The sequence below is a fragment of the Gigantopelta aegis genome, chromosome 14 (assembly GCF_016097555.1).
Source record: "Gigantopelta aegis isolate Gae_Host chromosome 14, Gae_host_genome, whole genome shotgun sequence".
Taxonomy (NCBI): Eukaryota; Metazoa; Mollusca; class Gastropoda; order Neomphalida; family Peltospiridae; genus Gigantopelta; species Gigantopelta aegis.
The window spans coordinates 26,707,298-26,829,248 of record NC_054712.1 but is presented as its reverse complement, the minus strand read 5'-3'; the positions used below and the strand labels follow the sequence as shown (position 1 = coordinate 26,829,248).

Below are 121,951 nucleotides of genomic sequence, written 5' to 3'. Positions count from 1 at the left end.
TTGTTTTTTTGTTTTTGTTTTTTGTATTGGTAATTATATCTCTGTCACCATTGTTTTTGTCATATAACTTTCTCTTGTTTTTTAAACAATTGATTGGTCGATATCCCACACTGATCAGTCATTTTATTTCCTGGAGTTATAGCCCTTTGCAGTTTTAACATTCTACAGTATTTACATATATACAGGCATTATTTGGAGATGGCAGCATTTTTCATGGGATGGGTTTTGTTTTTTAATTTGGAAAGGTCTATTGCCATCTGTTAGTGAAGAAACATGATTTCTTGGTGGATTATCATAAACTGGACCAAAACAGAAGGAAGTTTTCAGTTGGTGCCAAAACAACGAGCAACCTGCAAACATCCTGTTGTTAGTGATAACATCTGTTTTTATTTGTTCCACTGAGCAATGTAATGTAAAATATTGTAGAGCAGTATTCGTGGTTGTCAAAAATAAACCTGCAATTTATTATTTGTTTGCTTGTTATTTATTCTACTCCAGTGGCACACTGGGTCAAGTGTGTTTGTGTGTGTGGGTGGTGTGTGTGAATGTGAAGTGAGGGGGAAAATCATACAGGCAATTCAGTTAATAATCTATTTTTGATAGACTGGTACATGTACTTTAATCATGATAATAAGGTGAGATGCAATACCATAGTATATTTATTGGTAGGTTGTTACTCCAGATTAAAAGTTAAAAATATACTCGACAAAATTAATTGATAGAGGCTGTTAAAAATACTGGTTAAATAACGCAACAATAAGGTTTTGAAGCCTAGATTGACAGATAAGTTTTTGTCAGTATTGTATTTCCGTACACACCAATATTTCGTTGTATTTTCTTAGACATTTTCTTGATGACTGTGTATTGGCCAACCCCTCTTCTCATAATGGTGTTTAGATGCTTGAAAAGTCGGCTACTACACAGCGATATATGTTATGGGCTGGTAGATATTTTTTTACTTTTTTTCTTCATTTTTTAAAAATAAGGTAACCTCCCACTCACCCCAGCTTTTTTCATTGTAGGTGTTGACATTGTGGCATATTCTTAAATTTAATGATTTAAACAATTTAGAAAAAAACAAAATGACAAGTATCATTAGGAACCAATGTGCAACAAGTGTGCTAGCCAAATGTGTTAAAAAAATGCACGAAAGCCTCACGAAAGGGATCTTTTATATATGCACTTTCCCACAGACAGAAAAACACATACCACAGCCTTTGACCAGTTGTGGTGCACTGGTTGGAACAAGAAAAACCAATCCGTTGAATGGATCCTCCAAGGTGGTTCGATCCTGCAATGCAAGCACCTAAAGCGAGCTAAATCCTGCCCAGAGTACCTGTTGAAGACCATTTATATTACAATGAGTGGTTGCCAAATTTATTATCCATATGGTTCAACATAACCGAGTTAATAATAATCATATGAAGTACACTGTAATAACAAGTGTAATGACATAATTTTTGGAATGACGTCATAACATGATGTTGCTTCTCCAGTCCTAGCTCAGACTGTGCATGTGGAATATGTCATTTCGTCGTCTCATTCTAGTTGTTGAAACATTTAGAGACGGTCCTTGTTATTCATAAAAAATATATATATATACTGAACAATAAAAGAAACTTCCGATTTGTACATATAGTATTTGTTGTGTTAAAGAATTCATTGTGTAATGAAATTATATAGGTAGTATTAGCCTTGAGCTGTATTATCAGGATTCATGAATTTTATCGATTATTTTTGCACTGTTAATCGTCGACAACGTGAAATTCAATTTGCACGTGCATGCATAGTTCGACATGTCCCGTGTAGTATTCGGTCAATTTGTTTTACTTGTCTTGCTGACATTGTTGTCAAGTGAACGAAAACGCTTCAAAATTTGTAAAAAAATTAACGTTTTTTTACATTGTAGCATTTTTAGTATGCCAAGAATACCCAATAATTTACGCGAACGGGCAATTGGCATGCTTGATGCTGGCATGTCGACAGAAAACGTTGCAAGGCATGTTGGGAGTTCTAGTCGAGCGATACGAAATCTTCGTGTAAGATTTCGAACGACAGGAAGCACCAACGACTTGCCACGTCGTGGACGTCCGTGTGTTACAACGTGTGGTCAAGACCGCTATATCATGAACACGCATTTGCGCAATTGATTCCAAACTTCCACTGCTACTCCTGCTAACACACCTGGGCTTCATAATAACCGAATCAGTGGGCAAACTGTTCGTAATCGTCTGCGGGAGAACGGTTTATATGCACGACGTCCTTACGTCGGATGCGTTTTAACGCAACGTCGTCTAAATCGTCTTAATTTGGCACGTGTACACTCGTTGGATACGGCGACGCTAGAATACCGTTCTTTTTTCGGATGAATCCAGATTTTCTTTACAACGTGGTGATGGCAGGGTGCGCGTCTACTGTAGGAGAAATGAACACTATGCTGACTTGTGTTTTTGAACAAGATCATTTCGGGGGTGGGGGTTGTGTCATGGTCTGGGCAGCCATTGCCCATGGTTATCGTTCACCACTAGTCGTTATTGATGGCAATTTAAATGCTCAACGTTACCGCGATGACATTCTCGCTAATCACGTCATTCCTGTTCCATAACAACGCCAACATCTCGATTTTTCAGCATGATAATGCCACCTCTCATACAGCTAGAGACACTAAATTTTCTTAGGACAAATAACATTGATTTCATTGATGACTGGCCCGCTAAAAGTCCTGATCTCAACCCCATCGAGCATGTCTGGGATAGTCTGGACAGACGATTGAGGCGTCGTCCCAACCCACCCGCTAACGTCAACGAACTTCGTCAAGCGCTCATTCAGGTATGGAACAATATTCCACAGGCAGAAATCAACACTTTAGTCAATTCTATGCGCCTGCGATGCACTGCAGTGGTCAATTCAAGAGGTGGTCATACGCGTTATTAAGTGGGTGGGTGTTTTGTTTAACCTCTACCACACTTGGTCAAAATTTCTCCAAGTTTCTGTTAACCTATGGCCATGATTTTTGCACCAAACGATGCATCATGGAACACTCTTTAAACACATATATAACAATTATTTCCCCAGTTTGTTTTCATCAAGTTATGTTCAAGCAAAGTTAGTGGAAGTTTCTTATTTTGTTCAGTATATATATATATGGATAATAAAGAAATTATTACACTCGTGTGTGAATCGTACCGATTTTACACAACTCGTGTTAGGATTCATATATTACCCTTGCTCTCGCAATACAAGAATCCTGACACTCGTTTCGTAATATGAGCACGACACACAAGCTCGTATAATAATTTGTATGTATCAATGAGCAAAAGTGAGTACGTATGGTGGGAAACTAGTATGAGCTCCATACTATTATTACACCTAAACAAGTCATTTTGAAATATAGTTTAATGGCAAAACACTGAACATTATATGTCATTAGGTTGAAAGTTTTAAAAGTAATTTTTTTGTTTGTTTAATGACACCACTGGAGCACATTGATTAATTAATCATCGGCTAATCAAAGTCAAACATCTGGTAATTCTGATGGAGTCATCACAGGAAACCTGCTACACTTTGCTAATGCAGCATGGGATCTTTTATATGCACTTTTTCACAGACAGGAAAGCCCATACCATGGCCTTTAACCAGTTGTGGTGCTAAAATTAATAATGTCATAGACACAAATGATGTACTGAAATGACAGAAGTTTACGATTACTTGGGACACTTGGGGTCGAGCCAGTCACAAGCCAAATAAATAATCTACAACGAGTCATCTCTTACACAGGTGTGCAGCAAATGTGACCATCTTCATAGAGTTTCATTAGGCCTGAAAATTCCTGTAATTTAATCTGAAGTACTGGCAATATCAATGTACCAGTTACTATCAAGCTTGGAATGTGACAGCTCTATGTTCCTCAGCGTTAGGGTTAGGGTTCCGATCTCAGTTCGTCAGGGTTAGGGTTAGGGTTCCTCATCTCTAGTTCCCTCAGGGTTAGGGTTCCTAATCTATGTTCCCTCAAGGGTTAGGGTTCCTCATCTCTTAGGGTTCCTCATCTCTGTTCCCTCTGTTCCCAGCTCTGTTCCCTCGATTTAGGGTTCCTAGCTGTTCCTCAGGGTTAGGGTTAAGATTCCTCAGCTCTGATTCCTCAGGGTTAGGGTTAGGGTTCCTCAGCTCTGTTTCCTCAGGGTTATGGTTAGGGTTCCTCAGGGTTAGGGTTCCTCAGCTCTGTTCCCTCAGGGTTATGGTTAGGGTTCCTCAGCTCTGTTGCCTCAAGGTTAGGGTTAGGGTTTCTCAGCTCTGTTCACTCAGGGTTAGGGTTCCTCAGCTGTTCCCTCAGGGTTAGGTTTCCTCAGCTCTGTTCCCTCAGGGTTAGGGTTCCTTAGCTCTGTTCCCTCAGGGTTAGGTTTCCTCAGCTCTGTTCCCTCAGGGTTAGGGTTAGGGTTAAGGTTCCTCGGCTCTGTTTCCTCAGGGTTATGGTTAGGGTTCCTCAGGGTTAGGGTTCCTCAGCTGTTCCCTCAAGGTTAGGGTTAGGGTTCCTCAGCTCTGTTCCCTCAGGGTTAGGGTTCCTCAGCTCTGTTTCCTCAGGGTCAGGGTTCCTCAGCTTCGTTTCCTCAGGGTTATGGTTAGGGTTCCTCAGGGTTAGGGTTCCTCAGCTCTGTTCCCACAAGGTTAGGGTTAGGGTTCCTCAGCTCTGTTCCCTCAGGGTTAGGGTTCCTCAAGGTTAGGGTTAGGGTTTCTCAGCTGTTTCCTCAGGGTTAGGGTTCCTCAGCTCCGTTTCCTCAGGGTTATGGTTAGGGTTCCTCAGCTGTTTCCTCAGGGTTATGGTTAGGGTTCCTCAGTTGTTTCCTCAGGGTTAGGGTTCCTCAGCTCTGTTCCCTCAAGGTTAGGGTTAGGGTTCCTCATCTCTATGTTCCCTCAGGGTTAGGGTTCCTCATGTCTCCCTGTTCCCTCAGGGTTCCTCAGGGTTAGGGTTCCTCAAGGTTCCCTTAGGGTTAGGGTTTCTCAGCTCTGTTCCCTCAGGGTTTAGGGTTCCTCAAGGTTCTCTTAGGGTTAGGGTTTCTCAGCTCTGTTCCCTCAGGGTTAGGGTTAGGGTCAGGTTTCCTCAGGGTTAGGGTTGGGGTTCCTCAGCTCTGTTCCCTCAGGGTTAGGTTCCTCAGCTGTTCCCTCTCAGGGTTAGGGGAGTTCCTCAGGGTTCCTCAGCTCTGTTCCCTCAAGGTTAGGGTTAGGGTTCCTCAGCTCTGTTCCCTCATGGTTAGGGTTCAGGTTAGGGTTCCTCAGCTCCGTTTCCTCAGGGTTATGGGGTCAGCTGTTTCCCTCAGGGTTAGGGTTCCTCAGCTCTGTTCCCTCAGTTAGGGTTAGGGTTCCTCAGCTCTATGTTCCCTCAGGGTTAGGGGTTCCCTCAGGGTTTAGGGTTCCTCAGCTCTGTTCCCTCAGGGTTAGGGTTCCTCAAGGTTAGGGTTAGGGTTAGGGTTTCTCAGCTCTGTTCCCTCAGGGTTAGGGTTAGGGTTCCTCAGCTCTGTTTCTTCAGCTGTTCTCTCAGGGTTAGGATTCCTCAGCTCTGTTCCCTCAGGGTTAGGGTTAGGGTTCCTCAGCTCTGTTCCCTCATGATTAGTGTTAGGGTACCTCAGCTGTTTCCTCAGGGTTAGGGTTGGGGTTCCTCAGCTCTGTTCCCTCAGGGTTAGGGTTCCTCAGCTCTGTTCCCTCAGGGTTAGGGTTCCTCAGCTCAGTTCCCTCAGGGTTAGGGTTCCCTCAGGGTTAGGGTTAGGGTTCACCAGCTCTATTTCCTCAGGGTTAGGGTTAGCCGAGGGAACATAAAGCTGAGGGAATATAGACATGATTCCCATGGTCCTACTAAAATAAGATAGCAAATTTTATGTCGAATTAGGGTAGTCAAAGGCTTTTTCCCGCCATCATATCTGAATCTAGCCGCTTAAAGCCATTTTGTTTCCGATTTACTTTTGGAGTAAAGGGTGGTAGTATTTATATCCTTGGTTGATAATCAATGATTGAAATGCTGCATGCAGAAGTTTTAGCCATTTGTTACTATTGTCATCTATCGGATTTGATTTGGTGGTATACAACATACATCACACACCAAGGTGTGTTTATGAAAAGCAGGTGGAATTGTTTTATTTAGGTGTATTGGGGGGGGGGGGGGCAATAAAATAAAGTTATATTGACACAAATATGATCATGTCTGGGTTCTTTATTAATAATCTATAACTGGTAACAAATTCTCATATAATTTACCAATTATTTCATGTCTTCCATTTAAACAAACCCAACAAAATTGAGAATAATAATAGTTTTATTTCATAAACAATAAAGTCATTTTCGTCTGGTTCCCTTCTTTCCCACTTCATTTGGGTTTCGCTTATTCCAGTAACAAAACCCCTTGTTGCCATGGATACCAAGCAAGGCTGACCGGCTTGTTACATCGTTAACAGCAAACGGTGACATGCCGGCAATGTAATCGGGGTCAAGAGCATTCATGTTCTGTTGATTCTTCCGTGAGACTCGCTGCTGAGGCATTGGTTGGTCAGCCACCAGAACCGGATTTATCGCATGCTTACCTCCCTTTGGCAATGGAAGTGAGTACTGAAATTAACCAAATATGTTACATAGACAAGAATTAAAGACATGCGATGCATGAATTTATAGTATTTGAATATTTTTTGGTTTTCCTGAGTAAGACTTAGTATATATGACTTTTTTCCGAATTTGTTTTCCTCGACTATTTTGTGAATTGGTACTATAAAAACAAATAAAAACTATATTCCGATATACATTGAACAGCAATAATGGGGGAAAACAATGTAGGTGTGTGGGTAATTTCTGGCATGCTTCCATCAGAGAACTGTACAAGCATGCCTGTCGTGAACACAACCGTCGACTTAGCCAGTGAGTTTTGTCCAAGACTTTGTTTTCGCTGTTTATGGACAGAACACAAATACAAGATTCTTGCCAATGGTTAGCTGGAGGAATGTTGAGCCTAGTCCATTGTACAAAGGAGTAAAATGCCATATGATGATAAACAATACCCTACCGAACCTAACAATGTTTTTTGTTCAAGGTTCAAGGGCCATAACTCTGTCAAAAATGGTTAAATTGCCATGCAAGAAAGAAAGAAAGAAATGTTTTATTTAACGACGCACTCAACACATTTTATTTATGGTTATATGGTGTCAGACATATGGTTACGGACCACACAGATATTGAAAGAGGAAACCCGCTGTCGCCACTTCATGGGCTACTCTTTCCGATTAGCAGCAAGGGATCTTTTATATGCACCATCCCACACACAGGGTAGTACATACCACTGCCTTTGATATACCAGTCGAGGTGCACTGGCTGGAACAAGAAATAGCCCAATGGGCCTACTGACGGGGATCAATGCCACACCGACCGCACATCGAGCGAACGCTGTACCACTGGACTACGTCCCGCCCCAAATTGCCATGAAAGTCAAACTTGATCTGCAACAGTACATGATAAAGCTATACACAACATTTTAACTCAATATCACAAGGCATTCTAAAAAAACCATCTGGAAAACTATATGTGTGACAGATGGATGGATGGATGGATGGATGGATGGACAGACAGACAGACAGAAGGAAATAAAACCTATATAGTTCCCTCTGATTGGACCGGTAGGGTAATAATAATACCTTTGTGCCACGCTTTGAGATTGGTCGTCTGCGAGATATGAAGTATCGCACTGTTCCATCCTCGTCCACAGTCATAGATATTCTTTTCAGTGTCTTGTTCCCACACTGCGGACAGAATGCCTTCGACATGTTACTGGTTATTCTGAAATAGGATTACTACTACTACAGCAACTGATGAGCAGTAAACATGTTACAAGAAAAAAAATGCGTAAAAAGCTATCGTTGTCACTTGTATTACACTGCAATGGCAGGTGTGAATCCAAAGCACCAAGATGGAAGGGAACACTTCAGTTACTGATAAAGGAACAAAAAGTTTATACAGTTTATTTTATCTAATGACACCACTAGAGCACAATATTTATTAATTGATAAAGGAACAATGACTGTATTAAGTTGCAAATATTTAGTTTGAATGTCTATAATTTAACAAATAAATTAATTAGATCTCATTTCTTATTATTAATATCAAAATATGACATCCTGTGTTTCTTAGAAAACAAAGCCAAAGAAACTGACAGCAAGTTGAATATACACTTATTTCAATATTAGCAGAGATATCAGACCTCTGGCGGCATTGTTGTTAGTGTTAAAAATGAACTGGTTAATAGCACTCAAAATATTTTCAACATCCATTTTAATGTCATCACCAAAAACCTCTTTAAATGTAGAACATCTAAATATTACTGACAGACAAGAACTAGATAAACAGAACAACACAAAAGATGATTAAACTAACAGGGCCAAATTTACGAAGTCTGTTTTACAGAAATGCAGATGTTAAACCATTGTAAGTGTGTATAATTACATGCATGTAAGATGCAAGACAGGATTTGTAAACTCGGCCCACTAAATTTATATTTTATTTTCTGGAGTTCTGCTTACTTAAAACACGCATAGCAACGAAGAACATAACTCTTGGCTTTCTTGATCAGCATTCCGTCGACGGAAATCACATTCAGACCCATCTGTATCAAAACATTCTGAAAATGAACAAACAACACTGTTTATCTCAACTCTGTCTCATATTACTAGCAATTCTTGTAAATAAGCTCTGGGCTTCAATACAAATTTTACTTCTTTTGAAGAACAAAGATTTTATCCAAATTCATAAGTATGTAATTAGACTACTGTTCATCTAGTGAAAACAAATATAAATTTTGTCCAACATTAATTCAATGCTAATTACCCATAGCTTGACAAATAGCCGATGTCTGCACATTTGACATTTTGGTGTGTTACATATGGGATTACAAAGGGAAACTAATCAAAACAATATTTAAACTGAATTCCATGGGTTTAGAAATGGAAATAAAATTTATTTTCCAGTAAAAGGGATAACACCTACCATTCCCTTCCAAAAAAGAACTATTGCTTTTATACCCCAAGAAATCAATGATATTATTTCTCATTATGTTTTGCATTCAAGCTACAAAAGCCACTGCACCTGTCGATAAACACATTAAAGAGCAAGATTGTGATATTTGGTGGAACAAAGGAAAATTATAAGAAAATATTTTATTTGGGTAATCAAATAATAGAAAACATGAATGAATACAAATATTTAGGTATCTGGTTTGAAAAAAGTAACAAATTTAATTTATGCAAGAAACATTTAACACAACAGGCAAAAAAAGCCATGTTTTACATTTTAAAAAAGCCAAATGAACTTTCTTTGTCGATAGAATATAGACTTCAGCTGTTTGATGCAATAGTTGTTCCTATATTAATATATGGCTGTGAAATTTGGGGATTTGAAAATATAAATACTATAGAAAAGATTCATATTCAATTCTTACGATATTTAGCACCTGTCAGGAAAAGTACTCTAATATATATGTTATATGGTGAATATGGAAGAACACCTCTATCTCTGAAAATACATCTAAGAATAATTTGCTTTTGGTCATGACTGTTAATGGCTAAAAGCCTAAAATCATCTGTAAAGGCTTACCAAATAATGTATTACAATTTTATTCAATTCGGTACGCAGTATAAATGGATAATTAACATCAGAGATCTATTTTACCAGCTTGGATTGAATAACGTTTGGGACCAGCAGTCATTTAAATCAGTGGAGTGGTTAAAAAGAGTTGTGATGAGAAGACTGTCTGATCAGTATCTACAAACATGGAGAAATGACATCTTTACGACTAGCAAAGGAACTACTTACAGAATATTAAAAAAAAAATTGGAACTAGAATCATATTTTAACATTCTGGATAAAACAATGTACACAACATTTTTTGATTCAGTATTTCAAATCACTTTTTACCAGTTGAAAAGGGGAGGTGGACAAATATTTTATATGAAAATAGAAACTGTACACTTTGTAATAGCAATATTGTTGGAGATGAATTTCCTTATATATTTATATGCAAAAACTTTAGACAAGAAAGATTAAAATATCTTAACAAATACTATGTAAATAGACCAAATATATACAAATTCCAGCAACTCTTCAGCTCAAAACGTATTAGTGTTCTTAAAAAATTGTGTAAGTTTATATCAATTATTAACAAACAATTTTGTGCTTCTTGACTTACGTGTGATTTTAACTGTTTTTAATATTTAGCTGCTCATCTGTTTGTATCGTGGTATATATGTTTCTGAAATCATCTTGACAATTTGTATGTTTATTATTATTTATGTTCCTCTGATGCCACTGAATGGGGGCCATGAGAGTAAATAAAGTTCTGTTCTGTCCAATTAAACCTTCCATTCCTAAATATGTTGAGTATTATATACTGACTTATTTGATTTGAAACTCGATCTTACGAATCTTTCTAACTTTATTCAGTTGGTAGATGTAGTCCAAGCTAACGGTATGTGTCCAGATGACCTTTCACTTGACCAATCAAAACACACGTGGCAACATCCTAACAAAGGCAGTCACTTGGACATGAAGTTAAGTTTGCTCACGTTAGACCAAGTAACAAAGTGTTCCCTGCCCACTGTCTACTTCATACAGTTCACACACACCCCATACACATACCCACAGTTTCAAGTCTTTTTTATTGCCTTATGTTTTACAACTCAACAAAAATAAAAAAACACAGTATATGTGGATAGTAATTATTCCATATGGAAACTGACAAATATACAATACAATTATAAATATGCAGTCTAAAACTAACTTAAATCATATTTACACACACACACACACCCTAACACACACACACACCACACAAACACACCCTAACACACATACACACACACCCTAACACACATACCCTAACACACCACACAAACACCCTAACACACACACACACACACTCTAACACACACCCTAACTCAAACACACACCCACACCCTAACTCAAACAACACACACCCACACCCTAACACACCACACAAACACCCTAACACACACACACACACCCTAACTCAAACAACACACACCCTAACTCAAACAACACACACCCTAACTCAAACAACACACACCCACACCCTAACACACATCCCAGTGATTACTTGAAATCTCACCTGCATTGCAAAATCTGTTGTTAAACAACCAACAGTGACATCTGCCTTCTGAGCTTCTTCAACGCCCATGGTCTTCTTGAGGTCTTTTATGTTGCTAGGAGTGATCCAGCCATCTTCATCATCATCATCATCATCATCCTCTTCATCATCCTCTTCATCATCTGATTCTTCTCCTTCTTCTATACAGCTGCTAGGCAACACCTGTCCTTCCCTACATAGTTTATTGCTAGAATTGTCCAGGGAGGACTGTTCAGAAGACATGTCAACTGTTGAAGAATCTTTCACTTCAATGTGGATCGTCTTCAGCTGGGATTCCAATGTCGGTTTGTCTTCATTATTTGTTGTGTCATCAGATTGCTTAGCAACAGTTTGCAACTCATCAAATGTTGTTTTCTCTGTAAGAAACAAGAATTCCAAAGAATTAAATGTCTTGTCTACTATAAACTTTCTAGTGCATTGTGGTGAACATCCATAGATTCAACTATAAACCAAGTTTCACTGATCTAGGACTTATAGTTTGTGAGAAATGGATCTAAATGTGCAACTTTTACATTAAAAGTTGTCATCATCGCTACCGCCAATAAAGTAATGCATATTGACAAAAATAGTTAATTACTTTTAACAAACAGGTCCCATATTTTTCAATGTATCTTAGAGCTACAGGATCATAAAACCATTGTAAGCTATGACGTCACTAAGGCCTCGCTAGTGACGTCATAGCCTACAATGGTTTTACAATTTTGTAGTGCTAAGATAGCCTTGAAAATCCCTAGCCTCATGAATACAGCTTCCAAATTTTTATCTTGTAGAACGTTTGGATAGTTTTTATCTTTTCATGAATAATAACCCAACCTCTGACCAACAAATCATTTAGTAAATTTGTTCCACACTACTTTTATGTAGGACAGTGCCAACTGTAGTATCACATAATCCTTACCAGTTTAATTTCTTAACAATTACAAATTATATTTATATTCTTCTTGTGTTATTTTAAATTAGAAAAAAAAAAAGTTGGTCAAGTATCATTTTCCAGGATCCAGCTCAAAATTCCATCACTTCCAGTCCTGAAAAAGGACACCTGAAAATTCCATGATTTTCCATTACCAGTATAAACCCTGTAATTAGTAGACCAGTCAAAAGGTTAAAACTGCAACCTGGTGCAGGATGTAGCCCAGTGGTAAAGCGCTCGCTTGATGTGCGGTCAGTTTGGGATCGATTCTTGTCGGTGGGCCCAATGAACTATTTCTTGTTCCAGCCAGTGCATCACGACTGGTATATCAAAGGCTGTGGTCTGTGCTATCCTGTCTGTGGGATAGCGCATATAAAAGATCCCTTGCTACTAATGGAAAAATGTTGCAGGTTTCCTCTCTAAGACTATATGTCAAAATTACCAAATGTTTGACATCCAATAGCCATAGATTAATAAATCAATGTGCCCTAGTGGTGTCGTTAAACAAAACAAGACAAACAAGTCAAAACTGCAACCCAGTTTTACTATGAGAGCTTCTAAACTCACCGTCCGTCTGCTCCTCAGTGACTGAAACTGATTCATCTGCAGAGATCTCCGAACTTTGTACACAGCTACCACATTCAGATGTTGTCCTCGAGCCTGGTGCTTTCTGAAAATTAAGTAACTCTTTATTATTTTATTTATTAATATGACAACCATACTGTGTTCACCAGAAATGTATGAATGTTTTTTCTTAATAAATTAATGCAGATTTTTGACATTTATGACAAAACGATTATGGAAGAAATTATTCTAGGTTAAACAATCAACTGCCAGCACAAAGTTGGCCAAATTTCTGCTCAGGTGAGTTCTACGACTGTCCAGTTGCTAGTCTAAGCACTCTTACAAAGTCGATTCTCGTCAGATAACCCATTAGTTGTTAATCTGAGCACAATCGTCGTAGGTCAAGAGTTGTGGAAATGACAACGCAACAGTCAAGTTGGCCAACTTTGTTGTAACAGTTGACAGTCTGAACCTAGCATCAACTATTGAAAAAAATATACCTCAATGTCACTGACCCATGTTATTAGGACAGTGTAAAATATTTTAAGTTGTTACAGCATTTTAAAAATTATACGACACATTACTTATAACTTATTGCTTAAATTATCGACTTTGGCCAATCCAATGTGTTTCTGTTCATCTTGGTATTTACAGCAGTTTCAAATGCATTCTATGAAAAACTAAAAAGGTACGTACCACAGAAACAAGGATCAATAACCGTAAGAATTTAATTCCTGTACATTTGTGTATACATGCGCTGTTAGATTTAGATAAATAATTAAGTATTCTATAAATTATAAAAACCTTCAAGTGTTATAGAATGAAAAGGAAAGTGTCTTTCCGGTGTACCAACTCCCTATTATATACCTTTTTACATAATGATAAACAAAAATAAACACTTAACAGAAATAATTTACCTTCGGTGCCAAGTAAAAGCCAGCTATTGCTGTGGGTTTTTCCAAGTTGTGGCTGGTTACATTCCATTCAGTCTACAAAATACAAGTGAGTTACTATGAATAAGATTAATGACAGTGTATTCTGTTTTGTATAAAATATATAATTTAATTAGATACAATCTATATACATGTTAAAAAAATACACATCATACGGGGGAGATGTATAATTGCCCTGCGGGTCAGCTGCATTTTGCTTTCTATATATATTATATCGTTTGATTAAAACTTTATTTTGTGGATAATTAGTATGGATCACAAATTCTGGAATTATCTCCAATAAAAAAGAATTCTAAACTTGTAATCTTATCTATTTCAAGCCACAACTTTGATAACAAAGCCAGAGATGAAGGATTATACTGGAAGATGTAAGGAAAGGAAAGCAATCTTTAAACTTGTTATCTGGTGTCTAAAATACTTAGAGAGAGATGGTGTATATTACATGATTGTCTGTTATTTATTTTACATTCAGGGGGGGTATGAACACAAATTATCTGCAAACTGTGTGAATAGGGGAAGCCGTTTACACATAACTTTACGGATTTTTTGTTGTTGTCCATACCCCTATGAACATAAAAGAAACAACAGACAACACTTATAATTAAATTTAAAACACTAAAAGTTCATATTTCACTTTGAATTATTTTGTTGGTTTTTAAATAGTAATGCTCAAAAAGACAAACTACCAATATAAAGTGACATCATCAGGTATGATGTTCCCCGACGTTATTTTTACTTTCATTGAAAAAAGTGAGAGAGAGAGAGAGACAGTGACAGAGAGAAACGGAAAGTGAGAGAGTGTCTAAGTTCTATTTTGTTAATATGTGCAAACTTTACTCAAGACTTTTCTATGGGACTCAAATCACTTGCCTAGAGCTTATGAGGTAAGTGTTTCATCACTCGACTGGTATTTTCGAACGTGAAGAACTGAATTAAAGACAATCAAAACTACAAGAACAACCCAACACACCTTAGGAAAGTGCTCTATCCAGGGATGAAAGTGACTTTTCCCCAAAAGGGCTGAAATAATTTTACCAAATTATGGATATGTCTTTGGCTGAGGACGCACTGGCGTAGACAGCGCCAGGGGGAGTTCGAGGAGGGTGTCCGCTGACCGATCAAGAACTTTGTACGGCATCCCATTGAAATCACAAAATCCCGAACAATGGACAGATTTTCAATGCATTCGCAAACAATACCACCATTTTGTCCAACATGACGCGACAATGTATACGATCTGCGCATTGGTCTCGCGCAGATGATACTTCGCGAGACAAATCTGGTCAATGGCGAATAAGCAAATATGGCGGCCACAATGGGCGCAGCCATGTTAGATCTAAAGTTGGATCTAAACTCCGAAAATTTTAGGCGGAACGAATGAAAGTTGAAAAGGGGCGGGGTTTTTAAATTTTATTTTGGCGCAACAAAAAGGCGGCGAACTTTCATCGCTGTCTACCACTGAGCTACATCCTATTCAAGATGGAAGATGAAATATATACAGCGAGTGTTTAATTCTATGATGAAAATTACAATATTTTAAAACTTCAATCTCACCTTTCTCTGGGGAACAGTCTTGATGTGATCTGGGCCAACATGCTCCTTTTCTAGCTGATAAGCCAGAGCAAGTATTTTAATATCAGCAGCTGACAAACTAGGGTAGTCTCCAGTCTTCTTGGAAAATTCAGTCACTGAAATTTGTTTCAATAAAATGTATAAAAAATAATTTCATTTATTATAAAAAAAATAAAAAAAATCATTTATGGACCACTGGCTAATATGTTTTCAATCAAATAATATTACTGACAACTGGCTGTGTCTTCATAAACTTACTTATAATCTATCATCTATGTGCTTTAAGTATATATATATATAAATATATATATATATATATATATATATATATATATATATATATATATATATATATATATATATATATATATATATATATATATATATATATATATATATATTATACTTTGACTAAAGTATGTTTATGATTGAATGTGGGTCCAGCTGTACAGAATGAGAGAAAAAGCATGTTGTCTCCATCCACGCCATTCCTTCATATTAAAAGCATGATGTGTTTTATGGGCACTTTTCCACATACAGCACAGCATATATACTATAAGAACCGAAAGTGGGGAGGTATCTGCATGTACCATGGGATTTGATATTTACACCAGTCATGGAGCATTTGTCAGAATGGGGAATATTTCATTAGGGTTCTTTAAAGATACAGCAACTGCCCATTGAGCTACATAAATGTATATTTATTATATGGATCCAGAAATCACCTAGTCTAACAGAATCATGGGAAGGCTCTCGGAAGTCAAGCTGATATGGCAGAACCTGTAACCGCTGACGAGTGGTCTTGTCTCGAATTTCTTTAACAACTTCTCGAAGAGTATATATCTTTTCACCAATTTCCTGAATTAACAAATAAAAAACAATCAGTAACATTCCAAACAGGCAGATAATTTGATTATAAAAATTTGCTATTGTTGTGTATTAATTTTTCATGTCCACCTATATAACTACAGGGCTCACCCTGGATCAAAAATACCTGTCACCAAAAAATTAGCCAAATGGAATTTTTATTAGCCAAATTTGATTTACGCAGTATTATATACAGTATTTATATATGCATATGAAAATGCATCTTTTACAATGTACAAACTGGAATAAATCTGAATAACAAAACCGTATTACCTGATCAAAATCAAAGACAGCATTGGGGTAGGGGCAGTTAATATATTACTTCATTTTTTCAGCAGGGGGTTGGTGAGGTGATGCATTATCTTCAGAGTTAGTAGCCAGTCCCCACACACCCACCCCCACTTCTAAGGCATATGACATTAAATTAAACATACCAAAATATGGTGGTGGGTGGATGTTTATGGAGAGCGTTGTTTTCTCTTTCTTCCTTTTTTTCCCAAATAAAAATTTGAGCTTTTTTTTTTTTTTAAATATAAGAGTTCATTATTTCTTTAAATAGCAATCTTTATGTTAGTTTGAAATGCTTTTCTTTTTAAGTAACCCATCAATTTCCCATCACCCAACAATTTCATAATTTGCAACATGTTGTTGCTGTTGATTTCAGCGCCGCGTTAAATGCTTGTTGCAATTTCTGCTTGTAAAATACCTAGACTAAGAATGCCGACTTCACAGTATTACAACTATTCCATTTATAAATAAATAGTGTGAATAAAATTAAAATTTACAGTCTTTTCAAAATCCAGCTAACTTATTAAATGTCACCTCACAATCTTATAAATGTATATCTAACATTATTTTACAAATATGATTATTGTAAACTAATTTTACGTTGTACATTTAACTGCAATTTGTATAAATACTGCATGTTCATTTCCCGTGATAGCGATCTGCATGCGTGCTCTCGACCATGTGTATGAACTTAACAAAAACAAAAGAAATAAACAAAACTGCAGTTAGGTATTAATTTATGCAAACAACTATTGGTTTAGTTTAAAAAAAATTTACATCAAGATTTACTTGTGTGTAATCGTATTGTTTAATATCCGCAATGATGTCTCTTGACACATGAGTCTCAGCAGACTCTGAAGCATGACGTATATTTGCGCCGAGAGCTGTCCTCAGTTCAGCCAATGAACGTTCTTCTTAACATTCGCGAACTATTTGATTGGCGTCCGGCGTGGTTTAACATGAAGCGCATAAACCAGTCTAGTGAACGTTTTCTTTTCGCTTGGTCTGGCTGAACTCAGCCCTTGGGATAGCCTACATGTCTTTCAGCCCTGAACTGGCATGTTTATTCAAATTGACACGCATTGTCGGTCTGTTTTTATTACTTTGGCTCAAAGACTTTACAAAGTTAAAATAACAAGCTACAGATCTTCCAGACATTGCTTTTATAATGTTGAACACATGCCATTAAAATTAATAACTGTGATTATTAAAATAAGCAAACATCATTAGGCCTACGCTATATTCTGGATGACTCCGTTTCTCATTACCGGTCGCGAGATCGCTATTACGCTAACTGAATATTTGGTATTATTATTATGTTTGAGGAGTCAGTTAGATTATGTAACCGTTTGTTGACATCTGAAGATAGAAAATGGCTTAGTCCAAATTTTAGCCAATTTTTTTTGGGTAAAATTTAGTCAATGGCTAATTTGGCTACCAACAGCGCAAGCCCTGTAACTAATTCTGAATTTAATAAATCATGACAGTAAAGACTAAGTATATTCCAGTGACATCTCTTAATATCAAATGTTCGACATCCAATAGCCAATGTTTGATAAAATCAATGTGCTCTAGTGGTATCGTTAAACAAAAACTTCAAAAAAATAATTATGTTTTTGTTTTCAATATGTTAAAAACATTCCAATGCCAAATTGCTATTGAATATATATATATATATATTTTTTTTTAATTACTAATGCACCTGACTGAAAAATAATATTTTAAGAAAAAATAATTATAATTCATGGAATATGAATATGAAGTGAAATTACAGTAAGGTATGTTATATTTATTGTGTACGATGCCAAAGTGACTGTCATCGACCACATAGATTTGGGGTCATTTTGCCCACTGTTATTTTTCCCTTAGTCTTGTTTAAGCAAGGTTAGTTCGCCCTAAATCTCATTCATACTGAGTTTTGAAGTCTTTTTCTTTTTTTCTGTTTATAATACTGTTCATAATATAGTCCTTCCCAGCCTTCATGCACATTGTTCTTTGTAAATAATTTCAGTTTCATTTACAGAAAAAAAGTACAAGTGTTTTGGTAATAACAAAAAACCCACTATATTTTAGAGCTGGGCGGTATACCATACAGGGGTAGCATTAAGGATTTTCCCCCAGGAGTCCATTTTTCCCCAGTGGACTCATTTGCTCATGAATTGCTCATTTCAATGAGTCCATTCTCAAAATCCACGAGTCCATATTTTTTCCCGGAAATAACGGCTTAAAGGAAGGGACAATCAAGGCATTTGACCTGGTATGCATATTCAACGATATATAATGCACATTATTGCTTAATATAAACAAGTATAATCGTATAGTTAATAAAACGGTTAAATGTAACGGCTATTATATATAACGGGCGCAGCCATTCTGTATCATCCCAGTGAATACGCCCTCTGGAGAGCTGGTGGTTACGTAATACCTAACGTGTCAAGTCAGGAATTAGTCTTCGAACTGAAGAAACAAAATACCTGATTTTTGCGGATGCATTGCAATATTCTGTATAATTAATACAAAATAAACCACCATTGTCAAAGTGTTGAAATAACTGTATTGTGGTTTGTACATAAATTAACCCACATACTGAAATAATAATCGGAGTGTTTTCTTAGTTAATTGGTCTTTTCTTTCCGTGGCCTATATCTGTGGTTCCGATTAGCAGATGTATATTTAGATGGTCCCCAGACAGTGTCTAGACACACTAAAAAGACGTGCCTCTTTTATTACGATCACAGGGTATTGTGTGTTAACCACACGGACACCCATCTAATCATAATCGATCAGCTGTCCTGCTTTATTACTGTAAGTAATTCTGTAAAACCCTTGATTAAGTAGACTTTCCCATCTAAACTGACCAATTACGTAGTCTCAAAGAAAAGAAAATTAGCACTTGGGTATCAGGAGTTGTCATTTTTGCTCGAACGTAGCATACCAATAGCCCTAATAATATGCTTTTTTTTTAAAAAGAAAAATACTATAACTATTGATGCAACTTGAAATATATTTAGTTAAATAGTTTATTATACTATCAAGTCATTTATGTTGTTTTACAAGTCTGAAGTTGCCTTGTCGTAAATTAGAGCGTTTGTTTACACTGTGCATAGAGCAGGTGGACGGAGCTGACATCACTTCGCCCCAAGCTACACCACTGGATGTCATAAAAACGAAACAAAATGGCTACCCCCAGTTAGCAGGAATAATCATGTTTCTTTATTAACTCTAAAATTACGCATTTTTCATTTGTTAAAGTGTCAGTATGTATTGGTGGTCTGGGTATGCATCTTTCCAACACATAAATCTCTTGCTTGAGTTTACTCTACCTTTAAGAACACATTCCATAGCTTCGGTCAAGACGGACAACAGCAGTTGTATTTAATAGTTGTGCCGTCAACAAAATTGATTCTATCATGTACCATTGGCATGAAAAAAGAATAAAAGTAAAATACTACTGGTTTATTGAACGAAGAAGTAATGCCATCTTAATAATAACATTAGAAAATTTAGTATCTGAACTGGGATTCGATCCAGCAACCTACGGCACCTCCTAACTCAGCATACGAACCTCGCTCCAGGTCCCTTCACACCTGCATGGAAGTCAATATTCAAAATGCCTGAGTAATGACCTGGGAGCATGGTAATGGTTTTCCCCGGAAATGATATGACTGGCACACAGGTGCATAATTACTATAGTTTGACCAGAGGAAACATTTTGGTGTTTTCTCTCAATAAAAAAGAGAATATATAACATGCCCATTAGTCCTGGTACGATTCCAAATTAGAAAAATTAACAACTTTTATATCCACGTCTTGTACGAGTTCGTTATTATGTTTTTTTAATGATCTTAAAAATTGCGTTTTGGATCGTTCAAAGCAAACAACTTTGACGGCCATGATTGTTTCTAGGTCTGATGTCGGGCAAGTCCAATTTCCAAATAGGGGTGTCATGCTTGTTACTCTCTTGGTTATCGTATTGATATTATGTTGCTATAGTTTAGTTATTTGTTATCAAAATAAACAATTAGTGATGCATATCTAATTTAGATTGTTTTGTTTGTAAGGGAAAACTCTCCGCTTGTAGGAATATTCAAACAAGTTAATAAACTGTATAGCTACACTCTGTTCTGTTTCGACAGAAGTTACGAGGATTTCCCAATCTGATTAAAAATAGCTCTACTGGGTCTACCAGTAGATCTAACAGCATTGCGTGGACTCCCATGTCCAGGTAAAATTTCATCTATTCCCCCGAATCATTTCGTATTCCCTCGGCATAATCCCGAATGTTTTCAAATTATTTTCAAATCACTGGCATGATTTTGCAAGTAAGGTTTTAAAAATATCCACCAATTACACGTCGCCTTTTATAGCGTTATTCTGGAGCATACAAATTCTAAAAATACCAGGCGAGACTATTTGTGCAATAGGTGAACTTGTTGGTCTATTTCAACATTGAAAAACCAGGGGGAAAAGTGCAGTAATAAACTCTTGATTGTATACTAGTATAAACAGATTTTATGGCTATACCATCACAGGTTTTTTTTCGTCTTGAAACAAATTTTACATAAAATTTTATATTGAAATTAGTTTCCGGCATACTTTGTAATTCACCCGAATCATTTCGTATTCCCTCGGCATAATCCCGAATGTTTTCAAATTCTTTTCAAATCACTGGCATGATTTTACAAGTAAGGTTTTGATTGGTCGAATGAAAGGTCAACTGAACATGAGCTTCAATGGACTGCTGTTAGATTCACATGTAATAGTGGAGCTAATTTTAATTAGATTGGAGGATTTTCGATTGCCCATTATCAGTGTGGCCAATCTAAGTCATAATGACGTCATTTTGTAGATGTTAATTTTGATAGGTGTGTTAATGCCATAATGGTTTAAATAAATAATTAAACAAATCCACACACTACCTATAATATATCAATGTTCAGACACATACATTTATGTAGTTTGCTGATATAGTGGCCGCAAATATAAGTTATTGTGACATTTCATCTTTCCACTATAGTAAGGTACACGTTGACTGTTATTGTTAATACAGCTCCAGTATTAGTAATGTAGCCCGTGTTCTGCTTATGGAAACCCCATTGATTGTGACATACATTGGCCACACATGGATTTCCGATGGCATTTTGGCCTGAGATAATATACCGTAATCAACTGAAGGGTCCTGTATATACCCTTTCAAAATATAGACTCATCTTGCTATTCCCACAATTCCACCAGACGATCAGGAGAAGAAAGTGATTTTCACTCAGTTTACAATAGGTTTCTTATTTATAGTCGGAACAATAGTGGAGATCATGGCGGGATTATGAGTGACGAATTGTTTGACTTTGCTAACTGAGTTCATGCGTCCAGATCACTTAGGACATGGTGATGATGAAATAATGGAATAAACATGCGTATGGAATGTGTCTTTGAAAATAAACTGGGACGGTTTTATTATCATTTGTGGTGATGAGCAAGCATCCAAGTCTGCTGTCCATACGTTCAGGGACGCATGGACGCATCTTAACGCGACCCCTGCCATATATACAATTCGGTATCTTAATTATGTCAATACTGATTTATCGTACCGAGCAAATTTCAAAATACCAAAATTTCTGTATTTAAAAATGTTATCCGCCATTTAGTAAAGCACTAACAATATATCTGACGAATGCAAATTAGCTTAAAAGAAAGTGATGAGGGCTTTGCACATGGAATTTAATTTTATTTAGATGAAATTAATGGGTGAAACTCAACTCAGGCATGCATTTAAAGCTGAGTGAACTGACAATACTGTACCGATACCGAGGTAAATGACCCCAAAAATATTGATACCGAAACTGAAATTTCAATACCGTCCAGCTCTACTATATTTGTGTGCAATTAAAAAAAAAATCTGTTAAAAAATTGCTTGTAACTGTATACTATAAACAGGGCATAAAATTTGGCACGAACAATATTGTCGTTCATCTGTCGGTTATGCAAAACCAATATCAACATAAACGATGGATCGTTCGTGCAAAAGCTGTAATCGTTCGTCATAAAATGTATTTTAAAAATATCACAGTTTTTGGAAGAAAATAAGCCTAAATTGTCGGTGTGATAAAGATACAATGTAACTGTTTGAAATTGGCATCGCAATCGATACAAAGTCTGAACCGTGGTAATACAATTTTTAATTTTTTTTAATCGAAGCTTTAGAAGCTTTAGTGTTTAGTAGTCTCGAAAAAATTAGTATTGTAATTGCATGTTCACTTTTGAGCATTTCGCTACATGCACAAAATCATATTATGCTGTTCGGAAATTAAAGGGACTGTCCTGAGTTTCAGCCATAGCAAGAGTTCTGTCTCCCCCTTCCCCAACAAAATAAACATGTATCCTACTTTTTTCTTGATTTTTCAAACAATATCTTACCTCAAACATGTTTTAAATGTAAAATACTACACGCATAAAATCATTTGGGATTTCCTATGACTTAATTATTACAAATTTTGTTTAGCAGGTGGAAGAAAAATAAATTGCAGTGTATAAAATTTGGCACGTACAATTTTATCGTTCATCTGTAGGTTATGCAAAACCAACTGAATATCAACATAGATGAATCGTTCGTGCAAAAGCTGTAATCACTCATCAGAAAACATGTGTTGGCTAATATCATCGTTTTGGAAAACTGTGTGTAGTGGGAAATTCCTGACCTTAGTGTATATCATATGTGCTTGATGGTAATTTTGTAACCAGCTTTTTCTCCATCATTCAACGTGTCCAGCTATTTTCTTCACGACCACCGTCTACGTTCGTTATAAAATGCCACCTGCGTTAGCACGCCATCGACATATTTACAATTTACGAAAATTTGCTGAATTTCTGTCCTGACGTCTCTATATTCGGTGTTTGAAGTACTTCACAGAACCTTTATGGGTAGTTTCTTACAATATTATATTATATACTGCTACCGTTAGATCGATTTAGTTTAAAGGTCATTTTGCCTGTCACAAGAGTATGTACCTTGTATTACTAACATGCACCGTGGTGCATGATATCTCGTGCCACCGTCGCGGGAAAATCATGTTCTCGTTACTATGAATAGCATTTTACAGAAGTTCTAATTTCCAATGAATCCAAACTAACGTTAATAAATGTTTATTAAAATATCGATGTTTTAAAATGTCTGACAAATATCATCTACTGATCAATATTATACTTGTTCAAGCCTACATTAAAATTGGTTAAATATTAACAACAACAAAAATCTTCCCCAAAAGAGGTTGAAAAAGATTTTGACACAGGTCAATTTTCTTGGGTCGGTCGGGTTAGGACAAACAAACCTAATTTTTATTTTCGCCTGTTAGCTTTTAAGTTAGTCCTAGCACACAAAAACAGTATTTTCGTGTTTATGATAGAAGAAAAGCTACGAAAATAGATCATCTTAGATTCTAGTTAGAATATTGTTGCCCATTAACCTTTTCATTTGTATCCGAACTACTGAAGAAATCGTTCATGTAAACACTAAAACCACACGAACGACATATTGGTTGTCTGAAAAATTCAATTTTTTTGCCCTGTATAGACAAGGAAGAAAATGTTTTATTTAATGACACACTCAACACATTTTATTTAGGGTTACATGGAGTCGGACAGGATTGCAGGTGATTCGTCCTCTGGATGTTTCGTCCACTGCTGAAATCGAGACGATTCGACCACAACCAAAAATTGTTCTTGGACAATTCATCCACTATAATTTTTATAGTTAAATTTAGAACTTGGCTGGAACTTGGTAGCGGAATGGAGATAATATCATTGTTTATTGGTTGGTTACTTACAATGACGTCACGTTATGGTGTTTTTGACATAAATGACGAAATTTTAGTTTAGTTACTAGCTTTGTTTTCTAAATAGTATGTCAGAATTATAGGTGTAATTGAAGAGCAATTTGAATAACAACATATCCATAAAGTACTATAATGAACAGACAGACAATAACAAGTTGATAGTGCCACTAAAATTTAGTTTGTTTCATATACTAGTAGTTTACCACAAAACTAAAATTACATTTTAGATTTATTGGTCTAAATGTTGTAATCGAGTGGATGAATTATCCGAGGTGGGTGACAAATTGTACGTGGACGAATCGTCTGGAAAGCGTTGGACATATTGGTTAAGGACCACACAGATAATGATAGAAAACCTGCTGTTGCCACTTCATGGGCTACTATTTGCGATTAGCAGCAAGGGATCTTTTATATATATATATATATGCACCATCCCACAGACAGGATAGTACATACCATGGCCATTGTTACACCAGTTGTGGAGCACTGGCTGAAACAAGAAATAGCCCAATGGGCCCACCGATCAGGCGAGCACTGTACAATTTTGTGTGTGCAATAAATGGTGAGACTCATTTATTGCACAACAAAAGTAGAGACTGCACCGGAAGACTGGTAGCGCCACTCACGTCCATTACACCATTGCCGAATGCAAGGTTTGAAAAGCACATGTTAGTTAACGTCTATAAAACATTTATGGCTTAATATTGGAAGAACACCAGCACTTGTAACAGGTATAAAATACATTGATAAAACTTTATAACAAATATAGAACTCATGTTACTTGCCACTTTACGTTTTATTCAGTGGCAAAGTGAAAAAGTAACGATACCGCATTTAATTATTGAAAAATAGTGTTGTTGTCTTTATTGCAAGTATTTATTTTTGTAAGATAATTATATTTAATTTATTACACTTGCAGTACATGACAAAATTTAGATGTTTTTATTTGTTGTATAACTGTGATTGCCCGTTAACAACATATTCCTGTTTGTGTGTTTACTACAATCCAAGATGGGGGATATTTGTTTACATTTTGCTCGGAACGGAATTGTGGTCGAAATAGCGACTACCACCACCTTTTCCCACCCTAATCGTGTAGTGTGATCTTTTTCGAGCATATGCAGACTAAAAAATACTTACTTTGAAACGATCTTCACTTTGAATTAAAGGAAAAACAACCGACTGTAAGACTTGGGTTTAGAACGTGCGGTGCATTATAGGAGGAAAATGAAACTCGGAACAATCTTGTATGTGGAAAAGGATCGGTGAAGTCATTTGTCGTTCCATAATGAATAAAACAAAAAACCATAAAACTAAAAAATAATTAATGGTATTGAAGGTATTTTATTTGAAAATATTGAATACATTCCTACAATTTTGAATGTGCCAAACTTTTTTTTTTTTTTGGGGGGGGGGGGGTATTTTTTTGGGCAAAACGGAGTTACCTACCCTGATTACAGGGCCAATTAATTTTATTTTTTATTTTTATTTTTTAAATTGTTTTAAAGGTATTTCTTCAGTATAACAAACAATCAATATCATTCTTGTCATATTTAAAAAGTGTCCGCGGTCCCTAACAAAAGACGAAAAGTGAATAAAATTATTATAAATAGTCACACATTTGACGATTTGTCTTGAAAAAGTGAAACAAAAAGGCTTGATTGACAACATGAAACAATGAATTTGCTTCATTAAGTATTGCTTAAATGCAATGTGGTTAACTTGGTTACACTCACAGAAAACTGAGAAATATGAGAAGAGAATCTCAGTCTCAGATTCTCAGTATTACTATCTGCCATGCTTTCATTTTCATTCACAGCGATTATCAAATTATAACATTACAATATAATAAAAGTATTATGATCAAGTAAGATAACACATTATGGTACACACATTAATTATAAACTATCAAATGTTATACCCGTAGTGGAGCATTTCGAATAAAAGCACCAGAATCTGCTACAACGTGTTTCACTTTACTGGACGTCGCCATGTTTATATCACATGACTTGTATTGATCTATTTAGATTTGGTATAAAGAACCAACCTCTAAAGCTATGTTTCCATTAAAGTTACAGTGTCTGGTTACCATATAATAATATCATGCACAAATATGAAATACAAGTTCAACTGCACTTTTAAAAAAATTCGTGTGTGTTTCGCTATGAACGGAGAACGTCAAAAGTATACGCTCGATTCATCGCCTAGGTGCGGCCATTGCTCGGCAAACCACAAACGACAGCCTGTTGTCAATTTCAGTTAACAGGTGCGTTTGCGGATTTGAAATTGTAGGGTTCGTCTCAAAAAATGAAATGAGAATTCTTGCGCTGTACAAAGAACGTTCGGTTGAGGATACGTACTATTCTTTCGTTAAAACCGGTTTTGATCTTGACAACGAGCTATCGACAATCGTAACTTCCTACTCAAGAATTGATATTTTATAAAGTGTTAGTAGAACTTTCAAAGTTTAGTTTGTATAACACATTGATCATGTATATATTTTTAATAAAATATACTAAAGTAGAAAATGACCGTTTTCACTTTTTAATTTTACGTGTGGTAAAATCGACAAATTCAAATAAATATTATTTCGTTTGGAAAGGGTAAAGTTAGTTTGTTTTGTTTAACGACATCGGTGTTAGAGCATATTGATTTAGTAATCATCTGCTTTTGGATGTCAAACGTTTGGTAATTTTGACATATAATCTAAGAGTGGAAACGGGCGCATGTGTAGGGGGAGGGTATTGGGGTCGAAACACTTCCCTGACCAAGATAAAAAAAAATTGAAATATATTTTCTGGGGGAACATGGCCCCATATAAACTTCGCTCAACGCAGTCTATAACCCCCAACCCCGCTGAAATCCCTGCACACGTGCCTTGCAAACCCGCTACATTTTAAAAATATTTTATTATTATTATTTTTTTTCTTTTTAGCAAGGGATCATTTATATGTACCATCCCACAGACAGGATATCACATACCATGGCCTTTTATATACCAGTCATGGCGCACTGGCTGGAACAATCCCGCCGATGTGGATCGATCCTAGACCGACTGCGCATTAAAAAACCCACCACATTTGTAGGTCTAAGTAATGAATAGAAATAACATATAGCCTTCATAAATGTTACGTATATCGAACATACTGCCCTCTTCCTCTACCCCTAGAGCATTATGTAATTATTAACACCCCCTTACATGTAGGCCTAACGCGTATGCCAACCGCTGGTCACTGTCAAAATTTCAAGGCAAATCCCTCACCGACCCCTGGAAAGGTATTGTACCATACCTCTATGGATATAAATATATTTTGGAGGTATGAGACGACCCCTCAATCAAGACAGTTAAATGTGTTCAAAATCACGTGAGAAGCTTAGCGCCTGCGCAAATCGCATAAATTCCCAGTTCTACTGGCGTCCCGCTAATTGAAGAAAAACAAGCTGGCCATTGGGTTTGCAGTTGACCTAGATAATGTAGATAAGCGAGCATTGCGAAACTATAGCGATGTGGTGGGCCTTTTATGTACCAAACAAAACTGGATCATCTATTCTAAATGCTTAAATAATAAAAATATTCCAGACACTTTCAACTTTAATGCGGTTGCGGTGCGGGTACGGGTGCGTCAAATATCGCACAACATTGTTTTAATAGTAATGTTTCCATTAATGCGATTTCCGTATTTTCGATCGGATCATGGAGCGATTCCAGCTAGCCCGCATAAGAATCGCACAGAGGATTCCTCCGGATCGTAGGGCTTCCCAAAACATTCTAACTATGTTTCGTGTACTTCCAATGACACTTAATGTTGAAAAACTTATCGAACTTGTACTAGACCAAATTTAGAGCGCGTGTATGACTGTACATTTCCTTCCTTGTCTATAGTATACAGTTACAAAGCAATTTTTTTACAGATTTTATTTTTAATTAAATAAAATTAAATTCCATGTGCAAAGCCCTCATCACTTTCTTTTAAGCTAATTTGCATTCGTCAGATATATTGTTAGGGCTTTACTAAATGGCGGATAACATTTTTAAATACCGAAATTTTTGTATTTTGAAATTTGCTGTGTACGATAAATCATGATTAAGATACCGAACTGTATATATGGTATACCGCCCAGTTCTAAAATATAGTGGGTTTTTTGTCATTACCAAAACACTTGTACTTTTTTTTCTGTAAAATGAAAATTATTTACAAAGAACAATGTACATGAAGGCTGGGAAGGACTATATTATGAACAGTATTATAAACAGAAAAAAAAAAGACTTCAAAACTCAGTATGAATGAGATTTAGGGCGAACTAATCCTGCTTAAAGAAGACTAAGGGAAAAATAACAGTGGGCAAAATGACCCAAAATCTATGTGGTCGATGACAGTCACTTTGGCATCGTACACAATAAATATAACATACCTTACTGTAATTTCACTTCATATTCATATTCCATAAATTATAATTATTTTTTCTTAAAATATTATTTTTCAAACAGTCAGGTGCATTAGTAATTAAATATTCATATATATTCAATAGCAATTTGGCATTGGAATGTTTTTAACATTTTGAAAACAAAAACATAATACATTTTTTTGAAGTTTGTTTTGTTTAACAATACCACTAGAGCACATTGATTTTATCAATCATCGGCTATTGGATGTCGAACATTTGATATTAAGAGATGTCATTGGAATATACTTAGTCTTTACTGTCATGATTTATTAAATTCAGAATTAGTTACTGTCGGTAGCCAAATTAGCCATTGACTAATTTTTACCCCCCAAAAATTGGCTAAAATCTAATCGACACCTCAAACTTAATAATAATACCAAATATTCAGTTAGCGTAATAGCGATCTCGCGACCGGTGATGAGAAACGGAGTAGTCCAGAATGTAGCGTAGGCCTAATGATGTTTGCTTATTTTAATAATCATGGTTATTAATTTTAATGGCATGTGTTCAATATGTATGAAAGCAATGTCTGAAAGATCTGTAACTTGTTAGTTTAACTTTGTAAAGTCTTTGAACCAAAGTAATAAAAACAGACCGATAATATGTGTCAATTTGAATAAACATGCCAGTTCAGGGCCTAAAGACATGTAGGCTATCCCAAGGGCTGGGTTCAACCAGACCAAGCGAAAAGAAAACGTTCGCTAGGCTGGTTTATGCGCTTCACGTTAAACCAAATGGACATGTCGGACGCCAATCAAATAGTTCGCGAACATTAAGAAGAACGTTCATTGGCTGAACTGAGAACAGCTCTCGGCGCAAATATATATATATATATATATATATATATATATATATATATATATATATATATATATATATATATATATATATATATATATTACTGGAGTAATCGCAGTCAGTAGCCGCATTAATGGAAACACAACAAATGCAAGCACCCGCATCGCAATCGGACGCACCCGGACCGCAGCCGCATTAATGGAAACATAGCCTTAATGGAACATAGCTTCAAGCTGTGCAATATCCCAATTCACAAATATGCTATACGTTCCGATATTAAATGATTTATTCAGTAATAAATTGTATTAATTACAGTCTTATACAACTAACGGGGTAGTTTGTCACACTGTAGTTTCGCTTTGCAACGATTAAATGAACAAATGTTGGTAAATGCTGTCAAATTTATCTGTGGTAATTGGTTTTGAATAAAGGTTCCAAGAGCAGACACGGAATAGTTAGACTACTGTTTTTAATTAAGCAGTAATGTGCATTATATATCGTTGAATATGCATACCAGGCCAAATGCATTAATTGTCCCCTCCTTTAATACACATTATTCCGTTCACCTGTCAATGACCTTTAAGTCATATTTTCAAAAACAACAAGAACAGGCGTTCTATTCAATATACACGTAAAACCCAATGACATGACAACGACGGGTTTTGGGGCCCTCTATTAAACAATCGTGGATCCGCGCCTGTCGTTCGTTACCACTAAATAGAATCACATACATTTACTAGTATTATAGTTTTGTAGACATAGTTTGTAAGCATTCTGTTCTTTGTTTTTTCGACTCTGCACGAAACGTATTCGGCTGAGGTGTTCTGAATGTCAGTCGCACATGGTGGTGGTGCTGTTATATCCAACATCGTTGGAGGTTTTGTTTGTAATTTTTTTTATTTCATTTAAATTACTGTAAGTATATCTTAAATATTATTAGTTTGTTTATTTTCATATATTTTTATATTTATTCTCGGTGTTTTAAAATCCCGTTTTATAAAAAAATATGTGCGAGATCATGCTTTTGACGTCAGGAGTCACATGACCAGTGATGGTGGTCAACACAGATCATTTGGATAAGGCGTATCATCATATTACGCTTGGAATATAATTTGGAAGAAAGGTAGTTATCTTAATCATTGCCATCTATTGACCTAACGTCTTTATATAGAAGTTTCGCTAAATTCCGAAGTGACCGTGCTGGAATTTATTACGAAATATGTCGCGTTTCTCGATGCTTGTTAACAAATATTTTCCAAATATTGAGTTAAAAAACTCCATGTAAATCATTTAATGACTGATCATCGGTACTCAGTCCGGCCTAAATATTTTGACATGTCTGTAAACATAAGAATGACAGTGTTTATATTTTTCAGCTTTTGCTGTCATAAGTAAATTGGCGTTATTAGTAGGTTACGAGTATTTCATTTCATCACCACACCATTCAGCATTCTAAGATTCTTGTTTACAAATTACAGTTTTAATACAGCTTCTTGTTAAAAATGACTCCAAAGACCTTCATAACATTGTTATTATCAGTGACTATGGAGTTGTAGAAATCTCTATGCATTATCAGAATGTGACATGCACATGGTCATGTGACACTATCAAATGTTATTTCAACATTCTGCATTTTAACACAATTTGTATGATTCATTGTGGATTCTGTATTGGCAATTCCCAGGAATAAACAAAAGTGACTTTTTAAAATTAATGGTTTCCGGGATTTGTAAGACACTTACTTTTTGTAAAATGCTTACTTGTTTAAACTTTATTGTGAATGAAAATGATTCAGACTTGTGAAGAAAATCACCTTACTTGTAAATGAACAACAAGCAAATAACAAATCTGATGTTGGCTACACAGCATGAGTTGACCAGTACCCACATTTCGATGGTTAGGATTAGTTTTGAGGTTAGGGTTAGGGTAAGTCTTAGAGCCCTTGATATAGGGTTACACAAACTGTGCATGTGAGAAAACAAACCTCAAGAAGTTTGATGAATTGACTATATCGGGGAGGGGAACAAAACAAAACCAAGATTTTTGGATGTCCTCCTTTGAAAACTTAAAACTAAAGTATAAAACATATTTTGTAGGGTTGGGTACCGCAAAAAAAACCCCATCGGACAAGTATACCACAAAATCTACTTGTCCGCCAACATTTCCACTTATACATCTATGTAGGACAGGAAGTGGATGCAGAAGGGAAAGTTAAAGCCCTGGACCCATATTCACAAAACATCGTAAGCCTAGTTTTACATGTAAACGTAAATCTGTGACTGAAGAGATATTCACGAAACAGCGTAAACATAAGTTACGTGTAAAGTTGGACATAAATGTAAGAGTGCCTCCGGTTACAACTAACGCAGCACGTAAGTCGTGTACATATTATAAATCAAGCACTATTTTGATGTCACCGGTAGATGTCGCTCGAAGCACAACAACGCCTACGTCACGACAAATTTCACAGACTTGGGGTGCGTTTCTTTCACCTCCAGATATCGTAAGACTTAGCAAAATTATTGGTTTTAAGGGTTTGTAACGTTTTGTATTGAGACACATACTTGTCTGAACTTTATTGTTACTGAAAATATTCACGAACTGTGAAGAAAAATCTCACAAATGAACAACAACAAATCGGATGTTGATTGCGCGAACCGTGCACGAGAAAACAAACCAAACCAAAATGATAACGGTCACGTGGTGTACCAACGTCTGTGACATTGAAATGGAAATATCCCCTCTAAAAATAGATTAGACCTTGTCTGCTCAACGTTTTTTTCTCAAACATGCATCCGTTTTTAAGAAATACGAAAAATGTATTTTGTGGTATTACCAGAGTATGACAAATATTTTGAAAAGTCACTAGCCACAGGGCTAGTGGGTTTATGAAAACCACTAGCCCACCAAGATAAAGCACTAGCCCAAATTCCTGATCAATTATAACTGGATTTTTATCTAATTTTTGTAAGATTACACATTTACGACTATAACAGTAAAATAAAACAAACACTTAAAGGGACACACCCTAGTTACGGCTAGTTGTTAACCATTACGGCGTTGTTTTTCGCTATTAAACCCATTTTTTCACAAATAAAATTGCACTTTACTTACCGTTTATTATTTAGAATATACAGTTCCATTCACCTGAAGTGTTTTTTGGTAATCCTGGTGTTTGTAATACCAGAGTTCGACAAATCCGCTAGCCCGACGCCTGTGGCTAGTGGTTTTTAAGTTCGGGCTAGTGAGAAACGCAAAACCACTAGCCCCTGCGGGCTAGTGGTTTCCCCCCTCCTCTCGTCATCGCTCGATCGTGGGTTTTTTGTTTTCTTTCTTTCTTTTTCTCTCGGCTGAAATTTCGTTTAATAAATTTGATTGTGACGTTTGTCATCGAATAATATCAACAACGCAATGAGTATATAATAATAATCCACTTGAGCTAGGTCTGCAAACTGCAGTAACATGCTATCTCTACATCGTCACAGTTACAGCATGCATTGTTTACCTTTCCCTTTCAAGTTTCTGGCACAGGAAATAAAGTCTAATGACATGCGTGTTTTGATTGGTTAGACACGTCACGTGGTCGTTAATCTCGCACGTTTTAGGCTAAGAACTTGGAAATTATCAATCGCGACGACAGGTTAATCTCAATCAATTAAACCCCAGCCATGCTTTGAATTTCAGTGTTTGTTTTATTTACCTATTGTTTTTTAATTTAACACTTCGCTAACATGTGGTTATCGGCAATCAGGAAAACAATTTACTTTAATGGTAACCGCATATGCAATGACTCGGCTTGGCCTATTACGTGTAGCGGTTTGGATAAAACGTCATAGCTGCCGATACAAGATAATACCTTTTTTGTTCATCAATTAACAACGGATTAGATGTCGCCGTTATATTCTTTTGATATCGGTCTGACACGGGATAATGCCCCGTATTTGGCATCACCGTTCCCGGCGACACTGTCGTACCCTCATTTAAATTTAATTATTTTGATAGTGTTTTTAGATACCAACCAAGAGTTTGCTCAATTAATTTTCCCCGGGGGGGGGGGGGGGGGCAAAAAACAAAAACGGGACAGTGGATCACACTTGACAAAAGACAAAACGTACGACACGACAAAAAACTTAAAGTTACAACATGATTTAAGTGTTTGTTTTATTTTACTGTTATACTCGTAAATGTGTAATGTTACAAAAATTATATAAAAATCCAGTTATAATTGATCAGGAATTTGGGCTAGTGCTTTATCTTGGTGGGCTAGTGGTTTTCACAAACCCACTAGCCCTGTGGCTAGTGACTTTTCAAAATATTTGTCATACTCTGGTAATACCACAAAAAATACATTTTTCGTATTTCTTAAAAACGGATGCATGTTTGAGAAAAAACCGTTGAGCAGACAAGGTCTAATCTATTTTTAGAGGGGATGTTCTTTTAAAAAATCCAAAAAAAAGAGAGCATATTATTAGGCCTATTGATAGGATACGTTCGAGCAAAAAACGACCACTCAAGATACCCAAGTGATAATTTTCTTTTCTTTGGGACTATGTAATTGTTCAGTTTTGTGATTTTAGATGGGGAAAGTCTACTTAATCAAGGGTTTTACAGAATTACTTACAGTAATAAAGCTGGTAAAGTCCATTATGATTTGAGGTTATCACACAATACTCTGTGATCTTAATAAAAGAGGCACGTCTTTTTAGTGCTACCGATTTGATCGGGCTGCTGGTGCTCCCTTGCACCTGCCAGTGCAGGCGGTCCCTCCTCTCCCCTCCCCCCACCTTTCCTGTCATGGACGGAGGAGTCGGCCAAGGCCAGCTCTTGTGCCCACGACAGGCGTGCGCTACAACAGCTTGTTCTGAATGTGCATGTAAAACCCTATGACATGACATACGTCCCCAACCCTCCAGATATTGTGCCAATTCCACAGGCCCAATGGCCATATATATAGGCTATGTGCTATGGGCCTGTATCTTTAATCTCTTTGGTAATAAATAAACAATTTAGAAATAAAATAGCCACACTGGCAGTATTTTTTATGAATAAAAATGATTCATGTTTATAGAAGAAAAACCATTTAGAAACAAAATAGCCACACTGGCAGTATTTTTTATGAATAAAAATGAGATAGTTTTTTTTTAAAGTATGTAACTCCCCTCCTAACTTGTATGTTTGTTTTACACTGAATACTGTTTATAATTGTTTTGGTAGCCAACTCAAGATTATAGACAGTCACCCAAAACAAAGACAAAGAAAACATCATTATATGTGATTGTTCTCAAAGCACAACTTTCACAACTGGGAAAAAAACCTCTTTCAGTTTCATAAATTCATTGCAATGTGTTCCAAGACTTTTATATGTTTCTCTGCCAGGGGTGGGAGGGATGTATCATATCAGTGCTAATATTATATCAGTAGACAAAGCATCAATAAATTATACTTTTCCCACTGAATGTGTTTAAAATTAAATCTGTAAACTTAGAAAGTTTTAACTAATAATGATTGTATATATGTGAAAAACAATGTTTAATCCTCATCAACACACCCACTTCAGTAAAATGAACTCGACAACGTGATCTAGATTTTACAACATTATTTAATACGACAAAACGCTAGAAACATGACAAATCTAGAGTAAACCTTGTTGTAGCTAGTAATAAAACATTTTGTTAGTGACAACTTTTTGAGATTTTGGATACTTTGGGAAATTCCGTTATTTTTTCAAAGATTTGTTAATGAAACACCAACAATAATTAACATTGGATGCTTTTTAAATAATTTCTCAAAATTATGTATTTTGTTTCATGACACTGATAATTTATTTCTCGGAAATTTCCGTAAAGTTATCCACAGAAAGTCCCGAAGTATACAGGTACAGTACTACGTACCACGACAGAAAAAAATACCAGTATACCGGTAATACCGCACACCACTAATATCTTGCATTGATGATTATCAGAATTGTTTTCTGTTTGAAACCTGTGAAAAGAACTACCTGTAACCATTATCCAATACTTTGATGAGAGTCAAAGTAAACATTATTCCAATAAAAAATACACTTAATACTAATAGATAAATAAATGCATAACTTGTATAAGCAATGCCAAGGGTTATGTGTAAGTTATAGGTTAACAGTACTACTTACAGATATGTGTAACCACTCCATGGTTTTAGAACCTGTTGAATCGGTCATTTCTTACTCTGGTTATTTTGTACCATACTGCCTGGTCATTTCGTACCATGGTAATGATTTAAGCCAGAATGTGGCATTCCGATTTACGATCTCCTTCCAGTGTTCTCGCTGGGTAAATTAAAGGAGGGCGGCTGCAAGGCACCACATTACTCCCTTGAAAAAAAAAAAGGGAGGGAAGCTTGGTTACCATATTGTTGTGTGTTAGTCAACTTTGTAGACTCCTTATTTTGCCTACAAAAAAGTTTACACAAAATACAAGCCGACTCGTCTTTCAGTTGAACCAAAGATGTTGTCCGTCTGACATTCACGGGCAGTTCCGGTTTTGCTGAACTGATCAAACTTTTATTATTATTATTTTAATAAAGATTTCAAGATATATGAAAAACATTAAAGATGTTTGTAAAGTGATCCCCTAATGTCGGATACATTTTCATTGAATGAATTGATCGTTGTGATAAAATATTATCGCCAGCTGATAAAAATTAGTTTCGTTTTTGTAAAGGCGGTGTATATATTATTTGGCACCCAAGATAAATCAGACCTTGCCTTTTAAGGTGTGTGGGTGTGATCGCGCTCGTACAGCACACATAATTTCATTCTGGCGAGAGTGAAAAATAACACGTTACACTTAACAAACGACACGTAAAATTATTTTGTATATTGATTGGCACTATTTACCAAAAGATTCGTTTAATAATGCCCGAATTTTTTTTTACGAGAACGGTAGTGTCCATGCAAGATTTTAATATATGACTGGTACTAATCTTTGCTATACAAATCGGAAAACACAGGTTTCATAGACATTTTCGAAGACATACCAATCCGATCAAAATTTCTTTGCCTATTTAATTTATTATTAATTAGAAACAGTCCACTTTTGTAAGGTAATAGATCACAACGTCTGATAAGGATAACTCATTTATACTGTTCGTATAGTTATGAGAAAAAGAGAAAAGGGATTGGATTAAATAGTGGCTTCTGTAGCTTAAACAAATGAACTCATTACGAAAATCAGCGAAGTCGGTAAAATTGTCTTGATTAGTTCATAACTGTTAGCCTACAAAAGCTTATGTGAGGTCACGAAAATGGCAATCGTGTAATTTTATACTTTCTTTTAAAGAAAAAAAAAATGAAATTTAGATGGAATAATAAAAAGAAGGAAAAGAAACGTAGGAATAAGCCATGGTATAATTTTACGTCTATTATTTTTCTTTTTTATCTTTAAAAAAAATGAAATAAAACTTCATTTCAATATTTGTATTTCAGCCAGAGGTTAATGAATGTGCATATGTTATTTATATATGTACACACTATAGTAACAGTAATCAATGATCATTGGCGATTATTTAATTTTGTTTCATTTGTTAGAAAGTCACAGACTATGTGACCAGAACATGATTTGATTTAATGCGCAGTACTCTGTGGCATATTGACCAATCAGAGCTATCAGAGCTATAGGGGTCAGATTACTTTTACTTTTGGAATTCTGCATGCACACACTGGTCTACTTGACAACTTATTACGCATTGCAGTGTTCGAGATTAAAATTTTCGGACAGGATCCCAGTTGGATACTAACATTTCAAAATCTGGTATCCCATATGAGAATTTAGTATTATATGGTATCCCGGTGGGATACTGGGTTCTTGAAGTCTGGTATCCAAAATTAAATTCTGGTATCCCCGGGATATCGGGATACCGTTAATCTCGAACACTGCATTGATGATGATGTCTAAAATTATGGGGTTTTTTTTAAAATTATCTTTATTATGGCATCCCACGTTTGCAATAAAATCCTTTGCAATGACAGATTTTTTTATCAACAACATTGGGACTGTTCTAGATCAATGATGTAATGCTTTCAGAGCCATTCATAGGTAGGTCAAATGGCATGTTACAAAATGTTGAGGGAGGGAGACTGGTTGCGTAATTATTGAATTAAAAATACCACTTGAATGTCAATGTCCCAACCAGCACTATAAATTGAAGTAATTGTAAGCCTACATTTCACAAATTATTTTAAAAAATATTTTAATAATATGAGTTGGTAGTGCACACCTGAGATGCTTGGGTCATAGTTCATGAACCACCTCCTCGGAACCAGTGGGTTTTTCCCATCCCAACTATCCTAATCATATTCGTTGTACATAATAATGAAATTCAAGACAAGTTGATTCCTATATATGTTTTGCTGCACGTTCATCAAACCATCTAACACTAAAAAGGTATATATATATAATTGTGTACATCAGATTATCTGAATAGTACATATTGTAAATAAAAAATCAAATTGTCTGCATCAGTGTATACATGTCATAATTATATTTCTACAGTACTACTACTGAAACTTTTTAATAAATTGTAACTCCATTCCTGAAAGGGAAAAGAAGTCGGACTACACTAATGAACCAAACAACATAAAATTAGAAGAAAACATTGGTTTATTGGTTCATTTTTGCAACATATGTCTGCATTTACATACACCAATTACTTCATAAATTAATAATGCTTAGGTTTTGACTCATTTTGATGAGTGCAATTTTTCACTCGCCTAATCATTTTGAGGTGTGCGATTTTTCACTCGCCTTTGTTTTTCAAAAGCCAAGGACTGATAAATGATTTTAATGATAAACCACTTCTGTTGTTTTTATAAGTGGTGATATCCCTCGAAAATGAAAAGTGTATAATATTTTATAAAGAATTGCTGAATAAACAGAATGACGGAAATGACAAAGTAAAAATCATTAGTTACAATTATATCTGCAATTGAGCACAAAATATCACACGATGGTTAGTGGAAACAAAAGACAGAATGACTGTTCTGATCATGTGACAAATTTGGCGCCAAATAAGTGGGGGTTTTTCAATTGGAGATTGTCAAATCCATAAAAATTAAAATGTTTTCATTGCTCAAATAAAATATAACTTTTATTGTGTGTATTAAAGCATACAAATGAATACAGAATGGGACAAAATAGAGGCTGTTAAAAATATTGTTAAATTACGTTATGGTAACTGTCGTAAATTTTTTGTCAGTTGCTTTTTCGTACACATAACACAATATGTGGAAAAAAAATGTGCATTTGGAAGTAGCGGAGATAGGTGTAAAATATAGTAGGGTGCAGAAAAATAAAGGAAGGCGGCAGAACGTGAAAGGAGGGCATGGAAATGTAGTTTTATCGTTTATAAATTATAGACTGACAGGCCCTAATCTTGCTGGTGAAATGAAGGTTTTTCTCACCAAAACTCTTGTTCAAGTCACCAAGTTATTAGCGCCAGTGAGAAGTTGAAGTTGCCATAATATTTTTGACCAAGTCCAATTTCAAAAACAAAATCACACAACAAATGTCAAAACCCCAACTTATATAATTCCACAGCTCACATTCAACACCTTGTCGGTCCGTGTTTTTACTTTGGTGCCAGACTATGTACATCGACGCATGTTGCACCATTTGCATTGACCAGCCAAGCGTTGATATTTCTTGGCCACATTCATTTCAGTAATGCCAGAAAATATTAATTATTACTTTCACTTTACATAACAACACCATAAATTATTTAATTTACTGATAGAAAAAAAAAGAAGAAGAAAATCTTTATAGAGTATGACCAACTGAATTGGGCATGTTCAGTTGACATGAACAGTGCATTATTTTATGCCAAGAGGATGTTGATAAGGATTCTGTCTGTGCAACTTGTCTGTCTCTGATGACTTGCAAGATTTTGATGAATCTCTGATTTGGTAAGATTTGATGACAGGAATCTATTTGTACTGGATGCAACTCTTTTTACATGGCATACAAGCAAATTACGATTTCATCATTACTCAGTGATTTATGCAAAGATATATGTGTGGGATCAATTACTTAGTAATGTAAAAATAGTGAAATATGGCACTTATAGCTAGGATATAGCACAGGGCTTTAATATTCAGTCTCGCCCATAGAAATTTAATAGCATGTTACACAGTGTAGTTAAAAGTCAAATGACGGCTAACTTTCTTGAGTCAGAACTTAAAAACATTTTGTTAGCATGGTCAGAACTCACTGGGAAGAACTTTGTTTTAGCATATTTTCATACATGTAGTGTGGTTCATTGGAAATTATTAAAAAGTGGCTAGTTCAAGGATAATTTTAATAGCCAAATGCTAAATGTTGTAGCTACTTTGTATAAAAATTAGCAGAACTTTGACTCATTTGGCAGTGGACATGATGAGTCTTGCATAGGGTTAGGTTACAATTCACTCGTCCAGTAGAGATTAACCTATATGAAGTATGAGTAGCTGTCGTAATGTTGTTAAATGATGGCTTCTTAACAAGTTTGTCTAATTATTTCATGTATATGTCATCGCGTGAGAGCCAGAATGACGTAAGTGCATCAAAATTCATTTTTGAAAAGCCGAGATAATGAAAGAAAGAAATGTTTTATTTAACGACGCACTCAACACATTTTATTTACGGTTATATGGCGTCAGACATATGATTATGGCCGAGATAATGAAGAAAAACGGTTTTTCTTGATCAGTAGTTAAGATGTTGAATTTGTTTTAATGACAATGAAAGCTGAACATATTTACGATGTCTTTGTATATTTGTGGTATTTATAGCATATTAGGTGTTTTAGTTATTTGCTTAAATAGTTGTAGTTACAACAATTATTCATGATTAAATTAAATGTGTCATTTACGACCAACAGCATATCAAGTAAATTTTAATATTTATTTTGAAAGAACCATCACTTCTAAAACATTTCAGTTTCGCAAATTACATATTTATTTTTAAAAAGGAGAAAGCTTGTAAATAGAAAATATTTAGAAGCAAACATTCAAAAAGGAATACAAGTAGAAGTACAGGTACGTATTAATAAAATCACTGCTTAAACAAAATATTACGTGAAAAAAACTATTTTACTTTTGTTAATAATAATTCGATAAATAAAATCACCAATTGAACAAAATAATAATGTGGAAAAAAAACTACTGTGATTTGTGAAATCCTTGTTTTCTTTGACCCATCCCTGATTTTGTGTGACCTTATCTGGTGCAGGGTTTCTGCCAGAGGGTAAAATGGGTATGGTGCCACACCCAAATATTTTTTCAGATTTATTTTTTAAGTTAACTTTTTGACCAAATTAATTACTCTTATCATTACTGTATGATTTTCTTAATCCTAAACTTAACTCATGTTCTTTCTGAGGGAGGACACCCCCCCCCCCCCCCACCCCTGTTGACTGGTTGCATTCAATTCCATAGAGCCATAAAAAAAAATTTCTTTCTGGAATGTTCATTGTTTAATGATGGTGCATCAGAATCAGATGACTTGTCCATACAAAACCTCTTTTTCTAGGCAAGTATTCGTTCCTGATGAGTCATCAGAAAAGCTGATATCATGTTGTATGCAGTGTTCTTTCCGTGTTCTTTGCGCCATGGGAGTCCTTTTGCAGATAGTTCCTGGTTCTTGCTGCCTCAGGGTATACTTGACTAGTTTCAAGAATACCTGGTTTATCAGCTAGTGCAACAGACAAACCAGAATAGTTAAGCAAACTGAAACTGGTATCCTTTAATGAAGAAACTATGTTTAGCAGCTTATTGGTTTCGGATACACCGGGTTCAAGTGAAGCTCATTCAAATGATATAGGGTTTACATTTCCAATAAGGGTGTGTACTGAATATCAAATCCAGAAGTAGTGAACTCTATACCATGTCAACCTGTTGAGTATGCAGGATTCTTTCCAGGTTATATTGAGTGAACAGTAACCCCTACAGCTTCTGCTGTGCATTGGGTGTACTCTCCAGGTTCTGTTGTGTGTTCAGTGCACAATCCTGGTTTTGTTGTGTATTTGGTGATCTCTCCGGGTTCTATTGTGTGTTCAGTGATCTCTCCATGTTCTGTTGTGTGTCCAGTAATCTTTCCATGTTCTGTTGAGTGTTGGGTGTACTCTCTGGGTTCTGTTGTGTGTTTAGTGCACACTCCTGGTTTTGTTGTGTATTTGGTGATCTCTCCGGGTTCTGTTGTGTCCAGTGATCTCTCCGAGTTATGTTGTGTGTTCAGTGATCTCTCCAGGTTCCATTGTCCAGTGATCTTTCCAGGTTCTGTTGTGTGTGCAGTGATCTTTCCAGGTTCTGTTGTGTGTTCAGTGATCTCTCCAGGTTCTACTGTTTTCAGTGATCTCTTCAGCTTCTACTGCATTCAAAGATCTCTCCAGGTTATGCATGATGTGTGTTCAGTGATATCTCCAGACTGTTATGTGCAGTGTTCTCTCTGTGTTTTGTTGAGTGTTGACTGATCAATCCTCCAGTTTCTGTTGTGTGTGCTAAATTATTTTCTGCGTCTGTTGTGAGTGATACATCATATTCAAGTTCACTTGTGTGTGCTATGTCATGATCATGGTATGTTGTATGTGTTCTGTCATGTTCTTTTTCAGGTTCTGTTGTGTGTGCCATGTCATGTTCAGGTTTTGTTGCAAGTAACTGGATAAATGCCGTGGTATGTGCTGTCATGTCTGTGGGGAAGTACATATAAAAGATACCTTGCTGCATTAGGAAAAATGTAGTGGGTTTCCTCTGATGACTACGAGTCATAATTACCAAATATTTGACATCCAATAGCCAATGATTAATTAATCAGTGTGCTCTAGTGGTGTTGTTAAACAAAACAAACAAATAAACTGTAGCAAGTGCCATGTCAGGTTCATTTTCAATGTTGATTATTTTCTCATGTTCAGCTTTTTGCTATGTTATGTTCAGGTTTTGTTGTCATTGATGTGCCAAGTTCTATTTTGTATATTATATATCATGTTCAGGTCCTGTTGTGTGAGCTATATTATGTTCATGTTGTTGTGTGTGCTATGTCATGTTCAGCTTCTGGTGTGTGCTATGTTGTGCTAATGTTTTTGTGTGTGTGTTTTGTCATGTAAATATTCATTAACTGTAAAGTTAATCAAAATTCATAGATCATGTTATCATTTATGTTTATGTTTATGTTGAGGCCACATTCACTTTATTCGCCTTTTAACCTTACGTTTGATTACACTGTCTTTTGTTACTGGACTTTGTCCTAAAATAACTTACAATTGCATTTGTATGTGCAATGTTGTTAATCCATAATGCCTACATGTAGGGCAATCCTGTAAATCTTCAAAGGCAGCTGAAAGACGGAACTTGATTACTGTAACATAATTAAATACAGTCAGACCTCGTTACAACGACCATGTTCGTCCCTGGGTAATTTTGTCGTTATATCAAAATTGCCGGTGTATCGAATTGTCATCAGTTATCTAATCAGTGTAATTATGCTTGCACTTTGTCCGTATATGCCACATACAACATTATTACAGATACAAATTACATGTTGGAAACTTTGCTTTGATTAAAAACACTTCAAAATAGATATTTATTCAAGAAAATTCACCAAAACATGTTTATTATTATAAGTATGGTGCACATAAAATAGCAAACAATACAACCATTGTTACTGCAATTCCTATTTATATATACAGACATGATTCTTGTCTGTTGCCAAATGGTTCGTTGCATGCAGTATCAAATTTGTTTCCTTAATAGACCGGGCTCTCACAATGACAAAAGTCAAATTTTTAGGATTCAAGCACATAAATATAGTGACATAATGTATGCTCTACTGTACTTCACATTTGTAATTTTTATCATAGACAGATAACAAAGAATACATATGGGTCGTATTTGGCACATACAATCTATGTCAGACAATTATATAACAAACTGTATTTAAAAAGGGTGTATCTACCACATACGACCAGTCATGTTCACATAATGGACAGCATGCAAACAGGAGGAAAGTCGTATGTATCAGTTACGTCTATTTTCGTGCAAATTGGTATCTGTGATTCACTTACTACCTTTTAAATTCTTCTTTATAAGTGATGCTATTAGAAACACAGCTACGATTTTTTTGACAATATGTAATCAGGGGTGGCAATTCCGAATAAAAATACATTTTAGGTCGTATCTGCCACTTATGACCTTTTAGCTCTCACGTGACGATGTATACTTGTGTGCAATGAAGTGCATCTTTGAACATTTTGTTAGTTTTATATTGCAAGTCACGATAAAAGATTAACGGATCACTAAACAATCACGATCCATTGTATTCATAGTGTATGTATACCTGTGAAGATTTTTTTATATTATTGTGTGGTAGTTTCAAGGCTTGTGCTGCTGTTTGCAAAATTTGCTTAATTTCTAAAGAGAGAGGTAGTTTAAGTAAAACAAATAAAGGTGTGATTAAAATGTCACCAGGCACAGTTAATAATATTTTGCAAATGGTTTTTTCACTTTTAGAATTTTTCCTATTATTTTTAGATTTTATTGCTATTATTTTTGTTTTATTTATTATTATTTTATAATTATTTTTTGTATTCATGGGATCAGATTTTTAAAATATTAATTCTTCTTATTTTGTTTATCACATTTACTAATGTAGTCCGAGTGGGAATGTGTAAAACTTGATTTGTAATACTAAGTATGCATACATGGGAGATAATTAAATTTATGTTAAGTTTTATTTAAATAAAGTATTAACTTAAAATTGCTACCAAACACATTAGATATTAATGAAATTTTAAAAACCAAATATTCCATGTACATATATTTATCAGTTTAATAAAGTAATATACTTGTATTTAATTAACTTTTAAGTTTTCCTGATAACTTTGATTTTGTTTTTTCCTTTAAAATACGATTATATAATATTTTCATTTTAGTTAAAACATTTGTGAATATTATATATAGTACAGTTTGATTCATTTAGGAAAGGATTCATTCATGTGCCTTGAAGTGTAAAAACTTGCATTGAGTCTTTTACTTGTTTGCTGTCTTAATGATATGGTGTTCAAAAGTTTACTGGCTGTAACAGATCTCGACCATTGATCCTGGATAGATAACTTGATTTGTACAAGGAAGTAATGGTGTGTATATATACAGTGTATATACATCTATACATTTTGTCATTATGAACCAGTGTGCAGGTGGATTACTGTATTTATAACACATTGTACTAGGAAGTGTTGGTGTTTAAATACAAATACATTGACTGGTCAATACGTTAACTCTTTAGAATTTTATGCATTCAGCTTTACAATAAAAAAACAAAAATCACTGGATCAAGTTTCAAAAGAGAAATTTGTAATTTTGTATTTAAACCTACTCTTCTCAACCTCAAACTAGGAGAATAACTAATGGAATACTTTTTTGTTGTGTGCAATATTTTCAGGGGACATCTGAGTGAATCTAATTGCACAAATAAAAATGTACCCAAGAACTTAATGTTTTAAAACCATTCATCACAATTGTTGACGTCATTGTTTATGATGCTTTCATCAAATTTATTTTCACTTTTACTTGATGGCGAGTAATCCCAACCATCTTTAAAGTCTGTATTATCAGGAAATATATCCTTTCAAACATCTTCAACTTTTATTAAATAATAATGTCTAACGTATTTTAAAAGAAAGTATCAAGAATTTGAAGAAACAAAATCCATGTGCACATTGCGATTATGTTTACACAAAGTTTTCTTTTTGATATTGCAATAACACCTTAAATAAAAACATGAGTAAAAAAACAAAACACTTTATAAGTTGCTCCATTTTCTGTTGTTATCCTACCATGTTCTAGTGGACACAGAATCAAGATAGATAACTCATGTGAATGTTGACAGCTGTGTTTATGAATGCCCGTTGTTTCAACTACAGTCAAGGATGGATTTTTATGTTAGTATTGCACGTCTTAACTACAGTTAAATGTGGGAAGGAAAGTATGTATATATGTTACAGTCAATCTGTGAAACCAGTCATTACGCGTAATGCCTAAACAAATCAAGTCATTTCGAGAAGTGCCTGTGACCACCAGGCAATACGCGAAATCACTGAAAATTCCAGGCATTTCGCGAAATGACTGAAAATCATGGTCAGCCATTACACAAAATGACTAAAGTGCTATGTATAATACCACACCACTCAAGTCCTAATGTAACGCTTTATTTAAACTCAAATCAAATCATTTCAGAAGTTGTACTTGAAGATGAAGTTGAATGTTACCAAGTAGTCGGTGTCAAATCATGAAAGTAACATATTGGTATAGAAAGGTCACTTGTTTTTGCACACAAGACTACCATGACAACGGCTGGAACATTGAATTTTGGTTTTGAAAATTTTTGCATCGATTGGACTCGCATCTCTTAGGATCAGCACAGTTACAGCTAACATATCCCTGTCCACCACAGTTGGATTCATGATTAACAGCTTGGTGTAAGGTCACTGACTTTGTACGGTTTACATCAGCATCAATAAGTAAACGCTGGGGGCACAAATCAAACTGATTGTGTGTAAACCTCCCTTTTAGAATCCCTGCTTTCACACAAATCGCGTACATATCGTTCTCATCACGGTCTATAATATGCAAAAATCCATGGAAATCATATAAATCTTCAATATGCACATTTTATTTAGTATCTAGGTGAAGATTAGACTTTTGAAAAAAAATCCTCTTACTAAAAGGTTATTGATCAATCATAGTCATAATTTGGACATACATAGATTTATAATCAAGGAATATTTATCCTCTAAATATTTAGGTGTAAAGTCTATTGTATGGAAGAACAGGCAGACTGTATAATTATTAAAACAATACTAATCTTGATAGACGCACACAATCATCGTCATCTAGAAAAGTGATTAATATAATATTTTTAAAAGATGAAAAGAATCTCCTAGATGACAAGACGTCAGTAATATAGCAGATTCTGTGTTGTTTGTTTAAGAATAAACCAGAGAAACATTAATTACCAGAACTTTTTGTTAGTAATACTAATATTCAAGTGTTATTAAGCATATTTTCTATAAGATTCTTTAATCTGAAACTATAGCAAACGGTGAATATTAAGTTATTGTATAATAATAAATAATTAATATTAAATAGTATTTTAAATCATATAATCAATATACTTATCCTTGTTTATTCTTAAAATGTGATTTTATCAATATTTAAGACCAAAAGCCAGAATACAAGTGTCAACAATAAGACTTGAATCACTTTAGTCATTTTGCGTAATGGCTGGCCATGATTTTCAGTCATTTTGTGAAATGCCTGGAATTTTCAGTCATTTCGCGTATTACCTGGTGGTCACAGGCACTTCTCGAAATGACTGATTTGTTTAGGCATTACGCGTAATGACTGGTTTCACAGACTGACTGACTAACATATATACCACCTCAGGCCAATACAGCCAGCATTTAGTCCGGGATGACTGTCCTTGGACCTGTAACAAGGCCACTATGAAAATACTCTTTTAATACATGTAATAATAAATGGAGTTTGGGTATAAATAACTATGCACATTTGAACCAAAATAAATACATGTATGTATATATATCTAGTATGATAATTTATTATAATATATTCATGACAAGACATTGTGTGTTTTGTATGCATGTACTGTTATATGATGATGCTAATTCGGATCATGCACTGAATGCAGAACATTATTTTGCCATATTTACATGTTTCATTTAAATGTTTTCACTGTTGGCAAGATATCAGATCGGCACTACAGTATTTAGTTTTTGCTACAGGTACATATTATATATAGTGATTTCCCTAGAAATTTTGCAAGTCATGGTAGACCAAACACTTTTGGGGCATTTTCACCATTTTCGGGGCACTTGTTTTTCATTAAAAATACACAAAAATTAATTGAAATAAACATTAATGTAATTTATGTGCTTGCTTTAATAAATGAATGGCAAAAGATATAAAAGGCATATTTTATTAATTAATAATGCCTTTTTGGGTGTTTTATAAAGGCAATTTTATAATTAATTAGTGAAAAAGGCTTGTTTAATCTCAGGGCAGCATGGTGCTGATTAAGGCAATATGGTGCTAGACTATTGAGGCATGGTGCTGCACCATGCTAAAACAAGCTAGGAAAAACACTAATACATAACTTTAGAAAGTAAATTTCAAACTGGCTGTTTGGTTATTTTTGAGACTTGGTTAAGAGAAAAAGTTTGAGAGCAAGAGGAAACCCAGTGCCTCCACATTGACATTCCTTCTGAAAAAGCAGTAATGGAACTGTTGTACATGTATACACAACCCCATATTCAGGACAGTATAGGTCATAATAGCAGTCCATTTTGAGACCTAGCAGGTGAAAAAGAAATTCAAAAATGAATTTGAAAATTCCCAATTTTTTTATAAAATTATGCTACAATTCCCAAAGTCGAAGCTTTAGGTGTCAAGGCAAATTTGAGAAATAAAACCCTTTCATCACTTGGACATTAGTCTACAGATGGTTGTTTCCCCAGTATGATTACAAACGATTGTCTGTTTCAGAGATGCTGTATTGATGATGGGAGAAGCTGCTAGTGCATCTGCCTCAAGTCCACAGTTGTCACAGTTACAGGTTACAAGTAAGCCATCCTCGATTTAAAGACATGGATCCTAGTCACTTGGCAGTGTAAAATGTGTTTGGCTGTTACAGTCAATTACACATTAAAACTTTTTGATTACACTATCAATTATGACAATATATTTCTAATTATGCTGGTATGATTCTATGAATGCATTAATTAGTATGGTATAAATGCTCAGAATATATTTGGGGAACTGGTTCAGTAATTGAGCTTTTTAAAATTTAATTTACAGATAGCAACTAAACACTGTTTGCTGTAGACAAGCAAGAGAGGAATATTTTGTATTACATTGTTGACATAGCCTTCATTTTTAAAACGAAAATTCAAAGCATGATAATTTCGAATCTCTAAAGTTGTAAAACATTTAAATATGATTTTTTCTTTATTTTAAGTACAATCAGCAAAATTGACAACAACTGGAGGTATATTTTCTTCCAAACCAGATACATATTTAGAACTTAGTGTTGATGGTCAACCACCAAGGAAAACAGACATCTCCAAGAAAACAACAACGCCAAAATGGGATGAGCATTTCACTGTGTAAGTTTAAAAAAAAATATCACCTTTTAACAAAGTTAATTATTCTGTGATGATAACAGTGACTTTTAAACACATTAAAATGTGCTTGTATTTAGAAACTATCCTTGTGTTTCCTTATGTTACGGTATAATTGTGGAACAAAAAATATTTTTGATATTGTATGAATGTTGGTCTCATATACAGTACATTTAGTGTTTTCTGTGTATTTTAAAAATGTTGCTTAATATCAGCTTAAAAATGAGAACATGCTCTGTGTGGTATAGAATTTCCACTATCTAATGTATACATATATTAGATCTATACATAATCTTTTAAATGAAAACACCCACTTAATTCTTGAAATCGGTCACTGCTATAATATCAGCACTAATGTCATTTTGAGAAAAACATTTCATGTTTCAAAACAATTATAACATGTATAATACCACTGGTTTAGTATCAAATAATTTATGTGGCTATTTTCATTTTTCCCAATTTTGGATTTAGCAAGTCTTTTTCCTTACAGGTTGGTGACACCATACTCAAAGCTAGAATTTAAAGTGCTAGCTCAAAACAGTATTCGCACTGATACATTGATAGGACAATCATCAGTGGATGTCTACACGTTGTTGGAGGAAAACCATGGCAAATGTTAGTTTCATTGAATGATGTTTCTTATACTTTGTACCAAATGTGTATTGATGTTAATGCATATTAAAGAATGCTTAAATAAATTACAAATATTCTCTTTAATACTTATCTATAGCAGGGTGTAAGGTGTTATTTGCCAATGTGCCAAAGTCAGATTGAAGTTGAACTTGGTGAAAATATTTTAACAAATAATTTTCTAATAAAACTGCATGTCATTTGTAAATCTACTAAAACAAATTAATGACTTACTGTGTATACACGTGTACACATTGTTCTAGTTCGTTACGGTGTACTGCTTAGATTTCTTTAAAGAATTTTATTTTTGATACATATTATTTTGCTAATTGAAACTTAATTTGGCTAGAAATATGCCAAAATGTTAATAATTTTTTTCTTCAGATTAAACCATGTTCTAGTATGTTTTGAATAAAATTTTGTAAATATTCAGCTTTAGCATATCGAAATTATTAAAAAGTACACTGCTTTGGTAATATTTGGATGTCCCGAGTCAAAGATCCTGTTTTTCCACTACTGTTTTTTTAAAGGCAATTTCAGTTTGTCCTTATATGTAGATAAGTAAATTTTTATTATTATTTTTTTAAATACATAATTTTAATTGTATCAGGACATTTGACATCCAGGTGCATTATCAAGGTCATTTAGAATTGTTTATAATGGTTAAAAGTCTTAATGAACCACAAAATATTTATTTTAACAATAAGTGTGCTTCATATAGAAGTCTAAATGCATATATATAATACAATTTTATTGCCCTTTATAGACAGTTGGTTGTTACACAAGGTGCATCTTACAGTAGGTAGGTTTGACTCTGTGCTGTTATGAAATAAAGTACATTATGTTTACAGTAGATTTGTTTTCCTTTTCAGTTAATAATACAAAGAAAACATTTGACTTGAAGCTAGATGGCAAAGGAAAGAGTGGAGATGTCACCATAGTTCTGAATGGTATGGAGGTCAACATGAAAAACTTCCCTTCAAAGAATTGTAAGTACTAACCTGCATAAAGTGAATCGTTTGTATTTGTAAACTACAGGTCTCTGAGAATTGAAAATTAGCATAAACCATTTATGGGTTACGTAAAAACAAATTCAGGTAATCCATTTTGTTTTTCGGTAACCCATCATGAACTTGTAACTGCTGTAATAAATTCAGTGCGCAACGAAAAATGGGTTACGCAAACTATACTTACACGAGCGACTCGCAAACGAAACTATCGTTCTTGCAATTTTCAGAAGCCAGTACTATATTAATTTAAAACACATGTTAATAGGATGTACATTAATTTCTTAAATATTCTGATTTTGAAACTATTTGTAATGTATTTGAAGCTAAATTTAAAACATTTGTTTCCCAACATATAATGTTTTTATTCATGCTGTGGTATCATTAAATGTGGATTGACTTCATGATTTGATGAAAATACAGGATTTTATGGGATTTTAAAAAGTATCCTTACTTTCCTGTGATTATCCAGATCATATATTCAATTAAACTGTTTATCATCATCATCCATATTTTACAAGCTACTAGCAATTTGGTTAGGTCATAAAATGTGAATGTACTAACATTTTGTCAGTCCATATCTTATTTATCATTCTGCTGTTAGCCTTAAAAAAATGCTGCACATTAAAAAGGTCTGCTATATTTAATAAATATTTTATGACTTTGTGTACCCATTTGATGACAAACATCAAAATTATTTTGCAGTTATCAGATTTTTAAAGCAAATGAATCCCTGTATTTTCTTGTCCAGTTTGAAATAAAAGACACCCTGTTAAATTTAATAACCATTTTATGACTTTAGCTACTCCTAAGATGGCAAACGGCAATGCAGCTGGCAAGACTAAGTCTGGTCAAACTCCGACCCGTTCAAACCGAAACTCGACAGGTAGTAATCGACAGAGTACGTCGTCCACTCGTGGTCCTCCCCCACCACGCCCCCCAGCACCTGTGTCGTCGTCATCATCGGCAGCTTCATCTGCCACCTCGGTCGCATCAGTCACTGCCGCCACCTCGGTCGCATCAGTCACTGCCGCCACCACTGCAACAACCACTTCAACATCGGCAGCTGCAACAGCTTCTACGTCAGCAACAGTTTCTGCACCACCAAACACTTGTAAGTGTGATAATTTAATCTCTTCTGACTAGGGTACATAACTGGTGTATAAAAGTCTAATATGTGCTATACTGTAATATTCTGGAACATTTGATGCTGGAGAATTACTGAAATGTTTTGTTATATATAACTTCTTCTTTTTTCATTTCTTTTTATTATTTACTAATTGTAATTCTAGTAGCACTAGTGGCAGCGGGTGTCCTCTCATTTTCTAGATTAAATTGTCAGACTAACCCCGTGAGAGAATCATAGTTCAATGTGTGTGGAGTTGGTTTTGAACAAACATTCCTTTTCTTTCCTTCTACTACTGTTCTTGACATTTTGTCTTACCTGCAGTAAAAATTGTGGAATGTAAACTTTACATGTAACTTTCCAAGGGAAATTGTAAGATCTAGGCCAACCAAACTTCAAACATGCACACATACATTCACCATAAATAAAGTTACCTGCATGTACCAAATGTCAAAGGAAAATATGGTTAACAGCTCCTCGGCAAGTTTTAAACTATGGCCGCTTAAGCATATAGGATGCTTTTAGTGAATAGCAGCAAGGGATCTTGAAATGGACTGTCTCAAAAACAGGATAGCACATAGCACAGGATTTGATGTACTAGTTGTGGGACACTGTTTGGGATGATTGATCCTACAATTCATCGTACTTCAGCCAAGCCACATACATAACTTTAACTTAAAAGTTTTGCATTTAGGTATATAACCTAGGTCTGTGAAACTTGGTTTATAGTTGCATCTATGTTGTTTAAAATAGTGCTAAAAGGTTTATGGTAGGCTGAGACATTTAATTCGGCAGAGTATAGTTCATGTAAATGATAAAAGTATCTGAGATTTGTAGTGGCTTTATAATCCATGACCTTTTATTAATTCCTTCTGGGTTTTTTCTAGTCCCAACCAGTGCTCCATGTGGTATATCAAGGAAATGTATGCATGCTGATCCATCGTTTAAACACATTGACCACACTTGACACCTAATAACGTATGATGTATTTGGATGTTATTCATTAAATAGTCTTGTTGAACGATCTTGTAATATTAATGAGTAATACTGTGTTTTTGTGGTTTTGATTCTAGCGGCGACTGATCCTGCTGTGTCGTCTCAAGCAAACGGTACCGATGTGAATGCTGCCAGCTCTCAGATGGGGGAGACAACTCCACCGGCTGGCAATCCAACATCGGCTAACATAGCACAGAATGCTAACCCGGAGCCCCTTGCTGCTGGGTAAGTCTTGTTGTGTTTTGAGATGGTATATAATCATGATCATAGAGCTTGGTGCATGTACAGACATTTCCTTTCGGTTTCCACGCTAATGCTTATGCATAGCTTCTGTCTCTGACTTCAGTGGACTTAGTTTGAGTTTGGAGTTTTCCTTCTCCTAGGAGAGTTTCCTTACTAGGATTCTGAGCCTCTCCAGCCCAGTTTTGATTTTGGAGTTTGCTTCACCTAGACGGTTGTCTTTCTTGACTCATGTCCTCTGTCTGTCCGGTCCATATTAGTCTAGTCTCTACCCTTTGACCAGTCTAGCTTGGATGACCCTACCAGGAGCTGATGCTCCAGCTGGCATAGTTCTCCGAGTCATTGAGACATGCAAGCTACCTCACCACGTCAAGGAATTTATCATGACATAGAGATGGTGTATGAAATGACTAACTGCATATGAACATTTGCGCACTGCAATGAAAGAATGAATGGATGTTTAACGACATCCCAGCATAAAAATACACATCTTTATTGAGTGTCATAAAAAGGTATGCAAACACAAACACACACACACGTGCACGCACACATATACACAAACATAAAACATCGCATGTTCACATGCACACACACAAATGCAAAGCAAAATAATACAAACATACTTTGTGTTAAGCTATTAAAAATGCTGTCTTTTAGCTTTTATTTTTAACCCTACATTCATAAGTGTATGATATGGGGGAGGGGTATAGGGGGGCAACTGCCCTCGCAGTGCTGAAGCAAATATTCAAATTCGAGCGAAATTGGTGGAGACCTTCAGGCAAAATGAGCAGACCTGAGACTTTATCACCATATATTTCCATCATTCTAATCATAATATTAGTTGTTATCCATGTAAAAATGCATAGCAATTCGTTTGGAACCTTTTGTAGCTGTTTGGTAGTAATGCAAATATCAATAAATAATGTTATCTGAATTCAGACTTTTTCATTTAATTTAGGCAGAAATGAACCTATACGCTTATGGCTATATTGTATGTTAATTAATTTATTCTTGATAATGACCTTTGTTTTGTTTTTTTCAATGTATTTCCTATATACATGAATAAAGTATTGTGGATATTTTTGTTTTTAGCTGGGAAGTCCGATATGATGCCCATGGCCGGCCATATTATGTTGACCACAATACAAGGACGACAACGTGGGAACGTCCACAACCACTTCCTCCTGGGTAAGATTAATAACGTTTACCTCATTCTTTATTCGTCTTTGTCCATCAGTAGACACTGACGTAGCCCTGAGGTAATGTGCTAGCCTGATGTGCGGTCGGTCTTGGATCAGTTCTTGTTGGTGTGAGCCCATTAGGCTATTTCTCAATCTAGCCAGTGCTCGATACCGGTATAACAAAGGCTGTGGTATGTACTATGCTATCTGTGGGATGCTGCATGTAAAAGATTCCTTTCTGCAAATAGGAAAGAATAGCCCATTTTGTGGTGGCAGCAGGTTTCCTCTTTCCTCTCTTTAAACCAAATGTGGCATTATTAATTAATGTACTTAAGTGTAATTGAACAATCCTTTCATCATAAGTCACTTGAGTTAAGTGCACACTTTGAAAAAGCATATTGTTTCAAGTTAAGGCCTCAATTATGTTTTGTTAAATTCTGTCAGAATCCATTTGGATTCCTCCAATTTTATTTCACGAAAATAGTTATTTTTATAGATTGTTTTTGTTTTAAATGGATTTTTTTGCAGTGTGCTACTGCTAAGTGACTAATTAATTTGAATTTGAATTGAAATAATATTATCTGGACATTGATATTATATTTTCTAATGCATATTGTCTACACAGATATATGTTGTGGAAATGGAATTTTATCTTGTGATTTTTATTTATGAGAATATTATTTCAGTTGGATTCCCTGATGCACATTGAAAAATGAGCCTTCATGTTGTGTGAAGTAACTATTTGTGTATTTCTGTTCAGTTGGGAAAGACGGTTGGATCCGAGAGGCCGGGCCTACTATGTAGACCACAACACACGCAAGACCACGTGGCAGAGGCCGAACATGGAGACCGTACAGAATCTGCAGAACTATCAGGAATGGCGCAACAATCGCACCCTGGAGCAGCTACAACGGCGATTCCTCTTCCCACAGGCCACCCAGCAGGACAGTAACGACCCACTAGGACCGCTACCTGAAGGATGGGGTATGTACTGTCTTGCCTTTATTCAAGGTTGTGGAAGGATAGATATAGGGCCAAATTTACAAAGCCTGTTTATGTCTTGCTCACGTGTAATTACATACATTGACAATACTTAAACACCTGTATTTAAGAAAAATAGTTTTGTAAATTCTGTTGACAGATTTTAGGGTTTTTTTAAATGAGGGGCTGGGATGTAGCTATAGTTGTAAAGTGGTCACCTATGGAGTGTGATCGTAGATTCAAACCCACTCACAAGACTTGTTGGATTTTTTTCCACTGTCCCAGTCTTGTCCCATCACTGATATATCAAAAGATATGATATGTGCTGTTTTGTCAATGTGGAAAGTACATACCTTAAACCTGATTAATAGTGCATCTTATTGTTTTTTGCAGTACACACCTTAGCACCTGACAAGTTTGAAATAATGTGCAAAAACTAATCTCATTTATAATCTCATAAATCTTATCACCAGTGTGTTTCTGTTAATTTATTTGTTTTCTTATGTTTCAGAGAAACGAGTTGATGCCAATGGCCGTGTGTACTTTGTCAATCATAAAAATAGAACAACCCAGTGGGAGGATCCAAGAACTCAGGGGTAAGTAACATGCGTTTAACCTTCTGACTACTGCAGGCGAGATAGATATCTCGCCCGACGTCACGTCAGTCGATATACTGTACACTGTATACAGTGCATTCCCCAATTCATATTTCAGTGCATTCCCCACTCACCGGAAACGGAAATATAATTAAAGAAAAAAGATTTTTTTTCAAAATGGTGGTTTTTGTTTTGATTTTTTCAATTGAAAATACCTTGAGTTCAAAAAGTGGTTTTCGGCAAGTATTTTCGCTTGACAACAATGGTGGCACGTCGCGGTAATTTTCAGGGATCGATAGCTGATTGTAACAGCTAATTTAATAATAAATTTGATCGTTTTACCAACAACGAAAATTACCAAATATTGCAATATGAATCGTAGTTCGGGTTTAAAAAAAAATTCTGGTCAGAAAACCACTTATCGGGAATAATGGACATAAATACTGGACAGCTGGCCACAAATGCCCGTAAGTAAATGCAACTTTTTAGATTTTTTGCCTAATTTTAACCACTATTAGCCGATCTAAAACAATAAAAATTACAAAAAAAGACACAAAAATAATACTTACCGATTCATATATGAACTTTATTTCATGTATTTATGAAACATTTGAGTGAATATATGTGAGTAAAAATTATAAACTTGTACCCACTCAACGTGGTTTTTGTTAAAAATTAATCCAGTAGTCTAAAGGTTAACATAACAAATCACCTCCAGACATCCCCTCCAAGGTGACACGTGAATATTAGAAATATCAGATTATATTTGTACACACTTGTGATGAATACCAAGTTAAAAATGTTATTTTGTTATGCTTTTATAGTTATTTACAAGTTACGAACAGTGCACATAAGGTAGTACTAATCCAAATAACTTCTGGATGGGTCAAAGATAGCGAACTTAACACTACAAGTCCTGTGATTGGTTATAAATGTGTGTGGGTTGTTAAAAAATTACTTTCATCTGGGCAAAAAATGTATGCAATTTTATTTCATCTAGTACGACTGTGTCAAGTAGCCTTGTGCTTGAAACGTATATAGTACTTGTAAAAAAAAGTACTAAAATTTTGTCCAGAACTAGGGTAATCATAGACACTACCCATTATCTCTGAAATGAGCAGCTTAACCCCCAATTGTTTCTGATTCACTTAAGGGTGAGGGGTGGTAGTATTTATATATCCGTGGTGTTTATGTCGATTGATACACTGCAGGTAGGAGTTTTAGCCACATATGTTACTATTGTTGTCTATGGAATATGATTTGGTGGTATACACCCATAAAGATGTATGTATCTTTATTAACCTTTTGACTACTGGATTAATGTTTGACAAAAACCATGTTGAGTGGGTACAAGTTTATAATTTTTACTGGCATATATTTACTTAAATGTTTTACAAATACATAAAATAAAGTTCATATTTAAATCGGTAAGTATTATTTCTGTGTGTTTTTCAGTTAATGTTGATTAAAATTAGGCAAAAAATATAAAAAAAAAGCATTTACTTATGGGCATTTGTGGGCAGCTGTCCATTATTTATGTCCATTATACCCAATAACTGGTTTTCTGTCCAGATACTTGAAAAAACCCAAACTACAATTCATATCTCAATATTTGGTGATTTTCGTTGTTGGTAAAATGATCAAATTTATTATCAAATTAGCTGTCACAATCAGCTATCGATTCCTCAAAATGACTGCGATGTTCCACCATTGTTGTCTTGCGAAAATACTTGCCAAAAACCACTCTTTTCAACTAAAAATTCCCAGGTCTTTTTCATTGAAAAATCAAAAACTAAAGCTGCCATACCCTGAACTAAACTGCATCCTGAATGCACTGTATACAGTGTACAGTCTGCCGACTGGGTGAGATATCTTGCTTGCAATAGGGAAGCAACTTTTAATGAATGTTTCGGTTGTATGTGCCGATAACTTCAATCAAAAAACTTATTTTGAAGTCTAAATTTTAATAAATGTTCATTGCTGAGTTTAGGCCAGAGGTACAGAGGGTAAAATTATGAACCATAAAATCTTTCAAATGAATGGGAAAATGTAACTCTTGTTTAAAATGTCAAAGCCCATGAAATTCAACATCCAATTTGGAAACATTTCAAACCCATAAACACCTAGAAGGGGAACGTATGACCTATTTTGGTTTTATTACAAACCCTCAAATAATTGTTTTGCAGACAGACTGCAATGAGAAAATCCAGTGGGTACTCTGAGCCCCTGAGACCAGTTAGTGATGTGTTTTTTGTTCTGTTTGATTTGCAGTATTATGCAAGAAGACCCTCTGCCTGAAGGCTGGGAGATGAGATACACTGCTGAGGGTGTCAGGTACTTCGTCGATCACAACACACGCACAACAACATTCCAGGATCCGAGGGAAGGCCCATCGAAAGGGTGAGTGTTTGTTTTTAAGTGTTCCTAGGCCAGCTGATAAATGAAGGTTCAAGGTCTTGGATTAGTATTCCCAGACCAGCAGATATATTAGTGTTCCCAGGCTGGTGATTTAGACCATCGGATGAGCCAAAGACGTAATCAAAATGATACCTAAGATCCATGTTTTCCTTCTTACATAATTGATTCATAAAAATACCTTGAAAATAAATCTGATAACTCTTCTAGTATTATGATGAGATATACAAACAATGGACATGATAGATCTCTATCCAGAAAAATAATGACCTTTTTTGTAATTTTTTCTATGTTGCCCAGCAAGCAAATTACGTTGTTCATGATTGTAATTTGTCAGAAAATCTCACTCATGATGTGAACTGATTGCTTAAAAGTTAATTATTTAAGTTCCGTTCAGGGGCCTAAATGACAAAGCTCTCTTAATCTCTCTTAAGCAACATAACATCTTTACCAGTCTTTTTACATAGCATTGAGATACACAAAGTTGTGACAGTTTAGTACCTGAGGCCCTAGAAATTAAAAGTCCACTAGTCTTACTCTTCTGGGTCCCATTCCATGAAAGAATTGTAGCCAACTAGGTTAATTGTAGTGACTTTAGGTGAGTTTTATAACTGGCACTGTAAACTTTACAGCTGTTCCACAAAGCAACCGTACGATAGTCGCAAGTACCCCTTTAATGATTAAAATGTTCTTTGCAAAGCAGTGCGAATTAGTTGAATAATAAATTATTTACCAACTATTTGGAACCTCTTGGATGTATTCATTGGTATCGAACATCCATGAATTAACTTTGTCAGTTTATTTGCCAAGTGATAATTGGCGAATGTATAAGACATAGAGTTATCTTCCATATTTTCGTGTGAAGGTTGTATGGCCTAGAATGTTTTTCATCAAATGCCATGTTTCATAAAAGGTATTTGGTATAATATATTATATCCATTTTCACGCAAAAGGTTAGTATCCTTCTTAGAAAATGTTCAAATCATCATCTAACTGCCATTTGACATCTACGTTAGTGGCTTTTAACTGCCTTGTACCTGTTGTAAATTTTCACAGTAATTTACGATAATAATAAGCTATGCCACATCGTGGAATGGGCTGGCGTTCGAAGAAAAACAAATTAAGGTCCCAATGGTAGGTATTTACGGCGATAGTAGTGCCAAGATCGCTTCGTGGAACGGGCTGGCGACCGGAGACAAACATTAAGGTCACGATGGTAGGTATTTACGGCGATAGTAGTGCCAAGATCGCTTCGTGGAACGGGCTGGCAACCGTAGACAAATATTAAGGTCGCGATGGTAGGTATTTACGGCGATAGTAGTGCCAAGATCGCTTCGTGGAACGGGCTGGCGACCGTAGACGAACATTAAGGTCGCGATGGTAGGTATTTACGGCGATAGTAGTGCCAACATCGCTTCGTGGAACGGGCTGGCGACTGTAGACGAACATTAAGGTCGCGATGGTAGGTATTTACGGCGATAGTAGTGCCAAGATCGCTTCGTGGAACGGGCTGGCGACCGTAGACAAACATTACGGTCGCGATGGTAGGTATTTACGGCGATAATAGTGCCAAGATCGCTTCATGGAACGGGGCCCTGTACATTAAAATGTGATAAAACCCAGTGTCAGATCACAACTAGTTGACCTTCCAAGTATTTCAGTATTTACTGTTAATATTCTTCGTAGTTGTATGTAAACCATCAGATTGAATTTTTACGGTTTATGGTACATCGGAAAATAGCCTTTGATGAAGCTAAAATGGCATACTTTCTCAGAAATTAACATTACATACATATACTGTTTTTCTGCCAATATAAATGTGTCACCATGCTCTTTCTTTGATAATAAAAGAGCAATAACATTAATCAGACAGCACTTTTTTCAATGGGTGCAGTATAATTAGTCCAAAACAAACTGTTAATTCATCCCATTGCACAAATTTCACATAATTATAATCCAATAATATGTCACACATTCATTAATATGAATGCTTCTCTTTCAATGTCCAGATGGGAATATCATGTACCTCACAGGTAGTCTTGGGTTTTTTTTTAATATACAGAAGTTTTATTTCTGCCTTGAGCACCATTTATAAACACGTCATTTATGGTACATATTAAATAAAACACTTTTATGTCAACTCTTGTGATGGTAGAATTAATAAATTTGTGAACCTGCAAACACCTGTATTTGATATTGTATGTTATGTATAACTTCAAATAATTAAGAATTGACCGCAATTATTTTTTGGTTCATGGGTAGCGGGTCATACAAAAGTGTGCGCATTGGTTTTTTCGGTTCATACTTGCATGAACCAACAAATAATTGCGGTCAAATCTTATAATTAAATTTATATGCATACTTTAACTGAATTTATTTTGTTTAGCTTTAAATATGCCTCTAGTATTGTTTCTGTAAACTTCATTGAAACTTATGTCGTGTAAGAATGGGGTTAGTAGGCGTGGCTTAATTTTTTTCAGTTCGAGATATGAAAGAAAAAAGTAAGCACCTCTAGACCAATCAGATTTGCCGTAAAGTGTATAGACGCAAAGAAAATTTAATTATTTTCATTTTAATAATGATTGTTTTTAGTTGATTCCTTGTACAGTTTTTTAACACTGTTTTTTAACACTGTTTTTTATTAATTTTTATGTCACATGTGGATGTCACACATTTGTTTAACAATGCAATTTATATGATAAAAGTTTAGGAATATCCGTTAATTCTTGTTTGCAGAATTACATTATTTCAGTGTTTGACAAATGTATGAGAAAATCTCTAGGCCTCACAGAATCTTTGTCTAGTGCCCTATGTATTATACTGCATGTATATAGTAATAGAAGCTGATAATTTCCACTAGCCCAGACCAAATATTCACCAGCTGAGATCGAGGGCTAGTGGATTTGTCGATCCCTGTTATGAAGTTTACATAAACAATACTATTAAATGTACTTGAGGTCAAACAAACAAAAGTATTAAAAGATTAATTTACAGGAAATGTTTGTCCGATTATAGAAATATGAATCAAAAGAACCATTGCACACGATCAACACAGAGTCATACTGTGTGCTGGGCTTGTAGAATTTTTATAAAATCCACTAGCCATGGGATCAGTGATTAAAAAAATTACTAGCCACCAGACATCGGGTAATCGTAATCAGTAATCGTACAATCGATTACATATTTTCATGTAATCGTTATCGATTACGATTACTCTGTTTGAGAATATTGCTAATGTAATCGTAATTTATTATTACTTCCGTGATTACTACACTAGGATTAAAGTTTCAAATGTATGAACTTGCACTTTTTTTATGATTATATATTAATCGTTATTACAGCATCCTTCAATATACATGTATCTTTAAAGTAATAAAGTTATTACCTACTAGCAATGTAAACAAAGTATGTAAATTAGGAAAATATTTATACAAAATAATAAGAAGGTGTGAATCTATGGTTACTTAGTTTTAAATAGAGTTCTGTACACATATCATATTCTCCTTAACTGTTTTATACCAACACCTTCCATTATGTCTGTAAATGGTTATATTATGTTATAACGTACATAAGCTTATGAAAACATGCCTATTGACCAAACCTCTTTGATATGCTTGGTAACAACTCAAGTAACAGTGCTAGTAGTTGGGTGCAGCACTGATCAAAGGGACTATCCTGAGTTTGTATCATTTTAACATGGGTTTTTTTCTGGTGTCACCGGTAACAGTGACGTCACGGCTCAAACTCGATCTATTGTTTTCTATATTTTCATTTCAGGCCAATGTTGCATTTCAAACCATTATTATAAGTAAATATTTTTTTAAACGTATATGTGTTCATCTATAATGTATTTGGTGTTTGCTATGTTTTTTTATTCAAATAAAACAACGACCAAACTAATATCGAAAGAAACTAGGAGTCAGTTACACATTGCCTAATATATTTATTTTATTAAAAGTTGTGACTTTTTTTTCCTGTGATGTTTTGTCATGCGTGTGTGTGTTTTTAAGGCTTTTTACCTGTCAAGTGAATCAGTTAATTTACAAGTTGACTGAAATAATTGATTCTTCAGAAGTCACATGGCAAGAAAGTGCTGGAGAAAAATATTTTCTGAACCGGTAGAACACTAAAAAAAAAATTCCTATTCTTTTAATCTTTCTTTTTTAATTTGTGGGTTATATTACTTTATACCAATGGTTACCTAAAATTGTAACGATTGTCGTGATGCTTTGGAGGTAGGGGTTATATATGTTAAATAACTTATTGCTGTTTGTGGATTTGGCTGCCCAGTCAAACTTACAGACAAGAAATTAAGGTTGTGTGCTGTCCGTCTGCAGTCATTAAGACTAACAAAAGCAAAGAGTCTGCCACAGTACAACCGATCACATTCAACACTTTTGATGTATTGTCAAATGATCATAGTTGACAACTCGTACCTTTGATAACTGTAAACTGTATGTCTTGTTTTATGTGACACTGAACTAGAGCAGTTCGGCGATTAAAGGGTGTATACTACCAAATCAAATCCCATAGACAACAATAGTAACATATGTGGCTAAAACTCCTACCTGCAACCGACATAAACACCATGGATATAAATACTACCACCCCTTACACTTAAAGTGAATCAGAAAAAAATGGGGGTCAAGCTGCTCGTTTCTGAGATAACGGGTAGCGTCTATGACTACCCTAGTTTCGCACAAAATTCGAGTACTCATTTTGACAGGTACCCCATACATGTTTCAAGCACAAGGCTAATTGACACATTGGTACTAGATGAAATAAAATTGCACTTTTTTTTTACCCATATGAAACTATTATTTTTTACAACCAACACACTCACATTTATAACCAATCACAGGACTTGTGGTGTTCACTTCTCTATCAAAAGTTCGGTGCACCTCGAACTTTGACCCAGCCGGAAGTTATCTGGTTTAGTACTACCTATAGGGGCGTGCTTTGGTTTCTTTTAGCAGCTTGGGGATTAACACACATGTAATTACGTTTTGTCGTTAAATATAATATGTTTTAAATATTCATATACTAAGTAGAGTTTGTTTTGTTTAACGACACTACTATAGTACATTGATAATTAACTATGGCCTATTGAATGTCAAACATTTGATAAATTTGACACATAGTCATCAAAAATAGTTCATATTTGTGAAAATGTAATCATGATTGTAATCATGATTACTAGGCAGTGTAATCGCAGTCGATTACTTTCATTTTCCTTGTAATCGTAATCATGACATTCTTAAGTAATCGTAATCGTAACTGATTACTTTTGTCATGTAATCGCCCCATGTCTGCTAGCCACAATTAAAAATTACTAGCCCTACTTTACTTTAAGTCACAATTTTACTAAATAATACAGTGTTCTCACTGGGTGAAAATTAAAAGAGGGCGGCTGCGTTGCACCACACCTTTAAAAACAAAACAAACAAAAAAACAAAAGAAAAGCAGCAGCAAAAAAAAAAAAAAAAGCTTAAAAGACACTCATTATTTTTCCCACAAAAAAGAGCTAAAACGTTTATACAAAATACAAGCAGACTGGTCTTTTAATTGAACTGAAGATGTTATCGATCTGACATCTGACATTCATGGGAAGTTCCGGTTTTGTTGAACCGATCAAAGTTTTAATATTTTTTTTTTTAATAAAGTTTTCAAGATATACGAAAAACAATAAAGATGTTTGTAAAGTGATCCCCTAATGTCGGATACATTTTTGTTATTTTCATCTTCATCGATCACTGTGATAAAAAGTAGTTTCATTTTTTGTAAAGGCTGTGTATATATTATTTGGCACCCAAGATAAATGATTTTAATAACGTTGTTTTTATAAGCGGTGATATCCCCCCAAAATGAAAAGTTTACAATATTTTATAAAGAACTGCTGAATAAACAGAATGACAGAAAGTAAAAATCAACAGTTACAACCAATTATATCTGCAGTTGAGGACAAAATATCAGATGATAGTTAGTGGAACCAAAAGACAGAATGACCGTTCTGATCACGTGTCAAATTTGGTGCCAAATAAGTGAGGTTTTTTTCAATCGGAGATTGCCGAATCCATAAAAAATAAAAATGTTTTCATTGCTCAAATAAAATAAAACTTTTATTGTGTGTATTAAACATACAAATGGATACAGTTATGGGACAAAATAGAGGCTGTTAAAAATACTGTCAAATTACATTACGGTAACTGTCGTAAATGTTTTGCCAATTGCTTTTTCGTACACAACATGGCTTGTTTCCTTTGATGTCCAGTATGCAGACTGATCGTTGTTTTGTTGTTTTTCATGTGTGGAAAAAAATTTGCATTTGGAAATAGCGGAGATATTTACTGGAAAATACAGTAGGGTGCTGGAAAATAAAGAGGGGCGCAGAAAAATAAAGGAAGGTGGAGAACGTGAAAGGAGGGCGGCAAGATGCAATTGCGGGGCGGGCTGTCCCACTTAAATGGAGCAGCGAGAACTCTGTAATAGTAATGATCAGATATGTCAACTAAAGCTTAAAAACACTAACATTGGAGGGTTGGGATATTTCATCCCCTGCAACATTTGACAAAGACAAATTCACTAGCCGTCCGGCATGACATTAGTAGTTATTTACTAGCTCAACATTGAATATCACTAGCCATGGGAGTGGGGCTACCATAACCTAGAAGCCTGCTGTTTGATACAGTTGATCAGCTGATCTGAGGTCATGATCTCTCAAAAGACATATACTGACACACAATGAAAACGCAGTACAGATATTTTTCAATATTTTGTTGTGATTAATGAAAAATATATTTATTGGACTTAAAATAACAATTTATGAGAGGAAACCATTGATTGGTACTTTGTCTGGGTTTTAATCCTGGTTTTCTTCTCGTTACACATACAATAGCACAAACACACAAAATGGTGTGAAATGCATTCACTACATGCTCAATACATGCTCAATCATGCTGCATGCAATGCATGTGAAATGCCAGTATGTGGACACAAAAAAGTCACGTAATGGTGTCACATTCCTTGTCACATTAAGAATGCCACGACTCGGAGAAGAACAAGGGGAGCGAGCGTTGGGCATGGTTCAAGGTGGGATTTCGCAAAGCCAAGTTGCCAGGACCTTCAGAGTCCATCCATCAACTATTGGACGACTTGTTGAACGTCATCAACAGACCGGGAGTGTCCGTGATCGACCTCAACCTGGTCAACATCCAAGATCGGCAGATTCGACGACACCACCTCCGTGACCGGTTCAGAACTGCGACGATGACAGCAAGCAACACAATAGGACGTCATGGAAGGCCTATCCATCCGATGACAGTCATCCGTCGACTCAGAACGGCTGGACTCAGATGCAGACGCCCATACAACGGTAACATCATGACACCGCGACATCGTGCTGCGAGACTACAGTTTGTTCTCCAGAATGGTAATCATTCTCCAGTTTTTTACTAGAGCATTGTTTTCTCAGATGAGTCCCGTTTCTCTGTCTCCTTTGCCGATGGAAGAGCATGTGTGTACAGGAGACTCCATGAACGGTACATTGACGGATGTTTGGCGGCAGTTGTCTGATGGTATGGGGGGCAATCAACTGTGATTTCAGGAGTGACCTCATCATTGTCCACGATGCCCTTGCAGCCCAGCGTTATGTTGACGTTATTCTAAGACCAGTTCTCCAGCCACTTTTGCGCCGTCACCAAAGACCAGGAGGTCCTCTTCTGTTTCAACAAGACAGTGCCCATCCACATACTGCAAGAATTACCCAGGCATTCCTGCAACAAACCGGTATCACCATTATGAACTGGCCTGCCGTTTCACCAGATTTGAACCCAATTGAACATATGTGGGATGAGTTAGGACGTCATGTACGTCACCACCAGCCACCACCGTGTAACGTCGCTGAGCTTGCACAGGCATTGCAGGAGGAGTGGAGGAACATTCCTGTGGCTTATTTGAGATGTTTGTGCCAATCCTTTCCCCGTCATCTTCACACATGCTCACGGGCCAATGGTGGACACACCAGATACTGACCTTGATATTGGGGGGGGGGGGGGGGGGGGGGGGTTGAAATTTTCGATTATGAATGCAACTCGATTACTGATGATAATTGGCCATGTTTCCATGTGAATGTATCTAATGAATACCAGTCATTAATGTCATATTACATTATCCATCAATTCATTAATAGTTTGTCGTTATTTGCTATGAAAAGTAGTTTTTGCATTTTCATTGTGTTTCAATATATTTCACATTGTAGGAGACAGGAAATATCACATCTATGTATCTCATTCTGTGCCTTATTTCAGTCAGTCCAACAATGGGAACACATTTCTAACAGCAAGACAATGATAGGAATTAATTTTAACATTGCCAACATGGAAGTTAAATACAGTAGAATCTTGTTGGGTTAAACTAGCAACGGTCAAATACACCGCAACACTCAAACCAAAAATGAAGTCACGAGTTAAACTTACACAATGTTTACCTAATGGTTAGGTTAAACAACCCAATGGGTCGAACACTTTCTCGAGTACCAATGGGGTTCGAGCCAACAGGATTCAACTGTAGTCTTGTTTAATATGATTGACTATGTAACCTTACTAACAAGTCTAAAAGTATCATTAAATAAATACAAACATGACAAATGTTGGCAGCTTTGTTATTATGATTTACTGAAAAGTCTCTATTATATGTGAAATGTTTTTGTTTTTACATTATTATTTTATTAATTTATTTTTAACATGCATGTGCTCTATACAATTTAGAAATATACTAGTATGTTGATTATAACATGGGTCAGAGGTCTAAAATATTTAATAACAAGATTGTTTAATTATAAGATTGAGTGATATTTAGAATATCAACATTTCTGGGACTACCCTGATTTATTGTTACATATACATGTCAAATAAAACTTTTTTTTGTTTAAAACCAATTTCGTAAAACTATACTTATTCTATGATTGTCATTTTGTTAAAAAACTATGGAAATCTATTGCAAATTGGATAACAAATACTATGAGTAAACATATTACTTTTGATAAACATATAGTTATCTTAGGTTTGCCTAATGAACACAACAGCAGTGTAGTAAATTGGATGATTATTAATATAAAATATATTTATTCTATAAAAATGCAAAAACTAAAATTGAACTTAGATCATTACAACGGACAATTAAAAACAAATTAGAAATTCAAAGGTGTATTCTGCTTACAAACTGTGAATACGAATATTTTGAAACATATTATTGGAAGAAATGGTATAATTTATTTATTGACAATTTTACATGAACTTTTTCAATTGTAGTTTAACATACTGGCTTAGAGACAAACATTAAAAGATAAAATTTGCAACCCGTTATTCTTTTCTTTTCACTTCTGATATTTCGTTTTTTCCCTTTTCTTCTTTCTCTTCTTTCTTGCTCCCAGAAATAATTAAAACTAATTACCAACATGTATGAAAACTGATATACATGGATATTTGTGTGTGTGTGTGTGGGGGGGGGGGGGGGGGGGGGGTGAGTGAGTGGATGAGAGAGTTTTTTGAATGCAGTATATGTTTTAAACATGAACATTGTGTACATATAAACTGTCTGTATGTACAGAGTATATATATATATATATATGAAATATAATTAAAATATGTGTACGTCAGTAAGCTCAGGGCACCTCAACTCTGACACTGCCAAATATTTCTGGGGACAATAAAATTATTTAAAAAAAAAAAAAAAACATTGTGTAAAACTAACAGTGGTATTTTATGTCTTAAAGGCACTAACCCTACTTAATGAGCAGAGTCAGGCCTTCGGATTTTACGGAAATGATCGTTTCCGGTAGCGTGTCTGTAGTGTGTCGGTAATATCACGGAACTGAAATTTTGTTTTCCATAATTATATCAAGTACGATTATTCAGTGAAAATAATATATATATATATATTTTTTTTTAATGGGTTTCAGTGATCACAAGGCACGGAAACGAAAAAGTGTTTTCCATGAAATTTGAAATACATGTACATTGGCCTGGGAATATAATAGTTTTGACTATTACAGCTGTTTTACACATTACACATTACTTACAACTTCTTGTGTATCAATTTTGTGAATCCAATGTATTTCTGATTGTTCTAGAGTTACTAAGAGCACAAAATGCATTTTAAAGAAATGTAAAAAGTATGTACCTCAGACATTAGGGTTAGTTACTTTAAACTTCCCTTTTGTTTGTTACGCAATTTCTTTTTCGTACCGGGGTGTCATTAAACATTCATTTGAAATGCTGTAAAAGATTTATGTACTTAATCTGTGATACGGGCAGGACGTAGCCCACTGGTAAAGCGTTCGTCGGTTTGGGCTTGATCCCCATTGGGCTATTTCGACGACTGGTAATACAAAGGCCATGGTATGTACTATTCTGTCTATACGATGATGCATATAAAAGATACCTTGCTACTAATGAAAAAATGTTGCGGGTTTCTTCAAGACTATGTCAAAATTACCAAATGTTTGATATCCAACAGCCGATGATTTTTTTTTTTCATCTGTAATAGCTGGACTTGTAACAGCATCTTCACTTTCCTGTCTTTAAAGAGTTGGTTGGGGTAGGACGTAGCCCAGTGGTAAAACGCTCACTTGATGCATGGTCAGTCTAGGATCGATCCCTGTCTATTTCCCATTCCAGCCAGTGTTATCCTGTCTGTGGGATGGTGCATATAATAGATTGCTACTAATAGACAAATGGAGCTGGTTTCAGACTATACATAAAAATTACCAAATGTTTAACATCCAATAGACGATGATTAATAAATCAATGTGCTCTAAGTGGTGTTGTTAAATAAAACAAACTTTAACTTTATAGTGTTGGTTTAACTTTGAAAAAAAAATCTTGCCAGTTTTACCATATACTAGAGCTTTTCCATAAATATAGTTATAAATTTAAATCTAAGCAAACCCCAACCCCCACACCTGCCGAAATTTTTAAAAAAATTCTAATAATACAATTTATTTTTACCTATTTGTATCAGCTGTAGTTTAGAGGAACCGAATTGAATGTATTTTAAAATGCATCAAGTTAACTTCAGGGTTTTTGTGTGTGTGTGTGTGTGTGGGTTTTTTTAAAGTGTTGTAAATAACTATCTTTTCAAATTGGTCAGAAGTCATTTGAAATTACTAATTTGAATTCACCACTTACATACACCAACCAGTGATGCAGTGTTTACTGTAAAATACTTTATTTTCGCTGGATAAAATTGTCGCAATTTAAGGAAAATGAGTCAGTTCACAAGCAGTTATTTTCACAAATTGCCATCCCACACCCAATAAAAAAAAATTAAGTACCGGTTCTGATGTCAATAATTGTGACATTTATTGTTTACAAAATACTGTAAGTTTACACAAGGTGCTTAGGCTACCCTGTGTGCTTTTTCATAATCCTCAAACTTGTGATAAAAACCAAACGTAAAAACAAAAAGAAATTTGAAGGCGCAATGCTATCTCAAGTTTGATGTAAGCAATATTTATTACTTTCAAAATACTTATTCAATACGGTTTGTGATTGACCAACAGGCAAAACCTTTAATGTAAAGACCCAATATGTACAAGTATAGTGTCTCTGTACAAGCCAACCCTGGATTTTTTTCACTTCCACATTTTAACATACTGAGCTGTTTACTTCCATTTTTTAAATGTGTGTTGTTTTCATCGTCAGCACTTATAATAAAAACCCATACAAAACTTAGTATTGTTTATTAAACTTATAATATATTGTCTGTACTTATATATATATATATATATACAGTGAAACCCCTCAATACCTGACATCCATGGGACCAAGTAAAATGTCTGGTTTCAGAGGTGTCCGGTTTTCAGGAGTCTGCCTGGACGGAAATACCTTCCGTTCTCCATAAAATAGGGAAAGTGTTAAAGTGTTTTAAAACAAGAACAACAAGAATATGTTGAAAATTTTAGCATTTATGAGCATTTAGAAAAATAAAAACGTTCTTTCGACGATTTGCATCCTTTAGACGATTCGCCCTTCACCGAGAGGGTTTTGGTGGGTAGAGCGCGGAAATACAGGCCTGTTTCATCACAGTTAAACACGTCATTTGGTGCGTGAGTTTATCATCGAGCGAGAGTTCAACACGGCGACGTTTAGCTGGACGTTCCGTCATGTTGAAAATTGACATGAAAATGAAACACTACTAACATCTATTCGACTACGCAAAGCCAACATATACTTTTGCTTACTCTTTATTTCGCTAAACAAACTTTAAAAAAAACCCCAACACATTCACACAATAGGAAGGCAGCAAATTAAATTCCCTGTTATTTGTGTCAATCTTTGAAGCAAATCATGAGACATGTTTGTGAAGGATCACATTTAAGACCTTAAAACACACTCGTAACTTAATAAAGACATCTAACCCAAACCCGAACTCCGCTAATGTTAACCATAATTATAACACAATCAATGTGTTTACAGTAGTTAACTCCATACCAAAGCTTGCAATCAGTCCTTTTAATTGTTTATTGTCAAGTTGCTAATCTTGCCTGCTGAGCGGTACCTGTACTGTATGCAGTGGTGATTACACTGATAACAGTGTTGAGGGGTTTCACTGTATATATATATCTTTTTTAAATTAAAGTTTTAAGTGTTGCATTGTTTCTACTAGTCCCATGCAACAGAAACTAATGAAGTCTCTGGTCTCATTGAACAAGACTACTTTTTTTTTAATGTCCAATTTTCATCAGCCTTTAATTTCACGTAGAATTTATTTTCACTAATTTTATTCAAACACGAAAATAAATTCCATGCAAAAATAAAGTATTTTACAGCAAGTCTGTATTTCCACTCAAGATCCATATCAGAATGAGTGCACTGACTCAGTGGGGTGAATTCTAAAATAGGCCTCTACACAGAGTTCTAACCACCAGAAGTTTGTGTCCTGACAGAAGCTTCCATTGCTGAGGTGTATATCCATGACATTGTACTTAAACCTTAAATATAAATTTGACAAAAATTTAAATTCTATTAAATTTGTGATACACATATATATCGTCAAATATTGTGTACTACTACTAGTAAACAGTTGTTTGAAATAGGTTATAGATGTGCAAATAGAATATCTGTATCTGTTTACATTATAAATAATAAAAGTAAATTTTAATGTCATTCTTACTTTTTGGTTTTTCAGTTTAAGTTATTGAAGTGCTTTAATGTCAGTTTCAAACACAGATGAAATAAATGTTGGTAGGCCGTTGATAAATGGAGGAGGATTGCTGAAAGCAACTTCCTGGTTTGTTGTAATATAACCTTTTTGAAACAGACTATAATAGTGTAACCCACTTACTGGCTGTATATTGATTTATTCCACAGCCACTGTGATATAAGGGATAAAAAGAATTTGTTTGAGCTAATGCCCCTATAGCTCAGTGGTTAGAGCACTGGTCTCGTAAACCAGGGGTCGTGAGTTCGATTCTCATTGGGGGCAATTATTTTAATCAGTATAATTATTGAATATTAACTGAGCTGCCTTTTCCTGTGGTGTTTTCATTTCCGTACATGTGCTGTAATGAATGATTTAAATAAATTTAATTTGTATAATTATTCAGTTAAAGCTACTAACAAGTGTATACTTACATTTGTGTTGCTGTTTACTGTCACATTTTGATGGCTATTTTTTTTGTTCAGTTTTAATAATTATGAAATATTACAGTGTTTATGATAGTTGTTATTAGTAATATAGAACTGGGAACTTGACATTGTCTGATCTAGGATAATAAAAAAAAAAATCCATGTACATGTACCACCCCACCCCCCCCCCCCCCCCCCCCCCCACACACACACACACACCAAAAAAAAAAAAAAAAAAAAAAAAATGGATGCCTAATTCACTAAGCATGATCTTGAAATGCAATGCAAAAAGTCTTGCAAGGATGATGCAATGTTACTCCAGAGAGTGTTGTGAATTAGACCTCAGATAAATAAAATGTAATGTGTTAATCCTTGTGCTATTTTATAACAAGTCATGATATTAATCTATTTGATTGATAGTTATGATAATCTGTCGGGGAGTATTGAAGCTTTATAAGACTCTTTCAAAGACTAAATGATGTATCACTTATTTGCATGTTAGTATCCTATTTAACAGTTGTGTGATCATAAGGTTAAAAGATTAACTTAAAATTGTATAAAATAGTTTTGGTTAAAAAAAAAGAAAAGAAAAAGAAGAAAAAAGTGAATTAATTATGAGAAAAAAAAGGTCTAAATCCTTTGATTTCTTTTGATTGATTGAAACATATTTTATTGCTTTTGAAACATAAATTGGTTAGGTACAAGTTTTTCAACTTACTAGGCCTTCTTCATATTTCTTTTCAAAATATACTACTATTATAAGAATTTTTATTACATTTTTGCAGTTTTGTGTATCAAATAATTCCACTTATACTAGTATATATTTTATTCAGAAAAATCTGTAGAGGGTGTCTAACTTCAAACGTTCTGAGCATACTTGAATGCAGCCAAAACTTGGGTATTATGATAACAAAACCTGTTCATTTATAGTTTTAAGTCTTAATTTTATTTTTAAATTTTATTTTCCTTTCTTTTCACCCAGACCCAAAGGTGCATATGGTGTTCCAATTCAATATGAAAGGAGTTTTCGCTGGAAGTTGGGACAGTTCCGTTACCTGAGTCATTCAAACTCTCTACCTGGACACGTCAAGATCACAGTGTCTAGAGAAAATATGTTTGAAGATTCGTTTGCACAGGTACTGCTTCTTATTATGTGCATTTAGCAGTTATGTATAGCATTTATATTTTTATAGGAAGGTGTTTTCATAGGAAAGTGGCTTGTGTTACTATTTTTAACTCAAAAGTTTTACTTTTTCCATGTTTAATGGCTAAATCTTAACAAAAGCTATTTTAGATATGGGTAGTGTGCTGTCTATTTTTATAACTTTGCCTTATGTATTATTTAAATATATGCTGTATTGTGTTAGTGTTATCTTTAGATGATTTAGCTGTCCAAAATACCAAACTTTACGTATTATTCTTAGTTTCATTTTCGCTTATCAAAAGTTATCTTAAAGCGTGCCAGTTTGTGATATACCTGTACATAGTAACTGGTCTTTTGCTTTTGTTTGTATTTAGATTATTATGTCACCTTTTATAAAGATCCGGCAAATTTTACAATGTTTGTACAGGATTAAATTATCTGTAGGTTTATGTTGCAATATAAACAAACAGTGTTATTAAAAACACCTGTACAGTTTGAATTCTAAATCCAAGTGCAGCAGTGAGTTCTTAATCTCTCTGAATAGCTTCCCCAGTTTTATACTTCTTAAATTATTTTGCTATATACATACACATACACATGGATAACACATTAGCTTACATATATTGCCAAAAGTACATTTTCAGATGCAAACTGACATTTTAATAGGTATATAATGGTTTGTACTTGTAAAGCATTCTGTTTTTGTCCCCCTCCACACCTATTAAAAGTGCTCTTCATAAATTTTGGAAGGACTATTTTATTAACATTTTTTTTAGTGTTAAAACCATACTCTGACTTTAATTGTGAATTACCTCTTTTTGTTGACAGGTGTCTGAAAATGTATTTTTATTTTTCTTCAGATAATGAGATTGCAGCCTTTTGACTTGAGAAGACGATTGTATATTATTTTTAAGGGAGAGGAGGGTCTCGATTATGGTGGTTTGGCAAGGTATGTTTATGATTATATGAGATGGATAAACACGATCTGAATATGTCACTAATAACAAAAATACATTATATATATCAGCCATCATCTTGTTGTAAAAATCAGTATTAATATTTGTAACTTGTTATTTGTAAGATTGATCCATGTCAGTTTCCCCATTCCAGCCACTGTTTCATGACTGAAGTACTATTTAACAAACATTCCTTTCATTTTCTTAATTTTTTGTGTACTTTATCCCTAAAAGAAAGATTCCATCTCCTATTTTGCTTAAAATATTGACACACTAATTTGAATTGTAAGCCAGTAAAATTCTTTTGAAGTTAAACTAGTTTCAAAACTGATAATATATATTTGCTTTACAGAGAATGTTTTTTTCAACCAATCGCATATGTATTATCTGTTTGAATATGCCAGTAATAGTAACTACAACTCACTTTACAGGGAAAGGTTTTTCAACCTGTCCCATGTGTTGAACTACAGTATAACCTCGATTTAATGCCAACCAATGTTCCAAAATAATTTTGGCGTTATATCGAGTTGGCGTATACCGTATAGTGAGGGTGCCTTGGGTTTACTACCAAACTTAAATTTGTTTTAAGTTGCTGAATGTCAAGAATATGACATATGTTTTAAATGTAAATAACAGAAAAAAAAGTAACAACAACCAGGTAACAGCATCATTATTTTATTTGTCTATAAACACGTGCGTTTCAATCGATCTGTGAAATCCATTTATTTTTGTTCTTTAATCTTTTTTAAAAAAGTTCAGAATGTTTTTTTGCTGAGCACCTGATAGAATTATCTCATTCAGTCGTGTTTGGAAGGCTGTCAAAATGTTAATATCTAAATCAACAGAATGTTGATTCCTTTCTACAAAAACGTATCACCGTGTTCATGGCATCCCTGGCACTAACCGCCGACGGAATGGGCTCTGGTTCAGCGTCGGACTCTTCTTCCTGGTCATCAGTCGGTTTGTCGTGAATCTGTTTAACACTTTCAAGAATCTGCTCGTCACTGATATTAGCAAATGTCTCTGCTTCGTTGTCAATGTTGACAAACTCGTCGACATCCATTCTCAGCTGTTCGTCGATTGAAAGCCGGCCCGTGACGTCACCAACCAGATCTCGCAACGCTGTCGTTTCATTGGCTGGTGCTTGGTGCAAGTCGGTATGAGGGTCCCGAGGAACGACCCCTGTGTGAATCCAACAATTTTTGATGGTGGTGGCACTGACGATATCCCAAGCATATTTCACAAAACGAATGCCGTCACTCAGTGGTAGCTGCAGATCTTTACCAGTCTTGTTGTCATCAATACACTGTACCAGTCGTTGAAGTTGCATTCACCTGTCCTGTCCCTTGAAAGCTTGAATAATGCCGGCATCGAGTGGTTGAAGATGGCTCGTCATGGTTGGTGCAGAAAGTGAATTTTAATGTTTGACAGTTTCTTTGGGATGATATGGCTTGGTGCATTGTCCATGAGGAGCAAGATTTTTCTTTTCTGTCGTTTCATCATGGTGTTCATGTTTGTTAAATAACGTGCAAACAGTTCTCCGTTCATCCATGCTTTTTTATTTGCCTCGTAATCCATGTACAAATTCACGTTAAAGTTTTAAAAACATCTAGGTTTCGCTGATTTTCCTATCACTAGTGGTTTTAGCTTATCAGAGCCATCAGCATAGGCACATAAAACAATCGTTATCCTGTCCTTGGATTTTTTGGTCTCCTTGTTGTCGGTCGTCGTTGAGAGGGATCGATCAGGTAACATGCGACAAAACAGACCCGTTTCATCGGTGTTGTACACATCTTTTAAGGCGTAATTCCTGATAATGTCACTGGCCTCGGTTCGCCCATTAGCAATCAGCTGTTTGTCAACCCCGGCACTTTCACCTGAAATAACATGCTGTGCGATGCTGTGTCTCGACTTGAACCTCTGCAGCCACCCATTAGAATACACGAAGTCGGAAATGTTTAGTTCATCACCAGAGGACCTGGCTTTAACTCTCAGAATTTCATCTATAATAAGGACATTTTGAGCACGGGCATTGCTGAACCATAAGAATAATGCTTCTTCCAAATAGGTGTGTTTTGCCAATTTCATTTTTTTTTGGGCCGGTTCGACATTTTCATCTTCCCACTTTTCCTTTTGAAGTAGAATATCGCCAACTGTCCTTCGTTTTACAGGATAGGCCCACAACGCTGAAAAGTGATTGGCTATATCTTGTTGACTTTTAGTTGAATTTATCTTCGAGTACTGAACAATTTCTCTTTTTTTAACCGCGTCTAAAACGATACGTTTTCGCTTTAAATCCATTCTGCTGTAATAAAATGCGTTACCGGTGTCGTTGTATTTATGCCAAAGCTAAATAGCAACTTAAAATGAGGCCATGGTCGAAATATGCTTGAGCATAATAAAACTTACCTAAAGTTTGTTTATTAATTAAACTTGAGTCGTTGCTGCCAGCACTTCAAAGACCCGACGTAACAATCTGCGATTGAAATAATGAATCTAATGCACCCCTCTGTCACGTGGTCACTATAGCGGCTGTTCTTTCTATACCGAGTGTTGATTGGACACAAACACCGCGCCTGCCTAAACAATTCTAGCACTTACATCCGTTAATTGCTACACAATAAAAAAAAACAGATTCAGTGTGTACTGCCAGTGTACAACGGTGTTAGGATTTCCCCAATCAACAGATCGCCAGTAATTATGTCACTATAATCAACTTTGTGACCAGGCCATTGGCGGCAAAATCGAGGGAATTATAATGGCTAAATGGAGTTCGGTTCAAAAATGTCGTTGGCGGATGGCAGATACTGAGGGTGGCGTTATATCGAAGGAAATAAACATGAATGAAAACGGTACTTTAAAGAAAGTTGTTGGTATGCGAGGTTGGCGTTAAATCGGGGGGCAATAAATCGAAGGTACACTGTATATGTATTGTCTGTTTGAGTATGCCAGCAATAGTAACTACAACTCGCTTGTATTTTTCTTTACAGGGAAAGGTTTTTCAACCTGTCCCATGATGTGTTGAACTATATGTTTGAGTATGCCAGCAATAGTAACTACAACTCGCTTGTATTTTTCTTTACAGGGAAAGGTTTTTCAACCTGTCCCATGATGTGTTGAACTATATGTTTGAGTATGCCAGCAATAGTAACTACAACTCACTTGTATTTTTCTTTACAGGGAAAGGTTTTTCAACCTGTCCCATGTGTTGAACTATATGTTTGAGTATGCCAGCAATAGTAACTAAAACTCACTTATATTTTGCTTTACAGGGAATGGTTTTTCAACCTGTCCCATGATGTGTTGAACTATATGTTTGAGTATGCCAGCAATAGTAACTAAAACTCACTTGTATTTTGCTTTACAGGGAATGGTTTTTCAACCTGTCCCATGATGTGTTGAACCCCATGTATTGTCTGTTTGAGTATGCCAGCAATAGTAACTACAGTCTGCAGATTAACCCTGCATCCAGCGTGAACCCGGACCACCTACTCTATTTCAGGTTCATTGGCAGGGTTATTGCCATGGTAAGTTTATCTTATTCTTATCATCATGTTCCAGTTCCATTTTATCAGCAGGATTATTGCTATGGTGTATGGAGGTTTCTTAAGTTATGTTCGACAAGTAAAAATGGAGAGGCACTTGTTCTACACAACATGTTGATGTTGAGAGTTAATGTAGAGCTCTGATATGTACTGTCCTGTCCTGCTTTTTTGTAGGAAGAACCAGTTTCAGTAGCATTAGGTTTCACGGTCTACTGCACATAATAGTAAATCCTTGTCCGGACCATATCTTGCATACAGGACCATCAAACCTCACATGTAGGAACAACTTGGGATGGTGGTGTGTCTCTTACTATAACTAGGTCACTGTGGCTTACTTTTCAGGGTCTACTGCATATAACAGTAAATCCTTGTCCCGATCATATTTTGCATACAGATGCATAAAGGACCATCAAACCTCACAAGTAGGAACAACTTGAGATGGCGGTGTGTCACATACCATTACTAGGTCACTGTGACCTACTTTTCACGGTCTACTGCACATAACAGTAAATCCTTGTCCCGACCATATCTTGCATACAGGACCATCAAACCTCACATGTGGGAACAACTTGGAATGGTGGTGTGTCTCTTACTATAACTAGGTCACTGTGGCCTACTTTTCACGGTCTACTGCATATAACAGTAAATCCTTGTCCCGACCATATCTTGCATACAGATGCATAAAGGACCATCAAACCTCACATGTAGGAACAACTTGGGATGGTGATGTGTCGCATCTGTATTGTTAACATTTAATACATAAACTGTTTCTCTGCCAATATAAATGTGTTACCAGAGTATCCATGCTAAACAAAATTTCCCTTTCTAATAAAGAACAATAACATCATTAATCAGACCTCCTCCAATGGATACAGTATCATCAGTAGTTGGTCCAAAATAAACTTCATGCGTCCCATTGCAAAAATTTCACATAATTAGAATTGATTCATACCCGTAGCACATTCATTAATATCTATGATTTTCCATCAAACTTTTGATAAGTGTATCATGACAGTGTTCTCGCTGGGTGAAAATTAAATGGACACACCCTAGTTACGTTTATTTGTTAACCATTACGGCGTTGTTTTTCGCTATTAAACCCCATTTTTCACAAATAAAATTGCACTTTACTTACATTTTATTATTTAGAATACACATTTCCATTCATCTGAAGTGCTTTTTGGTAATCCTGATGTTTGTAAAACCACGAAATGCATTTTTTGCATTTTTTCACAAAACGTGTTGTCGAGAAAAAACCGTTAAGCAAGCGAGGTCCAATCTATTTTCAATGTCACAGACGTTGGTATATCACGTGACCGTTATCATTTTGGTTCGGTTTGTTTTCTCGTGCACGGTTCGCGCAATCAACATCCGATTTGTTGTTGTTCATTTGTGAGATTTTTCTTCACAGTTCGTGAACATTTTCAGTAACAATAAAGTTTAGACAAGTAAGTGTCTCAATAAAAAACGTTACAAACCCTTAAAACCAATAATTTTGCTAAGTCTTACGATATCTGGAGAGGGGATACAACCAGGACAGAACAGTTGGAACATGTCCAGGAGAGGTGAAACGAACGCACCCCAAGTCTGTGAAATTTGTCGTGACGTAGGCATTGTTGTGCTTCTACCGGTGACATCAGAATACTAACTTTCAAAATTATTTCAAGCAATTGGGACATGGGGATTCCCATGGTATTTATCGATATAAAACCTGCTTTTTCACTCCATTTGATAAAAACGTAATCTAAGTGTGTTACAGGTTTGTAGATTAACCAAATTATAATTTATTTTCGCTGGATGGAACTAGGGTGTGCAGCTTTAAAGGAGGGCGGCCACACAGCATCACACCCTTCAAAAAAAAGAGAAGCCAAAAAAAAAAAAAATGGGGGGGGGGGGGGGGGAGGTTGGTGGTTACCATGTTGTTGTGTGTTGATAGACTTTGTGGAAAGACATACTCCTTATTTTGATTACAAAATGTTTATACGAAATACAAGCAGACTCGTCTTTTAATTGAACCGAAGATGTTATCGGTCTGATGTTCACTGGCAGTTCCGGTTTTGCTGAACCGATCAGTTTCAATATTATTATTTTAATAAAGATTTCAAGATATAAACAAAAAAGACGTTTGTGTGATCCCCTAATGTTGAAAACATTTTTTGTTACTCCTATCTTCATCGAATGAATCGATCGCTGTGATAAAATATTATCGCCAACTGATAAAAAGTAGTTTTTGTAGTGGCGGTGTATATATTATTTGGCACCCAAGATGAATGATTTTAATGCTAAACACAACCACTTCCGTTGATTTTATAAGTGGTGATATCCCCCCAAAATGAAAAGTTTACAATATGTTGTAAGAACTGCTGAATAAACAGAATGACAGAAAGTAAAAATCGTCAGTTACAATCAATTATATCTGTAACTGAGGACAAAATATCAGACGACAGTTAGTGGAAACAAAAGATAGAGTGTCCGTTCTGATCACATGACAAATTTGGCGCCAAATAAGGGAAGGGGGGGTTCAGTCTGAGATTGCCGAATCCATAACAAATTAAAATGTTTTCATTGCTCAAATAAAATAAAACTTTTATTGTGTGTATTAAACATACAAATGGATACAGTTATGGGACAAAATAGAGGCTGTTAAAAATACTGTCAAATTACATTACGGTAACTGTCGTAAATGTTTTGCCAATTGCTTTTTTGTACACAACATGGATTGTTTCCTTTGATGTCCAGTGTGCAGATTGATCGTTGTGGGGGGTTTTATGTGTGGAAAAATGTGCATTTGGAAATAGCGGAGATAGATGCTGGAAAATAAAGAAGGGCGCAGAAAATAAAGGAGGACGGAGAACGTGAAAGGAGGGCGGCAAAATGCAATAGCAGGGCGGGCCGCCCCACTTAAATGGAGCAGCGAGAACACTGCATGTACTTCACCAGTACTCTTGTTTTGAGAATACCTTGAGATATTGAGCTGAAATTTTGTGTATAGCTTTATGATTAACTGTTACAAATTAAGTTTGACTTTCATGGTGATTTTAACTATTTTTGACTGAGTTATGGCCCTTGAACATGGGGAGATATAAAATTTAGCTTTACAGACTTTTTTTCAGAACGCCTTGCGATATTGAGTTAGATTTTTTTTTATAGCTTTATCATGTACGGTTACAGATCAAGTTTGACTTTCATGGCAATTTAACCATTTTTGATGCAGTCATGCTTACGAGGGGGGTGGAAATCACACTCCTCAAACTGCAAAGGAGGTTAAAATCGCACTCCTCAAAATAATCAGAATTAGAAGCAAGAGACCGAGAGGAATTGCACCCATGAACATGATTAAGTTTGAGGAGTAATAATTTCTAAATTAAATATCTTAAGGGTCAGTGTTTTGTGTTTTCAAAATAAATATCCTAATTTAACTAATATGATGGTTGTTCTCAAAGATGGAAGGAATGGGTCATGGCAGTCTTACACAAGAAAAAGAAACACCATGAACACATTTCTCGATTTCGTATGTATTATATGCATATCATGTTACATTAAAATTCTGAATCATGATAATCTGTTGACTATTTATGAATAAGGAATTAAAACTGATTTGTTTGTGCTTATTCTGTTTTATTTAAACAAGTACAATAATTTTAGTTTTCATCGCAGAATGATATGATTTCTCCATGGACACAAGCCTGTGAACTTAATGTAAAAGTGGCATGGCATGGCATAAAAACAGGGTTATCACATTTATCATGATACCATAATATACATGTTATGTACCTGCAAATTCTCTATTTAAAAAAATAAAATAATGTCATAACAGAGAAAATGTCAACATCTTTTGTTTTCTACCCAAATATATCTTACTACAATTTTTATAAATATATATTTTTACAAACAAGATTAACTTGATTATCGGTGTTCTGTAGTTAACACATCATTTATTATACTACTAACTCGAATCATAGCAACCCATAAAAAAAAACCCAAAAACCCAACCCAACAACAAAACCAACCTAATGTAAATTTAATTTTAAAATATACATGCTTTACACTCAGTAAATTCGAATTACTCAGTTGAAATTAAATTGGTGTAGGTTTGTTTCAGGTACCTGTCAACCAATTACATGTACTAGAAATCTGACTCTACCAAGGTCAGTGTCCTTGGCTTTAAATCACATGGCAGTATCGTGAAACAGAAAGTAGAAATGTCTGGAGTACCTCGCTATGCTATTAACAAAAACAAAACCTGCTTTACTAAATTTGTTTTTTGTTGGTGTATGTGTTTAATGTGATATCAATATGTATAAACATTATACACATAGCATTATTGGACAACACACCTACCATATTATGTTTTCTGTATGTCATCAAAATGACGACAGTGTAAAATATATTTTGCGATGTTACCTGCATTGTATGAAATTAAACACAACAAAACCGACGAAATCTTAATAATAAGTGAACTCCTAACTCCAGTGTAAAGATAACCAACCAATCGTGTTTCAATTTGTAAAAAATATTCTAGGAAGTTCATTGTGAACAGAATGGAAAGGTTTGTGGCATTGTGTATTGGATTCAATAAACAATTAAAATGGCAGAGTTAAAAAAATAAAAAAATAAAATACAAGTGTGATTTGTTCAATTTAGAGGTGCGTTATTTTGCGCCCATCAGATTGAGTTAACAGGGGTTCACGGGCGGGATAGCGCTCACTCCTGTCAAAAACAAAAGTCTGGTCATGGCCCTTGAACTTTGGAGATATAAAACATTGTTAGGTACAGTAGGGGACATGTATTGCTTTAGTAGTTCTCTCTTCTTATTTTTTCAGGCTTTGTACCATGGGAAGTTCATAGACAGTGGCTTCACCTTACCCTTCTACAAGCGAATGCTTAACAAGAAGCTAACGATAAAAGATCTAGAGTCAATAGATCCTGAATTCTATACTTCTCTTCTTTGGGTCAAGTAAGACTGTTAACTATTTCTATTTCTGTTATGTGGCTGCATCAGCATAATTCCAGCCAGTGCACCACAACTGATATATATAAACAGTCATGATATGTATTGTACTGTGGTATGTGCGAATATCAAAGCCCTTGCTGCTCATTAATAATAGTGTGTCAGCAGGGGGTTTGTTTTTTCATTATCTAGACCAAGTGTCTGTTATATTTTTGTCTCACATTTATGTAGTAAAAAGGCGAGATATAGGTATTAGTTTTCCAATGGTGGCAACAGCATCAACTTTTGCAATAAAGTTTAACGTTAGAATTTCATGTTTAGATAATATTTTCACAAACTGTAAGTCCTAGGTCTGTGAAACTTGGTTTATAGTTGCATCTTTTACTGTTAAAAACAAACACATTTACTATTTAGTAGGTAGACAAGGGGAGGTAACAAATGAAATATTTGACTGTTTTTTTAAAGGTTTGATAAGCTGACATGTATTAGTGGAATATTTCTTCTTCCAGTCATTTTGTGAGAGAAATGTGAAGAAATAGTATTAAACTGGCTGTATTTGGATTTAAATTAAGCAATGCAGTTTGGTCAAGATATTTCTCTTTTCAAAATAATTGTATAGGAAAAGTTCTTATAATAAAACAAGAATGAATTATGGCTTAAAGGAATCTGAATCAGCTCATTTTATGAGTCGGTTTAAAGCAAACATTGTGTTTGCTTTAAACTGACTCATAAAATGTAGTTAAGAAAACGTCTACAGCAGAAAACATGCTGTGGAAAAACATATTGAATATAGTTCACAGAAAAATAAGTGCCATGGAGGATTAAAAACTCCACAGCATTGCCAATTGCCATGGGCAATTACAGGGGTTGTAACAGTAGTTATTTTAATGTTATGACCATATTTCAAAAACATTTGAAAAAGTTATTACAGTACATATTTGGTCTTGTAGAGAGAACGACATAGATGACTGTGGGTTGGAGTTGTTCTTCTGTGCCGACTTCGAGGTGCTAGGTAAACTGGAGCAGCATGAACTGAAACCAGGTGGTGCTGATGTCAGGGTGGTGGAGGAGAACAAGGAAGAATACATCAGGTATGGTGTCATTTCTTTTAAATTATTAAATTTCTTATAGTTTATTACAATATAATTAAATTTCCGTTACATTCATTACAATATAATATCATCCCACTGGTCCAGCCGTAGCAACGCTAGTTTGTTCATTTCTCGATGAACATAAAAATAATGTTGGGGAAGTCATATCTGATGACATAACTTTATATTGGTACTTTGTCTAACTAAGTGTTATTGTTTAGGAACTTTTAGTGTTATTATTAGTAAGTATGCTTCAAATTTAATTATAAGTATTGTCTATTATTTTGGTTATGAAAAAAAATCATCTGCAAACTTATGTGAATTTACAGTAATAGGCAGTTTTCAAATATGTGTGATGTCTTATGTTTAAATAACATTTACAATAATAGGGATTTTCAAATATATGTGATATATGTAATAAGTTTAAATAACATTTACAATAAATAATAAGCAATTTTCAGATATACTACTCAAAAGAATTTAAGGGTCAAAAATTTATAACCAAATTTTTTTTTTTATTGTTCCATATTTACAAAAAACCCACAAATAAACGTCACTGTATACAAGAAAGTCACATGACATGCTATCAAAGTTGAAGGTTGTCAAACATGGATTTTACACATTAGAACATTCGTTTAATAGTGTGTGAATCCACCCGTGACGCGAATACACTCGACACATCGTTGCCTCATGCTGTTGATCAGACGTCTGAAGAACTCTTGGGGAATGGCCTGCCACTCTACCATAAGAAGTTGACCCAGATCATGAAGGTTGGCCGGAGGGGCATGGTTATCCCGAACTCTCCTGCCTAATTCGTCCCAGGCCTACTCTATTGGGGCCAAGTCAGGCGAATATGCTGGCCAATCCATCCTGGCGATACCTTGTTGTCTGAGAAAGTCCGTTACCACCCTGGCGTGGTGGGGTCTGGCATTGTCATCCTGCAGAACTGCCCCGCCGCCAATCTGCTGAAGGCCTGGAAGAACCAACGGCCGGATAATCTCATTCAGATAGCGGATTCCATTCAGACCGCCATCCACCACATAGAGGTGGGTCCTGTGGTGGATAGAGATGCCGCCCCACACCATGACGCTGCCACCACCGAACCGGTGACGTTGTCTAACGTTAACGTCAGTGAAGCGCTCCCCAGGACGTCTGTAGACATGAACCCGACCGTCGTTGAACTGGAGACTAAACCTGGACTCATCAGTGAACATCACTTGACCCCACTGAACACGTTGCCACGGCAGATGAAGCGTGCACCAGTGACGTCTGGCCGTTCTGTGACGTGGTAGGAGTGGTGGTCGAACAGCCTGGCGACGGCAGCGTAGATTATTGGCTCTCAGACGATTGCGTATGGTTTGATCAGACACTTGAGTTCCAGTTGCAGTCCGCAGATTGTCACGTAATCGGCGTGCAGTGGTTGTGCGTTGACGTAGAGCCATATTGGTGATGTAGCGGTCCTCTCTATTTGTAGTGCTTCGGGGTCTTCCCGAACGTGGACGATTTAGAACAGAATTCGTTGCTTGGTACCGTTGCCACAGTCGGCCAACGACTCTCTGACTGACACCAAGTCTCAGAGCAACATTTCTTTGCATATTGCCATCCTGAAACCAAGCAATAGCCCTTCCTCGATCTTCGATAGTCAGTTGAAGTCGTACCATTGTCGAATTTGGAGTGTGCACCGTACACGAACGCAAGTTCCAATTATACGGAAATTCAGCATTGGGAACATGGAATACGCGTGCAAATGAAGCGCTTTGTGAAAAAGCAAGTTATGGGCACTTAGCAGACCTTTCGCTTTCGCCCTAATTTACGTGCAAATGTAAGCATGTTTTCGCCACTAGAACTAGTCGACAGTGTCAATGACAGTGGATTTTAATTCATTTATGGGTTGCTTAGACCTACTTTCGTCAAAATGGAACAATACCATGCGTGACATTATGGTCTAGCTAATATAATTGACATTCAGAAAATAATGTCGAAAATATCGTCTGACCCTTAAATTCTTTTGAGTAGTATACATTTGTAATAACAACCCTTCTATTTATAACACTTGATGTCTTTTGCAAACAAATTCTATATCACTAGCAGTAAGGTAAAGTTATTCAAAATCTATTTTCCTGATATATTTTTACTACTTAAAAGTTAGTTATTATTTTTATTCCACATGTAGCCTGTTTTTTTGGTGTTCTTTTTAATATATATATTTTTATATCAACTCTATTAAATGCAAAAAATCAACCCAATCAATTTTCATCCAACCTTATTATGAATATTTTGTTCATCATGTGCGTTACTATTGTCCTACGTGTTATGTTTTAGTTTGGATTCTGCATGATAACTAAACATGACACTTTGCATTCACAGTTTGATGACTAATTGGCGATTCAACCGAGGGGTTGAGGAGCAGACAAAAGCTTTCCTGGAAGGTTTTAACGAGGTTGTGCCCCTTCAGTGGTTACAGTATTTTGATGAAAGGGAATTGGAGGTACGTAGATTCTTCCCATTTGTTGTACTGAACAGTGTGTGAAAGCAGAATATGTACTTTTAACAGTATTGAAGTCTAAACTTGGTGTTAAAGATAGGTCTTCCATTCAACAACCAGCCTCGGTGGCGTCGTGGCAGGCCATCGGTCTACAGACTGGTAGGTACTGGGTTCGGATCCCAGTTGAGGCATGGGATTTTTAATCCAGATACCGACTCCAAACCCTGAGTGAGTGCTCCGCAAGGCTCAATGGGTAGGTGTAAACCACTTGCACCGACCAGTGATCCATAACTGGTTCAACAAAGGCCATGGTTTGTGCTATCCTGCCTGTGGGAAGCGCAAATAAAAGATCCCTTGCTGCGAATCGGAAGAGTAGCCCATGTAATGGCGACAGCGGGTTTCCTCTCAAAATCTGTGTGGTTCTTAACCATATGTCTGACGCCATATAACCGTAAATAAAATGTGTTGAGTGCGTCGTTAAATAAAACATTTCTTTCTTTCTTTCTTTCCATTCAACATTGTTTGTATTTCTAGTTATTAGTTACTTTTATGGAATTTAAAAAATGATTTCAATATTTATTTATTTCCATGCATTAACCTAACCTCTCACCTTTGTGCATTTCAGGCTCAGTGGTACTCTGAAATGTCTTATAAGTGCCTGGTTATTGTTACTGAAAGAATATGCTTTATAATACCCATAACATAACCCCACAGTATCAAATATTGCATATTTTTCAGTCTGAACAAATCTAATTTTATATTTGTATTTATTTAAAATATTTATTGGTATTCTTCTACGTCACAGGGGCAGCATTTAGCTCAGTTAGTTTCCTGTCTTTCGGAAAACACATATAAAAGATCCCTTGCTGCATTAAGAAACATGTAGTGGGTTTCCTCTGATGACTACAAGTCAGAAATACCAAATGTTTGACATCCAATAGCCGATGATTAATTAATCAATGTGCTCTAGTGATGTCATTAAACAAAGCAAACTTCTGCTTCACAGTCCTAAATGTTAAACACGGTTTTGTTTTGTTACAGTTGATGCTGTGTGGTATGCAAGAGATAGATATTGATGACTGGGAGAAAAACACAATTTATCGTCACTACCAGCGAAACAGTAAACAGATAGTCTGGTTCTGGAAGGTGAGGCCAACATCTGATTGCACTGTAGAGTATATGATAAAATTGGGTGTTTTTTTTAACAATTTGTTGTGGAACATAATATGAGACCATAATTTGTTATGGAATAGAATACGACTCTAAAGTGGTTTCTGAATAGAATTATACCCTAATAACCTATAGAACAGAACACGACCCTAATTTGTTTGAAACAGTTCTAAGACCCTAATTTGTAATGAAATGGAACATGACCCAAATTTGTAATGGAAGGGAACAATATCCAAATTTATTATGAAGCATAATAAGACCCTAATTTGTTACACAACAGAATAAGACTCAAACATTTTACAGAACAGAATATGACTAATTTGTTATAGAACAGAATAAGACCACAATTTGTTAAAGAACAGAATAAGATCCATATTTATTATGAAACATAATAAGATCCATATATGTTATGGAAAACAATAAGACCCTGATTTGTTGCAGAATAGAGAGAGATCCTTATAGGATATAAAAGTCATAGATACCTATATTGGTTATTGAACTAAATGAGATCCAGAAAATGTTTTAATCCAATGAAACTCATGCTTCCACCAATGTACTGCTATCTAGAGAAACATCTGGTGCTTATTTAACAAGGAAAACAGGATCAACTTGTTAAAGATAAAATGTGTTCTGATGTTTGATACTGAACTTGGAAATTACAATATCTTTAAAATTTGTTTGATTCCATGTTTAATGGTGATAATGATTGTTGCAGTTTGTACGTGAAATTGATAATGAGAAGAGAACGCGACTGCTTCAGTTTGTGACAGGAACCTGTCGATTACCAGTTGGAGGCTTAGCTGAATTAATGGGTATGTTACTGTGATTGTCTCTTTTCTAGATATTATAAATTATTATCCCGCCTCTTTATATGTCCATCTTTGACGGGTCATATTATGATATAATATTGTCCATACGTACATCCATCCATCTGTTAATCTTTCTAGTCCAGGGCATATCTTCCTTATCAATTCATATAGGATCATCAAACCTTGTTTCATTTACTTCTAGATTTGTACGATGGGTAAACTAGCAAAATAGTTATGTTCAAAGTTAGCTGGATGATAAAAAGGAACATCCTTTTTGAAAGCCAGGGTCCATATTTTCGAATCTATCTTAGTGTTACAATATCATAAAACAGTATAACTGTTGTAGGCTGTGGTGAGTGTCATGATGTCATAGCTCACCCTGTACATGGCCAAATTAGCCAGTTGCTAATTTTTATTCAAAGTGTCTACAAAATTTAGTTTTTGGCTAATAAAATATTCCTTAAATTAACCACATTTTAATAATTTTCAAGGAAATACTCAACATACATGTACATATCTGAAAATTGGCTAAACCAAGATTTGTTCCAGTGTGAGCCCTGGCTTACAACAGGTTGTACAATGTCGTAGCGTTAAGATAGCTTTGAAAATCTGTTTCCAGGAGATGGTTAAGAATTATATTTTCACTTCCAGGGAGTAACGGCCCTCAAAGGTTCTGCATCGAGAAGGTTGGAAAAGAGACGTGGTTACCTAGGAGCCACACATGTTTCAATCGAATCGACCTGCCTCCCTACCGCAGTTATGAACAGCTTGTTGAGAAGCTCAACTTTGCCATAGAGGAGACCGAGGGATTTGGCCAGGAATAACGATACGACCTGTCCTATGAAATAACTGGATGCAAAATGACAAAAGTTGTGATTGTGACTATATTCAAAATAATGATGTTGTTATGTAACAAAGATATTTTTGAAGCAGTGTACAGACTAACTGTAGGGTACGTACTGGTAAATTGGATTACATATTATTATTATTATTATTTTTATTATGTTTCAGTATAATATTGTTTGGCAAGATTATAAGGCACATGTTTTGACGAAATAAGAGACATGCATTTAACAGTGATTAAATTAATAATTTGTGCACTCATTATTTTAATTTATTGAATAAGCCGACAGTCTTTGTTATGTTGATAATTACTTTGGCAGTTTTATATATACATTTGTACAGAAGTTTGTCACCACCCATATTTCAGTTGCCTGTGTACAGTTGTGGGTTATGTAGATTACGTGGAACCTGAAGGTGATGATAGAACTTCAGATAATGAATGCACTGTACATACATAATATTCAGGCCTCGTGCGAGGTCAAAATCAATGAGTGAAGTCACTTCTCTCTTAAACTTTTAAAAAGGCGAAGTTTTTAACAGGAGGGAGATTTGACTTTTTAATCTAAAAAAAGAACTCAATACAGTTAAACCTGTCTTAAGCGGCCACACAAAGGAGTAGTCAAATGCGACTGCTTAAGACGAGTGGTCAATGAATACATGTGCAACTTTTACAGTCTCTAATTTAAAAAAAATATTTTTACAGTCTGTACTGCTAATTGATGGATGTGTGCTCTAGAGTTTTCTAAAATTCCACATGTCGCCTACTTCAGAAATAATAAAATGAAACTAAAAACTGCTAATTTAACCGTTTGGAATTCATTGTCTCACAATTTCTTTTTCTCTTTTCATTTAATTCCTACTCCTAGTAGATCAATGTCAGGCTTAGATTCACAGTCTCAGTTTCTTAGTGGATACACATGGTCGAAATGTCGGACTGAATGGGTACTAGTAACCGTGATGGTGTGAAGATCACTTATTTTCGGCACCTTGTCACATTTTGTTTGAAATAACATTTGTATAGAATTTACAGTGGCCGGCATTTTGGCGACTTGGGCGTGCATTTACATTAATGTCTACTGCTCCAAACAAATATAATTTTTCAGTGTATTTTCCGGTAGAGCATGACCCAACCTCTCTAAATAAAATGTGCTCTCACAGTCTAGACCCCCACCCTTGCACAATTTCCAGCACACACGCCTGACAATAGAATTAAAGTTATTCGCTTCAACAGTCAGTAGCACATTTAGGCCTACTTTTAGTGCCAGACAAGGGTGTTGTCTGAACTAGACTGCCTATCTGTGAGCCTGTCGCATGATTTTGTGGTGCCAGTGTCACTTCGAGCTCTCAGACACTTAACACCTAATTATTATCTATGAATAGGTGTTGCTCAAGTTATTCACCATTCATCCGTAATTGTGTAAAATACAAGTTGTTACTATTTTTAAAAGGCAACACAGATTTCGCCTTACGGTAACTGGCACGGCAAAATCAGGTTGTTCAAAGCGAAGTTTTGGCTCACTTCGTCTGCTCACATGAGCTCTGAATATTATCCAATCAGATTAAAGATGCTGACCCTAGTTTCCATGGTGCGTACCATTTTTGCTTCTAATGAAATTAATTTCATCAGGATGACCTAAAACAGTTTGGATTTGTCAACTTTGATAAATTAAACAAAATGTTGATAAATTAAACAAAATATCCTGACTTAATCATCAGGATGACCAGAAACAGTTTGGATTTGCCAACTTTGATAAATTAAACAAAATGTAAGTAATTTCTAAGTTAAGGGTGAAAAAGCTGTAATAGTCAGGATTATTTTACAGTTTGATAATTAGGGTCAGTGGCTTTACACTGAATCACAATTCTGTATATAATGTTTGTTTTTTAAATTTAGGTGGTACTCAACTTCTACATGAATGTATATTGTCATGTTGCCATTTACTATGTAATAGCATATCTTTCATTGGCTAGTCAAAATTTCTCAATCATAATGTCAAAGCGGTGGTTGAATAAAATTGTCTTAAGGCAATATTATATTGCTTTAGAACAATCTGTCTAGAGCTGATTTGTTAATATTTAGTACTGAAAGGTTTCTTTCGACTTTCCTGTGTTATTGTTCCATGACAAGATGGTCGATACCATGTGATATTGACCAGAAAATGGTTAATAAGTTAAGAGAATGGCAAGCTGATATCGACTACATACTGAAATTCTGAATACTACTGACTAGACTGAACAAACCACAGCTACTTGAACTATTTTAAATGACCTTTGATTAAGTGGAAAGTTTGTGCTGATGCATGCAGTCAAACCTTCGGAAACAGCCATTTGTGTCAAATGGCCACCATACTCTTCTCTCATATTGTCTGCAAATATTTGTTGTATAAAGGCAGTAACCTGACTAGATTGTTGTTCAGGAGGTGAAAATGCTCCAGATTGTTCTGGAATTTTGGGTTTTCACACTACCAGAAACAGTTTCTTTGATTAAATATCACAGATGTCTTGGTTCTTGGATGAAAAGCTGAATTTTTATCTGGTGTATTCACTTCAAACGCCTGCACCTGCTTCAGGTTGTCAAATAATTAAACGTTATGAAAGAGCCAACACTTTTGAATATTGATGGTTTAAAAGGCCTCACTATATACACTAATTAGGAGAGAAAAGGAGGTTAATAAAAGTATGATATGCAGCTAAATTGCTTTTTAGATCTGATATTTTGTTACTACAACATTTTGTAAAATAATTAGTATAGCTTTTGTTTTCTAAATCTGCTTAAATTTTTTTTTATCGCTTGTTAAATGTTATTTCGGAGGTATATGGTAGCTTGTTATTTCTATCATTTGATCTTTGGAACTGGGGTTTGTCAAAGAATTTTTTTGGCAGTTTGTAAAATATTTATTGGTTAAAATCATGGACCCTAGTTTTTGAGGTACTTACCTTGAACTACTACAAACACCAGGACGATCAGAAACACAATGAATGACCAAAATCGGGTGGGAATTCTTCTTGGATCCGCGGTTTTCCTGACATGAAACATTGCATTTCCTTGCATTTTAATCGTCCTTGGCCTAGGACCCCTCTAGATTTCCTGTTTTTACAGTTCACCACTCCAGACCCCTCTAGATTTCCTCTTTTTACAGTTCACCACTCCAGACCCCTCTAGATTTCCTGTTTTTACAGTTCACCACTCCAGACCCCTCTAGATTTCCTGTTTTTACAGTTCACCACTCCAGACCCCTCTAGATTTTCTGTTTTTACAGTTCACCACTCCAGACCCCACTAGATTTCCTCTTTTTTACAATTCACCAATTCCCACCCCTGCAAAATGGATCATTGATGCAAGAAGTAATGTGTGTGTAGTTGGATAGTAAGACAGTTTTAATTCATCACAGTGGAAATAATACCCATGGTTTATTTTCCATAATCCTCAATGTAAATTAAGCCTTTAGAGAGGTCTGTTCTTATAGTTAAAGTTAGTTGTCATAATTTAACATAATACATGTTTGAACACTTTTGTTTAGCCTTCAGTACGTTTTAAAGTATTGTTTGTGTATATGTTATTGAGAAATGAGTGGCAAAGAAATGCAAAGTTTCAAAGATAAATAGTCAAATCAGGTAACGAACACATGGTACCATTCCAGTAAGCGACATTATTTTCCATGGTGCATTCTCATGTCATGTTGAGTTATGTTGGTAGTAATTGTCAGAGTTTTGTTCAGTGATGAGCATTGTAAACAAAAATTAGAAAACTATACTCATTCTATTAAAGAGACCATTTGTGTTACAACTTGTATGCTTTCAATCATACATAATTTGCTTTCACTTGTGATGTATGATTGAAAAAACACTCATTGTAATATAAACAGTCTCTCAAATGAATTTGTTTAGTATTCTATATGTAATAGCCAAACATATTTTACACTACCTAAGAACTGGAGCCAGTGCTTTCAATTGTAACGCTTCAAACCCTGACTGTGTTTATGATAACTGTAAAAATTTCTGATTTATGCCCAATAGTTGTATTTATTAATTAATATAATTTTGTTAGTGAGACTGCACCAAGTAGGGGGAGTTACATGTAATATAATTAGTGACATTTTGGTGCAATCTTTCGTCCTACTTAGTTGTATTTTATGACTGCAATTCTAGTTTAGATATGGTTGAAAATTACATTTAATTATGTCTGTATCTTATTCACTGACAAAAATGTGCTGGTTTATAGAGTTTTATCTGAACAAACTAATTTATAAAATATGGACAGCAATTTAGCAGATGTTATTTATACAAAATTGTACCAGAAAATGTTTTACCCTAGCCTAACAGAATGTAACAGATTAAAAGCTAATTGAATATGCAAATAATTTAATGAGATTTGGACTAATTAATTATACGATGACAACTTGAATCCAGAGTGTAGATAGTTTTGGACAGTAAAATCAACCAGGATCTGGCTTCCTGCTTATAAAACTTTTTAAAATCTAGACGCCAGTCTCCAATAAGGTTTTGAGACTAACGTTGTGGCAATGCTTACATATTAAATGCTTGTGATGTCATTAAAGATTTGAGTTGAGACTCCAAAAGCTTTATGAGCATAGGCACAAAGTACCATGATCTAGATTGTAATGTTATTCAAATTGAATAGTGTTAATAGGGCTTTATGATCTGGATTCCGAGCGACAAGTCGTAAAGTTTTGTGGGTGTGGACAGATTTGTCAACTAGACTTGTTGATTGGGACAGCATATTCATATACAATGTCCTAACACTGTTTTGTATTGTTGAACTTAAGTCATTTTGATTCTTATGCAATGTCTTAAGTAAGTTGTTATTTAAAACCATGAAAATTTCTCTTAATGATTGTATATGCCAGAAATACATTTTGACTGTATGTGTTGTTGTATAATAGTATGTGTTAATATTTATGAACGAGACTGGTGGTTTTTTGTGTGTGTTTAACCTAACGTTAATGACATAGTATAAGTGATGACGAAGCAATATTATGGAATATTTGTTTGTTTATTTTAGCAAACACAGATCATCTCTTGTATTAGAAAGATATTGAGTATGCTGGTGTGTATGAGATCAACATGTTTCTACCGTGCTGTGTAGTAAGCTTTGCATAAGTTATTCAGTAACCAAATTAGATTACTGAACTAGTAACTTTTGAACAGAAGAAATTTCTTTCTATTTCTTTTGTCAAGAACCGCATAAAAAAAAGAAGTATATATATATACAGACTTGTGTACCACAGACCGAAATAACCAAGGCAATTGCTAGTTTCTTCTTAATATCTGATAATTGAAGTAATGTGTGTTAATGTGTGAATAGAAAAACAGTAATATTGGTGATAACCATGCTTTGTACAAATCACGCTTTTGAAATGTGTACATAGAAAAATGTTGCTATATATTTTATTTCTATAAATATACTGAGGAAATGAATATCTGTAATTTCTGTAATTTTATAGCTTCGTATATATATGTATGTATATATATATATATATATGTATGTATGTATGTATGTATGTATGTATGTATGTATGTATGTATGTATGTATGTATATATATATATATATATATATATATATATATATATATTACACAGATCAGTTCTTTAAAAGTGCACTTGTCCTTTGAACATTTAGTTAATTGACGCAGACATCACAATTTGCTTCAGACTGAAGTTAATGATGTTATTCCAACTCTGTAAATTTATATTGTTGTATTTTGTTCATAAATAAGTTATGCTGGTGTATCGAAGGAAATATGTTAAGATATTTTCAATCTGTGTTCTGTTGAGGTTTATGTTTTTTTTGTAAGTTTATTAACACCTCTCCCCCCAAAACCCCCCCCAACAACACAATTTAACTATAACTACTAAGTAATTTATTATTAATAATTTATTGCTTATTCTCACTAATGTCAATCCAGGTGTGGATCTAGGATTTTATCAGGGGAGTGATTTTTCATCTTCTTAAAAAATCGGATTTCGGCTTTTTGGGAGTTGTGAAATGATATTTTATAAAGTAGATTAGATTTGACCTGAAATGGTAAAACATGACCTTTTTTTTAGATCAGTTCAGCTTTTATTTTTGAATGAGCATCACATTTATAATACATTAATGCAATGTGCTTTGGTGGCAATGATAAGGAAACAATTAGTCTTGTTTAGCAACACCATAAAAGCACATCAGTTAATTAGTCATCCGACATTTGGTAATACTGACATGATATAGTCTTCAGAGGAAACACTGTACATTTTCCCATTATCAGCCAGGGATTTTATATGAACTTTCCTAGGACAGCACATACCATGACCTTTGATACACCAGTTGTGGTGAGGGACAGTGGGTCCACCAACAAGTGATAAACCAGACTCATCATCTTTATTTATGATGACAAAATTATTACTTTCCCAAAAATAGAGGGCTCTAACCTAAATCCATGCCTGAAATCTTTATTTAAATTTCATTTTACAAAATAAATAATCAATACCCATTAACACAAAATATCCCTTTAAAATAAAAGATGATTAAAATAAATTGTCCAAAATTGATTAGTGTTTGGCCAGTCAGTTCAAAAGTGATAATAGAGAATTTAAAATAACGTTTTCACTTAAAGTTTCAACTCAACATTATTTCTCAATGCAAAACTACATTTTTAATAAACTTGTGTGTTTTTGCTGTCAGTGGATATTGTTAACAATATAAATGTTTCCATTTTGTTTCGTACTTTGTACTGCTACATGGAAAAGAGACTTGCCTTTTGAGCTTTGAAATGAAAATAATCTATTTTTACTTTAACATAAAAGGATATCAGAATGGTGTGTTATTTGGGTGTGGTGGGAGGCAGTTAATATGAATGTTCTATTGTAACAAGATTGCAGGTTTAATCCTGAGATTCAGTGCATAGAGCACTTTATTTATTTATGTTTTTGTTTTAATTTTGTTTTTTACTTTATCCTGAGCTTCAATGCACAAGATTTATTTTTTGGGTTTATTATATTCTGAGATTTTAATATAGAAAGTATTTAATTTCAAGGGTGTTTTTTCCTTTGGTGTATAATATATGCACTTTGAAATTTTTTAGAGTTACATGATAATAGTAATATTATGATATGAACAATTACCTCTTTTGAAAAAAAAGTATGGTTACAAGCTTTACATCATTAAAACATAATTACATGTTAACCAAAATATTCTTTAATTTTTGGATGAAGCTGTGCACGAATGTATTGTTTATGCTTAAATAGAAATTGACCAATCAAAATTATTTTTACATGTGTGAATTATGAGTCACATACATAATATAGTTTTAGTCTTCCCTGGTTCAGTTGGTTAGTATTAGGTCACATGTTGGTCATCTATGAATAAATAACCTAGTTTAATTAATAATTTTGTAATCACTGATCCAGACCACAATATATTTTAATATCTTGCTTTTTCATAACTTGTTTTATTTTATTTTACCTTAAAGGCAGACTTGAATGGCAGTGATAAACTATGTTGTGTTGTGAAAGATCATTTGATTTGAAATACACAATGTATTAGTTCCTCTTCAGTTAACAATTGCTGTCACACTTAGCAACATTTCTACTCGATTGAAATTGAATAGCAAGTACTGTTTAATGTTTTAAAATTGTGACATGATACTGAACAAAATGTTCCTTGCATGCATCATTCTACATTTCAAACTGATTGCACTAAATAAAAATGAACTTTTGGGGGGGGGGGGGGGGCGCTATTTGTACATGTACATGTGATGACTGTAGCTGGTTGATTGAAATACCTTTTGGGACAAAGTAAACTATATTTTACTGGGCCATTTTTTTAATCAACTGCCTTTAAAGTTTATACAATATTCACTAGTTACTTCAGAATTACCTGTATGTAAATACATTTATTTTGTTTATGTGAATCAAGATGCTAAAGTATATCAGAGTTCTATATTTAAATTTTATAGGTCTTTTTTCTTTTCTTTTTTCCCTTTTTGGGGGATGGGTGTTACCAAATTTAATTCACAAATGAAATGCTGGTTAGATAACTACATTGATTTTCTTGCAAACCCAGTGGTGAGAACTTCATGTGCTATTCAGACAAAAATGGATGGGAGTGATTAATTGCTCCCCTTTAAGATAGTACGGTATCATATTGATACTATATTAATTTACATGCTAGGGTGGGGGGTAATTATTACTCTCCTTGAACTAGTCTCAGGGGAGTGATAGCTCCCTTTAAACATTGAGGCCACTTTATTATTAGTATTTATGGTATTACAGAGCAAAAATGTGTTTTTGACTTAAAAACACGATTGGTCGCCAAAGCCATACCATCCAATGAAATATGACAGAAATCGATTGCTGTGTGATTTGCAAGTTGACCCAAAACTGATTGCTCTGCGATTCATGTTAACTGCAAAAACAAGTACTTAAATAAGTTTTAGTTGAAAAATACATCTAAATTTATTTTAAACCTGATCCATGAAATACCATTTATATTACAACTTATTTAAAAATGTATCCAAATCACTTTTGAAACAACTTGTAAGATAACTGATGGCTAACGGTCACTTGTGTACTATTCTCTATATAGTCAACAAAATAAGTAATTTTCTACTAGTAATTTGACATCTGCTTCCCTCCCTTATGATACATTTATCTTATTTGTCAGCAGTTAATGTCACTGTGAAGTGAAAATACATCTACATCACTACACATTAACTATTAACTAGTTGTAAATTTTTTAATCATCAAATATCAAATGATGTACCAGTACTCCGTCTTTATAGACTATTTCTTCCTAGCTGACCGAGATATGATCTAACACTGGAATGGTGTAGCTATTTTATATTTTCTCTTAGTATAAGGATGTAATGAAATGTTTTATCCTAAAAAGTGCTTTAACAATGAAATATTGGTTAATTTCTGTAGTACAACACAATGTGGCACTAGTAAACGACATTATAATGTTATTGCATAGCCTATACTATTGCTGTGAATAAAGCTATTTACTACATTCTTTTGCCTTCTGGCTTTTTTTCTGCATTTGTGTGTGAGAGTGTGTGTGTGTGTTAATTGGTCATTCTCCATCATGCAAACCACTTCAAACTCGTGATCCTTAACAATCTGCCCCAGAAATAGAGATGTCACTTAAGCAGAACCAAGTGCCATGGCCTATAGTGTAGAATAGTCCAAGAAACACCAAAATTGTACTAAACACCAAGGCCGAAATAGATACAACCAGAGACTATGTATAGGTTTTGTCTCCATTCATCTGTCCCCAAGTAGTTTTCGAGACCTCTCTCACCCCCCACCCCCCCCCCCCCCCCACCCCCCACTTCAATTCCTCAAGATATTAACATTCTTTAAAAAAAAAGAAGGTCTACACTAACTAACGACATGTACTATTTTATGTGTTCGGTTTGTATCGGTTTGTAAATGAAGACTAATACACATTCACAGTTCACTACAGCAAATGTTAACAGCAGGATGTAGTCCAGTGGTAAAGTGCTCATCTTGTGTGCAGTTGGTCTAAGATTGATCCCCATCAGAGCTCCCAGTGGGTTATTTTGCATTCCAGCCATTGCCTCACAACTGGTGTAACAGGCTGTGGTATGTACCATCCTGTCTGTGGGATGCTGCATGTAAAAGGTCTTGTTACTAATAAAAAAATGTGGCAACAGCATGTTTCTTTTCTCATCTCTGTGCTCCTTAACTATATGTCTGAAGCCATACAACCATAATTAAAATGTGCTCATTGCATTGTTAATATAAATATACTACTCAAAAGAATTTAAGGCTCAAAAATTTATAACCAAATAAGTTTCAGAGTGTATTAGATTGATGATGTAAACTACACCAAAAATTTAATTTATTGTTCCATATTTACAAAAAACCACAAATAAAGTCACTGTATACAAGAAAGTCACATGACATGCTGTCAAAGTTGAAGGTTGCCAAACATGGATTTTACACATTAGAACATTCGTTTAATAGTGTGTGAATCCCCTGGCGCGAATACACTCGACACATCGTTGCCTCATGCTGTTGATCAGACGTCTGAAGAACTCTTGGGAAATGGCCTGCCACTCTGCCATAAGAAGTTGACCCAGATCATGAAGGTTGGCCGGAGGGGCATGGATATACCGAACTCTCCTGCCTTATTCGTCCCAGGCGTACTCTATTGGGGCCAAGTCAGGCGAATATGCTGGCCAATCCATCCTGGCGATACCTTGTTGTCTGAGAAAGTCCGTTACCACCCTGGCGCGGTGTGGGGTCTGGCATTGTCATCCTGCAGAACTGCCCCGCCGCCAATCTGCTGAAAGCCTGGGAGAACCAACGGCCGGATAATCTCATTCAGATAGCGGATTCCATTCAGATTGCCATCCACCACATAGAGGGGGGTCCTGTGGTGGATAGAGATGCCGCCCCACACCATGACGCTGCCACCACCGAACCGGTGACGTTGTCTAACGTTAACGTCAGCGAAGCGCTCCCCAGGACATCTGTAGACACGAACCCGACCGTCGTTGAACTGGAGACTAAACCTGGACTCATCAGTGAACATCACTCGACCCCACTGAACACGTTGCCACCGCAGATGAAGTGTGCACCAGTGACGTCTGGCCGTTCTGTGACGTGGTAGGAGTGGTGGTCGAACAGCCTGGCGACGGCAGCGTAGATTATTGGCTCTCAGACGATTGCGTATGGTTTGATCAGACACTCGAGTTCCAGTCGCAGTCCGCAGATTGTCACGTAATCGGCGTGCAGTGGTTGTGCGTTGACGTAGAGCCATATTGGTGATGTAGCGGTCCTCTCTATTTGTAGTGCTTCGGGGTCTTCCCGAACGTGGACGATTTCGAACAGAATTCGTTGATTGGTACCGTTGCCACAGTCGGCCAACGACACTCTGACTGACACCAAGTCTCAGAGCAACATTTCTTTGCGTATTGCCATCCTGAAGCCAAGCAATAGCCCTTCCTCGATCTTCGATAGTCAGTTGACGTCGTACCATTGTCGAATTTGGAGTGTACACCGTACACGAACGCAAGCTCCAATTATACGGAAATTCAGCATTGGGAACATGGAATACACGTGCAAAGCGTGCAAATGAAGCGCTTTGTGAAAAAGCAAGTTATGGGCACTTAGCAGACCTTTCGCTTTCGCCCTAATTTACGTGCAAATGTAAGCATGTTTTCGCCATTAGAACTAGTCGAGAGTGTCAATGACAGTGGATTTTAATTCATTTATGGGTTGCTTAGACCCACTTTCGTCAAAATGGAACAATACCATGCGTGACATTATGGTCTAGCTAATATAATTGACATTCAGAAAATAATGTCAAAAATATCGTCTGACCCTTAAATTCTTTTGAGTAGTATACAAGCTCAAATGCACTTTTTAAAAAGTCGTGAGTGTTCGCTATGAATGGATATCGTCAAACGTATACGCTTAATTCGTCGCCTGTGCCGCCATAGCTCGGCAAAGCACAAACGACAGCCTGTTGTCAGTTTCAGTTAACATGTGCGTTTGCTGATTTCAAATTGTAGGGTTCGTCTCAAAAAATTAAAAGAGAAATCTTGCGCTGTACGAAGAACGTTCGGTTGAGGATACGGTACTAGTCTTTAGTTAAAACCGGTTTGATCTTGACACGTATTATCGACAGTCGTACCTTCCTATTTCAGAATTGATATTTTATAAAGTGTTAGTAGAACTCAAAGTTTAGTTTGTATACTAGTAACACATTAATCATGTATATATTTTTAAAATAAAATATACTAAAGTAGACAATGAACGTTTTCACTTCTTAATTTTACGTGTTAAAATCGACAAATTCAAATAAATATTATTTCGTTTGGAAAGGGTAAAGTTGGGGGTGGGGGGGGTGTTCAACGACATCAAAGATAAAGCATATTGATTTAATAATCATCCGACCCCATACAACCGTAAATAAAATGTGTTGAGTGCGCCGTTAAATAAAACATATCCTATCCTTCCTTCTATCTGCTGATGTCTAACATTTGGTAATTCTGACATATAATCTTAGAGAGGAATCGGGTACATGTGCAGGGGGAGGGTATTGGAGGTCGAAACCCTTACTTGCCCAAGCTTAAAAAAATTTTGAAATGTAATTTTTGGGGGAGCATGGCCCCATATAAACTTCGCTCAACAGTCTATAACCCCAACCCCGCTGAAATCCCTGCACACGCGCCTAGGAAACCCACTACATTTTTGTTTTTTGCAAGGGATCGTTTATATGTACCACAGACAGGATATCACATACCATGGTCTTTTTGTATACCCGCAGATGGGGATCGATCCTAGACTGACCGCGCATTTCCAAAAAAACACCTTTTTAGGTCTAAGTATTGAATAAAAATGACATATTGTCTTGAAAAATGTTACGTAGCCTAAATCGAACACGGTACCCTCTTCCTCTACCCCTAAACCGTTACGTAATTAGTAACACCCCCTTACATGTAATGCGTATGCCAACAGCTGGCCACTGTCAAAATAACAAGGCAAATCCCCCACTCACCGACCCCTGGTAAGGGGTATAAATATGTTTTGGAGATATGAGACGACCCCTCAATCAAGGTCAGGTCAGGTCATAGGGTTTTACGTGCACATTCAGAACAAGCTGTTGTAGCGCATGCCTGTCATGGGCACAAGAGCCGGCCTTGGCCGGCTCCTCCGTCCATGACAGGAAAGGTGGGGGGAGGGGAGAGGAGGGACCGCCTGCACTGGCAGGTGCAAGGGAGCACCAGCAGCCCGATCGAATCGGTAACAGGCGGATGGGGGTGGTGGTGGTGCTATGGAATTTTGAGTGGAGCCGTTAATGCCAAAGAGAAAAGGGGTGCGCAATTTTGATTGAGGAAATTTGGCGCAATTTTGAACGGTCTGTCGAAAGGAAAATGGCCAAGCTAATATAGGTTTTGATATTAGTGAATCGAGAGTAGCTCGTTAATTATAGACCTTTATGACGCTGGGTGTCTCCCTAGGTTGCCCGTAGGGCCCTTATAAGGACCTAACTTCTTCTGGCCGTGGCATGACAACCCAGGGGAGACTCGTGCAATCGTGTAGTTGGCACTGGCAGGCAAGGCAGTTGTTCCGGGTTGGTCGACTTGATGTTTGTTGGCGTAGTCCTCTGTGTCCTCCGTTTTAGTGTCACCAAGTACAAGTTACACCAGCAGCAAGTATTTGGGGTTTGGGTGGGGGCGGCTGATATTCTTTTGTTCAGCTTCCCCCGGGTGCATTTGCAATTGTGTACTCGGAACCGGTATTCTTTTGTCCGGTTCCTTATCAGAGCACGTGCTGGGCCATTAAATGGGTGCGGGTGCATTGTTATCATTAGTCAGTGCACCCTGTGTACTGATGCGGTGAGCGTGTAGTCTGTGTGTGGTTCCTAATTTTGTGTTAAGGTTGTACTTATTGTCTTAAGTCCCTATTCTAGTGTGTTCAACGGTCATTCATGACCACCCATCCCCCTCCGTCCTTGTATAGCATTGAATACAATGACGGAGGGGGAGTTAAACTAGCCTAGCTATCTAATTTGAAGGGTGTTACCCTTATAGTGTAGGTATTGTTTAAAAAGCCTAGTGCTTGGCATACTTAACTTTATTACCAATGAATGAAACAAAATAGCAGCAGTATCAGCAATTGTATACAGTAGCACAGTTGACAGACAGACAGGTATCTAGTTTGAAGAATTTTGATTCCCGCCCCCTAAATGGATTATCTTAGTAGGCTTACTTGGTTTGTAAGCGAAATGAATAACATCTATATGTTGGTAACCGTTTGTAGTATTTTCCTGCTTGCTATTTCTTCTGTTGCCCTAGTTGCCCTAATAGTCAGTCAGGATTTCATGCATGAGTAATAAAGAACATGGTACGAGTGCAAAAGACACAATTTGTGCAGTTTATTTACATGTGGGGTTCCTTGTTCGTGATTGGCTGGATTGGACCAATGAGATGGCTGCAAGAAAAAAGTGGTAATTAGTGGTATCCTAACTTGTTTGATTGCTTAATGCTGTTGATTGGCTAATTGATTATCCAATTGGGTTACTGCGGTCTCGATCCTATCTTGGTAGATAGAAGGGTTGGTAATTTGCTGGGCATCCGTGGAGCTATTAAGTCCCGTTAATGTTTCAGAGGCCCTTTTAAGGACACCAAAACATTTGGCAGTGGTATATACCAAATTGCAAAATACGAGTTTCAGAACCTGAATAAATATTTACAGTAAGGTTAACAAAGGTTATTAATCATTCGCTACCGTCCCACCGTTGAACCCCGGGTTGGAGTGCTTGTCGGTCGGGTGCTTAAGGTCACTCTTCCCTCCCAGAGTTCTACAGGCGGGTTGTTTTGAATAATTGTTGACTAATATTTTTACTTTATGCCAGCTAACTAGTTTAAGTATATGCTTTTACTTTTGTCGTTTCACCGTTCTCCCCTCGGGTTGGAATACGTGGTCTCGTCGAGTGCGAAGGGTGGATGTTCCGCCAAGGGGTCACAGGTGTCACAATTCAAGTATTGTCGTATCTATTATCCTGTTCAATTATTTAGACCCAAAGTTTTTTGCAAATGTTACGTTTATTTCCTATTCGATATTTGTTTTCTTTGCATTTACATGAAAACAAACCCAAACCCCGACAGGTTTTATATACAAATCATCATATAAAATGCACGAAGTTGACTTAATTCCACTTTTTAAAAATCTCTGTGTCGTTTGAATGCACGTTATTTCGCCTATAAATAACTACGGTCATTTGCATATCAAAAGTATCATTCTATAGTGCGTTTCAGACTAATGTTCGGTTCTATCGTCCTATCCGCACAAATCGTAGTATGACCTATATTTAAGAAAATATCTGTAAACATGAAGCAGGCGCGGATTCAGGTGGGGAGTTCAAGTGACAAAACCTCAGTTTGAAAAAACATTATGTATCAAATATTATAATTATATTGTGGAATACACAAGCGCGCGCGCTGAAGGGAGAGACAGACAGAGAGAGAGAGAGAGAGAGAGAGAGAGAGAGAGAGAGAGAGAGAGAGAGAGAGAGAGAGAGAGAGAGAGAGAGAGAGAGACGTCATTTATGTAACGACGCACTCAACATATTTTAATCTATGGTTATAGGGAGAGAGAGAGAGAGAAGAATATGGTATGCATGCGATTGGTGGAGGTGTGACCCTCTGCACAACCCCAACCCCACTTAAGGCTTCTTTTGTATATGGAGCGGAACGTAGCTCAGAGGTAAAGCGTTCGCTCATGGTAAGTCGACTGATCGATCCCACATGGTGGACCCATTGGGTTGTGTCTAGTTCCAGCCTGTGCACCACAACTGATGTATAAAGGCTGTGGTATGTGCTATCCTGTCTATGGGATGGTGCATATAAAACGTCCCTTATTGCTTATCAAAATTGCTTATCGGAAAAAGTGGCCCATGTGGCGGTAGCGAGTTTCTTTCTCACTGTCATAATGCTCCATAACCGTTTTGTCTGACGTCACATAAACGTATATCAAATGCGTTGAGTGTGTCGTTAAATAAACATTTCTCTCGTATGTATGTGTAGTCTATATGCATTTCTAGTCGATTAGTTTATAGGTTGTTAGGTTGTTTGATAGTGAATGATTTGGAAATAAATTGTTTTTGGTGTTAAAGAGTTCATGCATACGTTAAAGTAATACTCCTGATGGGTATGGAGAAATAACTTAATCAGTCGACGAACTCATTTCTTCATCACTATCTTCGTTAAGGGGGACTATCACAGGGGGTATTTTATTTCTTATAAAACTATTTTGTTTTCTAAAATCTTCTTCGATCTTTATTACATGTTTAACTGCGTCAGAGAAGTGTGTAGGTGTGACAGAGTTCAATGCATGTGCAAGTTCTCTCCGCACCGTGGTAATTTTACCATCATTATGACGAGCTATGTGCCCTTTGACTTGACCCCAGATCAGTTCTGTCGGATTGAGTTCAGAATGTCTTGGCGGCAGTCTTAGACACAAGTGCCAATGGCGTTCAGCAATATCATCAGTAACAAATTGCTTTGCACATTTGTTACTTTTCACAAGTTCATAAAGAAATGGCTTTGTCATGTTACTCTCAAAGGTATATTTTTGTTTCGTAGCCACGACTGAATTTCTTCCTTTTTAGCGTTTAGTGCAGGACATCGTGTAATCTCAGTTAATTTGTTGTGGTAGCTTGCGTTATCCATGACGATAACAGAAGGTTCTGGTAGAGAAGGCATAAGTTGTTCTTCAAACCATTTGATGAAATTGTCATGATTCATCTCACCATGATAGTCTCCGTGTGTTTTTTTAGCCTCAAAGATCAATTCACAGCCATCTATCAATCCATATTTATCACAGCCAGCATGACAAATAATAAGTCTTTTTCCCTTCCCAGTCACCGAACAGAGTTTAGGAACTCGATCAGCAGCGTCTGATTTCGGCAGGTGATTGGCGGTGGTGGGATGTTTTGTGGTTGACATTCACCCAGGTCTCATCTTGATACACTATTAAATACCCCTGTTCTCGTAAACTGGATATTTCATGGAGATAGGACAGTCTCGTCTGATATATTGGCGTCCTCAAAAATCACTTTTCCGGTTGTAGACATATGTTGGTATTTAAAATCGAGGTCATGGAGTGTTCTTCGTAAAGTTGATATGGATATGTTGATTCCACATTCCTCCCTTAAAGCCACGTTAATCTTATGTAATGTAGGTAATTCGCCCTCTCTATAAAATCTGTATACTCGTCGTCTAACAACATCTTTATCAAATAAATCGATGAGTTTTCGGTCGCGTTTTTTAACAGTGATTTCTGTGCTTGGATTCGTAGAGCTTAGATTTTTCACAGTTCTTTTTACTGTTGAAACCGAAACTTTAAGTGCAGCGGCAACTCGATTGACAATTCGATAAGAAGCATACCTAGGTCTACCGCGCTGATATTCATCTTCAAAATAATCGAAAATGTTCTTAATACACGATTTTACATCAACTGAAGTGTTTTTCGATTTACCCATATTTTTCCTCAAATAACAACAAGAATGTCGACTAATACATTTTCAATGAATTTATATACCCTACCTAACTTGTATTTTACGTGGTTTACACATTGCTACAATAGCACGTGCAGTCATAGATCGAAATAATGATGTTATTGACCAAGCAATGCTATCGTATTTTGAACATTCAGGGCTGTGTCTGCGGGATGAAAAAGTGGTTGAACCCATACGAGTCCAAACAATAGCCCTTTGGTTTTTCGCATTACAAATGTAACACCCCACCCCCAAACCCCAGCCCCTAGCACCACCCTAAATACTATATATATATATATATATATATATATATATATATATATATATATATATATATATATATACGTATGAGTTCCCAATTTAGAGGCAAATTAAATAAAAAAATTATTATTATTTGATGTTGGTGGCCTTTGACATTTTATTTATAAATTTGGAAAGCACATTCCTGCGGTGTGTGAGGTGATTTATGTTTATTACTGTGCTACACCTCAGTTGTGTTAGGTTAGGTATGGTATGCTAATATATAATTGATATAATAAAATAAAAATACATAATACATTAGCTAAATTTATTAAATATAATGCACCTACAAGAAAGGGTTACATGTTCTGTTTGTTTACATCTATGTTTAACGGAAAGATTAGACATTGCTGTTACATACTGCAAAACAATAATAACCTTCATTTAGTGAAACAAGCTATAATGGCCTTCACGTAACCTCAGATCCCAATGTCTTGATATGCAAATGACCTTAGTTATTTATAGGCGAAATAACGTGCATTCAAACGACACAGAGATTTTTAAAAAGTGGAATTAAGTCAACTTCGAGCATTTTATATGATGATTTGTATATAAAACCTGTCGGGGTTTGGGTTTGTTTTCATGTAAATGCAAAGAAAACAAATATCGAATAGGAAATAAACGTAACATTTGCAAAAAACTTTGGGTCTAAATAATTGAACAGGATAATAGTAGTTATTAATCACTCGCTACCGTCCCGCCGTTGATCTCCCTGGTTGGAGTGCTTGTTTGGTCGAGTGCTTAAGGTCGCTCTTCCATCCAAGAGATGTACAGGCGGGTTTTTTTTAGCAATTGTTAATTTATAGCTGCATTTGTATCAGCTAATTTGTTTAGGCATATGGTTGTACTTTTGTTGTTTCACCGTTCTCTCCCCAGGTTGGAATACCTAGTCTGTTCGAGTGGTAGGGTGGATGTTCCTTCCAGGGAAAGAAAGAAATGTTTTATTTAACGATGCACTTAACACATTTTATTTACGGTTATATGGCGTCAGACATATGGTTAAGGACCACACAGATTTTGAGAGGAAACCCGCTGTCGCCACTACATAGGCTACTCTTCCGATTATAAGCAAGGGATCTTTTATTTGCGCTTCCCACAGGCAAGATAGCACAAACCATGGCCTTTGTTGAACCAGTTATGGATCACTGGTCGGTGCAAGTGGTTTACACCTACCCATTGAGCCTTGCGGAGCACTCACTCAGGGTTTGGAGTCGGTCTCTGGATTAAAAATCCCATGCCTCGACTGGGATCCGAACCCAGTACCTACCAGCCTGTAGACCGATGGCCTGCCACGACGCCACCGAGGCCGGTTCCTTCCAGGGAGTCACAGGTGTCACAAGTTAAGTAGCATACTAATTATTTATCTTAGTTATAGATAGCCACCTTCCCTCTGTTGGTCTCCCAGATTGGAGTGCACGTCTGTCAAGTGCGGAAGGTCACTCTTCCCTCCAGGACACGTACAGGCGGGTGGTTGCGATCTTTTTCAATTGTTTTAGCTTTTGACTTTTAATGACTTGCCAGGAGCCCAGTGGGTGTGCTATGGCTTCCCATCCTGCCTGCGATCCGTCGGGTTGGTGGTCCGCGCCGATCGAACGTTGGCACGGCGGGTGGCACGTGGCCTTTGTAATTTTGGTTTGGTGGACTGGACGAATTGATATACTGCTTTGCAGGTTTTAAGTTTGAGGTATTTATCAGGGTTAAGTAAAAAATTAGGAGTAATTGGTTTATTGTGGTTGGCTTCGGTTATTGATTCTATCATTAGTTTTCTCTGGCTGTTGTGTAGCGTGCAATCCAGGAGGTAGTGTTTCATATCCTCCCGGGTGCCACATTCACAGTCAGGACTTAGTTTGGTGAAAGAGCAGCTGTTGAGCTGTGAAGATTTACCTATGCGTAATTTAGTAATTAGTTTATCCACATAAGTGTTTAGGTGTATAGGTCGAATAGAGTTGACTAGTGGCTTGATGTTATAGTGCCATGTATTGGTTGATAGGTCCCAGTTTGCCTGCCATTGATTAATGTAGTGTTTTCTTGCTTTTAACATTAGTTCTGATATTCCTAAAGGTAGTGCTGTAATTGTACTAGTGATTGAAAGTGCAGTTTTGGCTCCATAGTCAGCTATTTCATTGCCAATTATACCTACATGGGCTGGGACCCATTCGAATACTACTGTTAAATTAAGCTGGTTTATTTCTTGAAGTTTATTGTGGATAGCTGTGAGGATATCTGGCCTGATAGACTTATTAGTTTGAAGTGATTGGATGGAGCTAAGACTATCTGAGAAGATAACACTTTTAGGGTATTGTTTATTTTTAATCCAAATTAGCGCTTCGTAGATGGCTGTCAGTTTTGCTGTATAGACTGATAGATTATCTGACAGCCTGGTGTATTTAACTAGTTTAGAGTGTTTGGATATTTTTTCTTCAACTATTGCGAAGCCAACCCTACCGTTATCTGGATTTTTTTAGCCATCCGTGTAAATATGGATATGCTCAGGGTAGTTTTCATTAGCTGAGGCTTCAAACAGGACTTTCTTAAATGGTGGAAAGGGGCTTTTTTAATTAGGTATGGAGTGTGGCATTCAATTGGTTGATTGAGATGGTATAGTGCAGGTGTGTTATCAATTCCTACCTCTATTTCAAGTTTACTAGCCCTAGTGGCAAATGAATCATTGATTTTTTTTTATTAGTTTTAAATTCTAGCCCTGGTTTTGCTATTATGGGAGTAAGTTCCTGAACTGGGTAATTTAAGCGAATGGATTTTAAGATGGTAGTTGAGATGTTGAAGATTACGGCGGAATTTAAGTGGCATAATATTAAATTCAAATTCTAGGCTTTGGCCACTAGTATTAGCTGGAACGTTAGCTATTGTTCTAAGAGCTTGGTTTTGGATGATATCTAGTTTTTTCAGTAGCTTTGGGGAGGCGCAACTGTAAGCTTGGGCTCCATAGTCTATCCTGGAGAGTATACATGCTTTGTAAACCATAAGCATTGCCTCTGTTTGCGCTCCCCAGCTGGTGCCTGAGATTGCTCTTAATAGGTTTAGAGTATTTTTAGCTTGTCTGACAATGTCATTAATATGATCACTAAAGGTTAGTTTTGAGTCGAAGGTGACTCCTAGGAATAAATTTGCTAACTCTTGGAATTGGTTTATTATTTGAGGTTATTTGAAGGTTATCTGGTGAGTTGACTTTATTAAATAGCATACAAACTGTTTTAGTTTCAGATAGTTTAATGCCCCAGTCCAGGACCCATTTATTTAGTTTATCCATATCGGCTTGCATTAAATTAAATAGATTCTTGGTTACTCTGCCTGTGCGCCAAATGGCGCAGTCATCGGCAAACAGTGCTGTGTTTAATGGAGTGGTTGATTTAATTTTACCTTTAGCATTAAGTGCTTTAGTTATGTCGTTAATAAATATGTTAAATAAGGTTGGTGATAGGACCGAGCCTTGCGGTATTCCATTAATTATTTTGGTTTTATCTGAGTAATGGCCGTTAACTCTGACTGAAATTTATCTATTATGAATAAAATTATTGATGAAGTTAAACATATTGCCTTTAATTCCATTAGTTTGTAGTTTATTGAGTAGGCCTTGTCGCCATACCATATCAAATGCTTTTTCGATGTCTATGAATATAGCTAACACTTTATTAGATTTGCGAAAGGCGTCGTTGATACTATTTTGAAGTCTGACTATTTGGTCTATTGTTGAATGTTTAGATCTAAATCCACTTTGTACATTTGTAATTAGGTTATTCTCTAGCAAGTAGTTGTTTAGTCTTTTATTAATGATAGTCTCTAGCGTTTTACACGTGGGACGTGAGTGTTATCGGTCTATAACTCCCTGGGAGGGAGTGGTCTTTTCCCGCTTTAGGTAAACTAAAGCATTCTGCATGTTTTCATGCAGTGGGCATTTGGCACTCGCTCCAGATTCGGTTAAAGAGTGATATCGCTACATCTAGGGTTATGTCTGGCATGTGTTTGAGTATGGTATAGCTAATTTGGTCAGGCCCGATTCTATCAGTGTTAATGGTTTATTAAATTCTAAGTTATCAGTGTTAGGGTGGTTGGCCGTACTAGTGTCGGTTTTTGGTAAAGAGTTATCTTTCTTAAGTTTATCAAAAAATTGTTTTGGGAAGTTTTCATTACTACTATTTTTACTAAATGTTTTACCAAGAAGGTCGGCCTTTGGTTTATTAGTGGTTGCTGTTTTATGTTTTTGAAGGACTGTGGTGACCGCGCATTGTCCTTGTATAGCTTGAACTTTTTTCCACATTTCTCTAATGGGGGTTCTGTTGTTAATCTCGCCGCAGAATGTCTGCCAGCTGGCCTGTTTAGCTTCTATAATAAGTTTACCTACTTCGCTATTTTGTATTTAGCATGATACTCTTGTTTACCTGTTTTTTAAAAAAGTTTACGCATCCTGTTTCTGAAGCCGCATTTAGCTTTGATCTCGTCCGTCCACCAACTAACTGGTTTATTTTTACTAGGTTGTTTAGTTTTAGGTATATTTTTCTCTGCTATATTTATTATTTCATTTGTAAGTTTGGAGGTAGCGTCGTCAATACTTAGATTATTTTCTATTTTTATTTTGCTACAGTCGCTTGTAAAGCCTGCCCAGTCGGCTTTACTGAATTTAAATTTAGGTATACATTTTTCATCTGTGTATTTCACATTATCTTTATAGCTGGTTAAGATAGGGAGGTGGTCGCTATTAAGAGCATCGAGCACCTCCCATTGGGCGTTTGCACCTATTTTAGTAGAGGTTATAATAAGGTCGATGGCAGATGTGGTTAGCGATTGGTCGTTATAGAAAGTTATACTGCCATCGTTGAGACATACTAGGTTGTGCGTGTTGATGAATTCTTCCAGTATGTCTCCCTGTGCGTCAGAGTGCTGACCTCCCCACAGTGTGTTGTGACTATTAAAGTCTCCTACTAGTATTAGATTATTGTTTGGTTTAATAAGTTTATTGTAGTCTCTTAAAGTTAGTTGTTTATGGGCTGTTCCCGGTGGGCTATAGACATTAATTATGTCTATAGGCATTTTTTCATTTAGTATAGTAAGTCCTAGAACTTCTAAGTTGGCGTTAACAGATTCATATTTAATTTCACTATGTGGTATATTACTTTTAATTAAGGTGGCTATTCCACCTCTAGTGCTATTTTCCCTATCTTTATAGTAGGTTGAGTAGCCAGGAATTTTAAATGTTTTAGGTTTTTTAGTTCTGTTTTTACTGGTGCCAGTCCCTAGCCAAGTTTCTTGCAGGCAAATAATATCTGGCTTGATGTTACTAGTGCTAATAAGTTGTATGAGTTCGGCACCATGTCCCATTGAATGGAGGCCTTTGGCGTTCCATTTGGCGTTCCATTGGAGAACGTTGAGGCCCTTATTTCCTATGTTTAGATTTTTAGTGGGGGCGTATGGAGACTTATCTCCCATGGCCCAGACCCGAATATTGAGTTGTTTTAATTTTTATTTTATAAGTTGGTTGAGTTAAGGTTATTTTCAATTAGTGTTATTTTAGTAACTAGAGTTTCTATTACTATTTTAAGCTGGTTGACCTCTTGGTTGGCTGAAGTTTTAAGTTTCTCAGCATATGAGCAGCCTGCTGTGACTGCAGTTGCTGGCTTAACCGTTGTAGGTTTTTTGCTGTTGGTGGGTGAATTATCTGGTTTATGGTTATTTGGTAGTGGTGGCACTGGGTATCATGTGCCATATGGCGGCTGAGGCAGTTAGGGCACTGCACCGGCCTTGTACATGGGGAGTTCCGGGAGCTCCTCTCATGCTTCTGCTCACACCTGTGGCAGGGGAACTGGGAAACTCTATTTACGTGCCCCTATCCACGAAGGTTCAGGCACGCCCACCACGGATTTAGCCTCTGACTTCGCCAGTGACTAACTCCGGAGCAGGGGGGGGGGGGGGGGGGGGGGGGGGGGGGTAAGTTTGAGGTGGGCGGAATTTGGAAGAAAGCCATTTAGTAAGGTCAACGCGAGCGCGGACCAAATAGCAGACACTTCGTAAACTTGGAAGTACACCGAGTGGGAGCCGTGCTCCGGCTGAATTTCGATTCCTCGGTGAAGCCTGTATTTTACCTAAGTCTACAAAGAGTAACTGCATCCAAATACATGTCCGGACTCTAAAATTTAACCCAAAATAGTTAAGACTGCTCAGCCAAAAGGTTTTTAAGGTGATTTTGAGCAATTGAACGGGCGCCAAAGTAAAGTGCGTTAGACTACTTATAAAAAAATAAACATAAGAATTTTGAACTGCTTCCAAAACGTTTAAAGTCTAACTAGCCCAAAAAAAGAGGTTGATACCTGTCCTAGGAAAGGTTGTTAGCGGGGATGTCGTCACGGAGAGGCGATGAACAGGGACGAGTCCAGATGGTTGAGGGCGTACCGGTTTGTGGACTTGGCGATGCTCTCGGTGATTGGACGGTAGTCTTCCCCGGCAACGGTCTTGATGACGCGGTGGATGGTCGGGTTGTCCATTTCATCGAGAAGCATCCCTTGGTGGAAAAGTCCCTTCCGGCGGACGGTGAGGCAGATCCCTCGCCCAACGTTTATCGTGATCCTGCGCACCGAGAACTCTCCTTCGGTTCGTGGCAGAGGTTCGTACGACTCCGGGCTCGGTTCACAGAGGAGCTGACGGACATCCCCAATGTTGGTCTTCACCAGCCTCGCGTAGCGTGTTGGTAACTTGCCGGCCTGCAGTGACCAAGGTTGTTCAGAGGGCTGATCATTCGCTGGAGATGAAGTAGGTGGGGGCGGTTGTGTCGGCGGACTTGGCTTGGCTGGTTGGTCGCCTGGTGACACAATCGCCTTTCGTTTTCCAACGACCACAAGACGGGCCTGGGACTCTACAGCGCCACTCTTCCTGGGTGGGGGTGGCATCGCTGGAATCCCGGGGGTTGAAGTTGTCGGAGTTGTAGGTGGCGATTCCATCAGGGCCTGGTTAAAGACCGTGTCCGCCACTGGCGAGTCGTCAACTGGGTCCTGCAGAGCTGGAACAGCTGGCCTCACTGGTGTTGACTGGGGCTTGGGGTGTACAACGGGAAAAGTCGCCGCCGGTAGTTGAGCTACCGGTTTTGACCTCCCCCGGTCCGCCCCTGGCGCGTCCGTCTTCCTCCTCCTTCTCCTCCTAGGTGGTTTCTTCATTGGGTCACCGTACACCAAGGTCACGGTAGCCCGTGGCCCGGTGTACGTGATGCGGTATTCCAGTAGTACTCCGTATGAAGCAATGAGTCCCCCCCCCCCCAGGTGGGGGGGTAGCTCGAGAGAGCAGGCACACACGTCCTGCTTCATCTTTGCTAAAATTCGGAATCGCCTGTGGCAGGTGGGGAGTTCTTTATGGTGGCAGCATTTAGCCGCACCATGTCCCCATTGCTGGCAATGTTGACATTTGCTCGGTTTCCTTTCAACTGGAATGAGCTGGTGAATCCTATCATTTATTTTGATGGTTGGTCTTTCCAATTTTGGTTTGGCTAAAAGCTGAACGTAGCCATTGGACCAAGTGGTTGCTTCCTGAATACCGAGTTCTGAGTTGTTGTTTTTTAGAATTTGTGTAGAGGAGGCTTCGGCCGGTAGTGGGTAGAGTTTCACTATCCACTTTGTTGCAGCAGCCGGTTGGACAGCCGGTCGGGCAGAGTGCCCTACCGGTCGTGTGCGAGTTGTATACCACTAGGGTTTGGAACACGCCCATCCCGAGTCCGACTTCCGATAAGATCGGTGGCCTGATTCGGGGTTGAAAATGGGCAGAATTTTGAAAATAGCAATTAGTAAAAAAGTTAATAGAATAAATAAAAAAAATAAAAAGGTTACAAGCCAAAAATAAAAAGAATTGACTGCTCGGCCGAATATTTATATAATTTGGAGCATTTTATAAGGACAGTCCAAAATTAAATAAGAGAAAGAAGAGAGGATCGGACTATTTAATAATATTTTTTTTTAAAAAGGAAGTAATTTCGACATAATTTTTTTTTTAACGCAGATCTAAAAGTTTAAAGTCCGATCGATATGTCCACGCGAGTGGCCTCGTTAAGGCCATTTGGGTGCACAGCTTAAAGGGACGAGATGGGTTGCATCCCGTCAAGAAAACCCCTTGATTGACAGTCGATAGACGTTGAAGGTGTGGTGTAGTGCTGTGCTGAAATACAGATCTTGAGAAGACGGATCCATCTGAACGAGAAAATCAGACTAGGGTATAGTCCAGTCGTCATGGGTTGGTATAGTGGTGCGGACGGGCCCAACTCCGGAGGATACAAGATGGTATCACTATAAAGCAAGGTAAGGTCTAGAAAAAGAGTAGTAGGGGCCGACCCCGCTTCCTATTTCTTCTTAGAGTGGGGCGGTCAATCTTCCAGTGCTGCTAGGACAGGCTCAGACATGTAGAGAATAAACATGAACAACCGTGGCGTTCTGCAGAATGGCCGTCATACGAGTCACGAAAAAAACCGAGTCGACAGTCAGACGGAGAAATGACGTGGAGGCAAGGAATCTCGCTAAAAAAGAATCCAACCTGGTGGTGCAGGCTTTCGAAACGAGAAGCGTTCCAGCGTTCAATCAGTTCCAATGGCCGCATACATCCCAGTAGAAAACTTCATTTCGCTGACAAAAACAACGAAATGAAGGACCCCCAAGTCGAGCACACGAAAGCATGTGCAGTGTGCACAAGCGAAACAAACACGTCTTATCGCGTGGAGCTCCAGACTGGGAATCTGGAGCTGTGGACCTGCGCTGGCATGGCGGATTGAATTATCGGCGCCATGTCAGTTTGAGTGGTTTGCTCTTTGTTGTCGCTAAAGGTGATTTTCCGTTGACAGCTTTTTTTTATTAATGGCTTCATTAATCCTTGTGTGGATTTCTCGACCACACTGACTACTCTGTTTGTAGGGTGTACAGTACCAAATCAAATCCCATAGACGACAATAGTAACACATGTTGCTAAAACTCCTACCTGCAACGTATCAACCAACATAAACGCCACGGATATAAATACTACCACCCCTCACACTTAAAGTGAATCAGAAAAAAAACGGGGGTCAAGCTGCTCGTTTCTGAGATAACGGGTAGCGTCTATGACTACCCTAGTTCCGCACAAAATTCGAGTACTTTTTTTCACAGGTACCCCATACATGTTTCAAGCACAAGGCAACTTGACACATTGGTACTAGATGAAATAAAATTGCATATTGTTTTTACCCAGATAAAACTATTATTTTTTACAACCAACACACTCACATTTATAACCAATCACAGGACTTGTGGTGTTCACGTCTCTATCAAAAGGTGGGTGCACCTCGAACTTTGACCCAGCCGGAAGTTATTTGCTTTAGTTCTACCTGTAATGCGACTTGACCACTGGGAGGGGGGTTTGGATGGAGTTAGCAAACGTTGGTTTTGTCCCGGGGGGGGGGGGGGGGGGGGTGAAATGGAAACTAGTCTAACTGTAGACGTATCCTGGCTGTTTGGCTCCGAGTTAAACTCAAATAGCGTGTCTAGGTTTACAAGTGCTTCCTCATCGCCTTTGATGAATGTTTCACCATTGGCGAGGCGAGTATGGAAGATAACCTGTCACGTTATTTTGGGTTTTCTCCTCCTGAATGGTCGCTACGGCCTGTTGCCAGTAAAAGTCCTGGTAAAGAGTTGGGCTGGTCTGATTAAACAGGACTTTTCTAATTCCAACTAGTTTGTTGGGCATCGGTGATGCGCCATGTTTAGTAGACCTCCTTGCCCGTTTAACTGCCCTAAACTGTGGGGTTTTACTGGCTAGTGGTTGGAATTGGTTACTGGTTTCGATCTCTGGGTTAACTGTTTCTACATCTATGTCTCCATCACTATCACTTTCCTCCTCGGAACTTATTTCTACTGCTAGGTCGGGGGAGCCTCTTCGTTTGGTAGAGCTCTTTGGGGTGTTGAGGTATCCTAACTTAGTAGCGGAGTTAAGCGCTAGCTTGATGGCCAAGTCAGCGGCCCTAAGTTTGGGACAGGTTGGAACGAATTCCACGTTTTCGTCTATTTGGTACGTAACCGCACCGACGGGACAGGCCGCCCGTGGTTTGGTGGTCGTGATCCTAGTCGTTGGGGTAGGTGCGGGGGGGGGGGGGGGGGGGGGGGGGGTAGGTGACCTAGGTGTGTCAGTCATTTGTAACATGGCTTCTACATTTGGTATAAGACCGTTCATACTCTCGGGTTGTGGTGGGCTAGGCCCGGCTACCTGGCTAACTATGGATTGGGTGTTAGTGGCTTCCATTTCGATCGGGTTTTAATCTAAATGTTTGGTACAGTATGTTAGGAGCGTATACAATAGATAGGCTGGCTATTATGCACTAGAGAGCGTAACACACTAAAATATATGTACTCGCAAAAATACAGAGAACTACAGATAATAATAAATGTCTAAACTTCCGAACTGATTCACGATGAGAACAGACGTGTCGCCTTGTACTCTCAAATTGCCCCCCCCACCTGGGGGGACTCTTATGCAGTTATGGAAAACTTTTGGAGTATCGCGTCTCGTACACTGGGTCACGGGCTTCCGTGACTTTGGTGTACGGTGACGCGATCGTACCGACGAAGAAGAGGAGATGGAGGAAGAGGAAAAGCGCGCCAGGAACGGCACGGGTGGGGGGGGGGGACCAAAGCTGGCGGCTCAACCGCCAGTGGCAGTCCCTTCTGCGACGCCGCCCCCAGCCCAGCCTGAGTTGACGAGACCAGCCCTGCTGGAACCGTCGACCACCGAGAGGGACCGACTCAACACCGCGATGTGTAAGACACCCCACGACGACCCTCCATCGCCGACCGTCAAGCGGCCCAGGCAGAACTGGCCAGTATCGCCGGTACAGCCAGTCGCCACGCCACAGGCCCGATCAGCCGCCGTTGGCAAGAGGAAGGCAACATCACCAACCAACCAGCCAGCCAAGACCGAGAGACCAGCGCCGGTAGTCCCCCCCCCCCCCCCCCAAGAGTCCGAGTGGACCGTCGCAGTGAGCGGACTGAAGAAACACCTTCATCAGTACATGCAGGGGGACACGACAGACCCGACCAAGCTCCGTGGCAGTTACCTCAACGCGGACTGGAGACCCCTGGAGGACGGCAGCGAGTACGAACTTCACAGCAAGATGTTCGGTACTCACCACACCGTAGTCGTGACGCACCGGAGGGAGCAGACCTATAGACAGGCCATACTTTCGAACAAGTTGGACAACCGGAATCTACATAAGATGATCCCAGCGGTCTGCATCCCCGACTACGGTACGGTAGTCAGTACCCTGTTACGACGCCAACATCTGCTGCCGAACCTCCGGGACACTCCAGCCTCGCCGACGTAACAACTTAACGGCCTTAACGAGGCCACTCACGTGGACGTATAGATCGGACTTAAAAAACTTTTAGACCTTCGTTCAAAAGTTCATGTCGAAATTACTTCTCTTTTTTTTTTTTTTATATTATTAAATAGTCCGATCCTCTCTTCTTTCTCTTATTTATTTTTGGACTGTCCTTCCAAAATGCTCCAAATTATATAAATATTCGACCGAGCAGTCAATTCTTTTTATTTTTGGCTTGTAACTTTTATTTTTCTAATTTTAATCCTACTAATTTCTTTTACTAATTGCTATTTTCAAAATTTTGTCCATTTTCACCCCCCCCCCCCCCCCCATCCCAAATCAGGCGTGTTATCTAATTTCATTTTGACCGCCCAGTCTAATCTAGCAACCAAATTTAAAGAGTAGTATTTTCTTTATTAATTATATTAATTAGCAAAACTGTCCCCTTAATTTTGTTGTCCTGGAGAAAGTCACTGGCTATCCAGAGACAGGCCCCGGGACGGACATGCTCGAAACTAGTGGTATATGAGCATGTTAAAATTATTCGCACTCGCACACAAAATTTCAATGGAAAATGCTAACTATTACAACAAATGGCTTACCTTGATCCTTAGTATGAGAACTGCTCCTACTTCTATGTTCACCTAATCCAAGTCTTAATCAAGACAGTTAAATTTGTTAAAAAAAATTGCGAAATTTCACGTGATCTCTTGTTGGGGAATTCTATACTTGTGATAAGCCAATGACAACCGAGATTGGTACGAGCCCGTCAAAAGTGTCCCACTTTACAAATACTGGCTTTGTTTTTGACCTGGATAAGCCAGCGTAGTGAAACCAATGCGGAATGCAGCGTCATATATGCACCAAACGTAATTGGATTTTCTGTTCTATATGCTTAAATAATAAAAATATTCCAGGGAATGTAGTTGTTAAGTTTGACACATCAAAGAAATGTTGGCAGTGTTTTGACACCTAGCTGTATACAGGTCTTAATTCTAAGCCCCTAAAATACAAAACAGTTTTACTTTTCGTTGGTAATGACTGTTAAAATGATGCCATATTTCATGAAAATTTATTTGTAATAAACGTGTTACCTAGCTCAAGTAACCTCTAGCCCGAGTACTCTGACTATAAGTTGTCCATCTAGTTCTCTTACAGTCAGCGTACTCGGGCTAGTGCGGACTAAATCTTATCAAAATGCCCCTGATACTCTAAAATTAGGTCTCACTACACAGATCACTTCCGGGTGAGAGTTCATGTGACACGTTATGGTTCACATATTCACTTCTAGAAAATGGTGAAGAATTAAGACAATATGTATGTTTAATGGTAAGCCTTCTGGTTGTATTTTACCCATGTTATTTTGTAATATTATGCATCGACCTTTTGGGACATGGGTGTACAGTGCAAGAGACGGCCGTAGGTAATCGGTTAATGAACCACCTGTTCGAACCGGTAGGGGAAGGTGGGACATGTTGAGTCACTTTTGTGTTACCTAAACTTTGGCGTGCCGCCATGTGGACTCTGAATAATGTTCACCATAGGATATTGTACTAAAACTATCTGACTATGAATCTAGTATATCAGATTAATTCCATCCTGAACGGAATACCCCTAAAACTGAGTTTGAATGTTATCCGGCAGAGGGGCTCGAGTGACCCTAGGCCTTGGGCGAGTTGAGCCACCACATCGGGTAAGTTGAGCCGCCACTTTAAAGACTGAAAACAACAAGGATTTCTGTATGTAACAAAACTGTAATGCCAAACTTTAAATGTCAAATTAAACACACAACATCATATCACGGATAATGATAGTCAGAAGAACTTTCAAATGTCATTTCAGGTCCCATCTACTCAAATTTAAACCAAATTGGAAATGACCTTGTCAGCGAGCTGTACCACCTACAATTTTAGGTTGTGGTAACTTGCTAACAAAATCATCTCTCGAAAAGGACTGCGAATTCATAGGCAAGTGCTTGTAGTTTTCTTCTACTAAGGCCGTAGAACTGTTTCGCCATACTCTTGATGTGGTTACTCAGGTCTATCTCCATCTCTTCTGAAAAGACACGATTTGTCTTTGCGACGTTCTCATAACCAATGTTTGGATTTTGGAGACACAGTCACACTGTACGCTTATTTATGTGATAGTGTTTGTATATAGTTTTAATTGTTTTGACATGTAGTAAGTCTAGGTATGGTTATCTATAATAATTATGTTGACATGTAGTAAGTCTAGATATTATCGATTACTCGGGTATTGAGATACAGATGTGCATTTCTAGCATGTGCGACTGTAGGCACGTGCGTTTCGCCTTCTATTGTTCTCTTGGCTATATAAACTCTGGTTTGTAGGATGTTTGACTACGATATAATGCTCGGTTGGATTCGCTGCTGGAAGAGGGGACATATTCGGTTCTTATTCGTCGTTTGTGAACGTGATGACGTGACGAATTACTTCTTTACTGGGACAGCTTGGTCCACATACTTGAACTGTAAAGAAATAAAGAATGAGAAAATATGAATAAACCTGAGTAACATTCCACCTCGCTGTTGTCTGTCGTCTATTTGAACCCAATTATGATGCTGCTACATTTATATAACGTGTTAATGTCATTCCATACATTTTTGCCACCGATCGTACTTTTTCACCACTATGAAATGCAGCAGCAGCATCTTCATAGATATGTCGTGGTGTTTTACCATTGTCTGTCTTCCGTATACGTTTAGTAGGCATGGTGGCTCCTGAAAAATGATGAGAATTTTGTTTAAGATTACATTATCTGCAGAACATTTGAACTTAGAGACAGTTGAGCCACCTGGCACAACTGTCCCTTGGGTTTGGCACAACATACCCAAGCCTTGAAATAAAACATTTTAGTCTACCTGACACAATGTCCTGCACCAATCAATTTGTGCCTGACATGAAAGAAACTGTACCTGTCACAAAACATTGTAAATAAAAATGAAATAAATTATGTTTTGTGTTGTTTAATAATTGATATATTTAATTACTAAATAACCAATGCAGCAATTAAGGCAATAGTCACCAAATGATGACATTTATTATTGTTACATACTTACTAGTCTATGATGCATTAATATATGTCTGGTAAAGCTGTATCTTAACCAGCCGCGAACTACATGAGCGATTATTTTAGAAATCATGGATTTCAATTGCCGTATCCTAACCGCACGCGTGCGACGCAACATATAAATCTGTTACGTCGTACGCGTACAGTTAGGATGCGGCAATGGAAGTCAATGATTTCTAAAATAATCGCTCGCGGCCGGTTAGGATAGGGCTTAAGAAACCCATGACACTGTTGTCACTATCACTTTGTGTTGAACTTTCAAATTCATGATGATCTGACTCAGACTCGTCCATTTTTTTTCAATGTCATCAGTGTCTTGTTTGTGGTAATAGTCTATATTTTTGGTTCCCGAGTGATCTTTAGCATTTGACACATGCTGATTTGTGGACCCTTTGATCCATGCGTCCGAAAAATTGTGATTATACTGCATTTCTTTTTTAAATGTTTTGCAGAGCGAGCACGTCATAAGTGTAACCTCGCCTTTGGTGTTTTCTTCCAACTGTAGCCACAAAGAGGCATTTGTTTTAACGAAATACTCCTTTTACCATTTTAGTTCAGTGCTAGATTTTAAGATACTACTCTGGGGAATATTTGTTTGGGAATTTTTGGGGACGATTTAATCGGCGGCTGCCCGCCGCGGATACTGGGAACAGGTACCTGTCTGTTCTTTTACAGCAAAGACTGAAGTTATTTTGTTCAACATCCTTTAATTGTTAACCACGAGGCAATTTGAATTGCAAACTTTAAACGAAAACGCCACAGGAAGTATACGCTAAGTACGAAAGGTCAATTACTAATATGCGTGACATCACTTTTCACAATGCAAAATTGAGACTATAAAAAATCCTACTAAACAGGTACGCGGACTGTAGATGAACTTCGTGTTGGACTGTCAAAGTGCCCCGCGAAGTGGTTCGAATCCCACTGGTACACATTTGTATTTTTTCATTCGTAATCAATTTTTTTTTTTAATCGGTGCATTAAGTGTATTCGACTCCAAAACAGCCGGCTTTTACTACAACGCGAGCTTCGGACATGGTGACCAGCGCAATCGACATTGTTACTGACAAATTACAAATTTGTACCGAACAATGACCGTGACCGGCCGCTTATTTCAAGGCTTGCATACCCTATGGTGACATTTTTAAAAATATGCAAATTGTGGAAAATCTGGGGCACATCAAGGGATGTAAATGCATGTCAATAATTATCAATGTATCAACTGTAATCTCACACAATTATATCTAAATTGTTCTGCAATAAATGTATGAATGGTGTACAAAACTACGAGTCTAAAAAGTTAACAAAAATAGTGGAAAAGTGACTTTTCAAGCATAACTTACCTCAACCATGCCTGAGATCACCATTCACTTCTTTCACAAACAGGGTAGACTGATTCCTTCCTGTACAGATCCCCATATTATGATGGTAGCACTGTATAAGACAGCAGTGTTGGTGGCTCATCATGTACCATGGCTCAACATACCCTACCTGCCCCTACTACAGCCAGATGCGGTCATATAGCAAAAAACTGAGACGGAAATGTTCACAATTTTGGAGTGAAAATAAATGCTTATATAATGTATGTTCGCAATGGTGTATGTTGTTAGTGCCAACGAGAACCCGTTCTATTGGCAATCTTCGTTTGAAGTTGGGCAATTTAACATGGGTTTCAATGGCAGATGACATCTGTGTAGTGAGACCATGGCAGATGACATCTGTGTAGTGAGACCTTAGCAGACGACACTTACTGTGTATAAATTACGCATGCGCTATGTCGTCAGATGCAAGT

At 36.6% G+C, this 121,951-nt stretch overlaps 2 protein-coding genes and 1 non-coding gene across 3 annotated transcripts; 2 read left to right on the top strand and 1 right to left on the bottom strand.

Moving 5' to 3' along the window:
* Nucleotides 1–6,283: 6,283 nt before the first annotated feature.
* On the bottom strand, nt 6,284–26,206 carry LOC121388479 (RNA-binding protein NOB1-like). The gene is made up of 9 exons (XM_041519831.1): nt 26,090–26,206; nt 15,910–16,042; nt 15,167–15,300; nt 13,577–13,648; nt 12,663–12,765; nt 11,147–11,541; nt 8,547–8,644; nt 7,665–7,806; nt 6,284–6,591 (listed from the first exon to the last, which is right to left on the bottom strand). Exons 1-9 carry the CDS (start codon nt 26,159–26,161, stop codon nt 6,322–6,324), a joined length of 1,419 nt encoding a protein of 472 aa, XP_041375765.1. The 5' UTR covers nt 26,162–26,206; the 3' UTR covers nt 6,284–6,321.
* A 4,249-nt stretch (nt 26,207–30,455) lies between these two features.
* On the top strand, nt 30,456–90,463 carry LOC121388340 (NEDD4-like E3 ubiquitin-protein ligase WWP1). The gene is made up of 20 exons (XM_041519638.1): nt 30,456–30,535; nt 47,975–48,051; nt 48,447–48,594; nt 49,100–49,224; nt 50,112–50,228; nt 51,049–51,360; nt 52,446–52,593; nt 53,701–53,796; nt 54,550–54,773; nt 55,282–55,366; nt 57,638–57,766; nt 72,392–72,545; nt 73,414–73,502; nt 76,877–77,036; nt 81,878–82,011; nt 82,956–83,096; nt 85,464–85,584; nt 86,623–86,727; nt 87,467–87,563; nt 88,212–90,463. Exons 2-20 carry the CDS (start codon nt 47,988–47,990, stop codon nt 88,382–88,384), a joined length of 2,622 nt encoding a protein of 873 aa, XP_041375572.1. The 5' UTR covers nt 30,456–30,535; nt 47,975–47,987; the 3' UTR covers nt 88,385–90,463.
* Trnat-cgu lies at nt 71,194–71,266 on the top strand. The gene has a single exon. It is a non-coding gene; the product is annotated as a tRNA-Thr (tRNA).
* Nucleotides 90,464–121,951: the final 31,488 nt, after the last annotated feature.

Bases quoted from the DNA above. Each gene is read 5' to 3' on its own strand.
- LOC121388479 (XM_041519831.1), bottom strand. From the start codon at position 26,161: ATGGCGACGTCCAGTAAAGTGAAACACGTTGTAGCAGATTCTGGTGCT. The intron at 15,301-15,909 runs GTGATTTCTGGA...AACAAATTTCAG, and splicing joins CCATGATTCTGTTAGACTAG to TGACTGAATTTTCCAAGAAG. The intron at 6,592-7,664 runs GTATTATTATTA...GGTTAATTTCAG, and splicing joins TCTCAAAGCGTGGCACAAAG to TACTCACTTCCATTGCCAAA.
- LOC121388340 (XM_041519638.1), top strand. From the start codon at position 47,988: ATGATGGGAGAAGCTGCTAGTGCATCTGCCTCAAGTCCACAGTTGTCA. The intron at 48,595-49,099 runs GTAAGTTTAAAA...TTTTCCTTACAG, and splicing joins TGGGATGAGCATTTCACTGT to GTTGGTGACACCATACTCAA. The intron at 83,097-85,463 runs GTATGGTGTCAT...TTGCATTCACAG, and splicing joins AACAAGGAAGAATACATCAG to TTTGATGACTAATTGGCGAT.